At 43.8% G+C, this 109377-nt stretch overlaps 2 protein-coding genes across 2 annotated transcripts; both read left to right on the forward strand.

Moving 5' to 3' along the window:
- Window positions 1-4900: 4900 nt before the first annotated feature.
- Window positions 4901-5455, forward strand: LOC121277753 (protein SOGA3-like). Its single transcript, XM_041187392.1, has 2 exons — window positions 4901-5418; window positions 5451-5455. Exons 1-2 carry the CDS (start codon window positions 4920-4922, stop codon window positions 5453-5455), a joined length of 504 nt encoding a protein of 167 aa, XP_041043326.1. The 5' UTR covers window positions 4901-4919.
- Window positions 5456-5490: 35 nt separating this feature from the next.
- LOC121278394 (protein SOGA3) lies at window positions 5491-72334 on the forward strand. Its single transcript, XM_041188771.1, has 6 exons — window positions 5491-5645; window positions 5973-6197; window positions 6387-6545; window positions 53470-53541; window positions 70495-71709; window positions 72224-72334. Exons 1-6 carry the CDS (start codon window positions 5493-5495, stop codon window positions 72332-72334), a joined length of 1935 nt encoding a protein of 644 aa, XP_041044705.1. The 5' UTR covers window positions 5491-5492.
- The last annotated feature ends 37043 nt before the right edge of the window (window positions 72335-109377 follow it).

The following is a 109377-nucleotide window of genomic DNA, read 5'->3' on the forward strand; positions in this document are numbered from 1 at the left end:
TCCTTCCAATTCCAATTAGTGAGCGAGACTGGTTAGTCAGTCACCACTAGTACCTTAGAGTGCTATGGATCTACCTGGCTTAGATAGCAGACTAGTTGGTCCACCACATATGGTTGACTTAGTTCCAGCCTTTTGTTACAACTTGCTGTTCTGGAGATAGCTAAACTGCAAAGAAAATAGCCTACACTTCTCCCATCCCAAGACAGATAGTCATTAGCTGGTTATTGAAGAAATGATAAATATCAATTTGAGCTCTCAAGAAACAGACAATAGTTGCAAAGAATTTCTTTTGAGCAGCATTGTGAGCAGCACATCCTGAGTGTTCATTGCTGCTATCCCTTTGAGCAGATTTCATGCTCCATTAAATGATGGCTCTGCCAGTTGGAGGTATGAAGCTTTAGCATCTACCTGTCTCTTTTCAACACAAGGATGGTAAGTATAAATTTCTGGATATATGGCACATATTTTCATACCTGGCCACCAGTTGATGTCTGACAATAATTTTAATCCCAAGTTTGAGTTTCATCATGAACTGTATGATAGATGTCCACTTCCAGCATGGTGGAAGGACCTTTGCAGAATACCCTCTGACATTCCTGAAATTTGAAAGTTGTAATTTATTCAATTATGAGTAGCAAAAAAGATAGATATTAGATAATGCTATCATTTACCTTGTTAACTTTAATAGAGGTCAGTATATGGAGAATTGTCATAATTGCTATACTGCATAGAATTTTTAAGTGTGATTAATCAATTTTTGTGATCCTATAAACATAATCACAAACTTCAGAAATACTGAAACAATTCGACAAGTCAGGCTGGATAATACAATGAAACAATTAGACAGTTGTTTCACCCTGTTGGCACCCAAACTTGATATTTTTTGTTTTATATATATTCAAACAGGGAGAGAATTTAGTGTAGTTTCAAGATTCAAAATTAACTATTCAGATTTTATTAGTTGTGCCGACCCTTGGAAAAAATAATTTACAATTCTTTCTTGGGCACAAGGACAAGGAAGGAGAAACATATAATGAAATACACATAAATGCAATCCTCATGCAAGTAAATTTCTTTCAATGATCTGATGCATGAAAATTATTTTTAAGCTTCAACTTTGCTCCATATGTGATTCATAAAGTGATACTGTTCATCGCAGATACTATGCATGATTAGATTTCTGTGGCATAACTCCTTGAATAAATTGATTTCTTACTTTACACGACAGGAAACTTCACCAACCCTGCATTCCCTGCAGGGAGCTGTGCTGAAAGGAATTTGGCCCGAGATGGGGCTACAACAATGTTGTGCTGATTCTCTGATCCATAACCCCTTTGAGCATGCCTTTGCACTAGAAACATTGCATTTGTAAACTCACCTTATAAATTCTTCACTTACTTAAAATTCTACTTTGCTCACATACTTACAATAGTTAAACTCCTTGCATGCCATTACTACAACACTGACTAGACATCTAAAATTCCACAGTATTTTGGGACATCGTAAGCCATGAACATTGATACATAAACACAATTTTATTTTTGCTATGTGGCAAGGTCAAGCAAAATCATTTAAATATTAAAATATATATGATTGGAATTTGTTTTATAAACTCATTCACAACTTCAATTTTTCAAAATGTCTTCCTTGCTTTAATTTCCCCCCTTCCGGGTGGCTCGCATCTTCACTTAATCAAGATCTCAGGCATGCTGTTCCTGATGATCACAGATGGTGCTCTTCACCCAGTTAATAGTAGTTGTATCTCAGCGGTTTGGGATGTTGTATTCAGCCCTATGTATAAGAGATTGTGTCATCTTCTAAGACCCCTCATACACAACTTGGTAGATACAAACAATCCACTGTGTGCGGAATCACAGGAATAAGATTGTGATGTTTAGTATTGTTCTCCAGTGTATTGGTACCTCAACATTGGATCCTCTCCAAAGTGGCAATTTTTATGGATTCTTCAGGAAGAAATAGGTGCCATATAACACTTATGTAAATACTTAAAACACTGAAAGAAATGATGTTTTATCATTCAGGGATCTGTCTTGAGAAAAGATCACCATAGTTAACAGTTGTGAAATATTAATTATTACAATACAGAAGTAATGGAAGAAATGAAGTACCTTTCAAATGAAAAGTGGAATCTAGATGCAGAAGATGAAAATATGGCACAACAATTTAATTATGTCATTTTTACAAATGATGATGAAAGTGAGAATATAGGTGAAATAGGAGAGACTGTAGGAGAATTGTTACAGGTAAAGGAATCAGTTCCTAAAAAAAGGAGTCAAAATTGATAAGTCATGGTATCCTGATAGCATGCACTCCTCATTGTAAGTAATTCATTCAGTCCTGATGGTGATATTCCTTGTTGGAGGATGTCAGAGAAGCGATAGCTGAGGGGCTGATAACAATTTTTCATTTCCCCTTTGATGTGTAAATAATTCTGGAGGACTGGAGAATTGCATTAGTTCACTTCAAAAAAGGAAAGAAGGATAAATCAGGTAACTAGATCAATTAGCCTAATAAAAGTTGGGCATAAACTCTTAGGCTAGAGATTCAAGATCAAATGAATGTGTTCTGAAATGAAAAGAACAGTCAAGGTTAACCGGCATGGATTTGTTAATGATGTTTGACACATTTAATGGAGTTTTTGATTGTATAGATAAGGTGAGCACAGTAGATGCAAAACTTACAGAATATCACAATGTATTTGCTAAGGTGGCTTACTGGACCTTGCTACAAAATTCAGGCTTATGGTATATGAGGAACTGAGCAGCATGAATAGAAAGTTGGTTGGTAAACATAAAAGAGTTCAGGTAAATGAGTGCTGCTTGGATTAAAGAAGGGCTGGAAGTGTTATATCAGAGAGGTCAGTGCTGGCTCCACTTTTGTTCTCAATTGATGATTTGGACTTGAGCATAGGAACAAAATATCAACATTTGCTGAAGACACAATGGCAGATGGTTTAATAAACTATGAAGAGAACTATAGGTATCTTCAGGAGGATATAGGCAAGTTAGCAGGATGGGCAGACAGGTGGCAGATGGGAGATACATAAGGTAATACATTTTGAGAGGAGAAACAAAGAATGAGTATATGCAACCAATGGGAAGACACTGAAAGGTGTGGAGGAATGGAGATACTACAGGGGTGCCATACATAATTCTCAGAACATTGGAGAATGGGTAGATTAAAACAGAAAACTATCCTTTATAAGCAGGCATATCAAGTACATGAGCAAAGCGGGTATTATCATTTTTCATACGGTGATGGTTAGATCACAGTTAGATTACTGTGTTCAGTATTGTCAAGTGGGACAAAAATGGCTAACCAGTTCTGGGGCAAAGTTCCTGCTAAAGCGTGAACATAAGTTAATGCAGTGATTTTTAAACTTTGCATGGAATTGCCTATATAGAAAATATCACTCACAGGGGAGCTGGTGGCATAGTGGTAAAGCCACTGGACCAGTAATCTAGGCTAATGCTCTGAGGATATGGTGGAATTTAAATTCAGTTAATATATCTGGAATATGAAGATAGTCTCAATAATGGTGATCATGAAACTATCATCAATTATGAAAACCCATCTGGTTCACAAATGTACTTTAGGGAAGGAAGTCTGCTGTTCTTACCTAGTCTGGCCTACATCTGACTTCAGACCCACAGCAATATTGTTGACTCTTAACTGCCCTCTGAAATGGCCTAGCAAACCTTTCAGTTCAAGGGTAATTAGGAATGGGCAACAAATGCTGGCTTTGCCAGTGCCACCCACATCCCAGGAAAGAATAAAGGAATAAGCTTCTGCAACTATTGACACATTTGTAACAACCCTCTACATATATCAAAACATTAGTTGTAATTCATTCTAATATCAAACATTACAAGTCTGAAAATAGCAGCATACTCTTAGTGATCACTGAAAATACAGACACTCTAGGTGTCTCCTTGCAAATATTGATACACTCGCGGGGATCTGCTGTCCTAACTTCCAAAGGACCCAAAGTATAACAGTGCAATTATTGGAGAAAATATTATTAGTATTTTGTGACATGAATACTGTGCTAACCAGTAAACAAATTTGATGGTGGGTAGAAGAAATTTGATTACTTCGAGGAGCCACCATCATGGTCCAGGGAGGAACTCCAGTTTGAAAATGCAAGTATAAGTATTTTAACTCTATAATCTTGAGGTATGGAAATCTAAAGAGCAAATGGTGAAACGCAACTTCACCTAGTCATTAATTCCTGCAAGGTGTAATTGGGCATATAAGATATCGGTTTAACTTGGACTGCAGGCAATATGATTCTCTTCAATGATTTATGTCTACACAGACGTTGGTAAACTTTCAGAGATGAAAGATTTTTTTGCCTAGGTTTTCTTGAAACTTGATTCAATAAAGCCAACTTTTTATACTGATTGCATATATTAACTTCTCCATAGATTTACACACCTATTATTTTGTCATTAAAAGTAACACATTTTTAGCACCCTAAAACAATGCCGAATTAATTGGGAGTAACCCTATTTGAGTGCGCCTGCGAAACAGTGAAGATGGACATTATAATGCCTCATGTATAAAACCCAAATGATTCCTTATGTCCTGCATTATGGTGCAGATTAAAAATCGCATATACGTTACGAACGTAAACTATTCCCGAGATTTCCACCTGAGATTAGCTAAAGCTAATCCAAATAACGTCCATTTAAGTCCCCCCCCCCCCCCCCCGCTTACATTTTCCTTTGAAACAGTTTGCAAGAAATACAGCTACACATGATATTGTAAGCTTTCTTGTTATTTTGTAATTGCAGGGTTTGTTATAAATTGAAATTTTCTGCAGCCCGGAAGTGGATAACTCTCTAAGTGGTATGCATGGAGTTGACTGAGAATCGCCTTTAGATGACGATAGCACCATGAACCCAGCCAGTGGCGCTGCTGAAAACCGACAGCATTCTCACAATAAGAAACAGCAGCGAGCCTCTTCGCCGGCCAGGTTCCGGGATATTAACTCCAGACCCTCCATAAAGACTTCGTTCGGTGCCAGATCGAACACATTGAAGCAGGGTTACCACCCGAGCCGGCTTTCCAACCAGGGAGCTGCAAACGTCAAAGAGAAAGCGAGCCGAGCCGGGGCTGCTGTCCGTCCTGTTGGTACTGAAAAGGAGATCGCCGCGCCCCAGGACCTCCGGAAGGTGGAGGCGGAAAGCTGCCATTTCGCCCAACGGAAGAACTCGGATTTGTTCCTTGCGAAGAACGGCCGTGCAGGGGTCAACCCCGAGAAAGCAGACGGTGCGGTAAAGGCACCGCGGGGTAAACAAGGCGAGCAGCAGCAGCCGCCAGGAGGAGGGGGAGGAGGAGGAGGAGGAAGGGAGGCGGACGCCAGCTGGCAGCCAACAGTGGCAGAGCTGGAAGGTGTCGGGAGCGGTAGCCGTGCCGGCCTTCAGAGTGAGAGCGCGGGCTCGGTGCCGCCGCCCAATGCTGCTATTATGTACATGAAAAATGCAGCGACGCAGCCACCAGAGCCCGAGAGGGAGAGCGAAAGGGCGGCGGGCGGATCCAACATGGAGACAATGACAGAGCAAGAAAAGAGCCTGCAAGATGAGGTCGAGAAACTGCGCTCGGAAAACCTGGGCCTCAAGGTAGGGACGGAATCTGGCAGATTGCAGACAGAGGTTGGAGGAGGGGATCTCTGCTAGGGGATATTAATTGGCAGGATGCAACAACACAACAGCAAACATATCAAAACATCACTGCATTTGTGGGGAAGAGGCTTCATTCCCCCTGGGCCTGGAAGCTGCAATGCTCACTCAAGAGATGATGTTGACAATTTGCAATGTGGCCATTGTGTTGGGAAACGCCTGCCGCAGATTTGGAAGATTTTTTTTTGGGGGGGGGGCGGGGGATCTAGTCTTCGTTTCTTTTGTTTTGATTTTACTCCACATTAAAAAAAATCTTTGTTTTGTCAGACCGAGATCGAGGAAATGCGAAACGAAATGGACGAAATGAGGGACAGTTTCTACGAGGAGGACGCCTGTCAGCTGCAGGACCTCCGGCGGGAACTGGAGCGGGCCAACAAGAACTGCCGGATTCTGCAATACCGTCTGCGGAAGACAGAGAGGAAAAGGATGAGATTCGCCCAAACCGGCGAGATGGACAACGAGCTCCTGAGAAGTCTGGAACAAGACCTCAAGGTCAACTTCGTTTCAATCTCTTACATGCCATGAGTTTCCTGAAGTTACCAAAGATAAAGAAAAATCTGCACCTTTTGATATAACGGACTTTTAAGTAATTTGCATCCATTTTAAAACAGTTACTTTTTTTTGTTTATTTTCTGTGATGGTGATGATGATGATGATATTTACCGTTGCCACCACTTACAGGTTGCCAAAGACGTGTCTGTCCGACTGCACCACGAATTGGAAAACGTAGAAGAAAAACGCACCAAAACAGAGGAAGAAAATGAAACCTTACGTCAGCAGTTAATAGAAGCTGAAATTACCAAACAAGCTTTACAAAATGAGCTGGACAAGATCAAAGAGGCAAGTACAGTAATGGTGACCATTCCTTCTCTATTATTGGGTCGTGAATTGAAGGAAACAGAATACAAGCTCAGAAATCATCTTTGATGATAGTGGCAGAACCTAACATATTCATACAACATTTCTGTATTATTTTAAATGGGGTTAGAGCCTATTGAAATTTCCAAACCATTGAGTTAAATGTTCACTCAGTAACATTGCCAGCTGCAATTTATAGACTTACATGTGTCTTAAATGTTTTTTGGAAGTGGAAGTTATGGGACCCTGATAAGCTTTCTTGTGTGGTTTCTTAGGCTATTTTTTTTACAGTTTTCCAAAAAAAATGGATAGAAGTTGGCCTTTGGCCAAATGAAGTCAGTGGAGTGATTATCCCATGCACCTGGTCTTTGCTGATATGAGGCCAGTACCACATTTGGTACCAGGCCTTACCTGCACTGAACTGATGATCTGTGGTGGCAAGCAGACCACTGGAAGCAACTCATCAGTGCCAATAGCATCAACTAAACAAATGCTCCTCTGTTGATGAGAACAAATTCAAGGTGGTAACGGCCTTAAGCCAATTAACTTGTAGGTAAACATGTGTGTGTGTGTGTGTGTGTGTGTGTGTGTATATAAATATGTATATATATATATACACACGTCAGAGGGAGAAACTATAAAGCAGGCTATATCAATCTCATGAGTCAGGGAAGACTTCTGTGGGACCAGTCGACTTTAAGCATTTGCTTGTCCAAGGTTATCTGGCACAAAACAAATTCTTGTCCTATAGGCTGGTACATTTCAGAAACATGGGAGGGTTGGGGGGGGGTGAAATGGGCAAAATCAAATCAGCTGTTTATGTAACACCCCATGAATAGAAATTAAAATAGGTGAGGTATAAAATTCCTTATTGCCTATTTATCATCCAGTGATTTAAAAAAAAAACTATTACCCTCAAGCTCTTATTTTGTTGACAGTCAAATCTTGCTATGAGCATTATTGATGTGTATTAGGGGAAACATAACTAAAACAAATGTGATTTAAGGACAACAAAAATAGTTTGTTTCTTTTAGCTATACCAAGGCAACAATGTCAGAAATAAAAAAAAATAAGTCTCTGGAGTATGAACAAGGAGTGATTGGTGCAGGGTGCACTCATAAGTGCTCAGGGATTATGGAAGGACTCCTTTACATTGGTAGATATTGTGGCCTTGTTCTCTATGGCTACTTGGATTAGAACCAAACTGTTGCCTGATGGATGAATTTTCCTAGGAAATATTTCCTTTTTTTAAAAAATTGTCTGTTGATGATCATAAAGAATTCTAAATCATATTGTGCCTCATGCTATTAACCAGAGAAAGAATATATGATTCTAGCTGGACATAAATAATATACGCTGTCTCTAGATGCCATTTATCTCTCATTCATTTGCATTTTCACTGACTTCCCACTGCTTTCTGTCACTTATATGAGATTCTTTTGCATTTTAGCTATATTTCTTTGTTTTTATATGTATTTGCAGTATCTATCGTTATCTCAGTTCTTCTGCAACTTTCTTCATCTGTTCATGTTTGCATGTATTTGTCTCACTTTTTCATTTCTGGTCACTCTTAATGGGAATTTTAACCTGAAAACATGAGTGGTTTTGGGAGTAGGTGGGTGTTTAAAAAAAATTGATGGTGTGTTGGGAAGCTGGCAGCAACATACTGACTTCCACCTTTAACATCACGTTTTTGTAATCCCATGCCTACAAATTCATCACACGTGTGACTGAATCCATGTTTGCCTAGGCAAAGAATTATTTGGATGATATAACTGATGGGCCCAGTCAAAAGGAGTGCGCATTTAGCTTTGTGGCTCTGTTTGGCTTCCCACAGATCCAGGGAATCATCAACTGCATGCATACATCTGCACAACCTTAAGAAAATTTAAGCAAGTACTCAACATCTAACATTGTGCTAAAAACTCATGTGCATACCATTGTGCAGCTAGAATTCTTTATTCTTTCTTCCTCTATTACTTTTATATGGTGCAACTTCTGTGGTTCAGTAGCAATAAAAGCTGGCTACTCATAGCCCTCCTTTATGACCATCTGGGGTGCATCAGATCATCTGGACTTTTCATCAACCCTAAGAGCATCAACTTTATCAGCGGTTGCAACAAGATAATGCACAAATGTACATGCTTTTGTTCTGCACCAGTCAAGCATCCCTGAGCTCTTCACACCTCAAAGCAAAGTTAATCGCTGGCTCATTAGAGGCAAGGATACCTATTGAAGATATGGCTGATGACAGGAGAGTTACAGTAGAAGTTAGCTGACCATGACAGCTATCATCGCCAAATAAACAGGATGCTGAAGATATGATTTAAGATGGCCGAGTAAATCTGGATGCGCCAGCCTGGGTATTGAGAATGATAGTAGTGTTTTGTGCCTTGCACAACATAGTGTAACAGTGAGGACTGGAGTTCTTGGAGGAAGAAGGTACTGAGTACACAGATAAAAACAAAAAAACTGCGGATGCTGGAAATCCAAAACAAAAACAGAATTACCTGGAAAAACTCAGCAGGTCTGGCAGCATCGGCGGAGAAGAAGAGAGTTGACGTTTCGAGTCCTCATGACCCTTCGACAGAACTTGAGTTCGAGTCCAAGAAAGATTTGAAATATAAGCTGGTTTAAGGTGTGTGTGTGGGGGGCGGAGAGATAGAGAGACAGAGAGGTGGAGGGGGGGGGTGTGTGGTTGTAAGGACAAACAAGCAGTGATAGAAGCAGATCATCAAAAGATGTCAACGACAATAGTACAATAGAACACATAGGTGTTAGAGTTAAAGTTGGTGATATTATCTAAACGAATGTGCTAATTAAGAATGGATGGTAGGGCACTCAAGGTATAGCTCTAGTGGGGTTTTTTTTTAATATTATATAATGGAAATAGGTGGGAAAAGGAAAATCTTTATAATTTCTTGGAAAAAAAAGGGAAGGGGGAAACAGAAAGGGGGTGGGGATGGGGGAGGGAGCTCACGACCTAAAGTTGTTGAATTCAATATTCAGTCCGGAAGGCTGTAAAGTCCCTAGTTGGAAGATGAGGTGTTGTTCCTCCAGTTTGCGTTGGGCTTCACTGGAACAATGCAGCAAGCCAAGGACAGACATGTGGGCAAGAGAGCAGGGTGGAGTGTTAAAATGGCAAGCGACAGGGAGGTTTGGGTCATTCTTGCGGACAGACCGCAGGTGTTCTGCAAAGCGGTCGCCCACTTTACGTTTGGTCTCTCCAATGTAGAGGAGACCACATTGGGAGCAACGAATGCAGTAGACTAAGTTGGGGGAAATGCAAGTGAAATGCTGCTTCACTTGAAAGGAGTGTTTGGGTCCTTGGACGGTGAGGAGAGAGGAAGTGAAGGGGCAGGTGTTGCATCTTTTGCGTGGGCATGGGGTGGTGCCATAGGAGGGGGTTGAGGAGTAGGGGGTGATGGAGGAGTGGACCAGGGTGTCCCGGAGGGAGCGATCCCTACGGAATGCCGATAAAGGGGGTGAAGGGAAGATGTGTTTGGTGGTGGCATCATGCTGGAGTTGGCGGAAATGGCGGAGGATGATCCTTTGAATGCGGAGGCTGGTGGGGTGATAAGTGAGGACAAGGGGGACCCTATCATGTTTCTGGGAGGGAGGAGAAGGCGTGAGGGCGGATGCGCGGGAGATGGGCCGGACATGGTTGAGGGCCCTGTCAACGACCGTGGGTGGAAAACCTCGGTTAAGGAAGAAGGAGGACATGTCAGAGGAACTGTTTTTGAATGTAGCATCATCGGAACAGATGCGACGGAGGCGAAGGAACTGAGAGAATGGGATGGAGTCCTTACAGGAAGCGGGGTGTGAGGAGCTGTAGTCGAGATAGCTGTGGGAGTCGGTGGGTTTGTAATGGATATTGGTGGACAGTCTATCACCAGAGATTGAGACAGAGAGGTCAAGGAAGGGAAGGGAAGTGTCAGAGATGGACCACGTGAAAATGATGGAGGGGTGGAGATTGGAAGCAAAATTAATAAATTTTTCCAAGTCCCGACGAGAGCATGAAGCGGCACCTAAGTAATCATCGATGTACCGGAGAACGAGTTGTGGAAGGGGGCCGGAGTAGGACTGGAACAAGGAATGTTCCACATACCCCATAAAGAGACAGGCATAGCTGGGGCCCATGCGGGTACCCATAGCCACACCTTTTATTTGGAGGAAGTGAGAGGAGTTGAAGGAGAAATTGTTCAGCGTGAGAACAAGTTCAGCCAGACGGAGGAGAGTAGTGGTGGATGGGGATTGTTCGGGCCTCTGTTCGAGGAAGAAGCTAAGGGCCCTCAGACCATCCTGGTGGGGGATGGAGGTGTAGAGGGATTGGACGTCCATGGTGAAGAGGAAGCGGTTGGGGCCAGGGAACTGGAAATTGTTGATGTGATGTAAGGTGTCAGAGGAATCACGGATGTAGGTGGGAAGGGACTGGACAAGGGGAGAGAGAAGGGAGTCAAGATAACGAGAAATGAGTTCTGTGGGGCAGGAGCAAGCTGAGACGATCGGTCTACCGGGGCAGTTCTGTTTGTGGATTTTGGGTAGGAGATAGAAGTGGGCCATCCGAGGTTGGGCGACTATCAGGTTGGAAGCTGTGGGAGGGAGATCCCCAGAGGAGATGAGGTCAGTGACAGTCCTGGAAACAATGGTTTGATGTTCAGTGGTGGGGTCATGGTCCAGGGAGAGGTAGGAGGAAGTGTCTGCGAGTTGACGCTCAGCCTCCTTGAGGTAGAGGTCAGTGCGCCAGACAACAACAGCACCACCCTTGTCAGCGGGTTTGATGACAATGTCAGGGTTGGACCTGAGAGAATGGAGTGCAGTAAGTTCAGAGAGAGACAGGTTAGAATGGGTGAGAGGAGCAGCGAAATTGAGACGACTAATGTCGCGCCAACAGTTCTCAATGAAAAGATCGAGAGAAGGTAAGAATCCGCCGATGCTGCCAGACCTGCTGAGTTTTTCCAGGTAATTCTGTTTTTGTTTCGGATTTCCAGCATCCGCAGTTTTTTTGTTTTTATCTCTGTGTTTAATTGACTGCCACTGCTCTTCAAGAAATGCCTACCTCCTTGAAGAAGTTCTGTTCCTCTCTGCGACAAGATTTCCGTATCTCTCTGTTGTCTTGCTCACCTTCGTTGCTTTCCATTTCCCTCCTAGTGTTTGACAAGGTGTTTACTAAAACCCGCTTTCACAGCCATATCTCCTTTCTCAGTGACTGTCTCTGTCTCCGACTTACCCCACGTGGATTTCAACTGAAATTCCACCCCTCATGTTTCGAACCCACCCAGGATTACAGGTATCTCCGGGACATGAAACGTTTCTCGGACTGCTGTTCCCGTCACATTTTGAAATCCACACTCAGTGCCATGCGCCGCCATATGAACACACTCGACCTCTCCCTCCAGCAGCACCGCCGTACCCTTTTTCAAAGCTGCGCGTGCCCCCAGTTTCATTTTATCCTTCGGCTCATCCGACGCCTCAACAAGAAACTTTTTCTCTTTCTCTCAAGTGCTAAGAAACGCAAGCTCCAACAACTCATCGACACCAACACCCATCTAGGACCCTCCACCCCTGCCTGTCCCTCCGTCCCCACCCTTTCTTCCAATCCCAACCCCAGCCGTGTATTCACTATACACCCTGACCTTCCCCTCTCCGATGCTGAACGTTCAGTGCTCAGCAAAGGACTTAGTTTCATACCCTTACGCCCTCACCTCAATGAATTTCGGGCTCGGCATGATACTGAACTCGTCTTCCGCCGTCTTCGTCTCCGGGCTCACTTCTTTGGGCAGGAGTCCTCTCCCAGTTCAATGGATCCTTTTACCCATCTCCAATATTCTCCCTCCACCTGGACCCCTCCCTCTGGATTCTTACCTTCTCTCGATCTTTTCATTGAGAACTGTCGGCGCGACATTAGTCGTCTCAATTTCGCTGCTCCTCTCACCCATTCTAACCTGTCTCTCTCTGAACTTACTGCACTCCATTCTCTCAGGTCCAACCCTGACATTGTCATCAAACCCGCTGACAAGGGTGGTGCTGTTGTTGTCTGGCGCACTGACCTCTACCTCGCGGAGGTAGACACTTCCTCCTACCTCTCCCTGGACCATGACCCCACCACTGAACATCAAGCCATTGTTTCCAGGACTGTCACTGACCTCATCTCCTCTGGGGATCTCGCTCCCACAGCTTCCAACCTGATAGTCGCCCAACCTCGGACGGCCCGCTTCTATCTCCTACCCAAAATCCACAAACAGAACTGCCCCGGTAGACCGATCGTCTCAGCTTGCTCCTGCCCCACAGAACTCATTTCTCGTTATCTTGACTCCCTTCTCTCTCCCCTTGTCCAGTCCCTTCCCACCTACATCCGTGATTCCTCTGACACCTTACATCACATCAACAATTTCCAGTTCCCTGGCCCCAACCGCTTCCTCTTCACCATGGACGTCCAATCCCTCTACACCTCCATCGATGATGCTACATTCAAAAACAGTTCCTCTGACATGTCCTCCTTCTTCCTTAACCGAGGTTTTCCACCCACGGTCGTTGACAGGGCCCTCAACCATGTCCGGCCCATCTCCCGTGCATCCGCCCTCACGCCTTCTCCTCCCTGCCAGAAACATGATAGGGTCCCCCTTGTCCTCACTTATCACCCCACCAGCCTCCACATTCAAAGGATCATCCTCCGCCATTTCCGCCAACTCCAGCATGATGCCACCACCAAACACATCTTCCCTTCACCCCCTTTATCGGCATTCCGTAGGGATCGCTCCCTCCGGGACACCCTGGTCCACTCCTCCATCACCCCCTACTCCTCAACCCCCTCCTATGGCACCACCCCATGCCCACGCAAAAGATGCAACACCTGCCCCTTCACTTCCTCTCTCCTCACCGTCCAAGGACCCAAACACTCCTTTCAAGTGAAGCAGCATTTCACTTGCATTTCCCCCAACTTAGTCTACTGCATTCGTTGCTCCCAATGTGGTCTCCTCTACATTGGAGAGACCAAACGTAAAGTGGGCGACCGCTTTGCAGAACACCTGCGGTCTGTCCGCAAGAATGACCCAAACCTCCCTGTCGCTTGCCATTTTAACACTCCACCCTGCTCTCTTGCCCACATGTCTGTCCTTGGCTTGCTGCATTGTTCCAGTGAAGCCCAACGCAAACTGGAGGAACAACACCTCATCTTCCAGCTAAGGACTTTACAGCCTTCCGGACTGAATATTGAATTCAACAACTTTAGGTCGTGAGCTCCCTCCCCCATCCCCACCCCCCTTTCTGTTTCCCCCTTCCCTTTTTTTTCCAAGAAATTATAAAGATTTTCCTTTTCCCACCTATTTCCATTATATAATAATATTAAAAAAAAACCCCACTAGAGCTATACCTTGAGTGCCCTACCATCCATTCTTAATTAGCACATTCGTTTAGATAATATCACCAACTTTAACTCTAACACCTATGTGTTCTATTGTACTATTGTCGTTGACATCTTTTGATGATCTGCTTCTATCACTGCTTGTTTGTCCTTACAACCACACACCCCCCCCTCCACCTCTCTGTCTCTCTATCTCTCCGCCCCCCACACTCACACCTTAAACCAGCTTATATCTCAAATCTTTCTTGGACTTGAACTCAAGTTCTGTCGAAGGGTCATGAGGACTCGAAACGTCAACTCTTTTCTTCTCCGCCGATGCTGCCAGACCTGCTGAGTTTTTCCAGGTAATTCTGTTTTTGTACTGAGTACACTGCATTTTTTAGAGTAGGAGAAGGAAGAGCAACACGAAGAGAAATGTGATGGGCACCAGTATTGGAGCACATAAGTGTCAGTGATAAGTATGATTGCCTAATTGTGGCTGGTTTTAGGTAGATTGAAGCAGTGAATTCATCTGGCAGCTAAATGCTGAACCAACTTGGATCCCATCTCACAACATAAAGCAGTCCTGTAATCTACAAAGCATTCCTGTCAAGACATCCTTGTTCATCTTTAACTCTTTTCTTACCTCATCACAAGTGAGAAAACTACTTTCTCGTCGTCGTCTTCTTCTTTCGCCTTCTCCCATTTTACTTGGGGTTGCCAAAATGCTGGTTGATCATCTTCACCATCTCCTCCAATCAGTCACCCAATCTTCTTCCAAGTCTCTCACAACTGCATCCTTTCATCTTAAGCCTTCCTCTCCTCCTGCTTCCTGGAAGTCTTGTCTCCATCGCTTGCCTTACCATCTCTTTTGGTCGCAACAGATTACCATATTATTTCAATCTCAACTTGGCTACTTTCTTAGATGCTTCCACAATCTTCACTGACCTCCTTATGTACTATTTCCTGATCTTGTCTTTTCTTGTGTCTCCACACCTCCATTGCAGCATCCACATCTCATTCATATCCAGTCATTTTTCTTCTTGCCTTGATGTTGCCAAAGTTCTGCACTTTATTACAAGGCTGTTCTCAGAACTGTCTTATAGATTCTTCCTTTCAGTTTCAGTGGTAATTTTGCATCACACAACACTCCACTGTGCTTCTTCCAATTACTCTAACCAGAGCTAATCCATTGCTGGATTTCCATTCCCATACTTCCATCAAAGTCTCAAAGCCAGCAACCTTGGGACTGAAGCCATGCCGGATTTTGGATCTTTCCGGATTTCGGGTCAGTGGTTTGGACCATCAACGGTTTGGGGCAAGCCTGGATGGGTGGGATCAGGTATCGCTCAGAGCATGGGAATAAACTGGCATCGAAGCAGTGAAGGGGATAACTAGTCTGCTGTCAGACCATGCCAACGCTATGACTAGCCAAATTGTCCAGCTAAGTTTTTTTTATTTTACTCAATTAAAATTGATGCATAGCACATTCTAAAAATGTCTGGTCTGCAGACAAATTCAAATTTTGGGCATTAGGATTGAGACACTGCATTGTACCTTATCAGGTTCCACTGCTTTGCCATTTTTCATTCCTTTCAGTGCTACTCTGATTTCTTCCAGATTGAGGCTAGTTGTCATTTCTTGATTTGCAGCTATCGCTTCTGTCTTTATTCTTAGCCAGTTCGTAAGCCAGTTAAAATATTGGTCCCACCTTGATTTGATTTTACCCTCTTTCACTAAGGTTATGGCACCTGATTCCTTGATTGTATGTACATTTTTCACATCTTTGATAATCTATTTCTAGCAGCTGCTGAGATCTTTTTGCTCCTCTTTGGTGTCCAGACTTTTATACATTTCTTCCATGGCCATGGATCTCTAGCAGTCATTTTCTTTGCTTTTCTTTTTGCCTTTTTGTACTGTTCTTTCCCTTCTTTGAACCCTGACTATTTCCACTTCTTTAACAGTTTCCAGCCTTTCTCCTCCCTGATGACCTTTTACACACTTCTTCACCAGTCTTCCTAATCCAGTCTGCCAATAAGTTCCACCAGTCTTCCTAATTCAGCCTGCCAGTGAGCTCCACTAGTCTTCCATGGTGTCAGTTGTAACTTCTTCTATTTCTCCTGGCTGTTTTCCCATCTGCTTTCTGAATTCCTCATTCACTTGTGGATCTTTGAGCTGCCACCACCAGATGTTCTGTCTACCTCTTGTCTTCTGCTGCCTTGTTTGCAGCTATGCCATCAGCACTGCATGTTGGGTAGCCAGTGCCTTGTTTGAAAAGACTTGGCAGTTCTTTGCTTCCTTTGATGTTCTTTGCTAACCATTATGCAGTCCAGCTGTGTTTCTCTGCCGCCACAGTTGTAGGTTATACGATTTTTCTGTGTTTTTGTTATCAGTTGTTTAGCATTACCAGTTGGTATGACATAGTAAACTTCAGGATCCTGGTGAAGAAGAGTCACACGGACTCGAAACGTTACTTCTTTTTCTCTCTGCACAGCTGCTGCCAGACCTACTGAGTTTTTCCAGCATTTGCTTTTCTTATTTCAGATTTCCAGCATCCTCAGTATTTTGCTTCTTTATAGTTTCTCCAAAACCGTGTCCATCATGGATAACCTCATATCCTGTCTTTCTCTCCCCACATGTCCGTTTAAGTCACTGGTCACCACTAGTCTGGCGCTGCCTGTTTTTGTTTGAGTTCTATTGTCCATCTGTTCCCAGAATTCTCCTTTTGCCTCTGGATCATACTTGATCTGTGGTGCACAACAATCAACAATGTTCTACATTTTGCCCCTGATTTCTAGCTTTTCTTTGATTCTGTCATTTTTTCCACTGCCAGCATCTTGTCCTTTATTTCCTAGCTTGGTACTGCTCCAACCCCATTTATTCTTCCATCCTGCCCATGGTAGTGTCTTCCTGTCAGGCTACCGACATTTAGACTTGCTATTTTGAGTTTAGTCATCTTTTCACCTTTCCTTCTGACTTTCTTCTGTAGCCACCCTCGTCCATTTCTCACTGAGTTTGGGCAGGGATCCTCTGAGTCACTTGCAAGGTATGTCCTGCCATGGGTGCCGTTCCCATTCATATGGACTATAACTTGGATTTGGTAGGTAGTTTTACAGCTGGCCTCACAACCCTCTGAGAGAAAAAAAATCTCTTCATCTCTGTCCTAAATGGGCAAACCCTAATTTCAAAACAGTGCTCCTTAGTTCTAGACTCACCCACATGAAGAGACATCCTTTCCACATTTACCTTGTCAGTACTGTTCAGGATCTTGCATACTTCAATCAAGCCACCTCTCACCCTTCTAAACTCCAGTGGAAACAAGCCCAGTTTGTCCAACCTTTCCTCATAAGACAACCCGCTCATTCCAGTCATAAATCTAGTAAATCTCCTTTGAACCACCTCCAATGCATTTAAGCACTTAAATAAGGAGACCAAAACTGCACACTGTATTTGAGATGTGGTCTCACCAATGCTCTGAATAACTGAAGCATAACATCATTATTTTTATGTTCAATTCCTCTTGTAATAAAGAGTAGCATTCCATTAGCCTTCTTAATTACTTGCTGTACCTGCATATTAACTTTATGTGACTCATGCACCAGAACACTTAGATCCCTGTGCACCTCAGAATTCTGCAGCCATTCTCCATTTAAGTAATAATCTGCTTTTTTATTCTTCCTGTCAAATTGAACAACTTCATATTTTTCCATATTATACTCCACCTGCCATAATTTACTCACTCACTCAACCTATTTATATCCATATGCAACTTCCTTATGCCCTCTTCACAACATACTTTCCTACATATCTTTGTATCACCTGCAAATTTAGCCTTCACCCTCCTCATCTAAGTCATTGATATGAATTATAAAATGTTGAGACCTTAGCACTGACCCCTGCAGGACTCCACTCATCACATCCTGCCAATTAGAAAAGGACCCATTTATGCTTACTCTCTGTTTTCTGCCAGCCAACTCATCTTCTATCCAGGTTAATATGTTCCCTCCTACACCATGAGCTTTTATTTTCCGCAATAACCTTTGATGTGGCATCTTTTCAAATGCTTCTAGAAATCTAAGTGCAGCATGTCTATAAGCTTCCCTTTATCCACAGCGCATGTTACTCCTTCAAAGAGCTCCAATAAATTGGTTAAATGTGGGGCCAGATTTTCGTTTTGTTGGGCGGGCGCAGCAGGCCGGCCCAACAGTGGTCGCAAAATGGACCACTGTCTGCAATTGGGCCTCAATCGTGATTTCACACTGGCTGGCCAATTAACGGCCAGCCAGCATGAAAGGTGCACTGAAACGCTCAGTGCTCCCAGGGTGGGAACAGGAGGAGCGCGAGCACGGAAGTCTGTGCATGTGCGAGGGTACAGAACTGCCTCAGGGAGCTGAACAATTGGGACACTGACCAATAAAGATTATACAAGTGATATAAACATGTCCCCACATGTGACTCAGTTACATGAAGAGGGACATGCTAAAAATTATGTTAAAAAAAAAATGTTTTAAAATTACTGCTGGAAATCTCATTCCGCTTGTGGATGAGATTTCATAAAAAATCCAAAGGCCAACTGGCAGATTCGCCCGCCTGTCAACCGTAAGTTTGGACGAGCAGCAAAAAATAGTGTTCAATTATTTGATTAAGGGCCTTAATAGGTCATGAGTTGGCAGCGCGCTCACCGACCAAAATATTGCGTGTGATTTTAAGCCCGATCGGGTCGGGATGGAAAATCCTGCCCATGATTTCCCTTTCACAAAACCATGCTGACTCTTCCCAATTACCTTGAGTTTATCTAAGTGTCCATCTACAATCTCTCTAATGGTCGATTTGAACAACTTCCCCATGACAGACGTCAAGCTAAGTGACCTATAGTTTCCTGTTTTCTGCCTCCCTCCCTTCCTGAATAGAAAAGTTATATTTGTCACTTTTCCAATCTGCTGGAACCTTTCAGAATCTAGGGAATTTTGGAAAATTAACACCAATGTGTCTGCTACCTCATTAGCCACCCCTTTTAAGACTGTGGGATGTAGTCCATCTGGAGCTGGAGACTTGTCAGCCCACAGCTCCATCAGTTTGCTCAGTACCGCTTCCCTAGTGATTGTAATTTTACCAAGTTCCCCTCGCCCTCCCACCTCCTGATTTACAGCTATTACTGGAATGTTGTTTGTATCCTCTATGGTGAAGATAGAAGCAAAATATTTGTTCATTTCATCTGTATTTCCTTATTATCTACTATTAACTCTCCATCCTCACTCTTTAGAGGACCAACACTTACTTTACTTACTCTTTTCCTTTATAAATACCTGTAGAAACTCTTTCTATCTGTTTTAGCTAGCTTGCTCTCATACTTTAATTTCCTATTCCTGGTTAAGCTTTTAGTCATTCTCTGCCGTTCTTTATATCTTACGAGCCACCTGACCTGCATTTGACCAGCATTGTCTGTGCTGACTCACCGTAAGTGCAATTTACCTAGTGCCACTCCCAGGCTTCTCCCTGTAGCCTTGCACATTCTTCCTTTTCAGACAACAATCCAATTACGTCTTGAATGTCTGCATTAAACCTGCACCCACCACACTCTCATTCCAGATCCTAACCGCTTGCTGGGTAAAAATGTTTCTCCTCTTGTCGCCGGCAGGGCAGACCCACCAGATGTGATGGCCTAGTGGTATGCAGCCGGGAGGGAGTTGCTCTTGGAGCCCTCAACGTTGATTCTGCAGCCCATGAAATCTCATGGCATCAGGTCAAATATAGACGAGGAAACCTTCTGCTGATTACCACCTAACCACCTCCCCCCCCCCCCCACCCCTTCAGCTGATGAATCAGCGTTCCTCCATTTTGAACACCACTTGGTGGAAGCGCTGAGGGTGGCAAAGGCACAAACTGTACCTTGGGTGGGGGGATTTCAATGTCCATCACCAAGAGTGGCTCGGTAGCACCACTACTGACCAAGCTGGCCAAGTCCTAAAGGATGTAACTGCTAGGTTGGGTCTGTGCTGGTGGTAAGGGAACCAACAAGAGGGAAAAACCTACTTGATCTCATCCTCACCAGTCTACCTGTCGCAGATGCATCTGTCCGTGACAGTATTGGTAGGAGTGATCACCACACAGTTCTTGTGGAGACAAAGCCCTGAATTCACATTAAGGATATCCTCCATCATGTTGTGTGGCATTACCACTATACGAAACGGGATAGATTTCACAAAGATCTAGCAACTCAAAATTGGGCATCCATGAGGCATTGTGGGCCATCAGCAGCAGGAGAATTGTATTCAACCACAGTCTGTAACATTATGGACCAGCATATCCTCCATTCTACCGTTACTATAAAGCCAGGGGTTTAACCTTGGTTCAATGAAGAATGCAGGAGGACATGCCAGGAGCAGCACTGGACATAGCTAAAAAAAAATGAGGTGTCAACCTGGCGAAGCTTCAACACATGATTACTTGCGCGCCAAACAGCAGGAGCAACATTTAATGAGCAGAGTTAAGAAGTCCCAAAACCAAAGGATCAGATCTAAGGTATGCAGTACTGCCACCTGCTGACAATTAAACAGCTAACAGGAGGAGGAGGCTCAGTGATGGAGGAGCCCAGCATGTCAATGCAAAAGATAAGGCTGAAGCATCTGCAACCAGCTTTAGCCAGAAGTGCTGAGTGGATGATCCATCTCAGCCTCCTCCGGAGGAGGTCCCCAGCATCACAGATGCCAGTCTTCAGCCAATTCGATTCATTCCATGTGATAGCAAGAAACAGCTGAAGGCACTGGATACTGCAAAGGCTATGGGCCCTGACAATATTCTGGCAAAAGTACTGAAGACTTGTGCTCCAGAACAAGCCAGGCCCTTAGCCAAGCTGTTTCAGTACAGCTACAACACTGGCATCTATCCAGAAATGTGGAAAATTGCCCAGGTCTGTCCTGTACACAAAAAGCAGGACAAATCCAACCCAGCCAATTACTGTTCCATCAGTCTATTCTCAATCATCAGCAAAGTGTTGGAAGGGGTCGTCGACAATGCTATCAAGCGACATTTGCTCAGCAGTAATCTGCCCGCTGACGCTCAGTTTGGGTTCCACCAGAATCATTCAGCTCCTGACCTCATTACAGCCTTCGTCCAAATGTGAACAAAAAAGCTGAACTCCAGAGGTGAGGTGAGAGTGACTGCCCTTGACATCAAGGCAGCATTTGACTGAGTGTGGCATTAAGGAGCCCTAGTAAAATTGAAGTCAACGGGAATCAGGGGGAAATCTGTCCGCCAGTTGGAATCATACCTAGCACAAAGGAAGAAGGTTGTGGTTGTTGGAGGTCAGCTATCTCAGCTCCAGGACATCACTACAGGAGTTCCTCAGGGCAGTGTTCTCAGCTCAGTCATCTTCAGCTGCTTCATTAATGACCTTCCTTCCATCATAAGGTCAGAAGTGGGGATGTTCGCTGATGATTACACAACATTCAGCACCATTCGCAACTCCTCAGATACTGAAGCAGTCCATGTCCAAATGCAGCAAGAACTCAAGAAACAATCATGCCACACAAGTGCCAGGTAATGCCCATCTTCAAAAAGAACGAATCTACTGAAACTCCACTATCAACATCCTGGGGGTTGCCATTGACCAGAAATTGAACTGGTCCAGCTATATAAACTCTGTGGCTCCAGGAGCAGGTCAGAGACTGGGAACTCGACAGTGAGTAACTCACCTCCTGTCTCCCCAAAGCCTGCCCACATGTACAAGGCTCAAATCAGGAGTGTGATGGAATACTGTCCACTTGCCTGGATGAGTGCAGCTCCAACAAACACTCAGGAAGCTTGACACCATCCAGGACAAAACAACCTGCTTGATTGGTACCCGATCCACCACCTAAACATTCACTCCCTCCACCACCAACGTACACCAACGGATGGCCCTAACCTTTGGAGGCTGACTGTTTGGAGGGATATTGGAAGAGGCAAGCAGAAATGAAAAGCTCAGCTGGCCGAGAAGAGGGCCCAGAGAAAACAGACCAGTGAATCATACACCTTCTCAGTCCACTATCTTCTTCTGTTCCAAACATGTCAGAGACTGCCATGCGAGAGTGGGGCTCCTGAGCCACACCAGATGATGATCAGCACAGAGTTGATCACCACGACCTACACCATTGTCTCACGAGATGGAAGGCTGCCATTGAGATGCTAATGGAGTGGCTGGGTTACACACACTGCTGAAATTTCTTGGTTCCTCATGCACCAGTGGGCTCCCCCATTGTCAGTGCATTAAATGATTGAAATGCAACCCTTATCCTGTATTGATCTGCTGTCTCACATTCTTTATTCCATTGCTCTCATCAGGTGTCACTCTTTTAATCACACTGTCTTTACTATCATCTCACATCCATCTGACGTTTCATGGAGTCCATTTTATGTCCAGCCTGGCTTTTGCTGTGTGTATCATTTTGTGTCTCTATTATTCTTTGGATGGAATCATCCCAGAATTGCATTAAGTGTGGTAGCGGAGGTGAAAAGTGACATTTTATCTGCCAGCTGCAATGGCGTGTTTTCACGGCAAATTGTCTGCTTCCTGCCTCATTAATTATGCAGCCACTAGTGTGCAGCTTCTGAATCACCTGCCATACCATTACCTCACCATTTCCTCACCCCAGGTGCCATAGCTATCAGCAGCCACGCACACAGCTCTCGATGTTTGCAGCCCAGAACTGCTCCAGTGAAGACATGGCCCTGAAAGCCAAGGAGAGTACAGTGACCCGTCACTGGAATGCCTTTTGGGGGCCCGCCATGATATCCTCCAGCCTCTCTTTGGCTGCAGGAGGTCCAGCAATCTCAGCACTCTGGCTTGGGAGCTGTGACACTGGTGGTCAATGCCAATGCTGCACAGAAGAAGTTGTCCATACAGTGCAGAAAGAGGATGAATGACTGCATCTGTGCCGCCAGGGTAAGGCAGCCATCTCATCACTTTAAACTCACACAATGACAAGGCCACCACGCATCTCACTCACTGCCAGCTCAAGGAACATCACCACTCGCTCTCTCACACGCACCCTCGCATCTCCATCTGGTCTCATCTCCTCTGGAGACTGCCCCCTCAGCCCTCAGTATCTTAAGACCACTTACAAAGATCAACAATTGCCCCCACACACACCCTGTGATACCCCCCTTCCCCATACAGCCCTCACCCCATTGCGCCTCCCCTTGCCTGAGGCCACTTCTCCCCCTTCCCCAAGCAAGTCCTCGCCTTGCAGCCATTGAGAAGCCACCCCCACCTTATGGCTGGCCCTGGTAGGCAGAGACCTGTCCATGAGCCTCCCTAGAAGTGATGTGGTGTTGCCTGCAAAGCCTGGCGCTGATGACAGCAAGTGCTGCCCAAAGCAAGGTAGGCAACAAGCCCTCAAGTCCCAAGTGATGTGCAGCTCTAAGGTGCACGCTGCTTGTGAACAGTTGTGAAAGTGCCCTGATGATCCACTGTGGGGGGTGATGTCGGCAAGCAGGGCTTAAAATGAAATGCTAAAGCATTAAAATTATTTTCCCGACGTGTGGTGGTAGAAACACTGCCCACCATTGACAGGTGGAGTGGACAGTCGCAAACTGGTTTCCCGACAGTGTAAAACTGATTTTTGGCCTACTCACCATATTGTCTGCTTATGCTAAACACGCCCACCACCAACGAGAGCAGAAAATTCCACCATTTGTTTCCCAAGCCACATATTTTCAGATGTATTCTTTCACATGAACGAATCACATAATCTCAGCACAAAAGGATGCCATTCTGCCCATCATATTTGTGTCAGAGCTAGCTCTACATTTTCTTGAAACTTTCATGCACCTTTTAATATATTTTTTCTTTATGATGCAGTATTTCAACTGACTGGAGCATATCAACAAATAGCAGCAATTTTCTTTTACCTTTAATGTAGAAAAAAATGTCCCAAGGCATTACAAGGACTTGTAATTAGAAATGGATGTCAGGGCAAAGAAGGAGAGAGATGAACAAAGTTTGATCAATTGATTTTAAGCAGCATTAATGAGGAGAAGGAAGTGAGCACAGAAGGAGACCATTTGGCTTGTTGCATCCATTCTGACTCCCTGTACAGCAATCCAGTCAGTCCCATTCCCCTGCTCTATCCTTGTAGCCTTAAACGTTTATTTGCTTCAAGTGCCCATTCAATTTCTTTTTGAAATCTCTGATTTTCTCCACTTCCACCACCCTAGTAATCAGAGATTTCCACGTCATTACCACTCGCTGTGTAAAAATGTTCTTCCTCACATCACCACCCCCCCCACCCCACCCCAACTCACCCCAGCATGTCTTGCCTAAAACCTAAAATCTGAATCGCCAAGTCCCTGCACTATCTGTTAATGGGAACAGCTTTTTTTTTTGTCTGCCTTATTTAAACCCATCATAATCTTGTAGACCTTTATCAGATCTCCACTCAACCTTCTTTGCCCCAAGGAGAACAATCCCAGCTTCTCCAACCTAACCTTGTAGCTACATTCCCTCATCCCTGGAACCATTTTTGGTAAATTTCCTCTGCATCCTCTCAAGACCTTCAAATAAATTAGATGGACTGGGGGATTTGGAGCCTATTTAGATCAGCAGACACACGTATGATTGTTGAGTGGGACTTGTTATGAGAAAGGATACAGGCGGCAGAGTACTAAATGAGCTGAGGCGTCATGGAGGTTGGAAGGTAACAAAGGGATAGGTGAGGGTTTCAGTAGCACACAGGACAAGGTGAGTGATGCAACGGAGTTGAAAGAAGGTGAACTTCCTGATGAAGATGCTATGGGTCTGAAACTCAGTTTAGGATCAAATAGGATGCCAAGGTTGCAAACATTTTGGTTTAACCTGAGGCAATGGCTGGGAAAGGGGATGGAATTGGTGGCAAGGATACAAAGTGACTATGATGAATGATGATGATGGTTTTGGTCTTCCCAATTATCAACTGGAGGAAATTGAGCCTCATCCAGGACTGGATGTCAGATAAGTAGAGAGACAATGGAGGAGTTGAGGGAAGTAGTGGAGGTGTAGAGCTGCATATTGTCAGTGAACATGTGAAAACTGTCTCCAGATCTTTGAATGATATTATCAAGGGAACAGCATGTATGTGAAGAAGAAGAGTTGGCCAAGTATTGAACTTTTGGGTACACTAGAGATAATGGTGCAGGGCAAGAAAAGAAGCAATTGCTGGAGATGCTCTGGCTATGATTGATAGCTAAGAATGGAACCAAGTTAGGGCGGTTCCAGTGAGCCAGACAGTGGAGGACAGGCATATCAGCCTGTCTGTCAAAGGTTCCAGACCTTGGCCACAGATGCAAAGGATGTCATTGATAACTAATGGAGTTTCAGTGTTGTGGCAGGAATGAAAAGCTAATGGGAGAGATTCTAAATGGGGGTACTCATGGTTTCTTGTTTTCTGTATGAAAACCAGGTGGCTGAAAGTTGAAAACCTGGAGGATGGGGGTGCCTCAGCTGCCCTATTGATTCCCAAGGCTTGTCTGATGCAATTTTCGGATAAATCTGTAAATGGGCGTACAATCCTCATGCCTGATACGGGATGCAGGTAGTTGTAGCAGCCATTGTGCAGCTGAACCAATAGTCCTTAAAGGGACTATTGGAAGTTGCACAAAATAATGTCTAGGAAATTTTAATTTTCATGTCTCCTCTTGGACTCACAATAAAACTCTAGCTCCCTGCAAGACAAAGAGATTGGTGATGAGGGAGTAGTTTGCAATGACTGAACAGTTAAGGGTGTTTAATTTCAGGATGTATTTGGGAAATTGAACATACATTTTTACCATTTCCCAAGATGAACCCCTGTTGACAGAACTCTGTGATGAGAACGCAAATTCCTAAAACCACCGCTTTAATCCCCCCCATAAGTTTTGTGAATAACTTCAGTTTCAATAGCATTTTGTATTTCAGATATGATTTTTGTGAAAAACATAACTTAACCTCCTCCATTTTGCCTCTGATACTAATCCAAAATTTATGTTCCCTACTTACCATTGCTCAAACCCTTACAAAATATTTAAAGACTTGGCTTTCATGTCCTTCATCTTCAGTGCTGTATTGAATACACTTATAGTTTTTATGTCATAGAATAAACATTGCTGCTTTGATTGTAAGCTCACTTACTGCTATTCCTTGTGCTGGCTTAATAATATTTGACAGAATGTCAAACCTCGCCAATGAAATTGAAAATACAGTGTGATTGTTTTGTTTCATTATGTGATGCTTCTGCTGCTCAGTATTTGGTCTGAGCATTTTTGTATTAAGAGAATGGGGGAATTCCTTCAGTTATTCTGTATATTTAAATAATGAACAATAGCATTTGAGTAAAATCTATTTACATGCAATTCCATTTAGGTGTTAAGTCACCAAAATATCACTTTGACCCTCCTTTGCTATTGTGATTTTCTCTCTTGCTTCCATTGTTTTTAATACTCCACTCCTTTGCATCTGTTCCTTGTTCTCATCTCCAATTCAGTTTCAGGCTTGGCACTTCCATCTCCGTCCTCAATCCCTCTTCCACATACATTTCTCACTGTTACCTTGACTTCTATTCACTCTTCTTGCTTTCATCTCTCCATTGCTCACTCTATTTATTAATCTCCTCTACTTTGATCTTTGTCTTCCTCCTTATTTTACTACCTTTCTTATTTTGTTTTACTCGCTTACTTTTTTTTTGCCTTTGCTATATTTTTATTTTTCTACTGGTCCTTCATTGTTGGAGTTGTCTATCATTGAAGATGTCAAGTGGGGAGACTGAATAGATAGTTGATGGGTCTCTCAGATAGTTGATGAAGAAGAATCCTAATGGAGCTGGGATTTGTGTTGTTGAAAAAAAATTGGCATTCTAGCTCTTGTTAAAGTTTGCCAGGACTTTCCTGACCATCCCTTGAGGTGCCTGTGCCAAATTCTGTGATCATCGATTGTATTTGATGGTTCCCAACATAACTCTTTCCCTTTTACTGATTGATTTGATTGGTTCTTAGATTATTGATATGGAAAATAAATATTAAAATGGTAAAAATAGATTCTTCCACGAAAGTGAGAAAGCTAACCTCCTGCTTTGAAAAGGCTCCTTTTTTAAATAATAATTACTGGTCTGAGTCAGAATGACACAAAAAACTCAACAAAATAGAGAAACCAGGAGAACCTTTCCTCCAATAAATGTTAATCACAGGGAGGCTGTCTCCCTCTTAATTGGATCCACCTTCTGTTCCATGTGACTGTGTCAGTAACAAGCTAAGCAGATGTGCAGCAGTCAAAAACAGCAGGCTTGGCACCTTAAATTAGCTGCATTTGCAGAGGGATATTTCGTTCCTTGGTAGTGGATTTCGTTTAATAGCATAAGATGGACTCCCACCCTTTTGATAATATGTTGAGTCACTGTAGGAAAATGGACAAGTTTGAAAAATGATGTGCTCACTGAAAGTAAACCAAAAACCCTTATGCAGAATTGGTCTCCGTTGTCAGCCACTGTAGGCAGATCAACAGGATCTACCACAGGTAAATACAAATAATTCATCACGCATGAATCTCCACAATCATCCACAAGCCATTTTCCCACTGGTCTTATTCTCCATTCTCCCACTGACTACTTTCTCACTGGCCTTGCTTGCTGCTGTCCCACATGCCACTCTCCTGCTATCTGCTCTTGCAATGGCCTTTCTCTTATTGACCAGGATTACAGCCTACCCATTGGCCCCTCCCCACCAGCTGATTTTGCTGCTTATCTATTCATTGCTGTTGCTTGAAACACCTTTCTGCTGTTCTCCAAAACTCTTCCAGACATAGTACTGTCCCACTGTGCCTGTTGTTTCATTCTTCTTAATGCAGTAGTTTTACCTTTTTTTTCTTTATTCTTTCATTGGATGTGGGCATGGCTGGAAAGGCAGCATTTGTTGTCCATCCCTAATAGCCCTTGAACTGAGTGGCTTTCTAGACCATTTTAGTGCATTCGCCTGGGCCTCTGGATTACTAGTCCTGTGATATCAGTATGCCACCGTCTCTGCTTGGGGTCTCAGTGCTGTTTTACCTACCTACAACAGTGCAGAAAACAACCACTAAAACCTGGAGAACCGGTTACAGCACAGCTGATGGTAAATGCTGAGTTGTTCAAATCCCAAAGGGAAACTTGAAATAACTGCCGTAACTTGTTTTGCAATTTGTATCCATTTCAAGATGCATGCCTTGAATTCAGTAGTAATAAGACCACCAAGTCTTCTGGGGTTTTACAAACTAGATTAAATATTTATTAATAGAAGAAATTACTTTGAATACAAACATAGATCTACAAATTGCTACTGTGATTACTTCTAAATGCCCTAATCAGTCTAACTCCCAGTTACACTTTCGTTAAGTCAACAGTAAGACACAGATTTTAAAATACCCAGATAAAGAAACATGAGACCCTGAACAAGTCGAATTCAGTTTGCTTAGTTTCAGCCCTTTGAAGACAGCAGCTTGAGGCATAAATGCTGAAGGCGTTTCACACTTGTTAGATCTCAAAATGCCTCGCTTACAAACAGCCTTTTTAAAATTTATTCATAGGGTTTTGGCTCTGCTGCCTGGGCCAGCATTTATTGCCCATCCCTAGTTGCCCTTGAGAAGGTGGTGGTGAGCTGCTGCCTTGAACTGCTGCAGTCCATGTGGTGTAGGTACACCCATAATGCTGTTAGGGAGGGAGTTCCAGGATTTTGACCCTTCTTTATACATATTTTTCTTTGAATGCAAATTCCCATTGTTTCACTGTCTTTTGAACTTTACCTCTCTACTAATAAAAAATTCTATCATGGTACTAATTCCACCAGTAATCTTTGGGAAAAATAAATAAACACACTATTTCTTACTACTTCTGCTGCCTAGGTATACATTACACCTCGTCCTTTGAATTCAAGCCACTATAGTTTGTTTAAAAATGCAAATGTTCCCTTTGCACTTCACATTCTAAAACATCCATGTTTACCTAATTAACATTTCAAACCTAACTTCTCTTCTTACATCAAAGCTGCCTCTAATTCAATTAAGTCTCACACACACACACACACACACACACACACAAACATGGTAGAATCTTTGGCTTGGCTAGCGGGGCGCTCGCCAAGGCGTAAAATGATGTGGGGATACATCTGGCGTGTGTCCTGATGTCACTGCGCACCATTCAAATGTTCAGATCAGCAGGCGTGCAGACAACTCGGCTGCACACCCACCGAATTTTCAAGAGCCTATTAAAGCCATTTAACAATTAAATCATTAACCTGAGCTGCCCATCAAACCTTAAGGCTGGCGGGCAGGCGAAGAACCCAGGTGGCCTTTGCATTTTTCATGGAACCTCATCTATGAATGGGATGAGGTTTAATGAATGTTTTTAAAGTGTTGGAAAATTTTTTATTAACATTAATGAATATGTCCCAGCTCATGTGACAGTTTCACATGAGGGGACATGTCCTTAATTTTCTTTCTCCCATTATTCAATGTTTTAAATGTGTAACTAATCTCTGCGGCATCTCTGTGCCTCAGGGAGATTTCAGCACTCTTTCACGTCATGCACGAAAGAGCACACTCCCCGACTCAGCCTACTTCCCCTGCCCGCACAGGGAATGCTCAGCGCTTCCGGGCATGTGTTAAGGCCTGCCCATATAAAATGGCGGCACCCACTCTATTTTACAATAAATTCCAATGACATTATGGAAATTATTCTATCTTCCTGACATCCCCCTCCGTATTGAAAAATGAACTGTTAAAATTTAAAAAGATGGCTTCATTTTTATTAACCCATCTTATACTATCTCCTATACTTATGTATATACTTAGACTATTACATTACCAGATACATGCATTAACGTAACTATATATATACAAATCTTTTGCATGAACAGAAATCATTCCACTTCAGAGTCCAGGTTTTTAAATGTCTAATTTTCTCTTTAGGCTTCAAACTCTTGATGACGCATCAGCATTTATATTTTTTCATCCAGCAACATGTATAATCTATAGATTAAATGGCTGCAGTAATAAACTCCATTTGAATAGCCTTGTACTTCTGTCTCAAACTTTTTCCAGACGCTTTTAAAGGATTATGGCCTGTATAAACAATTGTTTCTGAAGAATTGTTTGCCACATAAATTTCAAAATGCTGCAATGCTAACACCAGACCCAATGTCTCCTTTTCAGTCATTGAATATCTTCTCTGTTGTACGTTCAACTTTCGCGAAAACTGCCCTATCGGTTTTTCAATTCCATTTTCATCTTCTTGTAACAGTTTGGCCCAATGCCTATACTGCTTGCATCAACGGTCAGCTTAAATTGCTTGCCGTAATTGGGTACTGCCAAAGCTGGTGCCCTGTTTAATACTGTTTTCAGACTGTCTAATGCCTTCTGACACTACTGTGTCCATTGAAACTTCTTATTCTTTTTTAATAATTTGGTCAGTGAAGCAACACCATGCTAAAATTTGGTACAAATTTCCGATAAAACCCACTCATGCCCAGAAATTACAAAACTTCTCGTTTTGTTGTAGGCACTGGGAAATCGACCTAGCCTTGACTTTCACGTCTCTCAGAGCCACCTTACCATACCAATGGTATGGCCTAGATAAGTAACTTGTGGTTTTGCAAACTCACTTTTAGCCAAGTTCATCACCAAATTAGCTTCTTGTAATTGAGTAAATAATTATTCCAGATGTTGTAAATGCTCCTCCCACATAGGACTGAAAACTATCAAGTTGTCAGTATAAACAGCACAACTGCTCAGGCCTCCAATTATTTTGTTCGTAAATCTTTGAAATGTCAGAGGTGCATTCTTCATACCAAATGGCATAACTTTAAACTGATAAAGTGCATTTGGCATCACAGAAACTGATATCTCCTTTGCTTTCTCCGATAACGGTACTTGCCAATATTTTTTTTTAGCAAGTCAACCTTTGTGATAAATTTTGATTGTCCCACTTTCTCAATGCAATCTTCCAACCTTGGTATAGGGCTTGAATCCACTTTTGTCACTGCATTCAACTTTTGATAGTGCACACACAGTCTTTATGTCCCATCCGGTTCTGGAACCAGTACAATAGGCGAACTCCAGTTACTGCAACTAGATTCAATGGTATCATTTTGAAGCATGAATTCAATTTCTTTCTGTACTTGTGATAACTTTGCCGGATTTAATCTATGAGGATGTTGCCTTCACAAAGATGAAACCTATAGGCATACATCATTTATATCTAAATTTGTCCTTCCCAGCTTATTTCCACAAATATCTTTGTGTGACTACACTAACTTTTTCAAATAACTTCGATACTTGTCTGGAAAGTAATTCAACATTACATTTAAATTTTGAAGTGCCCCCTCATTATCTAATTTGATTAGAGGCAAGTCAATTTCAGAATTCTGCATTTCTACTTTCTCATTATCTACCACCACTAAAAACTCATTTTGGTCCTCTTCCGTGTCAAAGTATTTTTTAAGCATATTTACATGACACGCCCTCTGCTTCTTTCTTCTATCTGGAGTATTTATTAAATAATTTACTTCACTCAATTTCTTTTCAATCCTGTAAGGTCCACTAAACCTTTCCTTTAATGAATCACCCAGTACTGGTAACAGGACTAACACTTTCTCCCTAGCAACAAAATTCTGAGCTGTAGCTTTCCTGTCTGCTTTCAGTTTCATCACTTGCTGTGACATCTTTAAATGTTCCCTAGCCAGCTCACATGCTCTGTCCAATCTTTCTGAAATTTGATACGTAATCCAGGAGAGTAGTTGCTGAATTTTGACCCACCAATTTCTCATAAATCAATTTCAGTGGCCGCCTGACCCCATGATCATAGACTAGACTAAAAGGACCAAACCAGTCGATGCAATAGGAGCATCCCTAATAGCAAATAACAAGAATGGAATTCCGCTACCCCCGGAACATTCTGGAGTACATTTTGCCTTTGTTTCTGAGTAAGCTGTTTGATATAAATGTTGTAATTGCAAATCCTTTGTCTGTAACTCCATTAACCTCCTTGAGTTAAACATTTCAGGTGAATTGACCTCTGTTCTTTCCTCTTGAACAATGTTACCAAACACAGTGTCAGCTAATTGGACTTCATGTCTTCTCCCTGCCTTTGAACTTCCTGTTGTTCTTGTTTCACCCTGTGAGCCTGTGATCTTGTTATCTCACAATTTGAAAACAATCCAGGATGCTCCCTTTGCGACACTTCTGTTGGAGATACCTCTACAGTCTGCTGAACTACCATAGGCATCACCCATGTTTCTGATTCAGCTATATCATTACTCAGGACAAATTGAACTCCTGCAATGGGCAATTTTCCCACAGCTCCCAACATTCACTTCACCTGTTTTCCACTTACGCTTTAAATTTACCTTCCACAAGGGAATAGGTTAAGCGTCTCTATGAACCCAACTTATTATCACTGTTCCTGCAATACTCCCTCTGAACAACAAATATCACTATCTCATAACATTAAGGATTGACTAGCCCATGTCTCTAAAAATTTTAACATCTTTTCCACTCTACTCTGTACACTTTGAAAGATTTTCCCTTCATATACACAATCTTTAAACATCTCTGCAACCTGCTCCTTAGAATTTTCCTGGGTAAATTGTGAACACATTCCCACTTTTTTACCTATCACTGATTCTCCCTGTTTTACCTGTGCACAAACTACTGGTTTTTCCTGTGCCTGAACCTCAAAACCCACGCTACTCTTACTTCCAGAACTTCACTGCACCCTTATAATTCCAACAAATTTTCCCTGCAATTTCCAGCACACAGATTTTTATGTCCTACTTTATTACAATGAAACCACCTCAATTTTTGAATGTCACTTCTACCCTCAACACCCTCCTTTTTATTCTGAGAAAAAACTTCCAACAAATTTCCAACTTCTCTTCCCTGACTACCCACCTTCCTTTCACCTTCTCAATTTCTATCCTTTTTCGATTTGAAAGGGTGACAGAAAAAAGGATTGGCACTATGAACAAACTCACAATCATCAGCTATCTCGGCTGCTTGTCTTACTGTTTGAATCCTCTGTTCCTCTACATGATTCTCACTATCGAAGCAATTGAATCTTTAAATTCTTCCAAAAGAATCACTTCTCTATGTTGCCTCTATCTTTAATGCCTGGATCCAGCGGTCAAAATTACTTTGTTTTGCTCTTTAAAACACAATGTAAATTTGCCCAGGCTGTTTACTCATATTCCTAAATTTCTGCCTGTATGCCTCAGGAGCCAACTCATATGCACTCAAAATAGCCTTTTTTACCAAATCATAGTTCACCGACATTTCTTCTGACAATGAAGCATAAACCTCATGTGCTTTACCCACCAACCTAGATTATAACACCAATGTCCAGTTTTCCTGTAGCTATTTCATTTGCTTAGCTATCTTCTGAAATGAAATAAAGAATGTTTCCACATCTCTTTCCTCAAACTTTGGAAGAGATTGTACAAAATTAAACATCTCCCCACTGGGTTTTAGGTTAAAGGTTTTTTCCTCATCAGAACTTTCCTCAGAATCTGAGGTCTCTTTTTTAACTTACAGCCTTTTAAGCTGGTATGCCCTGTCTCTTTTCTTCTGTCTTTCCCTTTTTTATCCTTCTCTCTTGCCTGGAATTCCAATTGCAGCTTGTTTTCTTTCTTCTGCCTTTCCGCTTGCTCCCTTTGAAATGTCCTTTCTTTTTCAGTGGTCTCTAGCTCCAGTTTTTTTCACTTCCTTTGCTTGTTCAAGCTCAAGCCTTATTATTTCCATCTGGAGTCTCACCACCTCCAGCTGTGACTCACTAGTGTCAGGTATCACTTCCAACTTCAAATGCTGTATTACTCCTTCAATTATATCTGCTTTCTTAGCCACTGCAGATAACCCTAATTGTAACTTAAAAACCAATTGCATTAATTTATCTTTAGTTACCAATGTAAGCAACCAAAGCTATAACTTCAACTCCCAGACAAATCTGCGCAACTGCCAAAGCCATAATGCAGTCTCACCACTTAAAAAAAAACCTCACACCAACTCCTGAATTCAAAGCGCTTCTTGTAACCTTAGGATGCATCAACTCCAAGCCAATCAAGGAATTTCATATATATCCCGCAAAGAGCCTCCAACTATGGCACAGCTGATGGTATATGCTGAGTTGTTTAGACCCCAAAGGGAAACATAAAACAATTGCCACAACTTGTTTTGCAATTTGTATAAATTTCGAGATGTGTGACTTGAATTCAGTAATAATAAGACTACCAAGTCCTATAGGTTTTTACAAACTAGATTAAACATTTATTAATTGAAGAAATTACTTTGAATACATACATAGATCTACAAATTACTACTATGATAACTTCTAAATCCCCTACTTACTGACTCCCAGTTACACTTTTGTTAAGGCAACAGTAAGACACATAGGGCAGGTTTTTCCCTCAGCGGGGGCGTGCGCCCGACTCGAGCGAGAGTAAAATAGCGCGTGATGATGTTGGGCAAGCGTCACGATGTCACTGTGCACTCGTGCAATATTTTAGTTGGCGGGTGCTCGTGGGAGTCGGCAGTGCGCCCGCTGACAATTAAGAGGCCTGTTAAGACTGTTAATCAGTTAATTGAATTGTATTTATCACTGCCCGTCCAACCTTAAGGTTAGCAGGCGGGCGAAAAGGCCAAGTGGCCTTTGCATTTTTTGTGAATCCTCATCCGCGGAGGGGTTGGGGGGGGTGCGGGGGGAGGGTGGGGGGGGTGGGTGGGGGGGGGGGGGGTGGTGAATGAGTTTTGACCATTGATTTTAAAAAACTTTGAAACTCATTTTTAACATGTCCCTGCTCATGTGACAAAGTCACATGAGCGGAGACATGTTTTCCTTAATTTTAAAATCTTTATTTGTGAAGTTAAAAATCTTCAACTCCCTGAGGCAGCCCTGTATCTTCAGGGAGCTTTCTGCAAGTGTACCCACGTGCACGCATTGTCTTCCGCACCCGGCCTCCTCTCCATCCCCCACCCAGGCAGGACTGAGCATTTCAGTATGCGATTCACACTGGCTGGCCGTTAATTGGCCAGCCAGTGTGAAATTGCAGTTGGTCTCGCGGCCGCTCCCGGACCTGCCCGCCCATGGCTGCCCAATGAGAGGAAAATCCTCCCCATAGATTTTGAAAGACCCAGGCAAAGAAACATGATACCCTGAACAAGTCAAATTCAAAGTGAGTTTTCTTAACTTCAGCCCTTTGAAGACAACAGCTTGAAGCTTGGATGCTGAAGGCTTTTCACACTTGTTAGGTCTCAAAATGCCTCCCTTACAAACAGCCTTCACTCCTTTATACATATTTTCCTCTTTGAATGCAAATTCCCATTGTTTCACTATGTCTTTTGTACTTTACCTCTACGAATAAAAAAATCTATCATTGTACCAATTCCATTGTATTCTTTGGGAAAAATAAATTAACACACTATTTCTTACTACTCCTGCTGGCTAGGTATACATTACATCCCCTCCGTTGAATTCAAGCTACTATAGTTTGTTTAAAAATGCGGATGTTTCCTTTACACTTCACATTCTAAAATTTCCCATGTTTACCTAATTAACATTTCAAACCTAACTTCTCTTCTTACATCAAAGTACCCAGACGAGCTGCCTCTAATTCAATTAAGTCTCTCTCTCTTTATCTCTCTCACACACACACACACACACACACACACACACACACAGACACATCCCACTATTACTCTACTTTACAATAAATTCCAATAACATTATGGAAATTATTATATCTTCCTGACAAACCACAGTATTCAAACAAGCAAGATGAAGTAAGAAACAATTGGTATCATGGGACAGTAGTGTAAGCTCACATTTTAAATTTGTAGATGTGGTAATGGTACCAATTTGTGGTAGTATTTATCTCTGTAATTTGTACCTCCTAGAAGTCAGACTCATCAAAGCTAATTTGTATGTCATATTCACTGCACACATTTCGCTGAAGCCAATTCCAATATGTTACTGAATTCATAAACATATTTACACATGAGCATTGATGAACTTGTTCAAACTAACATAGAGAAAACTATCAGCGCAAGGGTATTAATAATTACTACCCATAGTGTTTATGGCAAAATTCCTCCTTCGTGAATGCTCTAGGGACATGGGCTCAAATTTAACCTATTCAAGTTAAAATCAGTGGAATTTCAATTCAATTAATAAGTCTGGAATACAAAGCCGGTCTCAGTAATGATGACCATGACAACTATCATTGATTGTTGTAAAAACCTATGTGGTTCACTAACGTATTTCAGGGAAGGAAAACTGACTTCCTCACCAGTTCTGGGATACATGTGACTCCAGTCCCACAGCAGTGTGGTTAACTCTTAATTGTCTCCTGAAATGGTCTAGCAAGCCACTCAGTTCAAGGGTTACTAGGGGTGGGCAACAAATGCTGCCTTTCCATGCTGTACCATGATACCAATTGTTTCTTACTTCATCTTGCTTGTTTGAATACTGTGGTTTGTCAGGAAGATATAATAATTTCCATAATGTTATTGGAACTTATTGTAAAGTAGAGTAATAGTGGGATGTGTCTATGTGTGTGTGTGTGTGTGTGTGTGTGTGTGTGTGTGTGTGTGTGAGAGAGACTTAATTGAATTAGGGGCAGCTCGTCTGGGTACTTTAATGTAAGAAAAGAAGTTAGATTTGAAACATTATATATCCCATATCTCATGGAAAAATAAAGAAAAAGAAAGATAAAACTAATGCATCAAGAAAAATGAAACAGCAGGCACAGTTAATAGAAGAATAGGTCCTTACTGTTCTAGATTTCATTGTTTAGTAGGCTGAAGCCTGGATTCATGCAGATGGAATATCATTCAGAAAGCTTGGCACCATCCGGGCAAAGCAATCAGTTTGACCAGTACTCCTGTCACTCAACTCTGTAGTTACCACCACCAGTGCAATGTGGCTGCAGAATGTACAGTATTCACTGCAGCAACCTGCTACACTTAATTCAACATTTTCCAACATTGCAATCCCTACCACTGAAAAGGACCAGGACAATGACATCATGGGAATGCCATCACCTGTAAGTTCCCGTCTAAGTCATAAACCATTCTTCTTGGACATAAACCACTATTTCTTTATCACCACTGGGCAACGTACGAGAAATACACATTGTGGGAAGACCATCACCAGAAGGGAAAAGCCCACCATCACCACTCAAAGGAACAAGGAATAGGTGATTAATGCAGCCTTGGCAGTGTTGTCCACATCCTGGAAACAAAAAAATGCAACCACATTAAGCTAATGTCTTTTTACACATTTCTGTATTTGAAATGTTTCTAGTTACTTCTCAAAAGATTCTGCAGACTCGGTACTCATCACACACCACGTGCAAGATAAGATAACTAATTCAAATAATCTCCCCAACCTCTCTTACTTTCTTCTTACCCTCATTCTTCAGTTTTATCCATCTTATATCCAATTGAAATATAAATCTTGATCATTTCAGGAATTAGAAGGAATATTTTGAATCCTTTCTAAAGTCATTCAGCTGTCCCCCAATTATTTTAGTCAGCTTTGCCTCTATTGTGGGAAATAATTTTAGTGCCATAAGCATTTACTCAAAACACAGTCATTGCTTTTGGAAATCATCATTGCTGTTGCTTTTGTCTGCATCAGCAAAAAGCTGGAGGTACAGTGATTAATATTAAAAATACTACTTGAAGACAATCTCACAGTTGTGTTCTAGTGGGTTAATATCACAGCCCCAAATTCACATTTCTTGTCTTTGGCAAGGAACCCAAACATTATGTTTGATTTACTAATCACAATCCCACAGTATAGAGATATTTTTGAAGAGCAGTTGGTAACAATGTCCAATTTTTTCTCCTGCTCCCTTGCAGTTAAGGTGCGACAATTCATACTGTGATTTAAAATGAATGAAATGTGCCTTTTATGTTCATTATTTCGTGTTTTTCTTATTCAATGCGTTTTGACAACCAGTCAAACTAATTACCCTGTCTAGGTTTCTTTGAATTGAATCAACTTGCACTACTCTATTTGCATGCTTATGTCATCAGCATACTTAGCAATTACACTTTTTATGCCATTGTCCAGATTTTATGCACACCAGGGATTTAAGTGCTAATCCTTTACGATATGACATTAACCACCTCTGTTGTAAAATAAAGAAAATTGCAGTGTTTCAAATTACAGGAGGAATGATCTTAGCTATTTGTTACTTTCTATATTAAATGTAATAAGGATTGAAATAGAATGGAATTTATTTATTGAGCCATCTTTGAAATCTAATTTCTGTTGATTTATTAATAGGAAGTCATGCTGCAAAATTGAAGGGTTCTTTTTCTTTTAAAATAATGCTGCTCTTATTAAGATGGGGGTGTTTTGTTGGGGAATTAAACTCTTCCAAATGACTGTCAGGATCTAACACTCCCAAACCAGTTGCAGCACAGGCAGGCTAAGTAAAGCATCCTCCACTTTGCCCCAACACCATGCCTGAGCCCCAGCATCAGAAAAGCACTCTGCACCAATGTGACAATTTTTCATTTTCCACACCAGCTATCTGAATAACATTGCCAATTAACACCAAATATGGCATAGTTATTTTGCTGTTGACCCATGCCCACTAGACATTGCATTGTGGCTGCCCACACTCATTTCACAAAGAACCTTTACAGTGCACAGGTGGAGAACTCTTTCATCCCATAAGTTTAGGCTGACGATTTGAATCCCAGTCCTAGAACTGGAAGATCATGTCTAATTCGCTGCATTACCCAGTTCCCGAACATGCTTTACTAATAGATTGTTGGTAGTTCTGACCAGTGCGGTAAGACAATATATTAAGGTGATTAAAAATGTTTGTTTTGAATAAGTGCTCTATTAGAGATTGGTGGCAAAAGAAATAGATTTAGAATTAGTGCAAATAGTTACAAAGGAAATCAAAAACTAGAGAGACTCCTCTGTGAGTTATCTAGGAGTCTGCCATCAATTGTTGTGCTGCATTAAGCCTGCCACTGGGGAAGAAATGCCAAAAGTAGAACAGAATTGCCCTACATAGATTCTAGCTCCAAATTTACATACATTGTACAGCAAGTTCCAAGCTTAATTTGAGAATACTGATATTGGGTTGAATTAGTAATTAATAATAGTTGATTTAAATCAAGATCTTTTAATTGCAGTCCAAGTTTTACTGCTAGCACAATTGGACCACTATAATTCACAAACCTAAATTATTATTTTCCACATGCATGAATTATCCTGTTGAATTATGTAGTTACATTATGAATTGTGTCTATCTCGAACATGTAGTACTCCATACTATTAGATACTGGCCTGACTATGAAATTTGCCGCCTTGTAAAAATAAAGACTATTCCTGCTAAGTTGCGAATATGATCATTTTATACACTAAAAAAAGAAAGAATTGCATTTATATAATTCGCTTTATGACCACCAGATATCACAAGGGCTCTATAACCAATGAAATACTATTCAAGTGTAGTCATTATAATGTAGGAAACACAGCAGCCAGTAAATGTACAGCAAACTCCCATCAACAGCAATGTGATAAAGACCAGGTAATCTTTTTATTGTGATGTTGATTGAGGGATAAATATTGGCCAGGACCTGGAGATAACACCCCTACCCCTCTTCGAAATAGTGCCATGGATTATTTTACATTCACTTGAGAGGGCAGATGGGGCCTTGGTTTAGCATCACGAACAATTTCTGACATTGTGGCACTCCCTCAGTACTGCACTGGAATGTCAGCATTGATTCTTGGGGCTGCACTTTACGTGTCCCTGCCGGGTGTGTTGGGGATTTGGGGAGGTCACGAAAAATAGGACCCACTCGCATAATATGGGGGGTGGGTGGGCGCTGAAATCAGCAGCCTGTCTGCTATATTTAAATAAATTATTAGGGGTCAATTGAGCTTGTTAACAAGTCAATTGACCTAGATAATACACTGCCCACACCATATCGCGGCTGGCATGAGCAGTTGGGTGGGAGTGGCAAGCAAACTTTTTCAAAGAGCGGGAAGGAAGGGAGTGCATGATGTTCAGGCGGTGCCCTTTGCTCTTCCAGGGGCAGACCCCCCTAAGATAGTAGCCCCCTTTCTTCCTCGCTGCCTGCTCTATAAAAGACACGACCCCCACGCACCCATTACTAAACTGCCCAAACCCACCCTTCCCAAAACCCCAGACTCACCTGGCTCTGGGATTCACGGATCTTCTTCTTGTTCCTGGTTGCAGTACTGGTAGTGCCCACTAATATGCCCTTGGTACTGCCAGGAGTGATGGACCTGCCGGCCAATTAGATTGGCCAGCAGCTTCTGAGGGCAGGACATCCTCCCCAGTGAGGGGTGGAAGTCCCACACTGTCCCACCTGCACTGTGTAATGGCTGTGGGACGGGCTGGCAATCTGCAGGTTGGCTCTATGCTGGATTTTCTTCTGGGGGGGTGCAATCCGTCCGGCCAAGCTCCAAGTTAGAGACTAGAGTGCCACCAACTGAGCCACAGCAGACACACATGTGGAATGATGACAGGAAATACATATATGGTACTTGGTGTCACCTTTCCTGTTTCAATGTGGCATGTGGGTATTTCAATATTAATTATGTTCAGATTTAGTGACTCCTGTCCTGCCACATTAGGATTTTCCTACTCAAAAGCAAAATACTGCAGATATTGGAAATCTGAAATAAAACAGAAAATGCTGGAAATTCTTCTCTCATAGGGTAGTGAATGCCTGGAATTCCCTACCTCAGAGAGTTGCGGCGGGTAGGTCACTGAAAATATTTAAAGATGAGGTAGATAGATTTTTGAAATATCGAGGAGTTGAGGGTTATGAGGAGCTGGCACGAAAGAGGAGGTGAGGCTTGGGGCAGATCAGCCATAATCTTATTGAATGGTGGGGCAGGCTTGAGGGGCTGGATGGCCTACTCCTCCTATTTCTTATGTTCTTAAGCTCAGCAGACCTGGCATCATCTGAGGAGAGAGAAACAGCCTGCCGTTTAAGGCCTGTGATCATTCATCAGATTATCTCCACAGCTGGTGCCAGGCCTGCTTCGTGTTTCCAGTGTTTTCTCATTAGTGTGACAGCCTGTGACTCTGTACTTCCCTGCTGTGGTCACCAGGTGGTAACATGGGACAGATTTGACATTCTCCCTCTGAATATTTTTAATTTTCCCTTTATTCTTCATTAGCTGAAATTTCAATTTTCGCATTAAAGATTTCAAGGAAATGTAAGAAATTAAATGAATTGCATTGCTCTTTGTGTCTTTTAATGCTTTCGTTGAAGTGTTTTGAAGGTGGCCATCTGTCTTAAAGGACTGGGCTTCAGTTAACATTTTTTATCCAATGGTACTTTCAATCACATCTATGCATTCTAAGCATGCACAGTTTGCAGATTTTTCTGGAATGTAAGCTATAGTTTGATGGTTAAGAGGGAATGTCCACTTATCCTTTGAGGACTTGAGAATTTATTTGCCTTTTCCAATACTTTAAAATAAACTGGAGATGAGGATTGAATTATCAAAGCTTTTACTTCAGATATCTGATGTACTTATTTAAATATATTGCTATCATACTTTTCTGAAGTGACAGACTAAAGCAGCACATGCGAACAGGAACAGATGTGAAAAAATAAATGTGTTTTTCTGTTGGTGATTAGGAAAGAAAATACAAATTGGTGGTAAAGAATTATTTTTAGCAATCATCATTTTTGACTGTATATATTTAAAAATATCTGATCGATTTTTGAGGTTACACAAGTTTTTTAATATAATAACCTCGCGAACTGCATGATTAATGGGCTGTAACCTCTGAGCACCCCAGTGTCGGATTTGGGGAGGTACCCCAAAGCTGCACTGGGGAATCCCTCTAGCAGGTAAGGGTTTGTATGGCAATTGCCCAGAAGTGCACACTTCCTCTGGACAATTATGCTGCACTGGGAACCATCTGAAAATGCGACTTAAATGGCAAACTTTGGATAGTTCCACCGAGGTTATACCAATAGCTACCCTGAAAATGTTACACCAATTGAAACCTCTTCCATCTTTTGGGTAACTGTTGTAAAGACCCAGACCAATCCCACATGGGACTCCCCGCCCTTGCCCCAACCCTGACCCCCCCAGGGGACTCCCCCACCTGTGACTAACCACACCTGCCACAGTATTCCCCACCCGCCAGCCCCCCATGGGATTCAGCCCACCTGTATGGGACTCCTCACATGACACCCCCGTCCGGGACCCGACACTTACCCCCTGACCCAATCCGAATCCCCAACTATCATGTCTGATCCACACTCCCCAAAATGCCAATCTCCCTAGCCCCCATGAATGTCCGACCCCCTCCCAGTCCCCCTGATGTCCTACCCACCCCAACCCCCCTCCATGGCTGAACCCCCAGCACCCCCAAGCCCCGAATGTCTGACCCGCTTCACCCCCTCCCGATGTCCGACCCACCAGCCCCCCCATGTCCGACCCACTCCCAGTCCCCCTGATTGTCCAACACCCTAACCCCACAAATGTCCAGCACCCCCAACCCCATAAATGTCTGGGCCGCTGCACCCTCTCCCGATATCCAACCCACCCAGCATCCCCTGATGTCCAACCTCCTCCCCCTATCCTCACCTGACCGTAGGCACTTAACAGCTAGTGCTGTAAAAAAGGGGGTGCGTCCTCCTTCAGTTCGATGGTGCTGGACTTCAGAGACAGCTGCGCTGCCTGGATCTTGCCGGACCTGAGTTGAAAGGTCGGGTGAGGCTGACATGGAGGAGATTTGGCATAGGTAAGTGGGCATGGAGTGATAATCTGATGCTGATTGCCACTCTGAGGAAGTTATGGCCCATTAGCTTATATCCTTTGAGTGGAATCGTCCCAGAATACCCGCCGGCTGCAACGACGGCTTCTCACGCCATATCGTACCAAACCCGCCTCATTAATTATGCATTCCCAGGAAGCACGCCGATTCCATGGCGGATGGGGTCTCATTTGCCTACCACACCATCACCTTGCTGCTTCATCATGACGGGTGCCATATTTAACGTGCAGCCTCGCATACACCTCTCAGTGTTCCAGCCCAGGACAGCTGCATGGAAGACATGACCCCAAAAGGCAAAAAGACTGCAACCTCCAGGGTCAATGATGCGTCCCTCAAGCGCCTTTTGGATGCTGTGGAGGCCTGTCGCGATGTCTTCTACCCCCGCTGTGGCAGGATAGGCAGCAACATCACTAACCTGGCATGGGAGGCCGTGGCCACGGTGGTCAGCACCAATGTCCTGCAAAAGAGGACAGCCACCGAGTGCTGCAAGAGGATGAATGATCTCCTCTGTTCCACCAGGGTAAGTCACTCTTCTCATCACTCTCAACTCACACACTCACAAACCCATCACACATCCACAGGGCTCTCACTCACTGCCAGCACAAGGGACATCACCATTCATTCTCTCACGTACAGCTTCATTATCCTCATCCCTCCCATGAGAGCATTCACCACCCACACATGCCAGGCATACTTAACTTCTGGCCTGGCAGGCATCCTGCTTACACTTTCTCCACCTCTATTCATGCAGGACAACCTGACACACAACAACAGGAAGAGGTTGCAGACAGGTGGAGGAATGCTTGAAATCAAGGTCCTCATGGACATTGAAAATGGAGCCATCCAGCTGGCTGTCGAGGATCTGGATCTCTCTGGTACTGACAGTGAGGTCGGCACTGCTTTTCCAAGTAAGGATCCAGCAGTGCAACATCCATCAGACAACCATGCCCTGTTGATGTGTGCTCTTTCACAGGCCACTGCCAGGCACTAATTATCTCTCCTTGCTTTCGCAGGCACATCTGGGAAACAGCCCACAGAGATCCTGACCCAGGGCCTCCATTCAAGCTCTGAAGAAACCTCTGAAGAGGAATCTGAAGGCATATTCCCTGAAGTCCAGTTACAGCGCTCACCCAAACCCTCCACCAGTTCAGAGACATACACCTCAGTGGGACCTAGCTTTAGTGTAGCCTTGGTACCACAATCTCATTGCACTGTCTGATCCATAGCAGGCAGAGGCAAGGATTTCCCAAGTCCCGGCATGTGAAGGACTGCTGGAGGCCAGAAATTTGCTGAGCCCATATCAGATGACGAACCTCTGGACTTCGTCGTGTCACAGTTTCTGGAGCTGCAAAGGCAAGCTTGGGAACATCAGGGGCCCTCCAGGCCTCAGCCGTAGAAAAGACGCCCACCAAGGTCATCACAGACAGGATGTCACAGCCAGCAGGCTGCCTCCACCTCCACTGTAGATGCCCAGGGAGCACCAAGATGTAGAGGCAGCGTTAGGAACATTAAGGAAAATTAGTTGCACAGCCTGTGCACAGGTGTTATTCACTTGTACATAATGTTCACTATTGTAAATAAATGCCCAACAACGTCTCCCTGCCTTTGGCTCCTTGTTCTGATGAGCAGTGTTCATGTTACTCAGATGTAAAAACTTTCTCACACGATAAAGGCAGGTGTCTCAGTCCAGGACCTCTTCCCTGTGCTCTGTACAGTCTTCAGACCAAAGTGATGTTCCAGCCTCATACTCGCTGGACATATTAGTGATGTCTGCACCTCGACAGTGCTGGCCATTGCTGCCAGAATGTAGTGGGCAGATGTCACAGACTTCCATCATTCTCACTGTGAGCTCTCAGCACATTTAAGGTGGGACTGGTCTGTCTTCACCCAAGAGAATGAGGATGAAGGTAGCGAACTCAGGGAGAGAAACTGCGAGGTTCTTAAGCAAATTGATATAGGGAGTGACAAGGTATTGGAGGTGTTGGCAGGCTTAAAAGTGGACAAATCTCCAGGTCCAGATGATTTGTGTCCCAGACTGCTGAGGAAGGCAAGGGAGGAGATCACAGGGGCTCTGACCCAAATTTTTAATTCCTCTCTGGCCATGGGGGAGGTGCCAGAGGACTTGAGAACAGCTAATATGGTTCTGCTATTTAAGAAGGGTTGTAGGGATAAGCCAGGGAACTACAGGCCAGTGAGTCACACGTCAGTGGTAGGGAAACTATTGGAGAAAATTCTGAAGGAGAAAATCTATCTCCACTTGGAGAGGCAATGTTTGATCAGGGATAGTCAGCATGGCTTTGTCAGAGGGAGGTCATGCCTAACAAATTTGATTGAATTTTTTGAGGAGGTGACCAGGTGTGTAGATGAGGGTAGTGCGGTTGATGTAGTTTAAATGGATTTCAGCAAAGACTTTGACAAGGTCCCACACAGGAGACTTATAAAGAAGACAAATGCACATGGGATACAGGGTAATTTGATAAGGTGGATTCAAAATTGGCTTAGTTGTAAGAGACAGAGGGTGATGACAGAAGGATACTTTAGTGACTGGAAGCCAGTGTCCAGTGGCGTACCACAGGGATCTGTGCTGGGTCCCTATTATTTGTCATTTATATAAACGACATAGATGACTATGTGGGGGGGTAGGATTAGTAAGTTTGCGGATGACACAAAGATTGGCCAAGTGGTTAACAGTTAGGTTGAGTGTCTTGGGCTACAGGAAGATATAGACGGGATGGTCAAATGGGCAGATAAGTGGCAGGTGGAATTTAACCCTGAAAAGTGTGAGGCGATACACTTTGGAAGGAGTAATTTGACAAGGAAATATTCAATGAACAGCAATGACACTAGGAAGTCCTGAGGAACAAAGGGACCTTGGCGTGTGTGTCCATAGATCTCTGAAGGCAGAGAGGCATGTTAGTGGGGTGGTGAAAAAGGCATATGGGACACTTGCTTTATCAATCGAGGTATAGATTACAAATGCAGGGAGGTCGTTTTGAATTATATAGAACCTTGGTGAGGCCACAGCTGGAGTACTGTGTGCAGTTCTGGTCGCCATATTATAGGAAGGATGTGATTGCACTGGAGGGGGTGCAGAGGAGGTTCAACAGAATGTTGCCTGTGATGAAACATTTAAGTTATAAAGAGAGGTTGGATAGACTTGGGTTGTTTTCGTTGGAGCAGAGAAGACTGAGGGGCGACCTGATCGAGGTGTACAAGATTATGAGGGGCATGGACAGGGTGGATAGGGAGCAACTGTTCCCTTTAGTTGAAGGGACAGTCACAAGGGGACATAAGTTTAAGGTGAGGGGCAGGAGGTTTAGGGGGGATGTGAGGAAAAACTTCTGTACCCAGAGGGTGGTCATGGTCTGGAATGCACTGCCTGGGGGGATGGTGGTGGAGGCGGGTTGCTGGTAAATGGGATTAGGTAGGTAGGTCAGGTGTTTCTCATGTGTTGGTGCAGATTTGATGGGCTGAAGGGCCTCTTCTGCACTCTGTGATTCTGGGATTCGGTGATCTGTGACCAGTGATGCTATGCTCCTGAAGGGGTCAGGTGCTGAAGGCTGACAAAGGATCAAGTGCTTTTAAAGCCTCACGGCTGTATCTCCATGATGTGACCCTGATCACAGAGCGCAAGCGAGCTGCCCTCAACCATAGAGGAGTCAGACATTCACAGAGGCAATGTGAGGATCAGTGGTGTGTCGTCACTGCACGTTGTCATCATCATCTTGAAATTGAGTAACTATTGGGGCCTCCACTGCATCTCCATGACAGGAGCATTCTCACAGAGGGTATATGCGCTGCCATAAGCCAGACTGGAGTCAAACGTTCATAGGTGCAATGAAAGGATCTTTTGGTGTCTCCTCACTGCATGTCGTCATCATCCTCCACAAATCTAGCAGCTACATGGGCCTCCTGAGCGCAGCTGCATCGTCTGGCTGGTGCATTGGCCTCATCGCCCTCTTCGAGCACATCCTCACCTTCAGCACCATAAGGTGCAGCCTTCGGCGACATTAGTTGTCGGTCATCTGCAAGAATGAAGGTGGCATCTATAGACCCTGGATCTAGCTAGGCACCGACTGACAATGGCTCCTTGTGGCTCTTCAGCAGCCTGTGCTGGAGCCCCAGCTGCCCCTTTTCCTGAGGGTGCTGCTCCTCCCTCTGTGCAACTAGGTATCTCCATCATGCTCTTCTCTGTCGTCTTCGCTCTCTGTATGCCATGAGGTACACAGCTGGTTCACCAGGCTCCATGTCCCTGATGTATACCTCCTGCAGAAGGAAAGAGAGAGAGACGTGTGGGTTAACTTGAACGTTCTAAGAACCTCTCTTGGTTAAGTCTGAAGGCCCCTTAATTCATCCTGGAGAGTGCTGGCTACCACTTCAATAGCCAGAGCTTACTGTGCTGCAAGGCTGCCCGAAACTCTAACCACCTCCGCCTCACTCTACCTGACAGATTGGCGGCAGCTTTGCCCATTGGACTGCATGCTGTGCTCTCAGCTCAGGTGCAGGCAGTCTCCAAACCTGCACTGCAAGGCTACACTCAGATAAAAGCAAACTACTGCGGGTGCTGGAAATCTGAAATAAAAACAAAAAATCCTGGAAAAACTCAGCAGGTTTGACAGCATCTGTGGCGAGATAGGCAGAGATAATGGCTGCATCTTACCTGTGTCATGTGGGCTGGGCTGGAGTGGGCGAGGGCGGGCGCAGTGCGGATTGCCACCTGCAATCGGCTGCGCACTGCCATTTTACATGGGCGGGCCAATTAAAGCCCGCCCTAGTGTAATACGCGGCTGGTAGCGCTCAGCACTACCTATGCAGGCACGGGGGAGGAGGGAGAGTCGGGGCCTGTGCTCTTTCATGCATGCACGCAAAAGAGCGCACAAATCTCCCTGAGGCATTGAGCTGCATCAGGGAGGTTAAATTGGTAATGAAAATTTTCAATAAATGATCTAAAAAATTACTTAAACATGTCTCCTCATGTGACACTATCACGTGCACTGGGACATGTTTGTGCATTTCGCAAAATTTATTTAATTATTTTATTAAACCTTCAGGAAACTTCATCCTAACCGTTGATGAGACTTCCTGAAAAACTCAAAGGCCGCGTGGGCTCTTCGCCTGCTTGCCGACCTTAAGGTTGGATGGGCAGCATTACTAACAAGTTTAATTGTTTTTTTAATGGCCTTAGTAGGCCGTTGACAGTTTGGCAGGCGTGCAACTGCCTCTGGCGCGTGTCCGCCGAGCGAAATATCTAAGTGATGCGCCATGACATTGGGACGCATGCTCGATGTCATCTCGCGTCATTTTGCGCATCGGGCCCGCCCCCCACCATGCCGATGGCAGTATTCTGGCCCATGATTCGAGTCCGTATGGCTCTGAAAAAGATTCACATGGACTCGAAACGTTAACTCTGTTTCTCTCTCCACGGATGCTGTCAGACCTGCTGAGTCTTTGCAGCATTTTCTGTTTTTATTATTGCAAGGCTGCACTGTTAGCTTGAACCATGGGGGAGACTGGTCCAAACCGGAGTGATGGCATTGCAAGAGGCTGTAAGGCACTCCACCAGTGACTGCTCCATGGCCGGTTTTAGCAAGGGGATTGTACAATGTGCCCAGTCGTCCAACTGTTCTGCAGTCCACTAGTTTGCAGTCTGTGCCCGAGGGGTGAAAAGCTCTGGAGCACTTGGTGGCACTTTCATGCCCCTGAGTTGCTTGAGTGGGCAGATAAACTAGAGACCTGACTCCATGCATGTCAATGTGGTTGCATGTGAACTGCCTCAGCTGTAGAAGAATGATCACTTTATACAGGTTTCCCTAATGCGTGACCGCTTCTCTCCCCCTCACCCTGCACGTTCTTGTGCAATACCTTCAACCACAGGGCAGCCTTTGCCCCCACCCCCAAGTCATTTCAAACACAGGGTAGCCCTTGCTCCCACCCCCAAGTCACTTCAACCGCAGGACAGCCCTTGCCCCTGCAACAGGCCTCAGCCTTGAGGTCCAACAGGTGACTCGGTTGAGCACTGCGTAACGTTATTGTGCACTCACCTCTGAGTTCCCCTCAAAGTGCAGCACATCAAGTGCACGCCTTATACATGCTGCTGTGACAGACGTCAGTGTGCATTCATACTGATGTGGGTGGACCATCCAGCGTGGGGGGATGATTCTGGCTGGCTGGGCTTATAATGAAATGCAGATGTATTATAATGAGATTCCTGATGTCCGATGGCAAGAAACACAGCCCGCCATTGATGGGCTGAGCAGACGATCGCAAACTGATTTCATGACACCGTGAAACCGATTTCTGACCTTCTTGCTATATTGTCCGCTCATGCCACCGAGTACGCTCAATGCCAGCGGGCACAGAAAATTCCTCCCCTGGCCTTCTCACCACTGCTGTACCTTCCCATTACCCGTTCTTCTTCCTCCATGTCCTTGATCTTTCTTTGCCTTTGAGTAACCCATTCAACTGCTATTCCCTCCCACCCACCTTGGGCTATTATTACCTTCTTCTACCCTACCCTTAATCCACTCTTCTCTTTTTTCAGTTACTCCTGCAGGAATGTGTAATGAAAAGTGTAGAGCTCTTTCCTCTTAAGAGGTTTCCCTCTTCCCCTCCCCTCCTAATCTTCTTTCTTACTTGTTTCCCTCAAAAGCTTGGTTGGTCTTCAAAATTCAACATTAACAAAAGAAATTCTAATGTGTTTCTCTCTATTTGCATCTTTCTGTTTGTTACTCTATCCCGTTCTAGCTCAAAGTTACATGCAAATAGCAATGACTTTTTCTGTCAAGAAAATAGAGATGGATAATCAATTGGCTTCAAAATTCAATTGATCATTTTGAAAATGTAATTAACATTAGATTTTAAAAATACGGTCTCTCCTTTCCCTCTTTCTGTGTCTTTACCTCGTCTTTCTCTTTCACCCTCATCTCTCTCTCTAATTCTGCCTTTCACTTCCTTAGTTAAGAACACTTTTGAAACTTTACAAAACACAAAACAAATGTAAGCAATTGGAGAATTGCCTTTTGTTTCTCTCTCTATTTCACTCATACATTGTGTAGTAGAAGGGTGTGATACATATAGGGTTAATGTGGGACTGAGTAGAGTATTGCCTACACAGTGATGTAAGAGAACACATGACGTGCACCTAGGGGTCAGTGCCTTGTTTGGTAGAGCCACCTGTAGAAGCAAGCATGAGACAGGTCTTAGTTTGGACCTTTAATTTACCTATGTATATAGGTTCTAGAGGTTGATAAATACATATTATTCAACTGCCTAAGACTACGAATACTTTAATAAGACCTACTGAACTAGCCCAACAACTTACAACATGGCTGAACAACTCAAAACCTCACATAGACTGTAGAAAAAAATTAAAACACTGGAAAACCAAAGAAAAAAGTCAAAGAAGCATTCTGACCTGATGAAAAGCTCAAGAAGTGAAGACGCAGAAGGAAATTGCCAGAGAAAAGCAGAAGACTCCATTGAATCTCGTGGAAGTCAGAGTATGCATATCCCAGAGTATGCATAGTCAGCGGACCTAGCAGGGGTGAGCAAAAAAATTAAAATTCCTGAACAACACAGGTTCTGAAAAAAGTTAAATACTGCTAAATAAAAGGTCTAACTTTAATAAATGTGTCCAGCAGTCAGGGGAACCTGTTGACTCATTCATTACTGAGCTGTACAGAATGGCTGAACCCTGTGATTATGGTGACTTGAAATCTGAGCTAATCAGGAATAGAATAGTTGTAGGAGTGGCAGATGCACTCTCAAACATACTTCAAGCAAAGGAAAATCAAAGCCTTTAGAAGGCCATTCAGATTGTCAGGCGATTTGAAATCCAGTTGCAGCTCCATAATAAGGGGAGAAAGCAAATCATGGTACAAAGTAAACTCCACTGTCCAGCTAGTGAAATGGCACAGAAACAGGGATATTCCAGGCGAAAGGAAGCAATATTCTACCCAACCAATAGAACGACCATGCCAGCATTGTGGAGCAAAGCGCCCCCATATACATGATCAATATCTGACAATTTCAGCCGAATGCTTTCAATGTAACTGAATAGGACACTCCGGAAAGCTGTGCAAAGCCAGAACATCTAAACACACAGAAGATCCCAAGAGGATTCACGATGTCGAGGCAGCACTCCAAGAGGACACACAACCGTACTTCTTGGGTAAGGCCAAAAATCCTGGATTTTCATTCTGGAATGCGGACATCTCAGTTAATGGCCATTTCACAAATGTAATTGAACATGGGAGCCAGTGTTCCTATTGGACGAAGAACTGTGGCTGAGAGACCTCTGGCTCGGAACAACAGATACACCACTTTATGGGCCCAGAGGAATCTGACTTCGGGTCACAGGTATGATTCTGGAACCACTGAGGTATGGCAGCAAATAAACCTTTCAGCTGATGTATGTCATCTGTAACCAGTCTTTTTCCCTCTTTAGCAGAGATATCTGTGTCGCCCTGAATCTCCTCAAAACAGCAAAAGGTGTCAACACAACCATTGTCGTAAATTGTACAGAACTGCAAGTTCCTGAGAGCTCCAACAAGAAAGATTCTCTCGACTGGAACGTCAGCTCTGAATTGTCTTCTCTGTTTGCAGAGCAGGTTTGTCCACTTTTGCAACAGGTGCCAGAAGCCCCACATTGGTCAGACAGTGAATCACTCAGATGGTTACCATGATACCTCGAGCAGATGACAGTCAGGAGAGGAATCAGCAATGAGAAGAGCCTCAACCTCTGGCTCCAGTGCCAGATGTAGAGATAGGCCCTGAGACCATAGAGCAGATGTTGTAATCCCCAGCCCGCATGACAGTGCCACCAGCAATGCTGGAACTGAGTAGCAGCCATCCATTGGCGACAGCACACCACAGAGCCAAAAACAACAGTGAGCTTACTACCAAGTCACACCATCACAACAGGAAGAGCCAGCTTCCATTCTAGCATGCGCCCAAGCTGCATAAAGGAAGAAGAGGGAAAAAACACTATAGGGATGAGCCCAGAGATGGTTCACCCCATAAAGAGCAGGATAAACCAACTGCCATTGATTACTACAATTGGGGAATCGAAAAAGAGCAATTCAATGCCAAAAAGAAAGGAAAAAGAGAATGAAAAGATACCCAAATGCCTGAACAACCTCCAGTTCAACAACGTTTACCTCTAGTAGCAGAGCCTGCTGCTCCTTCAACAGTGGTGAGAACAAGATGTGGAAGGGTTATAAGGTCATGAGACCGCCTGTACCTCTGAACTCAAAGACTTGAATGGGGAGACGAGCTGCTAGTAATGATGTAATACAGTACATGCGGTAAACTGGGATAACTTGTAAAAAATTGGATAAAGACTTGGGTCGAGGTATGGTATAAGGTTCTGGCACACAAAGGGTTAATGTGGGCCTGAGTACAGCACCGCCACACAGTGATGTAAGAGAACACGTGACCTGCACCTAGGGGGTCAGTGTAGTATTGGACAGAGCTGTGTGCAGAAGCAAGCATGGAGACAGCTCCTAGTGTGGACCTTTATTGTACTTATGTATGTAGTTTCTAGTGGTTAATAAATACTATCTGTTGAACTACCTAAGAGTACAAATACTTTAATAAGACCTACTGAACTATGCCCGATACTTACAACACATTGGGCATAATTTTGATTTTGGTGGCAGTGTAAAACGGGCGACATCAATTCAACCATCTTGTTATACATTGTTATACATCTCTCCCGATTTTGATTTCTATTAAAGTCCAGTAAATTCCTCTCCCTGTCACTTACATTTGGCTGCCTGATCTTCATCTACCAGTTGCTGTGCACCCTCTTCACGCCTGTTCCACACCACTGGCATTTAAATGAAGCTTGGTAATTAAAATACCCTAGGCCTGAAATGTGTAACTGGCTAAAGCCCACACCAGTTTAAATCAACCTCCTTGTTACTGAGAAAAAAGATGCTGGCCTAAAAGAAATTCAGTAAATATTTTGAATGATTCTTGTAAACCTGTCAGCCAGCTGCATGCTATGAATAATATACTCTCAAGCATAAAAAAACAGCTGTTATTTTTCACACTGCGTGGTATCTTTAACATTGAAAATACATATTATTAGCAACTCCTACAGGAATAGGAGGTATTGAAGATACTTGTAATGAGTTTTCAATGAAATGCATGTACTGTTTACTGAATGTGATACTATAATATAGATGGATAGGTGTAATATGTTAAGCTTTATGAAGGGCAGCTGAGAAAAATGTATAGCTTAGGGGGTTGAGAATAATATAAAGGATCTGAATGTATTAGCAGTGGACAAAATGCAGCCCTTTTAGGTACCTCACATATACAAATGAAATTTTTTTAGCATAAAACATGACAGCTAAATAAAAATAAAAATAATGCATTTGCCTTAAAACTTAGCATGTGTAGCATTAGATGTTGGGGTAAGAATTGCACAATTTGGTACCATAATATTTTAAATTGTATTTTTAATCTCACTTGGCTTGTTAAAACTGAGTTGAATATGAAGAAACATTACTTATTGTGTGCTGATTTTTTTTGCTAATTTGTTGTTAGAATCTATCCAATCACATGCACTAAAATTAAATAAAATGTGACAAATGAACATTGAAGGGTGTAGTACTGATGGTAAGGAAGTTTCAAAGGAATTTTCATGAATGTACTATTTGACTATGCTAAATAGTAATGAATATTTTTCCATTCACTGGTGGTTAAATTAAAAATTATCATCATGATTACCTGATTTCTTTTCCCTTGTAGTCTTCATTAAAGCGACGAGGAAGTAAAGACCTGCAAAAATCTGAAAAGAAATCTCAACTGGTCACTCACGAGGTATTGTGATTGTGCTCAAGACATATTATATAAAGTAATCTATATTGATAATAGAAAACATTTATTTGTAAAATCAAATCATCTCTGTATCAAATTATTGTCAGAGGGAAATTGATTTAGATGAGCAAATATGAAATGTACATTAGCAATATCAATAATAGGTTTATAATTGATTTTTAACAGCACCGTGTCAGTTTTTCAAGGGACGTTTGAAGACTGATGCTGGTAGCTGTGTGATTACAGGACACCATTTTTAACAGAAAATAAAAAGATGCAATGTTTTGTATTTTTTTAGGATGAATTGTTCAAATTTGTTTTTACATAATTATGGGGGCTAATTTTCCCTATCCCCATTGAGAAGGAACAGGGCAGTAGCACTCAAAAAATTGCAGTGCTGATCTTATTGCTTTGTTCCCCTCCCAATAGGCCCACTGACATTTCCAGGAGGCCTTGGAATTGGGCAGCCAGAGTGACTACCTGGATCAAGCTGACACCATGTTAAGGCATGCATGTAGGGATCCCAAGATGTACCGTATATAGGATCTTAATGCAATTTTCCGGTCCTAATGAGCAGAATGTGTGCAGCACACACTCTACCCATTGGTGCTAGATATAGAACAGCTTTACTATTAATCCTTAAAGAGATCACTGTAGAGAGTTCGGTGCTCAGAAAAATGGGACCCTTAAGTTTTAAAGATATTTGTGGAATCAGGAGGAGCATTAAAGCCTACATAAATTTTCCCCATTAACTGTTGGTACTTCATGCCCTCAGACTCCACCCCAACACCTCCTACCCCCCTGCTCCACCACCCCACCACTTCCCAAGATTGCCTTTCTTGTTACGCTCTCACTTCCAGTTGTGGGGAGAAGTCACCAAATTTTGTGTGCCTCCTTTGCTCAGCTACGCTGACTTTGAGTGTTGATTCAATGATCACACCATTATATTTCCCTGCAAATGAAGCCCAAGCATCAACATGGCTCAGGCCTCACGCAAGAACATTAAGTGGATGACACAGTCACTGCCCACCGAAAACCTCAAGTCCACCGAAAGTAAAAATTAGCACCATGAAGTTATAAATTTATTACAACGTAATAACTTATTGCATCTCTTCCAGTTCAGATTTTTAGATGTCCTTCACACCTTATGTTAGCAGTGGCAGTGTAAGTTCAGCATTAGGCACTGGAAGTATGATCAGAAATTGCCAAAATCGATTGCCACCCCCAAGCCTATCCACTTTTGGTCAGGCAGGAGGTCATCTCTCAGCAGCCTCACCGAAAGCCAACAAAATGCTTGTTGTCATATGGTATTGAGCAGCACAATGAACCCTGAGGACTGCACGCATATTTCCGGGTTTTGTGCAACTGACGTCTGTTATTTGGCATGCAACATTTTGGAAAATGTTGAAGGTGTGCAGATTTGCTTTTTTTATTCATTGTATGTAAGCATAGCTGGCGTGGTAAGGATTTATTGTCCATCCATAATTGCTCTTGAGAAGGTGGTGGTGAGCTGTCGCTTTCAACCGCTGCAGTCCTTGAGGTGCAGGCACACCCACGGCGCTGTTAGGGAGGGAGTTCCAGGATTTTGACCCAGTGAAGGAACAGTGATATATTTCCAAGTCAGGATGGTGTGTGACTTGAAGGGGAGCTTGAACGTGATGATGTTCCCAAGCATCTGCTGCCTTTGTCTTTCGAGGTGTCAGAAGTTATGAATTTGGAAGGTGTTGGAATTGTTGAAGGAGCCTTGGCCAGTTTTTTTATTCATTCAAGGGATGTGGGCTTTGTTGGCTGGGCCAGCATATTTTGCCCATTCCTAGTTGAACCAGAGAAGGTGGTGGTGAGCTGCCTTCTTGAAACACTGCAGCCCAAATGGTGTAGGTACATCCACAGTGCTGTTAGGAAGGGAGGGGAACTTCCAGGTAGTGGTGTTCCCATCTATCTGCTGCCCTTGACCTTCTATAGGTAGTGGTTGTGGGTTTGGAAGGTGCTGTCTAAGGAGCCTTGGTGAATTCCTGCAGTGCATCTTGTAGATGGTACACACTGCTGCTACTGTGTGTCGATGGTGGAAGGAGTGAAAGTTTGTGTATGGGTTGCCAATCAAGCGGGCTGCTTTGTACTGGATGGTGTCAAGCTTCTTGAGTGTTATGGGAGCTGCACTCATCCAGGCAAGTGGAGAGTATTCCACCACACTCTTGACTTGTGCCTTGTAGATGGTGGACAGGCTTTTGGGAGTCAGGAGGTGAGTTACCTGTGTAGGATTCCTAACCTCTGACCTGCTCTTGTTGTCACAGTATTTATAGTCTAGTTCAGTTTCTGGTCAGTAGTAACCCCCAGGATGTTGACAGTGGGGATTCAGTGATGGTAATGCCATTGAATGTCAAGGGGTGAAGGCTGGATTCTCTCTTGTTGGAGATGGTCATTGCTTGGTGTGAATGTTACTTGCCATTTGTCAGCCCAAGCCTGGATATTGTCCAGGTCTTGCTGCATTTGGACGTGGACTGCTTCAGTATTTGAGGAGTTGTGAATGGTGCTGAACATTGTACAATCATCAACGATCATCCCCACTTCTGACCTTATGATGGAAAGAAGGTCATTGATGAAGCAGCTGAAGATGGTTGGGCTTAGGACACTACCCTGAGGAACTCCTGCAGTGATGTCCTGGAACTGAGATGGTTGACCTCCAACAACCACAACCATCTTCCTTTGTGTTAGGTATAAGTCCAACCAGAGGAGACATTTCCCCCTGATTGCCATTGACTCCAATTTTTCTAGGGCTCTTTGATGCCACACTCAAGAAGCTCAACTCCATTGATGCCAAAGCAGCCAGCTTGATTGGCACCCTATCCACCACTTTAAACATCTACTCACTCCACCAGCAATGCACAGTGGCAGCATCATGTATAATATGCAAGATATAATGCAGCAATCAACAAAAGGGCAAACAAACTTGACCTCATCCTCACCAACCTGCTGCCGCAGATGCATCTGTCCATGACAGTATCAGTAGAAGTGACAACCACACAGTTGTTGTGGAGATGAAGTCTTGTCTTCATATTGAGGATACCCCCCATCATGTTGTGTGGCACTACCACCATGCTAAATGGATTAGATTTTGAACAGATCTAGCACTCAGTGCTGGGCAACCATGAGGTTCTGTGGGCCATCAGCAGCAGCAGAATTGTACTCAATCACAATCTGTATTCTTATGGCCTGGCATATCCCCCACTCTACCATTACTAGGGGATCCCCCTACCAAGCTAGGGGATCAACACTGGTTCAATGAAGAGTGCAGGAGGGCATGCCAGGAGCAGCATCAGGCACACCTAAAAATGAGGTGTCAACCTGGTGAAGCAATAACATAGGACAAACAGCATAAGCAGCAAGTGACAGATGAGCTAAATTATTACACAACCAACGGATCAGATCTAAGTGCTGCAATCCTGCCACATCTGGTCGTGAATAGTGGCGGACAATTAAACAACTCACTGGAGGAGGAGGAGGCTCCACAAATATCTCCATGCTCATGATGGGGGAGCCCAGCATATCAGTGCAAAAGATAAGTCTGAAGTATTTGCAACAAGCTTCGACCAGAAGTGCCAATTGGATGATCCATCTCAGCCTCTAGTGGAGGTCCCCAGCATCACAGATGTCAGTCTTCAGCCAATTTGATTCACTCCATGTGATATCAAGAAATGGCTGAAGGCACTGTATACTGAAAAGGCTATAGGCCCAGACAATATTCCGGCAACAGCATTGAAGACTTGTGCTTCAGAACTTGCCGCGCCCTTAGCCAAGCTGTTCCAGTACAGCTACAGTACTGGCATCTACCCAGCCATGTGGAAAATTGTCCAGCTATGTCCTGAACACAAAAAGCAGGACAAATCCAACTCGGCCAATTACTGCCCCATCAGTCTACTCTCTATCATCAGTAAAGTGATGGAAGGGGTCATCAGCAGTGCTGTCAAGCGGCACTTGCTTAGCAATAACCTGCTCACTGACGCTCAGTTTGGATTCAGCCAGTGTCACTCAGGTACTGACCTCATTACAGCCTTGGTTCAAATATGGACAAAAGAGCAGAACTCCTGAGGTGAGAGTGACTGTCCTTGACATCAAGGCAGCATTTGACTGAGTGTGGCATCAAGGAGCCCTAGCAAAACTGAAGTCTGTGGGAATCAGGGGGAAAGCTCTCTGTTGTTTGGAGTCATACCAGCACAAAGGAAGATGGTTGTGGTTGTTGGAGGTCAATCATCTCAGTTTTAGGTCATCACTGCAAGAGTTCCTCAGGGTAGTGCCCTTGGCCCAACCATCTTCAGCTGCTTCATCAATGACCTTCCCTCCATCATAAGGTCAGAAGTGGGGATGTTCACTGATGATTGTACAATGTTCAGCACCAGTCGCGACTCCTCAAATACAGAAGCAGTCCATGTCCAAATGCAGCAAGACCTGGACAGTATCCCGACTTGGGCTGACAAGTGGCAAGTAACATTTGCATCACACAAGTGCCAGGCAATGACCATTTCCAGCAAGTGCGATTCTAATCATCAATGAAATTCAATGGCATTACCATCTCTGAATCCCCCACTATTACATCTTGGGGATTACCATTGACCAGAAATTGAATTGGACTAGCCATATAAATACTGTGGCTATAAGAGCAGGTCAGAAGCTAGAAGTCCTGCGGTGAGTAACTCACCTGACTCCCCAAAGGCTGCCCACCATCTACAAGGCACAAGTCAGGATTGTGATGGAATACTTTCCACTTGCCTGGATGAGTGCAGCTCCAACAATACTCAAGAAGCTTGACACTCTCCAGGACAAAGCAGCTCACTTGATTGGCACCACATTCACAAACATTCACTCCCTCCACCACTGCTGCACAGTAGTAGCAGTGTTTACCATCTATAAGATGCACTGCAGGAACTCACCAAGGCTCCTTATACAGCACCTTTCAAACCCACAGCCACCATCACCTAGAAGGACAAGGGCAGCAGATAGATGGGAACACCACCACCTGGAAGTTCACCTCCAAGTTGCTCACCATCCTGGCTTGGAAATATATTGTTGCTCCTTCACTGTCGCTGGGGCAAAATCCTGGAACTCCTTTCCTAATGGCACTGTGGGTGTACCTACACCACAGAGATTGGAACGGTTCAAGAAGGCAGCTCACCTCCATCTTCTCAAGGGTAATTTGGGCTGGGCGATAAATACCAGCCAAGCCAGTGATGCCCACAGCCTTATAATGAATTTTAAAAAAACTTAAGCTTGCAGTTTGGACCTGCAAATGACTCTTCCATTACATAGACTTTTCAGACAATGCATTATAATATAGTTTGCAAAAGTCTTCCTTTTCACCATGGCGATCTGCATGTTGCAGAATTTTACCCTGGAGAAAGGCATCAGCACTAACCCATTGCGAGTGATGTGGAGCTTTCATAACCAGAAGAAGATGCCAATAAACATAGGCAGCTGCAGGGGCTGCCTAGCTCTATACAAGTTTTTTTTCCTGACTAGTCAGTGAAGGGAGGCTGCAGAAAGCTATAGAGCAGATTAGAGAGCAGTTTCCTCACCATTGTCAACACCTGCCTGGCTTCTGTTGTGTGAGAACAGATTTGATGGAAACAGTGAGACCTGTGAAGTCCTTAATGCTGATTTTCTCAATGTGCTTCACAAGTATTTGGAAATCAGAGGAGAAAGCACAAGCTATTGTAGAGCCATAGGGTTCTGACTGTGGGAGTGCTCGTGCAGATGTTGCTGAAGTTGCCAAATGATCCAATCACCTCTTTGTGAGGGTCGTTTCCTCTCAGCTGGATGCAGTCCCAGGAGTGGCCACTGCTCCCAATGCTGCTGCTGAGACTGAAGGGCTGCTGGCCCTCTGATTGGCCAACAGCCCTCGGAGGCAGGATCTCTGCCCTTAAAGGGATGGGAGCCAAGTAATTAGTTGCCGGATGGGCCCAAAATGCAGCTGGAGGCCCATAAAAAACCGAGGCAGGGTTCTTCCCTCCTTAGCCCCCCACCGCCCCCCCCAGCTTTCGGGTCTCCTGTCACCCTGACTAAATTCATCCCAATGTCTACATTATCTTCTCCTTTGTGAAGACAACCCAAAGTATTCATTGAGAACCATGCACATGTCTTCTGCCTCCACACACAAGTTAACCTTTTTAATCTTTCAATGTTCCCATTGAAATTAAGGAAAATCCAAAGGTGTTTTATAAATACAAGAAGAGTCTGGATAACTAAGGAAAGAGTAGGATCACAGAATCTTAACAGCACAGAAGGATACTGTAAAAGGATCAAGAATGAGAGGGCACAGATTTAAATTGACTTGCAAAAGAAGCAAGTGTGATGTGAGAAAAAACTTTTTCACAATACGAGTGGTTCGGGTCTGGAATGCACTGCCTGGAAGTGTGCTGGAGGCAGGTTCAATCGAGGCATTCAAGAGGGCATTGGATGATTAGTTGAATAGAAGCAATGTGCCAAGGTACGGGGAAAAGGCAGGGCAATGGCACTAGGTCATAATGCTCATTTGGAGAACCGGTGCAGACATGATGGGCTGAATGGCCTCCTGTGCCATTAAAATTCTGTGATTCTGTGATCCTACTCTTTCCTTAGTTATCCACTGACTCTTCATGTATTTATAAAACACCTTTGGGTTTTCCATAATTTTACTTGCACATATTTTTGTCATGCCCTCATTTTGCTTTCCTAATTTCCTTTTTATTTTCACCCTTGGATTTTCTCTACTCCTTTAGGCTTCCTGCAGCATTGAGCACTCAGTATCTGACAAAGGTTTCTCTAATTTTGTCATCTTACTTTGTATGCTCTTTGACATCCAAGGGGCTTTCGATATGGGAATCCACTCTTTTCTTCTGTGGAAAAATATTTATTCTGAATCCTCTTTGAATACCTCATATTGCTCTGACACTGATTTACATTCACGTAGCTTTTTATTGTCCTCTTTTGTCTGGCTGAGTGCAGCTCCAATAATATTTAAAAAGCTTGATACCATCCAGGACAAAGCAGTTTGCAACCTATCCACCACCTTATTCACTCCCTTCACCACTGACATACAGTTGCAGCAGTGTATACCATTTAGAAGAGATACTGCAGCAATTTGCTAAACCTCTTTCGACAGCACCATACACTTTACCACCTAGAAGGACAAGGGCAGGAGATGCATGGGAACACCACCACCTACAAGTTCCCCTCCAAGTCACACACTATCCTGACTTGGAATTATATCACCGCTCCTTCACTGTCACTCGGTCAAAATCCAGGAACCCCCTCCATGACCACACAGTGGGTGGTTCCTACACGAGGTGGACTGCAGCTGTTCAAGAGGGCAGTTGGCCTTTCCCCAGTTGAGAACTTGCTTTCACATGCCAACTCCTTCCTTTGGGTTGACGTCATTTTGGGTGTTTTTTGCATCTCTCCCTGATGCTGGCATTCCTTTAGCACCGAACACTTAGATTGAGCTCTACTTTCTGGGACTTGTAATTTATAGCTCTTCTGCCACTTCGCTGCTTTGCCCATGAACAGGTGCACACTTCCTTGTCTCCGGCATTTCACTTCTTTCTTAGAATCTGACTGCTGAAAGACTGAGTTATGCTCTCATTAACTCCATGCTACTGCTTTTATCAATTGGCCTCTCACACTGTTTCCCCACAGGCTGTCTTTCTCCTCTCACACTGACTGTCACAACGTTTACCTTCAGATTTACTTTCTCCAGACTCATTGTTTCTTATCTACCACTTGTACCTGTTGGCCTTTGTTACTGTTTTCCCACAGGTTCACTCTCTCCCTAAAAATAAACTCCTAATGGTCTGTACAGGGATTGAACCTTAACATTATGCATACCAAAAACTAATGATAGGTAGCACTCCTGATAATGCAGCAGTGCTTCAGTATATGTTGAAGTGTTGACCCGAATTATGCCTCAAGGCTTATAGAATGGGGCTTGAACCAAGAACCTTCAGAAACAAATGTGACTATGATACCAGCTGAGCTAATTTGACACTGAAAGAATTCATGTCCACAATCGCCCAAGGTGGGACTTGAACTCCTGTTTATTGCATTCAGTAGTCTAGGCCTTGAGATTACCAGTTTTATCAACGCTACACTACCATGTCTAATAAAAAGAGTAGGGAGGTGATGAAATACTGGCTAGGTCACAGCCAGAGTACTGGTGTGCAATGCTGATCACTGCATTACAGGAAGGATGCAAATGCACGGGAGAGATTACAGAGATTTATGAAAATATTGCCAGGATTGGAAAATTTTAACTATGAGGAAAGATTGGAGAGACTGGGGCTGGAATTTTCCAGTCCCGATTGGGGCAGGTGTCCTGGCAGGCATGATCGCAAAATCTCACGAGAAGGCCTGAGGCACGATTTCCGACGCCGTAAAAGCAGGAAGCGATTGTGTGCTCCTCCTGTCAATGGCGGGCCGCGTTTCCCGTGGCGAATGCCATCATCATATATTTACATCTCATTAAGATGCTTACTCGCCAGAATCATCCCCCCACATTGAATCTGAATCCCACATTGGTGTGAAATCAGAACGTGTTTTACAACAGCATTGAAACAATGTGCAGCTGGCGACCTGCACTTTGCTGGGAATTCCGAGGTTAGTTCGCACAACTAAGCGCAGCACTCGTGGGAATCAGCACAAGGCTTCGACGTAAGCATGCTGTGGATTCATGGGTATCTCTCAGGCAAGTCTGCACAGCGACCAGATCAGGGTTAGGGCGTGGCTGGCTTTTACTGCGCTGCAGGCATGGGCTCCATTCTGGAAGAGGCAAGGCAGCACTAAGTAAAGGGAAGGGGCCTAAGGGGAAGTGCTTCACTGGGAGCGAAGAGCGGGGAAGGTTTTACACAAACACATGACTGGGGGGATTGGGGGGAGGCAAATGGCTACCCAATTGGAAAATAAGTTCAAAATTGAGGTCACTGCCACAGCTGAGACAATTTACTACCATCTCAATTGACATGAATGGAGTCAGACAAATGAAACAATTATGCCCACTCAAGCAACATTAATTCCTCAAAATGGCAATGATTGCTCCTCTAGTTTTAACCCCTTGTGTGCAGCCTTCAAAATCAACAGAGTCTTATGGCACAGCAGAACTATTGGGTGACTGAACAAGCTTGAGGATCCCCTTTGGAGAAGTGGCCATGGAACACGCACAGAGGGGAACACTCCAAACTCCCTAAATTATTCTAAGGTAGACACTGAACATTCACCCCCATGGTCATACTAAACTATGCAATCTTGGAGTGCAGGTTAGGATGATGCAATGCCTGAGATGAGAGCAGAACAACTAGTCAAGTGGCCAAAGCTGTTGGCAGTCAGTCATGTAGGTTGGGGCGGGGTTGGGGGGTTGCGGTCAACATTTATCCCACTGAGCATCATTTTGGATTTTGGGGGCTGGAACTCTAGCATGCATAAGTGGGTCTTGAGACCACAATCACAGGTGATGCCTTGATCAAAAGTGGACCTTAGGAAACAAATGTTGTTTCTTCCTCATTGATACTGCAGTGAGGAGACCGTCACGAAGATGGAGCCTGGTGCTATCGCTGACTACCTTATTGCTTATAGGCAGGAGAGAAGAAATAGAAGAATGCAATGGAGGTGCCTGTCTTGCCAAAGGGAGGAGCAGAACCCTCAAGACCAAGGGGCAGCAGGGCCTTCTCCAGATGCAGAGGATGATTGCTAGAGAGCCGTCATGAATAGGAGCCGCACTAGACCCAGGGTCTAAAGATGGCGCATGTGCTACCTGCATATGAGCAAGAACCAGCATCGCTGACGCCTGCACATGTCAAGGGAACTGATCATGCACACATGTCACCTTCTGCAGGATTTGGTGCCATGGAGACTTGGAAGGCATCCACTGGCAGTGGAAGTGAAAATTACAGCCACACTCAACTTCCATGACAGTGGCTCCTTCCAGGTCTCCACTGGGGACTTCTGTGGAATTTTGCAAGCGTCCACCCACAAATGTATCCAGGAAGTCACGGATGCCATTTTTGCCAAGGCACATAATTTTGCCAACTTTGACAGAGATCAGATGAGCTATGAGGCAAGAGCACTGGACTTTGCGAAGATTTCTGGATTTCCATGGCGCAGGGTGTCATCCACTGCACTCATGTGGCTCTTGAATCTCCCTGGCAACAAGCAGTGAACCGCAAAAGCTTCCACCCTCTCAATGCTCACCTGATCTGCATCTATAACGAATATATCATGCACGTTTGCGCAAGATACCCAGGAAGCGTCCATGACTCCTACATCCTCAGGAGGACTTAGGTCCCTGACATTTTCCAGGGACCACACAGCATGCAGGGTTGGCTCCTTGGAGACAAGGGCTACCCACAAAGGACGTGGCTGATGATGCCTGTGCGGTGGCCTCAGACTGCTGCTGAGAGAAGTCATTGTCATGAAGAGATATTAATGTCTATACTGTTATTGGAAATTATTTTTAAAATAGAGTCTTGTGGTGTCTGTGTCTATGTGTGTGTATGTGTGTGTGTCTTAATTGGATTAAAGCCAGCTGGATTAGAGGCTTTGATGTATACAAAGAAGTAAGTTTGAAATGGTAATTAAATAAACATGGGGAAATTTAGAAACATAGGTTTCAAGGAGGCAAGTTGTATTTTTAAATAAACCATTCAAAAGAAATCTTGCATCTAGCTAGAAGACGCCAACCAATGTGTTCATTTTTTTCCCTCAGCTTACTAATAAAATTGGTGAAATTAAAGGATGTTATTGTTAGAAGAGGTAAAATTAAAAGCCTCGTGTTACAATGGAAAATTTACATTCAAAGAGAAAGATATGTATAAAGGAGAAAGGATGAGTGATTCCAGGGCAGGCCTAAAGGCTGATGTGGCCCTCTGAGATCACCATTTGCAAGCTGCATCAGTAACCTGTTGGAGAGTGAAGGCGATGGGACAAATATCGCTGTCCACCAACTTTATAAGATACCATTCTTCCCGCAATAGTCACAAGTTCAGGGTTGCACACTCAAGGTTGGAAACCTGCACACCAGTGGGCCATTGCTTCATCAACTTGAGGTGGAAAGGTTCTCCAGACAAGTGTCTGGCTGACAGCAGCACACATAATCTCTGTGAGTGGGTTTGTAGCGTAGAGACCCTGCTGAGGGACTGTGGGCACATGGAGTTTCAGAGTACATGAGCCTTCTGCAAGCATCATCACCTGTTCCCTTCAACACCACATCTTTACATCTCAAGAATGCAGATGAGGTAGGAGGACACCTCCACTTCAATGGTGCAGAACCAACATAGCACATCATGGGACCCCGCGACACTTGGATACGAGATTCTTGCAGCAACCACGCTTTACTTCAAGGTGTGGGCATTACTGATCAGGAGAGTGACATTAAAACAGGACACTCACTGTGGTCAGAATGGAACACACTGTACAGAAAAGAGGCCCAGGATACCAACAATTGCCATTAGTGTGTGCAGAAACCAAGGTTTCACACTTGATTGACATTAAAAAGCTCAGCATAAAAAGGAGGCATACACAAGGAGACATGAAATAATTGGGAGTATATTTTCACTTGTGACCATTATGTACAAGTGTTTAACAACAGTGATCACGTTGTGTAACTACATCTTCACTTTACTTAGCCTCCCACTACATCTTACTGCTCCTCCAACATCCACAGCAGAGATGGAGGTAGCTTGCTGACTGCTGTGCCTTGTCTGTGATGACTTCTCTGTGCTTCCTCTGGATGGCAAAGACTGGAGGGCCCCAGCCTGCTTTTGGGGTCCTACTGTGGGCCAGTTGCACGCCCCTTGGCCTGTGGAGCTGGAGCTAGTGGGATCACAAGAAGAGGGGACTTGAATTGGCCGGAGTGTCCTGGAGTCACCTGGGTGGATGGCCCTGAGATATCGAGCTGCTGGTCCTCCTCCCTATGGGTGCCCGAGGGCCCCTGGCTGTCTCCTTGAGGAGAAGGGGCAGCTGGAATGAAATGAAGATGCCCCATCCCCTCTTGCATTGACACTGATGGATGCTACCAAGGGCCTTTGCGATGGAGTGCAGCTCACGCAGCAGTGCAGGACCAATGTCCTGCACCAAGGTCTCCATGGTGGCTGCCATCCTACCAGTGTTGACGTTGGAGCATTGGCATGCCGGTGCTATTACCTCAGACTGAATGCAGGTGCGCTCCTCCATTTGCATTGCAATCTGAGGGCAGCTGAAATCCCTTCCAGCTTTCCCTTGACTGTCATGGAAGCTCCAGCAACTGATTTAGGACCGAGTGAGGAGGCTCGTCATCTGGTCTCATCTGACTTGGCCTCAGCAGATTCCTGGCCTCCAGCAGTTCTCCAAGTGTTGGCAACCTGGGAAGTCCCTGCTTCCGCCTGCTGTGGACCAGAAAATGTGATGTGCTCACCAGATTATGATCCCGAGGCTACTCTAGAACTAGGTCCCACCGAGGTGCTTGTCTCCACGCTGGTGGAGATTGTGAGTGAGCAGTGTGATGAGTCTTCAATGTGGCTCCCCTCAGCTTCCTCATCTGAGGTGTCCTTGGAGCTGGAGTCAATGGCCTGACTTCTGCCTGACCTCGGCAGCTTTCCAGAGGGGTCTGCGAAAGAAAGAAGAGATAATTAGCGCATGGCAGGGGACTGTGAAACAGGACTCATCACTCATAGTATGGTTGTTTGATGAATGTTGTAGTGAAGGACATCACTTGGTTGAGTGCTGCCGACCTCACCGTCAGCACAGGAGCGGTCCAGATCCTCGATGGTCAGCTGGATGGCTCTATTCTCAAAGTCAGAGAGGACCTTGATCACGACAACTCCTCCGTTGCTTTGGGACCTCTCTTTTTATGGTGAGCAACCTTGTCCTGCATGAAGACAGATGGAGAAAGGGTGAGCAAGACACATGTGAGTAATGATGATGAGGATGCCTGGCATGTGTGGGTGGCCAGTGGAGCCCTGGACAGGATAAGGTTGCAAGCTCTAGAGGAGGTGAGGCCAGATGGCGATTTGACGGTGTGTGAGAATGAGTGGTGATGTCTCTTGAGGTGGCAGTGAGTGAGATCCTTGTGAATGTGGGTTGGGCTTATGAATGCTTGAGTTGAGAGTAATGATATGGGTGACTTACGCTGGAGAAATGGAGGAGATCATTCATCCTCTTCCTGCACTGGGTGGATGACCTCTTTTGCAGTGCATTGTGGCACCGATCACCCCTGCCACCACCTCCCAAGCTGGATTGGTTCAATTGCCTGCAGTCCTGTGTCCAGAGCAGGAGTAGAGGACATTGCAGCAGGCCTCCACTGCATTCCAGCAGGCGCTCCAGTGAGGCGTCACTAAATTTAGGCACTTTAGATGCTATTTGTTTCCTGCAGCTTTCTTCAGCTGAGATAGTGCAAACACTGTGCAGGGGTACCCTTTAAATATGATGCCCGGAGTTAGGGAGCTCAGAGGTCATGGGCGGGACGGGTGAATCAAAGGCCGCCCATCAGCAATACAGTGTGACCCCTGTGGATCACTAATTTCTTAAACCGGGAGAGCACGATAGGGCGCAAAAACCCACCATTGCGGTCAGTGGGTGCAGTGCTGATTTTTAATGCCCGCTAATGCACTTTGCCTGATTTCAGGGAAAATCCCAGCCTGGGGTTTTTTTTGGAACAGAGGAGGCTGAGGGGAGATTTAACTAAAGTGTATAAAATTATGAGGGGTCAATTAGCTCTAGTAGTTAGAGTATGGTACAGAGTAACATTAACAGTGTGGGTTCAATCCTTGTACCGACTGAGGTAGCTCTGGGGGCCTCTTCGTCTTGCCCTGCAGTTAGATTACGGCTTGAACCATGATTAGCAACTCTCGAATAATAAGGATGCTACATGGAGTGCAAGATAAAATTATGAGCAAGTGGGTATAAAGGATCTATTTTCCCTTAGGAAAGAGATCAACAAGCAGGGAGCCTAGCTTTAAAGTAATTGGTAGAAGGGTTAGTGAGGAGTTGAGGAGAAATCTTTTCACCTAGAGTGACATTGAACCCCTGAAAGGGTTGTAGAGGCAGAAACCCTCACTGTATTTAAAAGGTACTTAGATATGCACTTAGAATGCTATACCCTGGAAGACTTCGGACCAAGAACTGGACAATGGGATTAAGCTGGATAGCTGTTTCTCAGACAGCAGATTCATGGACCAAATGGCTTCCTTCTGTGCCATAAGTGTCTTTGATTCTATGATTAAAGCCAAGAGTTTAAAACTGTTTCGTGGAATTTCACATTCCACCTCTCATTAGCCATATTTTTTTCTCTCAACAGTGTGGAGCAGATAACCTGCTTGCGAATGTGTTGGATATATACTATGGACATGTATCAGTTTGTTCAAAGTTCAGCTCACTAGTGATCTAAATGGGTTGCTACTGTTGCTGTGTTGCTTTGAAAGCATAATTTATCCCCATGGGTATGCCTTTTCCACAGTGACCTTTAGCTGTCCCTGGTTGATGAGCATTGTGTCCACTGACTGTAAAATGCTTCTAATTATAGAAAGCATTCTTCTTCCAAAAGCAGATGCTGTAAGGGGATCCCCTCTATACACACCCAAATTTAGGGAAAGTATAATTTTTATCTAATGAAAGGTCATCGACATGAAATATTAATATTTTTTCTCTGCAGATGCTACCAGATCTGCTGAGTACTTCCAGCATTTTGTGTTTTTATATCAGATTTCCAGCGTCTGTGGTATTTTGCTTTTGTGCAATTTTTACATATTCACTCGGCTACTCAGGGCCCAATCTTGATGAGGACAAGTTTTCTGAGGGTTAAAGGTTTTCAACATATGCTGTAGAGATTTATCTCCACAAGAAGCATTTTCTTCAATAGAAAAATCCCCATCAGGAAGACATCCTGATTGATAGTTTCTAATCAGGCACTGAAGACTCCAAAACAGACTTCTAGCCCCAGTAAGGAGCCTGCTGCTGCTAGTTGGCGCGGTGAGGGTTGTGGGTCTGATCTCAGTTAGGAATGGGGTTTGTTCAATGAATTCGATCTTCCTCCTGAGGAGTGGGTTTGTTTGCGGGTTGGGATGCAGTCCCCAATCGGGGATTCTTTGTATCAGGCTGGGCTGTGTTCTAATGTAAGGGTAGCAGGTTAGTTTAGGAGTCTGGGATGAAGCATTCCAGCTCCTACTGGCCCACAAGCAGTGCTGTAAAGGCATTTAGCTTTTCTCCAAAGCCTTCCTTCGCTCACTTGAGCTGCTGGGCTTGTCACACCTAGAAAACGTGAGAAACCAGGGTTGAACCTAGAAAACATGTTAAACCTGAGACTACCATCCTTATTAAAATGATTAAGTGACTAACTCACCTGCTGGGAGCAGGTTGTATGCCTTTGAATATCTTGATATCTTGCTTCTGTTAATCCTGGAAGTGCATGGATTGGCTGTTAAAATTTTAAAAATCTCATCTGACCACAACCCACCAATTTTGGAGTTAAAATTCACCCCCCCACCTCCCCCACCAGTTTCTTTTTAGGTTGTTGTTAGGATGTCAATGGAGCATTATGGCAAAATAGGCATGCAAGGTAAGTGAAAGGTAGTCTGAAGGGACTTAAAAAGTACAGTGGTACTTGTATATTTCAGAGTCCTACTTAAAGAATATTTTGTTGTTTCTTTCCTTCTAAACTGACCCTAGAAGACCTCTAAACTTATTGCCTACTTGAACTCCTGTCCTTTGGTGTTTATTGTGCCATAGACTTTGATTTAAGCTTTAAGCACTGACTCCAATAAACCTTGAGCCATTTTTCTGTGAGGCCTTTTGACTTGAATGGCAGAGGTAGCTGCTGTCCTGAGATGAACCAGTTCTAATGGGATGCAGTGCTGGCATCTGAGAATCATGGGCTCAGTGCTTCTTTTCCATTATCTCTTATTGTAAAATGAAAATCTACCTCTGCAAACATTTCACCTTTAAAGAGAAGGGCTTCCAATATTCATGATATACAAGTTGCAAAATCATCGGATTATTGTCAAGATAATCCTAAAAATCTGAACATAGCCTGCCTTCAACCAAATAAGTGAGCTTGAAGCATGGTGCAGTCTTGCTCCCCAATCTGCGTCTGGATCAGTTGACTTATGATGTAATCTTTAACAAATTAATTCTGTCAGTACATTCCAGCATTATTTCATGAAATTCAGATGGATTTTAGATTGAATAGTGCACCTTTCTGATATTTTAGTTATATGTATAATGTATTCATCAACCCTGAGTTTGCTGACCTATATTGGCTCCTGGTTGAGTAATGCCAAATCCTCATTCTTGTTTTCAAATCCCTGCATGGCCTCACCCTTCCCTATTTCTGTAATCCCCTCCAGCCCCACAACCCCCTGTGACATCTACGCTCCTCTAATTCTGATCTCTTGAACATCGCCGATTTTAATTGCTCCACCATTGGTGGCCATGCCTTCAGCTGCCTAGGCACAAAGCTCTTGAATTCCCTCCCTAAACCTCTCTGCCATCCCAAATCTCTCCGTCTTTCTCTCTCTCTCTCTCTCACTCTCTCTATCTCTCTCTTTCTTCCTTTAAGACAGACCCTGAAGGCCAAGCTCTTGGCCCTCTGCCCTAATATCACTTTATGAGGCTCGGTTTGAAATTTTGCTTTTAACACTGCTGTGAAGCACCCTGAGATCTTTTATTATGTCAATGTTGTTATACAAAAACAAGTTTTCTTTGTTGTTAACTTTTCAGATGCTGGTAGCTGAAAGTATTCATTCTAATAGAAATCTTCAGAAGCATGAAAAAAAACTGAAACTGTTGCACTATTTCACTGATTCACAGTTATACAAAGTCAATTTTACTTGTTTGTATTGCTTCATTGATAAATGTTACTTGAAATGATAGACATGAGAATCTTTTTTTGTTAATTAACACCCCCCCCCCCCCCCCCCCCCCCCCCCCCCCCCCCCCCACCCAACCCACCCCACCCCTAACCCCAAGGAGGACAATGATGATATAAAATGCCAATTACAGTTTGTCAAGGAAGAAGCAATTCTAATGCGTAAGAAAATGGCAAAAATTGATAAAGAGAAAGATAGACTTGAGTGCGAACTGCAAAAGTACAGATCCTTTTATGGGGATCTGGACAGTCCTTTGCCAAAAGGTGAAGCAGGAGGACCTCCTACAACCAGAGAAGCTGAACTAAAACTTCGTCTCCGGCTAGTGGAAGAAGAAGCCAATATCCTGGGGAGAAAGATAGTTGAGCTTGAGGTTGAAAATAGAGGATTGAAGGCTGAGTTGGATGATATAAGGGGCCACTATGAGAAAGAAGGAGTGGGTGGTGAAGATTATATTGGTGTTGGTGCTTCTGCTTTTCGGGATCAAAGTGAAACTGTGTCAGAACTAAGACAGAACTTGCAGCTTGTTGAGGATGAAGCTGAATTGCTGAGACGAAATCTGGCTGACTTGGAAGACCAAAATAAACGACTTTCTGCTGAAGTCAATAAATACAAGTATAAAACAGGAAGTGTGCAGGATATATCCAGGAATAATGATAATTCCAAAGTTACAGAAGTCCTTCAAGAGGAACTAAAGGCAGCTAGGATGCAAATCAATGAACTCAGTGGCAAAGTAATGCAACTACAATATGAAAATCGTGTACTGATGTCCAATATGCAGCGCTATGACCTGGCATCCCATTTGGGCATCCGCGGCAGCCCCAGAGACAGTGATGCAGAAAGTGACACAGGAAAAAAAGAAAGTGATGATGACTCTCGGCCTCCTCACAGGAAAAGAGAAGGGCCCATTGGTGGAGAAAGTGACTCTGAAGAAGTTCGCAACATCAGGTGCTTACAGACTCCACCAAGGTCTTTATTTTCTACAGATGGCAGATTGCTTCAAAAAAACCTCAAGGACCGACAGCAGATGTCGGACATACGGCTGGAGGCAGAGCGACTGAGCAGAACTATCGATCGATTGATCACAGACACAAGCACAATTATAACTGAAGCAAGAATTTATGTAGCAAATGGTGATCTGTTTGGCAGAATGGAGGAAGAAGATGAAAGCAGCAGGATTAGAGAACATGAACTTCTCTACAGGATCAATGCTCAAATGAAAGCATTTAGGAAGGAGCTGCAAACTTTCATAGACAGACTAGAGGTTCCAAAAACAACAGATGAAAAAAATACAGAGGAACCTTTGTCTGTCAGTCAGGTAAGCAAGTTCAACATCAATTGTTTAATATAATTAAATGTTGGCAACTTCAATGTATAATTTACATTTTTGTAGCATATATCTTATACTCTGGTACATCGTTGGTTATTATATTGTAAGTAACAGCACATTTAGCAAAATTGGATAGTTCACTGGACTTTAGCAGTATTTAAGAAAGCAGGCAACCTAAATGCACAAAAATGTTCAGGTAGATTCTCAGGTAACACGTAATACATATATTTAGTTTCACTTTATCCTTAAGTTCTAAGAACCTTGGATAAGTTCAGTAGTGTGCATTGCAAACATTACCTATCCTGAAATAACAAGTTCGGTAACAGTCATCAGCTTTATGTATCAAAAGTCCTTTACTGTCTTATCTGCAATAATATATTCATAAAATTATATTGTGACATTTGTATACTTGTATTTTTTCTGAAAACTCAAGTTGCTTCTATTGATATATGTATGACTGTTATTTAACGGTAATTCTTGCTTTTTGTGTTTGCCTGCCCAGATGTTTCAACCTATTATTTTGCTTATTCTCATCCTTGTATTATTTTCATCATTGTCTTACGCTACCATATTTAAATTGGTTTTTCTTTTCACACTTTTCTTTGTTCTGTAGAATCTCCATCTACTTCAGTATACCACCTTTTTAGTTTGTTTGTTTATTTTAATATCTCATCAAGATTTCAGCAAATACAAAATAACACACATAGCATTCAAGACATTACAGAATCATCATATGCAAAGCTTTGTAAAATACTGGAGACTACCAATTTTCAACATGGATTGTTACATGAAGCCATTAGGTGAGTGATTTTTGAAATTGTTTCTCTTTTGATTAAGTTTGATACTGTATCAGAATATGAGCTCTTACAACATCTTTGCTGTACTTAACTTCCTATGTATGCTGCTTGTAACTTTAACAAAATTTTACCAAATGAGGATAAATGACGGTGAAAAATGAAATAATACTTATTTCACTGAGGCATCATAGTAACAGTAACAACACAAATTATCTCTAGCCCAGTGGTTTAATTGGTAGCAGTCTCATCACTGGACTAGGAACAGAGGTGTCATTTATATTTTTGGAGCAAGAGTATGGTCACGTTCTTGTTGCATGTAGTAGAGGATATAACAACTTATAACTTTTTACAGGGTGATGGAAATGCTGCAGTATGTTTGATCCTCACCAATACCTCATCCAAGTGATCATTATATTCTTTGACATTCACACAGACCCATTGCACAATTCTCATTTCCACCTCTCCATTTCTCTCTCCACCATTATGACCCTCCTTAAAACCTAACTCTTTGACCAAGCTTTTAGTCACCCATCTTGATATCCTAACATCGCCTTCTTTGACTCAGGATGTCAGGGATGTTTTCCTATATTCCATAACCTCTTTTGCATTGTTTGCATGCTTCTGAGGAGCTGGAGGATCAGAGCTCCCGCACTTAGAATATGTACAAATACCATATTTATTTTGAAATAAGACAAGATAATGTCACTGTACCTTCTGCCTATTTTATTTTTTGTTGGGTCTGCCTTCTCTAGGTGGCAACCCAAGTTAGAAAATGCAAGTTACAGCTTTGGTCAGTCCACAGATATTAAAGAACCTGAAAAGATGTTTGGAGTTAGGATGCTGAAAAAAGGAAAGTGCAATATTTTGATTGGGGCAGACTTCACACAGCATGTTTTTGGACAGAAGTCAGAAGACCCTGAAGCTGGTAGCCATTATTTTTCTTGGGCTTCTGTGGAAGTTGACTTTCCTTCCATGCCATTACTATGGGGCATGTCAGGCCTAAGCAGATAATGTGAAGTTGGAAATACAGGTGTCTGCAGGTTAAGAGAGATAGAACAATCTTCTGGGGCAAAATTTTACCGTTGGTGTGTGGGTGCACTCCTGACACTCCCGTGTGTAAAATAAAGCACATTGATGTTGGCTGAGTGTCCTGACGTCAACGTGCACTCTCATGATATTTCGCTAGGCGAGCGCGCAATGAAGACGGAGGCACGCCTGTCATTAATTAAGTGGCCAGTTAAGGCCCTTGAGAGACCAATTGACTCAAGTTTATGAAGTCCATGCGATTTTCAGGCTGTCGCATGGGCAAAACGGGCAGGTGGACAGGCCACAATTTGCAAAACCTCATCCACGGGCAGAATAAGAGGGGTCAGTGGGCTTCACAAAGCGAATAGTGAGAAGTTTTGGATATCATTTGCTGCTGCTTGCTTCTGTGAACAGGACAGCTTCATTTTGCTTTAGCGCTGTATTCAGAGCATTTAGAGCTTTAGTTCAGGACTCAGTATTGTCTTCCAGGCCCCCGGAGGATTCACACCATGTGGAGTCTTCCAGGTATCAGACAGCCTTCCCTTACCCTGGTAATGGGGGGTTGTGGTCTCCGCTGGAGGTACTTCCTCTGAGGAGGAAGAAAGGACCAGAGGAGGAGGAGGAGGCCAGGTGTCCCTATTCAGCCTCTAGGGGAGTGAACTGTGGGAGGAGAGGCGCAGGGCCAACAGGAAGGCCAAGGCCAAAGGGGCTGCAGAACCCTGCTGCCAGGATTTACAGACAGCGATGCAACTTCCTCAATATGTCTGAGGTGCAGTGCCGAAGGAGGCTCCGCCTCTCAAAGGAGACAGTGGCTTCCATCTGTCAGAGGATCGGCCCTGAGATCAGCTCCAGCTGTGTGGGTGGACGCCTCATTCCAGTGGCACTGAAGGTCACGGTGGCCCTAAACTTCTATGCCTCCGGCTCTTTCCAGGGGTCAGTGGGGGAATCTGTGTGGAGTGTCCCAATCTTGAGCTGCATCAGGCTGGTGAGAGACGCTCTGTTCAGGTGTGCATTGACTTTCATTCATTACCGTACAGACAAGGCCAGCCAGGCTGAGCGAGCCAGAGGCTTTGCAGTGATTGCTGGGTTCTCCCGTATCCAAGGTGCAATAGACTGCACACATGGCTATCAAGGCACCAGTGGGTCAGCTGGGTGCCTTTGTCAATAGGAAGGGCTTCCACTCCATGAACATGCAGATGGTGTGTGACCACAGGATGCAGATTCTGCAAGTTTGTGCAAAGTACCCTGGCAGCTCCCATGATGCTTACATCCTGAGACACTCCAAGGTGCCGAGGCTTTTCAGTGCTCCAGCCCGGCTGGATGGATGGCTGTTGGGTGACATCGACTATCCCTTGATAAGGTGACTCATGACACCTCTCCACCACCCAAGATCAGAGGCCGAGCAGCAGTACAATAGGAGCCATGCCTCCGCAGGAGCAGTGGTAGACAAAATCATTGGTCTTGTCAAGATGCGCTTCCAATGCCTGGGCCATTCAGGGGGTGCACTGCAATACCCCCTAGATCATATGTCACTATAGTGGTGGCATGCTGCGCTCTCCACAATCTAGGAGAATGCTGAGGGCATAGATGCAGACCTGGGTAACCTCCTGGTAGGCGGGGACACCCGGGAAGCTTTGATCCAATGCTCCTTCAGCTAGCCTACCAAATAGTTCACTTTGCATGATATCAAGATATGGCTGAAATTTTTTTAAATTCTTTCATGTGTTGTGGGCATCATTGGCTAGGCCAGCATTTTTAAATTGCACATCCCTAGTTGTTCTTGAGAAGGTAGTGATGTGCTGCTTTCTTGAACTGCTGCAGTCCATGTGTTATAGGTACACGTACAATGCTGTTAGGGAATGAGTTCCAGGGTTTTAACCCAGCGACAGAGAAGGAATAACGATATAGTTCCAAGTCAGAATGGTGTGTGGCTTGGAGGGGAACTTAAGTGTTCCAATGCACTGCCCTTGTCCTTCTAATGATAGCGGTCGTGGGTTTGGAAGGTGCTATCAAAGGAGCGTTGGTGAGTTGCTGCAGTGCATCTTGTAGATGGTACACACTGCTGCCATTGTACGTTGGTTGTGAGGAAGTGGATGTTGAAGGTGGTGGATAGGGTACCAATCAAGTGGGTGGCTTTGTCCTGGATGGTGTCAAGCTTCTTAAGTGTTATTGGAGCTGCACTCATCCAGGCAAGTGGAGTGTATTCCACCACACTCCTGACTTGTGCCTTGTAGATGGTGGACAGGTTTTGGGAAGTCAGGAGATGAGTTACTTGTCACAGGATTCTCAGCCTCTGACTTGCTGTTGTAGTCACAGTATTTATGTGGTTGATGCAGTTCAGTTTCTGGTCAATGGTAACCCCCAGAATGTTGAAAGTGGTGGATTCAATGATGGTAATGCCATTGAATGTCAAGAGGAGATGGTTGGATTCTCTCTTGTTGGAGATGGTCATTGCCTGACACTTGTGTGGCATGAATATTACTTGCCATTTATCAGCCCAAACCTAAATTTTGTCTAGGTCTTTCTTCATATGGGCATGGACTGCTTCAGTATCTGAGGTGTTGCGAATGATGCTGAACATTGTGCAGTCATCAGCGAACATCCCCACTTCTGACCATTGATGAAGCAGCTGAAGATGGTTAGGCCAAGGATACTAACCTGAGGAACTCCTGCAATGATGTCCTGGTACTAAGATGATTGACTTCCAACAACCGCTAGGTGTGACTCCAATGAGCAGAGAGTTTTCCTCCTGATTCTCATTGACTCCATTGAATGCACTGGATGCAGCAAAGACTATGGGCCCTGACAACATCCTGAACATTGTGCTAAAAAGTGGCTCTCCAAAACTAGCCAAGCTGTTCCAGTACAGCTACAACATTAGCATCTAGCCAACAAAGTAGAAAGTTGCCTAGGTATGTCCTGTATACAGAAGGACAGATCTAACCTTGGTATTACCACTCCAGTCTACTCTCAATCAACATAAAAGTGACAAAAGTGATATTGACAGTGCGATCAAGTGGCATTTACTAACCAATAATTTGCTCGATCCTGCTCAGTTTGTTTTTCGCCAGGACCTCTTGGCACCAGACTTCATTAGAGCCTTCGTCTAAACACGGACAAATTGTCTGAATTTCAGATGTGAGGTGAAATGTGAGTGCCCTTGACATCAAAGCAGCACTTCACCAGGTATGACCTCAAGCAACCCGAGTAAAATTGAAGTAAATGGGAATCAACTCTCCACTGGCTGTAGTCATAACTAACCCAAAGGAAGGTGGTCGTGGTTGTTTGAGCCAAATCATCTTAGACCCAGGCTTTCACTGCAGGAGTTCCGCTGAGTAGTGTCCTAGATCCAAATCTCCTTAGCTGCTTCATCAACGACCTTCCCTCCATCAAAATATCAGAAATGGAGATGTTCACTGATGCTTGCAGTGTTCAGTTCCATTCACAGATCCTCAAATACTGAAGCAACCTGTGCCCACATGCAATAATACCTAGACAACGTTCAAATATCTGCATGTGCATAGTTAAACATGAGAATCTAAAAATTGCTGTCAGAGGCACTTTGCTCCACCACATGGGTCACTATTACAGTCCTTGGAGATAGACTCACACCGAAGTGATGCAATGGCATGAACTTGCTGTACATGCCCCATTAGTTCTGTACTAAAATCAGATTGAAAAGTTAGGACTGATGTATTTAGGATTAGGTGAGTTTTTGATGGGGTAATAAGTAATAATTATTAATGAAGAATTTCTCTGGCCCTGAAAAATTAATTTTACAATTGCAGAGTCTCATTCCCTCAGAAGAAAACGAATGTTCGAAATTTTTTTACATGAAAATTTGAATTTATTTTTTACTTTTTCTGCCTGTCTCCTTTGCATATCTCAATTAATACCAACTGTATTTCACAATCTTTATTTCACTTTCTGTAGATAATTTGAACCTTATTTTCCACATCCTTATATAAGAGGTTTGGATTATGAGACCAGGATTTTGTGGTTCAGAAATAGGTCCAATTGAGGTCAGATTCATAAAATAAAATGCTCCCAAGATGTGAAAGTGGAAGCCCCGTCTCTGTTTCCAGCTCTGGCTATTTTTAGTGATGTGGAAAGGGGAAGGAGCAGGATCTGGGGTGCTTTGTTTTGGAAGCTGTTGGCAACATTTTAGAAGTAGGAATTTCAGAACTCTGGGATTTTGATGAAAGCATCCAGGATTTGGAAGCCCTTCTAAATCACAATTGCAGAGTGGAGGTGTGAACCATGGGTTAGAGGCAGGAAGAATTTTAAGAGATGAATAAAAATGGTGTTGTCCCCTTTGCTGTTTATCATGAAATGCTGTAGCCTGAGTTGTACATGTGTTTCCTAAAATAAATGATGATGTGATTGGAAAATATAAGTGACCATTAAATAATGTGGTTGCCAGGTTGTTACTTCGGACAGCTGGCAAGCTGTCAAGTGAAAGAACAGCACTGCAAATGTGGACAAGTCTTCAGATACATTAGAATAGATTATCCACTGGATAAAATGCTATTCTACATTGTATAATATTGAAAGGCTAGCCAAGTGTGAGATCCAGGGCTAATTGTTTAAGCTTTCCACGTTGCATTCATTCCTTCTTTGTGGATCAGTTCAGTCATCTGTTTGGCTGTTTGCAAAGCTTTGACAGATATATGAACTTTTTGCTGCCTTTAAAAGCATAAATGAATTCTGAAGTGCAGAGTTTGGTTACTCAGCTGCCGTAGGGAATGTGAGATTGATAGCTTGGCTGCCTTCAAAAGCACTAATGTGTTCTGAAGTGCAGAGTTTGTTCATTCAGCTATTCTTTGGAATGTGAGTTTGATGGCTTTGACAGATCTATGAGTTCCTGAAGAGGCTAATCAATTTTAAGTGTCTATTCAAATGACATTTGTATATTTTGACAGATTTATGAGACTCTGAAGAGGTTTTTTTTTTGTAAGTGCATTATCAAGTGATGTTTTATCTTGACAGATTTATGAGCTTTTCAACAACTTCCAAATTATAGGGCTTGTGAGTTCTGTTTTTACAGTGGATACTAAGTGAGTGGGCTAGGTGATGAGGGGGTGAGTGAAGAGGAAGTGAGGAGGATGTAGGGGTGAGAGGGATAGGGGGTTTAAGGGGATGAGGGTGAGAAGAGCTTTATGCTGATGTGCAGTTTTAACTTTGATGGCAATTAAGAACTGAGCCAATGCTTTTGGGAATGGAGGCAGGCCTTTTAATCTGGCCACTTTTGCACTAGCCTGTCTCTTTCGCTGCTTTAGAAGCAGCCTGACTCTAGACTATCCCTCCCCCCAATACATAAAAATCCCACCTGCCAGGATGGAGGTAGGATCACAATATTGGGATTAATCTTGACTCCAGCTTCTCACTTCCAATAGGAAATTTCTGACCTGTGTGTCCCATTGAAGGTTCTTCAGTCTTGTTGGTTGAAAAGCCTTGCTGTTTATTTCCCTGCTTGCAGATACCACAAACCCCCTATGGAAAAGATGCCAGATTACATGTTCTTTGATTGGTCTAGTCAATCTTCAAGTCTGATCAGCACTGCGATCCCACCGCCCGCTCACCCCCTACCGGCCATCATACTTTGGTGGTGTTCTGCATGCTGCTTAATCCCATTACTTAAAAGGAACTGTTACAACAATGAGCCTGAGATATTCTTTTGGGTAAATTGCTAACCAGTCTCTCATGTAACTAGATCTTGTATTACTTATTTTCACTACCTAATATCTAAGGCCAGATATTAATAATTAATCTGCCTTATTTAACAGTCAGTGAATATACTGAGTATTGGTTATAGCAAATATCATCTTGCTTACATTTACTTCTGTTCCTCCTTGAGAAAAATAACAAGCCAAACCACTCTGTTATGGTTACCAGGTAAGTAGCACTTCTTTGGACTAACTGAAAATGCCTACACTGGGCTTGACGAGCTCCAGTCCTAAGCTAGACTAAAGGTGTATTAGTCCTTACCTGCCTTTCAGAACAGACCTTACCAACTAATCAAGAACATATGTTTCTCTCTTTTATTGTGTGTCCACAGAAAATTGAGGGATGACCCTCGACTCGTGTTCTGTTTCCAGGTAGTTAGAAGAACTACCAAATAAAATCAGCTACCACTGCTGCCTGGATGGAAATTCCTGTCAATTAACTCCTCCTGTACATACAGAATTTAGTTCTTCCCAACATTTCAAGTCTAATTGTCAACCAGAAGTTTTTGAACCTAATTCCCTATGTCATTAACCATAACAAATTCAGCAGTTGGCTTTTAGAGGAGCTCATGAACATACAAATCCTCTCTTTGTGGCTGTCCTTTGAACCTAATACTCTTAAGAGCAGGATTTATTGTAGAAGCAATGCCTTGATTCAAGTTACTTCAACACCCCTTCTGTGGCAAAATGATTTGAAAATTTAGAACTGCAACTGGAAGCCACTTTAATTTCACTGAAGAATGGATATGTGTCCTGGCAAGAGATGAAAAGGACCTTGAAAAGCCTCCCTATACTTCCAGGTGATTTCTTAACGTTGTCTAGTGTTTTGCAACAGCTTCACAGAATATCAATTTAATTGATGGAATTGAGCATTAATGTGATCTTGTTGTCATGTGTCTTTCTAATTTTATTGTGGTAACTTCAAGTTTTGAGTCAAATGTCACTACTAATTATTTTCAAAAATTGATATTGCATAGAACACCAAGTGGAATTTTGATCCATTACTGCCAAGTGCAAGATAAGATGAACTAAAATGCATGGGGTCCAATACATAATATCTTTTTTGTATGTTAACTTTTTCCTAAGGCAGCACAATGTTCCACAAGTACTGACAAAGTGTGAGTACTTCATCCATTTGCTCATTCTTCATTGTGGGCCCACAGTTGAGATTTAGCTGATTGTTTGACAGGCATCACAACCCGGGAAGAAACCTGAATCCTCTAGACACTACACACATATACAATTTCCAGGTAATTGGATAGCAATCAGCCATTAATGTGTGGCTGATTTTTCTTCCTACCAGAGCCACCAGTTCCTACTGCTGTTCCTATTGAGGTGCACTAACTCAGGGAATACAAAAACCAAATCTGCTATTTTCCTGATATGTATGCCTGAATATTAAGCCATTTGGTGTATTTATCCACTGAGCTATTAGGGGGAGCTCACAATATATGGGCAGAATTTTGCCCTTAGCATGCGGAATCAGCGGGGGCAGTCAGGAAGCCGACGCTGCCCGCGATTGGCAGCGAACTACGATTTTACGTGGGCCGGCCAATTAAGGCATGCATGCGAAAGAGTGCTGAATAATTTCTCTGAGGCACGGGGCTGCCACAGTGGGATGAAGAGATATTTTTTTAAAAATAAAGAGAAGGCAAATGTAATGAAACATGTTCTCCCATGTGACTATGTCACATGAGCAGAGTCATGTCTTTAATTAACAAATAAAGTTTTTATTTTATTTGTATTTGCTTTTGGAAACTTCATCCTGCCTGTGGATGAGGTTTCCAAAAAAATGCAAAGGCTGCTTGGCCTTTTCACCTGCCTGCCAACCATTAGGTTGAACGTGCAGTGAAAAGTTAAAGTCAATTGATAACTTAATGGCCTTAACAGGCCTTTTAATCGACAGCAAGCGCGCTGCTGGCCCGCTGACTGAACTGTCGCACAACTGCACGGTGACGGCACACTTGGCCGATGTCATTGCGTGTCATTTCATGCTCGGTCAGGTTGGGCACATGCCCACCCGCACAGCTAAAAATTCTGGCTATATTTTCATTCTACTAGAGTAAAATTCAATCTTGGCAGCACAAAACCGCAGTAACACATGCCTGTTGAAGTCAATGGAAACAAACATTTGGCCATGTATATAATGAATGCCTGATCTGATTTGGGGTCCCTGTAAATGTTGAATTTTGCCTCTACATGCTTTCTTACTAATTGTTCATTGATTCAGTGCCACGCGCTAGTGGGTATAGAAATAGGAGGTTAGTCCAGATGAATGCATGGCTGGAGAGATGCTGCAGGAGGGAGGGTTTTAGATATCTGGGACATTGGGACCGTTTCTGGGGCTGGTGGGACCTGTACAAGATGGACGGGTTGCACCTGGATCGGAATGGGACCAACATCCTTGTGGGGAGGTTTGCTAGTGCTGTTGGGGAGGGTTTAAACTAACTTGGCAGGGGGGTGGGATCCTGAGAGGAGGTTCAGCAGCGGGAGATGCACAGCCAAAATTAGAAGACAGAGCAAGTGAGTCTGGAAGGCATAGAAATTATAGGCCAGTTAAGGCACAGAGGAGCTTGGCAAAGTTGGATGGTATTTATTTTAATGCAAGGAGTCTCAAAAGGCAGATGAGTTGAAGGCACAAATTAACACATGGAAGCATGATATCATTGCTGTCACAGAGATGGTTGAGAGAGGGGCAGAATTGGCAGTTCAATACTCCAGGATATAGGGTCTTCAGACAAGACAGGGAAGGAGGTAAAAGAGGAGGGGGTATTGCAATATTGATCAAGGAATAAATTACAGCAGTAAGGAGGGATGACATCTTAGAAGGCTCCTCAAATTAAGCTTTATGGGTAGAACATAAAAACAAAAAAGGAGCAATCACATTGCTGGGAGTGTACTATAGGCCCCCAAACAATCAGAGATAAATAGAAGAGCAGATATGTAGGCAAATTTCAGATAAGTGTAAAAATAGGGTAGTAATAGCAGGGGATTTCAACTTCCCCAACATTAACTGAGTTAGTCATAGTGTGATAGGCTTAGAGGGAGCGGAATTCTTAAGATGCATCCAGGAGAGCTTTTTAAGCCAGTACATAGAAGGTCCTACAAGAGAGGGAACAATCCTGGACTTAATTTTAGGGAATGAAGCCAGGCAAGAGGGAGAGGTATCAGTGGGGGAGCATTTTGCAGATAGTGATCATAACTCTGTTAGTTTCAAGATTGTTATGGAAAAGGACAAGGATGGGCCAGAAACCAGAGTTCTAAATCGAGGGAAGACCAGTTTTAATAAGATCAGATATGATTTGGCCAGAGTGGACTGGGAGCAGATACTTTTAGGTAAATTGGCGTCAGAGCAGTGGAACTCATTCAAAAAGGAAATAGGGAGAGTAGAGGGCCAACATATTCCAGTAAAGACAAAGGGTGTGACCAACAAATCCGGGGAACCCTAGATGTCGAGGGATTATACAGGATTGGATAAAGAGAAAAAGGGAGGCTTATGGCAGATACCGAGGGCTCAAAAACAGTGGTAGCCCTAGAGGAGTATAGAATTTGTAGGGGGGAGCTTAAAAAGGAAATTAAGAGAGCAAAAAGGGGACACGAGAAAACATTGGAAGGTAAAAGAAAGGAAAATCCAAAGTTATTTTACAAGTACTTTAAGAGTAAGAGGATAACTAGGGCAAGAGTAGGGCCCAAGAAGGACCATAGTGGTAATTTATGTGTGGAGCTAGAAGACGTAGGTAGGGTTCTAAATGAATACTTTGTGTCATTGGTCATAAGTGAGAGGGACAACGTGGGTTGTGTCAGGCAGAAGTACTGTGATATAATTAAAGAAATTAGCATAGAAGGGGAGGAGGTTCTAAGTGGTCTGGCAGGCCTAGAAGTAGATAAATCTCTAGGCCCAGATGGAATGTATCCCAGGCTGTTGAGTGAGCCAAGGGAGGAGATAGCAGGTGTGCTAGCAATAATTTTCAATACCTCTCTGGCCACAGGAGAGGTGCCAGAGGACTGGAGGACAGCCAATGTGGTACCATTATTCAAGAAGGGAGGAGGGGATAAACCAGGGAACTACAGGCCAGTCAGTCTAACCCCAGTGGTGGGGAAACTAATGGAAGCAATTCTGAGGGACAGAATTAATCTGCATTTGGAGAGGCAGGGATTAATCAAGGACAGTCAGCATGGTTTTGCTAAGGGGAGGTCATGTCTGACCAATTTGATTGAACTTTTTGAAGAGGTGACCAGGTGTGTAGATGAGAGCAATGCATTTGACATAGTCTACTTGGACTTCAGCAAGGCTTATGATAAGGTCCCGCCTGGGAGACTGATAAAGAAGTTAAGAGCCCATGGGATCCAAGGCAGTTTGGCAAATTGGATCCAGAATTGGCTGAGTGGCAAGAAGCAGAGGGTGATGGTCGAGGGGTTTTTATATGACTGGATGCTTGTGTCCAGTGGGGTTCCACAGGGATTGGCGTTGGGTCCCTAGCTGTTTGTGGTATATTTAAACGATTTAGACTTGAATATAGGAGGGTTGATCAGTAATTTGCGAATGACATGAAAATTATTGGGGTGGTAATTAGTGAGGAGGATAGCCTTAGATTACAGGAGGATATAGACAGGCTGGTTAGATGGAATGATCAGTGGCACATGGAATTTAATCCGGGCAAGTGTGAGGTGATGCACTTGGGCAGGACAAACAAGGCACGGGAATACACGATGAATGGTAGGACCCTGGGAAGTACCGAGGATCAGAGGGACCTTGGTGTACTTGTCCACCAGTCCCTTAAGGTAGTGGGACAGGTAGCTAAGATGGTTGAGAAGGCAAATGGGATACTTGCCTTTATTAGCCGAGGCATAGAATATAAGAGGTTATGCTGGAACTGTATAAAACACTGGTTAGGTCACAGCTAGAGTATTGCATGCAGTTCTGGAATCTACATTATAGGAAGGATGTGCAGAGGAGATTTACCAGGATGTTGCATGAGCTGGAGAGTTTTAGTTATGGGGAGAGATTGGATAGACTGGGGTCATTTTCCCTGGAACAGAGGAGATTGAGGTGGGACATGATTGAGATGTGTAAAATTATGAGGGTCATAGATAGGGTAGACAGAAAGGAACTTTTCCCCTTGGTGGAAGATCAATAACCAGGGAGCATAAATTTAAGATAAGGGGCAGGAGGCTTAAAGGGAGTGTGAGGAAAAATCTTTTCACCCAGAGGGTGGGGGGAATCTGGAACTCACTGTCTGAAAGCGTGGTAGAGGCAGATATCCTCATAACATTTAAGAAGTATTTGGATGTGCACTTGTGATGCCATGGCATACAAGGCTATGGGCCTAGTGCTGGAAAATGGGATTAGCATAGTTAGGTACTTGTTTGACTGGCCCAGACTCGATGGCTGAAGGGCCTTTTTCTGTGCTGTGGACCTCTATGACTCTATGATTAGGAGTATACCTAATTGTAGGGGCTGTGGGCAGAAAATCCCCAGGTCCTGGATGGACTTCACCCTAAGCTCTTGAAAGATGTGGCTAGTGAGATAGTTGATGCATTGGTTTTAATTTTCCATAATTCCCTAGATTCGGGGAAGGTTCCATTTGATTGGAAAAGAGCAAATGTAACCCCTTTATTCTGTCATAGGGAAAATGTTAGAAGCTAATATTAAAGGGCATTTAAAGAACTCAAGGCAATCACGCAGAGTCAACATGGTTTTGTGAAAGGGAAATCATGTTTAACCAATTCATTGGAGTTCTTTGAAGGATCACATGTGCTGTGGATAAAGGAGGACTGGTAGATGTACTGTACTTAGATTTCCAGAAGGCATTTGATTAAGTGCCATATCAAAGGTTATTGCGGAAAATAAAAGCTCATGGTGTGGAGGAAACATATTGGCATGGATAGAAGATTGGCTAGCTAACAGGAAGCAGTGAGCTGGCATAAATGGGTATTTTTCTGGTTGGCTGAATGTGACGAATGGTGGGCCACAGGGGTCAGTGCTTGAGCCTCAACTTTTTTACAATTTATATAAATGACTTGGATGAAGGGACCAAAGGGGTGAATGCTAAATTTGCTGAGGGCACAAAGATAGGTAGAAAAGTAAATTGTGAAGAGGACATAAGGAGCCTACAGAGGAACAGAGATAGGTTAAGTGAGTGGACAAAGACTTGGCAAATGCAGTATAATGTGGGCAAATGTGTAATTGTCCATTTGGCAGGAAAAATGAAAAAGAAGCTTATTAACTAAATGGTGAGAGATTGCAGAACTCTGAGATTCAGAGGAATCTAGGTGTCCTATTGCATGAGTCACAGAAGGTTAGTATGCAGGTACAGTAGGTAACTAAGAAAGCTAATAAAATATTATCATTTATTGTGAGGGGAATTGATTACAAAAGTAGGGAGGTTATGCTTCAGTTGTATAGGGCACTGTTAAGACCACATGTGGAGTATTGTGAACAGTACTGGTCTCCTTATTTAAGGAAAGATGTAAATGCATTAGAAGCAGTTCAGAGAGGGTTTAGTAGACTGATACCAGGAATAGGAGGGTTGTCTTTTGAGGAAAGACTGGACAGATTAGGCTTGTATGCACTGGAATTTAGAAGTGTAAGAGGCAAACTGATTGAAACCTTTAAGATCCTGAGGGATCTTGACATGGTGGATGTGGAGAGAATGTTTCCTTGTGTGGAAGAATTGAGAACTAGGGATTACTGTTTAAAAATAAGAGGTCGCTCATTTAAGACAAAGGTGAGAGTTTTTTCTCACAGGGGATAGTGAGTGGAGCTCTCTTCATCAAAAGGCGGTGGAGCAGAGTCTTTGAATATTTTCAAGGCAGAGCTAGATAAATCCTTGATTAACAAGGGGGTGAAAGGTTACCGGGTTAGGCAGGAATGTGGGGTTGAGGTTACATTCAGATCAGCCATGATCTTATTGAATGGCAGAGCAGCCTCAAGGAACCGAGTGTCCTACTCCTGCTCCTAATTTGTATGTTCGTATGACATCACCATTCACTCTCTCACAGCTTCATCTGCTCTGCAGATCGTGTTATCCTGTCCACGGCACCACTCACCACCCACACATGCCAGGCATTCTTCTCATCTGGCCTGGCAGGCATCCTGCTTACACTCTCTCCATCTTTATTCATGCAGGACAAGCTGGCACACAACAAGAGGGAGAGGTCACAGACTGGTGGAGGAATGCCCGACATCAAGGTCCTCACAGAGTTTGAAAACAGAATCATCCAGCTGGCTGGTGATGATCTGGACTGTTCCTGTGCTGATGGTGAGGTCAGCAATGCTCAATCAAGTGAGGATCCAGCAGTGCAACATCCATCAGACAGCTATACTTTGAGTGAGTTCCCCTGCTCCGCAGTCCACTGCCATGCACTAATTATCTCTCCTTGCTTTAGCAAGCACATCTGGGAAGCAGCTGAGGGAGTCCATGAGCCAGGTTCTCAACTCAAGCCCTGAAGGCATCTTGGAACAGCATCCGATGACACTCTAATTGAAGTCCCATCACAGCGCTCACCCACACCCTCCACCAACGCAGAGATACACACCTCAGTGGGTCCTGGTTCTAGAGTAGCCTCAGGGTCACAATCTGGTGAGGTACATCACACTGTCTGATTCTCAGCAGGTGGAGGCAGGGACATCCCATTCAGATGAGGAGTCTCTGGACTCGGTTATGTCTCAGTTGCTGAAGCTTTAAAGGAAAGCTCGGAACATCAGGAAGGGATGTCCACTGCACTCGTCAGATTGCAAGGCATGATGGAGGAGTCTGTCTGCCTTCAGGCTGAGGTGATAGCGCCAGCATGCCAATGTGGTCAACACTGGTAGAATGGCAGCCGCCATGGAAATCTTGGTCCAGGACGTTGGTCCTGCACTGCTGCACAGGCTGAACTCTATCGCAGATGCCATAGTTGGCCTCCAACAGTGTGTACATGAGAGGTGTGCTAGGCAGCTCAATTTCACTCCAGCTACCCCTATTCCTCAAGGAGTCAGCCAGGGTCCATCAGGCACCCATAATGAGGAGGATCAGCACGTGCATACCCCAGGACCATCAATCCATGTGACTCAGGGAGTGTCCAGCCCATCCATATCCCCTCTTCCTGTGACCCCAGCAGCTCCAGCTCCACAGGCCGAGGAGGGTGCCACTGCCACACAGCAGAACCTGAAAGCAGGCCGGAGCCCTCCAGGTCACACCCTTCCAGACGATGCGCGCCAAGGTCATCACATTCAGGGCGTAGCTGTCAACAGGCTGCCTGTCACCAAGTGTTAATCACTTGTACATAATGATCACTATTGTCAATAAACTCCCAAGAATGTCCCCCTGCTTATGGCTCCTTGTTTTGATGAGCACTGTTCGTGCCAGTCAGATGTCAAACCTTCCTGTACAAGATAAAGGCAGGTGTCTCAGTCCAGGGCCTCTTCCCTGTGTAGCGTGTAACCTTCAGACTAAAGTGATGGTCCGGCCTCACACTCACTGGACACATTACTGATGTCTGCACCTCTTCGCTGCTGGTCATTGCTGCCAGAATGTCGTGGGCAGGAGTCACAGAGTTCCGTCATTCTCTCTGTGTCTCTCAGCACCTTTAAGGCGGGGCTGGCCCCCATCTCTTCAGCATCTGTGACCAGTGATGCTGTGCTCCTGAGGGGGTAAGGTGCTGAAGGCGGACAAGGGATCAGGTGCATTTAAAGTTTCACGGCTGCGACTCCATGATATGACCCTGATCATGGAGTGCAAGTGGGCTGTCTTCAGCCAGATAGGAATCAGAAATCTTCAGAGCAATGTGGAGATCTGTGGAGTGCCCTCATTCATGTTGGCATCATCCTACTGGAATCTAGCGACTATTAGGGCCTCCGCTGTGTCTCCATGACATGAACCTGAGGGTATGTGCACTGGCATCAGCCACACAGGAGTCAAACGTTCACAGATGCAAGGTAGGGATGTCAGGACTGTCCACACTGCATCCTGTCATCATCCTCCACGAATCTTGCGGCTACGAGGGCCTCCCGAGCCTGCCTGCCTCATATGGCTAGTGCGATGGCCTCATCGCCGGTATTCTCACCATCTAGGACCTCGTCAACCATCATCCCCTTTGAAGTTCCCCTCATCGAAGGAGACGTGCAGCTCCTCCATCTCCACCTCAGCCAGGTCCTCCCCCATTGCCGCACCAGGTTGTGTAATGCACAGCAAGCTACAATGTTGCACAACACCCATTGGGGAATGTATTGCGGTGCTCCACTGGACCTTTTGAGGCACTGGAACCTCATTTTCAAAATGCCTATCGTTTGCTCCACCAAAGTCTGGGTTGAGGCATGAGCCTCGTTATACCGTCACTCTGCTGCAGTCAGAGGCCGTTGCACAAGGGTCATCAGCCTCATCCTCTGTGGGTATTCCTTGTCTCCAAGGAACCAATCCTGCAGCCTCTGTGGACCCTGGAAGACATCAGGGATCTGAGACCTGATAAGGATGTTGGAGTCATGGACCCTCCCTGGGAATCATGTAGGATGCGTTTGTGGTTGTCGCAGACCAGCTGAACACTCAGCGAGTGGAAGTCTTTGTGATTGACGTAGTTAACTGCTTGTTGCCACGGAGATCTAAGCGCAACCTAAGTAGGATTTATGGCACCCTGCACTTGTGGAAAACCAGAGATCTGCACCGATCCTAGCGCTCTTGCTTCCTGGATTTTCTGATCCCAGGCGAAATGCACAAAGTTCTGTGCCTTTGCGAAGATGACATCTGTGACCTCCTGGTTACACTTGCACGTGGAGGCTTGTGAGATCCTGCACAGGTCACCTGTAGAAGCCCTGGAAGGAGTGCTGTGGTTACCTTCACAGTCACTGGCAGTGGATGCCCTCGATCTCCCCATGGCGCCAAATGCTGCAGCAGGTGTCATATGTGACCGACCAGTTCTGTAAACATGCGCAGTCTTGCCGACACTGATTCTCAGTCATCTGTAGGATTACAAATGCCGTCCATAGGCCCTGGTCTAGCAAAGAGCCTATCAGTGACGGCTTACTGTGGATCTTCAGCTGTGTGCATAGCAGGCCCTCTGCCTTGAGGGAGGTGCTGCTCCCTTTGCCAAGCCAGGCGCCTCCACCGCTCTCTTCTTCTTCTTCCCTGTTCTTTGTAAGCCATGATGCATGCCGCTAAATCACCAGGCTCCATGATCCTGATGTTCTCCTCCTGCTCGATTAAAGAGAGAATCATGTAGATTTGCATATATGTCCTAAGAACCTCTCTTGGTTAAGTCTGAAGGCCCCTTCATGCATGCAGGAGAGTGCTGGCCACCACTTGGATGACCAATATGTAAAGCGCTCATTGGCTGTCTGAAACCCCACCCACCTCTGCCCCACTCCACTTGACCGATTGGCAGCAGCTTCAGCCACTGGACTGCATACTGTGCTCTCAGCTCAGGCGCAGGTATTCTCCTAACCCGCAATGCAAGGCTACACTGTTAGCTTGAACCATGAGGGATACTGGTCCAAACCTTAATAAAGACACTGGAATGGGGCTGCGAGCACCTCCACCAGTGACTGCGCCATGGCCACCTTTCGCAAGGGGATTCTTTTGCCCAGTCATCTAATTGTTCTGCTGCCCCCTAAAACACACCTTAATTTGCAGTTTGCACCCAAGATGTGAGAAGTTCTAGAGCATTTGGTAGCACTTTCAAGTTTTACTTTGTTTAAGTAGGCAGGAAAACTTCAGAGGCCCGACTCCAAGCATGTCAATGGAGCTGCTGCTGAACGGTCTCAGCTGTAGAAGAATGCTCAGTTTTGACAAGCTTTTCCAAGTGCGTGGCTGCTTCTCTCACCCGCACCCCCCCAACTTGAGGACTTGTGCTTGAGGACTTCCTTCAGCCTGTGCTGCCTTGACCACACCCCCGCCCAGTCATGTCCTTGTGTACCTTGTTCAGTCTGCGCTGCCTTGCCCCCCCCACCACCGCTCTCCCTGGCCTGACCCGCACTGGAGCCCTTGCCCTGGCACTACACTGAAAGCCAGCCAAGATAAAGCAACTTGCCTGTGTCCCCCAAATCCCACAGTGCATCTTCCTTGATGTCCTTGATGAACGTCTTGAATGTTGCGTAAGGTTGTGTGCACTCACCCCCGAGTTCCCCTCGAGGTTCAGGTCGCCAGGTACACACCATTTAAAAGCAGCCGTGAAGCACGTCATTCTGAAGTCACGCTGACATGGGCGGTAAATTTGATGTGGGGGGCTGATTCCAGAGAGCAGGGCTTATAATGAGAAATTAGGTTCCCAACATGTGGCGGATGGAAATGCAGCCTGCCATTGACAGGTGAGCAGGTGATCGCAAACTGGTTTCACGGCAGCATGAAACCGATTTTTGGCCTTCTCGCTATATTGCACCCCCCCCCCCCCCCCCCCCCCCCGCCTGCCCGCCCACCATGACGCTTGACGCCAATGGGACTGGATGATTCCGCCCATTGTTTTCATAAAACTAATAGGAACGCAAAACTTGGATTAAAAACTTTGGATATTCACATTAAACCATGCATCTGCTCATCTGCTCTGAATTGCTGTACCATTTATGTTTCTCCATAGAAGAGGAGCATTTTAACCATGGAAAATGGGTGGGTTGGAGTCAGGTAAGGGGTTAAAGTCTTAAAAATCAAAATCCCAACCTACTCACCTCCAACCTGCCCACTCCTGGCTTTCATGGAGGTGGGTAGGTGGATGGGCAATCAACTCGTTTCAAGGAAGCAAATTAGCTCTTTAAATATTATAAAGGGGTTGCAAGCTCCATTGTTATTCAGCTTTTTGAATTTAACTATGGGCAGCTGAATTATCCAATACTTGGGAAACACAACATTTAGTTTAAGACTGGAGGTCAGTGCACTTAGACCTATCCTGCTGATCCAGCATGTCTGTTTGCGAAAGCCCCCATGATTGGGCACTGTCCCCACCAATACCTTCCCAAGAAGGCCTTCCCTGATGCCACCTCGCCTGACCTCTGTTGAGTCTGCTAAAACCCCTGGATATTTCTGAACTTTATTCATTTTGAAACTATTAATGCAACTGCTGTGTTGCCTGTTTTCTTCCTTCCTGAGTTGGTAGTTCAACAATCAGCCTGACCGATCACTGGGCCCATATGGTTAGTTCTGTCACTGGGGCCTGGGCTTTTTCTGCTGGGCTTCTGCCAATGCTGCAAGCCAAGCTCTAATAGCAGGGTGGTACCGCTGGACAAACAATGGCAAAATTAATGTGGCCCTAAGCAGAGAGAGTGTGCTCATTCTATATTAAGCACACACAAATTTTCCCTGTGTGGATTTCTCAGCAACTTGCTTGATAGACTATCGACACACATATTTTCAAGGTGAAAATTGTTTTGCAAACAGGTCAGTGCACTCCTGGAAAATGCTGAATTTTGTTTGCTTAAAGACTTTATCAGAATGTTTGGAATGTTTGTTTGCATTGCTGAACATTAACTAACGACTTTTAAAATACAACGGAGGTCACCTATGCTGTTTAGTACAAAAACAGAAAATGGTAGAAAAACTCAGCAGGCCTAACAGCATCCATGGGAAAAAAAAACAAAGGATCATCATCCGCCATTTCCGCTAACTCCAGCATGATGCCACCACAAAATATGTCTTTCCTTCACCCCCCCCATCGGCATTCCGTAGGGACCATTCCCTCTGGGACACCCTGGTCCACTCCTCCATCACCCTCTACACCTCTATCCCCTCCCACAGCACCTTCCCATATAACTACAGAAGGTGCAACACCTGCCCCTTTAATTCCCCCCCTCCTCATCGTCCAAGGGCCCAAACACTCCTTCCAAGTGAAGCAGCACTTCACTTGCACTTCCCTCAATTTAGTCTACTGTATTCGCTGCTCTCAATGCAGTCTCCTTTACATTGGAGAGACCAAACGCAGACTGGGTGACCACTTTGCGGAACACCTTCGGTCTGTCCGCAAGCATGACCCAGACCTTCCTGTCGCTTACCATTTCAACACACCACCCTGCTCTCATGCTCACATGTCCATCCTTGGCCTGCTGCAATGTTCCAGTGAAGCTCTGAACACAAACTGGAGGAACAGCACCTCATCTTCTGATTAGGCACTTTACAGCCTTCCGGACTTAACATTGAATTCAACAACTTCAGATCATGAACTCTCTCTTCCATCCTCACCCCTTTTTGATCCCCTTTTTTCAAATGTTTATTTTTTAATTTTTACATATTTTTCCCCACCTATATCTATTATTGTTTTAAAAATTTATTTCCATTCCATTTTAACCCCACCTTTTAGCCTATTTTGATCCTTGCTCCCAAACAGTCCCCTGCCCCCACCACACCTCCACGGTAGGGCCATCTGTCACTAGTTCATCCTGCTTTCTACTCTTAATGTCACCATTAGCACCTCCTTTAGCCAGTATCACCACCATCAACACCCCTTCGATTTTTTGTTTATGACATCTTTTGCAATCTCTCCTTTGCCTCCATCTATCACTGGCTCTCTATCCAGCTTCATCTGTCCCACCCCCCCTTATATGGTATATATTTCACAACATTTCTACTTCTCTTTAGTTCTGAAGAGTTACCTGGACTCAAAACGTTAACTCTTTCTCTCCACAGATGCTGTCAGACCTGCTGAGTTTTTCCAGCAATTTTTGTTTTTGTTGCCTGTAGTTCCTCATTGCTTTCCCCATGGCAATGCCTCAGCCAATCAGAATCAATTTTCCAAACAGTCAGCACTCTTTTCTCCTGTAGTATAAATTATTGTGATTGTTTGAAATTTGGCACTCTTAGATTTGTTCTAATGAATACAAGGTGGAAAGCTTTGGCAACATATCTCTCTTTTCAGTAATATACAGGTTAAGTGAATTAGCAACAAGGTGGCACGTCAGGTATACTGTGGGGAAGTGTGAAGTAATTCACTTTGGTAGAACAGAAAAACAGAATATTTTTAAAAGACGTGGTACTTCTAAATGTTGATGTGCAGAGAGACTTGTGTAAAGGAGCACAGAAAGTTAGCAGACAAGTACAGCAAACAAAAATGGAGGCAAATGACATGTTGACATTTATTGGAAAGAGATTGGAGTAGAAGAATAAGGAAGTCTTACAAAAATTGTACAGGGTGAGACCACATCTGGAGTGCTGGGTGCACTTTTGGTTTCCATATCTAAAGAAGAATATGCTCGCATTAGAGGTGGTATAGTCAAGGTTCAGTAGATTGGTTCCTGGGGTGAGAGAGCTGTCCTATGATGAGAGGCTGAGTAAATTGGGTCTGTATTCTCTGGATTTCAGAAAAATGAAAGGTGATCTCAATGAAGCATACAAGATTTTGAAGGGGCTTAATGGGGTAGACACTGAGAGGCTGTTTTCTTTGCCTGGGAATCTAGAATATGGAGCACATGCAGTCTCAGGATAGGTATCAATCTTTTAAGACTGAGATGAGGAGAAGTACCTTCATTTAAAGGAGTGTGAATTTTTGGAATTCTCTATCCCAGAGTTTATGGATGCTCCATCACTTAATATATTTAAGGCTGAGATAGACAGATTCTTGCCTTTCAGGAAATCAAGGGATATGGGGAGCAAGTGGGAGATTGGAGATGAGATAGAAGATCAGCCATGATCATATTGAATGGTTGAGCAAGCTCGAAGGGTCGTATGGTCTACTCCTGCTTCTATTTCTTATGTTGGTATATTCTTATGATTTTAGATTGTGTAATGCATTGCTAATGCAACACATTGTTGCAACACACTTTCTTTCTAAATGTGATCCATCTATTGTTTAACTTCCTGCACCTAAGTGATATGAAGTTTTGAGATCGAATGATACAACTTGAATTGAAAGAGCAGTAGTATTTACACTTAAAGAATATTAGTATGTTGATAATTTTCAGGGAGTGCACTTTTTACTTAAAATGTGGTGATTCAGAGTTTATCAATATAAGATTTTAGAACAGCAGGGTCAGGAACACTAGAATCTATCATGAGTTGTGAGATATTAATTTCACTTTACATTGTGTATTTAGAAGAACTTTCAAGAGAATTCAGCAGGTAAGGTTAACCCTATTGCCTGGGTCTAAAGTGCAACGGTGTACTAAGTTGTTAAAACTACCTGTCTTTCCTTATTTGAAACTAGCATAAAATGTTTAATTTGAAACTTGCAATAGGGTTAAAGCTTTTATTTGAAGACAAGTCTGGTGGAATATAGAGGACCTTCAACTTCATTTTGTTTCTGATCTGAGCCTCATCTCTTAGTAAATCAAAATTGAAATGCCTGAACAAAACAATAAGGCGGCAATGCAATTGCTTGTGCAAGGTTTGAAACTAATACAATGGATGGCAATGTTAACTAAATAACATGAGTGAATGTAATCAGGATTTTCATAGTGTTCGTAATGATTATAGTGATACTGATCCCACCACCTCTGTTCCAGTGGCCTCAGAAGGGATGGACAGAAGCTCTGACATATGACTGAGATAACTGATGTTCAGTTTCTGTGTTCTTGGTTTAGTTCCTCAGTCTCCTGGATGTTTAAAATAGCAGGGCATGTTCCAAACAGTTGCAATTATCATTGGTGATCTCCAGCACCGATTCTGCTGGAGTTTCTGGTTAAATAGGAGCACAGCTCATAAGGACAGGCATCCACATCACTGTAGGCCTATTTCTGGTACACTGCCATATCCATGCTGCCTTCTGGGGGGATGCTCAGGCTCCTCCCAGACTCGAGAAGAACCTCATAGTGACACTGAAAAATATATTTTAAAAATCCCCTTAACTTCATGGGATTGGGGCCAAACCATTTTTCTGGATTATACATCCTTGATGGGGACCAGTAACATCCTTTTCACCACTGGTGCATCTCATCTGACAATGGGTATACCCACTTCCAGACAGATATTGGGACCCATAACAGCCCAGGTAGCTGGCTACCTCAGCATAAGGAGTTATTATCCCTGATCCTACCATCTCTGTTCCAATGGCCTCAGAAGGGATGGACAGTATCTCTGCTGTTTGCAGAAAACTCCCAGCTTACTTTGGATCAGCATCTGCAGTATTTTGCTTTTATTTTAGCTTAGGTTGGAACCTGGCTTAACCAGGTCCTAACCAGTTTTGAGCTGTTCCATTGTTTTTCCACCAGACTTATAACAGATGTTCTCCAGAACAACCAAGGAATTTGATCTCCTATTTAAGGTCAACAGCATGTTGTAATGTTTTGGTGCTTTGCCAGCATTCTGTTCAGAGACACAGTGGTGTTTGCAAAGGAATCAAAACTTTTGCCCATATAAGTAGTACTATGTGCATTTAGTGATGGGATGATTAATGTGAACTTCAACATGTAATATGGAAAGTCTCTGCTGCAAGTGCATAAATGGATTAATTTTAAACATTGCCTATGCCATATTGAATGTAACCCATTTACTTGTGCTCAATACGTACAAGGAAAACTGTCAGTTATTAATCTTGGCCACAAAAAAAATTTGTTAACCTGCTTAGGGTTGCTGCAGATATCTCTATTAATTGTTCTGCCTGGAGACAACCTTGTGTAAGATTCTGTAACTTTAAAAAGCTGGATTATACTGGGAAGTAGGAAAACATAAATAGAGAATATCAAAAGCAAAGTAACAGTCAGAATGCCATAATGTAAGAAATCAACATTAGTGGATTGAGGTCTAGCCTAAAGGAAATGTGCTGTTGTATCTTTTTATTAGAATTATTCTGATAAAAAGTAAAAATATTAATAAAACAGTAAATAGAGATTTTTTTCATGATGACTGTCAGTGAATATTTATTTTTAAACTAAAGTTTCACGTCAGACTGGGTAGCATGACGCTTAAGTTGACTTTGGGTTGCATGTTGAATAAGGGCAAGGAATGTCATACTGGTACAGTAAGATTTGAATTTATGAGGTTTGGACTTGAGATACAGTAACTGTAAAGAGGTTTGCATGCACAATGACTATGTCAGGCTGTAGAGGATTTAATCCTCTTACTGGGTACAGAAATGAAACAAATTGCATTTATCTGGATTTAAAAAACACACACACAAGAAGAAAGTCTAGTTCTGAAGAAGAGTATTATTGGACTTGAAACATTGGGCAGAATTTTTCATTTGGTGGGCGGGCTTGGTGGGAGCGGGTGGGGGCGAGCGAGGAGTCAATCGCCGCCCGTGATCGGCACATGAGTTGGGACGTGTTTTTATATTTTGGGAATTTTTTTTATTTATTTAATAAAAGCTTTAGGAAACCTCATCCCACTAGCATTACTAATTACATGAATTACTTTCTTAATAGGCCGTTTACATATCAGCGGGCGCACAGCCGACTCTGGCACATGCCTGCTGAACGAAATATCGCAGGACTGCACGATTATGTTGGGAAGCATGCCCGATGTCATCGCGCGTCATTTTGCGTGTCAGCGTGTCGGGCCCGCCCCCTCACGCCATCTGAAAAATTCTGCCCATTAACTCTGTTTCTCTCTCCAGATACTGCCAGACCTGCTGAGTCTTTCCAGCACTTTCTGTTTTTATTTCAGATCTCCAGCATCTGCAGTATTTTGTTTTCATTATATGGGAAGAATGTCTCGCCAACTGCTAAATTTTAAAATCTTAATAGGGCTTCCAAACGGGGAAAACAATGAACAGAATTGTCTCTGAGTTTGAGTAAATGACATTTATATGAAACCCAGCTAATGGACTTTGGTACAAAGGAGACTGTAAGTAAAGGGAAGATTATTGAGATACAGCATCTGTAATATTATAAACAGGCAGTGTCTCAAACACTTTGGCCTGAGAATTCCTAGGTCCAGAATGTCGCAATCAAGTGCAACAGAGCAGGACATGCATAGAGAAATTGGAGGAGCCTGGCCCCATAGGAAATCCTGGCATCATTGAACTTATTTTACTTTGGCACAGCCAGCAGAGGGTTAGATACACCAGGGGAACCTTCAGAATTCAGGAGCAGCTTGAGCAATGGTGCAACTACCCTATCTAAGGGGTGACATTCAGTTAAAGGGCCAAGCATACGTTTGGAAGAGAGACTGAAATTGTTAGTGCTAAAGAAGGGAAAGAGTGAGCATCTAACTTCCCAGAGGTTGATGTAGAAGTGCAACTGACCCGAAATAGAGAAAGGAGGGACATAGTCATTGGGCTCCCATGGAAGAAACCATCTCATGCAGCCAAAACGAGGAAATTGACTGTTGCTATAAGTGTCCCTACTCAATCTCCAGGACCCTCTTGCAGTGCCAGTATAAGTTTAATGACCTCACTAGGTCAACAAAAGTAAGAAAACCTTATGAATAATAGAGCCAATAAACTTGCTGGTATTTGCCCTTTAAGGTATTACATGGTGCCATTTTCTTTGTCCCAGAAACAAAGTCAATTGGCAACACATCCTATAAGTCATGCTACCACACTGAAGTCTCAAATTAGATCCTTTTCCTTGACACCTACAGTTACTACTAAATCTGTGGATCCTGACTGATTGTGACTGTAGGATCTGGTGATCGGGCAGCCAATTAAACACCAAGGCTCAGAACTTCCAGTCAGTGACAATGCTGGGCACATTGCCTCTGCCCCTGAAGTTTTCTGTGCTTTGACTATATTGTGCGTATTCAGCCAGGACTTCTGACCCCAGCTGCAGCAGAAATGGGCCTGCTCAGGGCTTTTTAGCACTAACATTTTCGGTCTCTCTTCCAAATGTTTGCTTGGCCTTTTAACTGAATGTCACCCTTTAGAGAGGGTAGTTGCACCCTTGCTCAAGCTGCTCCTGAATTCTAAAGGTTCCCCTGGTGTATCTAACCCTCTGCTGGCTGCGCCAAAGTAAGATAAGTTCACTGACACCAGGATTACCTACGGGGTTAGGCTACTCCAATTTCTGTCGGCATATCCTACTCTGTTGCACTTGATTGCGACATTCTGGAGCCAGTAATTTCCAGGCCAATATGTTTGACACACTGCCTGTTTACAATATTACAGATGCTGTATTCCAATAACCTTACTTACAGTTCCCTTTGTTAAGATAGAATGATGCTCAAGCAGACTGAAGTTTGCAGTACTGTTTTCTCCCACAAGAAGCTGCAAGGCAAAATATAGATTAGCAGGATGATAATGAGAAAGAGAATTCAATCCCCATTACATCTTGCAATGACTACTCCTTCACTCACCTTGTCCCTTACACACAGCAAACAAGAGACATTCATGGATTCCAGACAGTGTGGATGAGGAATTAAATGTGGTGAGACCACAGAGTACTTGGAATTCAGAGAATGCAAATGTGGAAGTAGCATCTGAGGGAGTTGAACGAACTCATAGACAAGTCAAACCCTGGTTGAAAGAAAATGGTTAGTAATCTTGGAGTTCTTGCCATGAAGAGAAGGATGCTATCAGAACCTCAGACACCTATGAAGATTCTCCATGGCCTCCCCTAAGATGCGCGACAGACAGGGGAGAGGGAGGCGATGGCATAGTGGTACTGTCACTAGGCTAGTATTCCAGAGACCCAGAGTAATATTCTGGGGACCTGGTTTCAAATCCTACAGCAGATGGCGAAATTTGAATCCAACAAAAATCTGGAGTTAAAAGCCTTATGATGACTATGAAACCATTGCCGATTGTTATAAAAACCCATCTGGTTCACTAGTGTCTTTTAGGGAAGGAAATCTGCCATCCTTTACCTGTCTAGCCTAATTGTGACTCCAGACCCACAGCAATGTGGTTGACATTTAAATGCTCTCTGGACATTGTCCTTAAGGGCAATTTGGGTTGGGCAATAAGTGCTGGCCTAGCCAGTGAAGCCCACATCCCATGAACAAATAAAAAAAACAGTGGGGATAGCATTGGAATCCATTACTCAGTTGAGCATTAACATCTGAGTGATCGTCCATAAAACCATAAGAACCTAAGGAGCAAGAATAGGCTATTTGGCCCCTCGAGCTTGCCATTCAGTAAGATCATGGCAGAACATCTACATCAACTTCACTTTCCTGCCCTACCCTCATATCTCTTGACTCCCAGTGCCCAAGAATCTAGAGATCTCAATCTTGAATATAATCACCAGCTGAACATCCACAGACCTCTGGGGTTGAGAATATCAAAGATTCACAGCACTCTGAGCGAAGACATTTCTCCTGATATCAATCCTAAATCCTAATCTCTTATCCAGAGACTTATAAAACCTAATTCTGGATACTTCAGCAAGACGAAACAGCCTCTCCGTATCTAAAACAAAAATAATAATAGCTGGAAAAACTCAGGAGGTCTGACAGCATCTGTGGAGAGGAATACAGTTAACGTTTCGAGTCCGTATGACTCTTCATCAGAACTGAGGAAAAATAGAAATGAGGTGAAATATAAGCTGGTTGAGGAGGGTGGGACAGGTAGAGCTGGGCAGAGGGCCAGTGATAGGTGGAGGCAAAGAAGAGATTGCCAAAGATGTTATAGACAAAAGGACAAAGGGGTGTTGATGGTGGTGATATTAGCTAAGAAATGTGCTAATGGTGACGTTAGTATCTACCCTGACTAGCCCTCTAAGAATTTTATACATTTCAATGAGACAGCCTCTCTGTCATGTAAACTCCAGAAAATATAGGCCCATTCTACTTAATCTCTCCTTCTCATCCCAATTTCTGCCAAACAGTATACAGAAAGTCTGCTATTTGTTTTCACTTCATGAGATACCCAGGCAATTTTGTCATTTCAAAGTGGAGGCACTGAACAAAGGTTTTCAGGCCTTAGCAGCCTGATTGGAAATGTTGAAAACATCAACCAAATTGCAAAGTAGACATGGCAGCATTTTGGAGGGCTAATGGACATTGAATGACTCCTAACGCAATGGATTTCTGATTCTGTGAAGTCTGTTCTCCAACTGATCACTAATAACCAAAATTATTTTCCCAGCACCAGTGGAGAAGTTGGTGTGCATGCCTCAGAGGCAGCTCTGCCTTGAAGTAGAGCTGGAACATTGGACTAATGAAGCCTAAAAGAATCATGAAAGCACCCAACATGTTGGGAATTCACATGCAAAAAGCCTTGTCTGTCATCACAAATCAGCTGAACTGTAGAAAATGGAAACCTTTCTGATTCATATAAGTACAGGCATGCAAAGCCACATGGAAGCAATCAATAGCCACACACTCCAACCCTAGGTAAACTGGCAGTCTAAAAAATTTGTTCTCATCTCATTCATGTATGGATTCACTAAAAATTTGTAAATACCCTGCCAAAGAGGATATTGGTGACTTGCCTTTCGAGTAAAACACATGTTACCTGATCTGGCAAAAGTTCCCAATAACTCCTCGAAGTAAACCTGTGGCAGAAGAATTAAGAGCAATAATTACTTTCTGTGAGAGCTGTGAACCTTGGTTGAAAAACTGACTACGGCAATCAATAAAGTTCCTCTGAAGCTTCATAACTGATAGAAGTCTTGAAAACTGTATCTGGATCTATAAATCATAGAAGAAGTGGTAGGTCATTCAACTCCTCAGGCATATATCACACTTGGTTAGAAGATCAGGGCTGATCTGTATCTGAATTCCATCTACATGTTACCCTTACCTAACTAAAATCTATCAATGTCATACGTTTTTCATTATTCATTCATGGGGTGTGAGCATCACTGGCTAGGCCAGCATTTATTGCCCATCCCTAGTTGCCCTTGAGAAGGTGGGGTGAGCTGCCTTCTTGAAGCACTGCAGTTGTTGTGCTGTAGGTACAGTGCTGTTAGGGAGGGAGTTCCAGGAGTTTGGCACAATGACAATGAAGGAATGGTGATATATTTCCAAGTCAGGATGGTGAGTGACTTGGAGGGGAACATCCGGGTAGTGGTGTTCTCATCTATCTGCTGCCCTTGTCCTTCTAGATGGTAGTGGTTGTGGGTTTGGAAGGTGCTGTCAAGGAGCCTTGGTCAGTACATCTTGTAGATGGTACACACTGCTGCCATTGTGCATTGGTGGTAGCGGGAGTGAATGTTTGTGAATGTGGTGCCAATCAAGCGACTGCTTTGTCCTGGATGGTGTCAAGCATCTTGAGTATTGTGGGAGTGGCACTCATCCAAGCAAGTGGGGATTATTCCGTCACACTCCTGACTTGTGCCTTGTAGATGGCAGACAGGATTTGAGGAGTCAGGGGGTGAGTTACTCATCGCACACTTCCTAGTCTTTGACCTGCTCTTGTAGCCACAGTATTTATATGGCTAGTCCAGTTCAGTTTCTGGCCAATGATATCTGCAGGATGTTGATAGTGGGGGATTCAGTGATGGTAGTGCCATTGAATATCAAGGGGTAATGGTTGGATTCTCTCTTTTTGGAGATAGTCATTGCCTGACACTTGTGTAGCGTGAATGTTATTTGTCAGCCCAAGCCTGGATACCATCCAGATCTTGCTGCATTTGGACATGGATTGCTTCAGTATCTGAGGAGTCACGAATGGTGCTGAACATTGTGCAATCATCAGTGAACCACTTGTGACCTTATGATGGAAGGAAGGTCATTGATGAAGCAGCTGAAGATAGTTGGGCCGAGGACATTACCCTGAGGAACTCCTGCAGTGATGTCCTGGAGCTGAGATGACTGACCTCCAACAACCACAGCCATCTCTCTTTGTGCCAGGAAACCTTTCCCCCTGATTCCCATTGACTCCAGTTTTGCTAGGGCTCCTTGATGCCATACTTGGTCAAATGCGGCCTTAATGTCAAGGGCAGTCACTCTCACCTCACCTTGGGAGTTCAGCTCTTTTGTCCATGTTTGAACCAAGGCTGTAATGTGGTCAGGAGCTGAGTGGCCCTGGCGGAACACAAGCTGAGCATCAGTGAGCAGGTTATTGCTAAGCAAGTGCCGCTTGATAACACTGTTGATGACCCCTTCCATTACTTTACTGATGATCGAGAGTAGACAGATGGGGCAGTAATTGGCCAGGTTGGATTTGTCCTGCTTTATGTGTACAGGACATACCTGGACAATTTTCCACATGGCTGGTTAGATGTCAATGTTGTAGTTGTACTGGAACAGCTTGGCTAGGGGCGTGGCAAGTTCTGGAGCACAAGTCTTCAGTACTATTGCTGGAATATTGTCGGGCCCAATAGCCTTTGCAGTATCCAGTGCCTTCAGCTGTTTCTTGATACCACATGGAGTGAATCAAATTGGCTGAAGACTGGCATTTGTGATGCTGGGGACCTCCGGAGGAGGCCGAGATGGATCATTCACTCGGTACTTCTGGCTGAAGGTCGTAGCAAATGCTTATCTTTTGCACTGATGTGCTGGGCTCCCCCATCATTGAGGATGGGGATATTTGTGGACTCACCTCCTCCAGTGAGTTGTTTAATTGTCCACCACCATTCATGACTGGACTGCAGAGCTTACATGTGATCCATTGGTTGTGTAATCGCTTAACTCTGTCCATCACTTGCTGCTTATGCTGTTTGGCACGCAAGTAGTCCTGTGTTAAAGCCTCATCTGGTTGACACCTCATTTTTAGGTATGTCTGGTGCTGCTCCTGGCATGCCCTCCTGCACCCTCCATTGAACCAGGGTTGATCCCCTGGCTTGATGGTAATGGTAGAGTGTGGGGATATGCCGGACCATGAGGTACAGATTGTGTTTGAGTACAATCCTGCTGCTGCTGATGGCCCACAGTGCCTCATGGATGTCCAGTCTTGAGTTGCTAGATCTGTTCAAAATCTATTCCATTTAGCATGGTGGTAGTGTCACGCAACATGATAGAGGGTATCCTCAATGTGAAGGCGTGACTTTGTCTCCACAACAACTGTGCAGTGGTCCTTCCTACAGATACTGTCATGGACAGATGCATCTGCGGCAGGCAGGTTGGTGAGGATAAGGTCAGTATATTTTTCCCTCTTGTTATTTCCATCACCACCTGCCACAGGCCCAGTCTAGCAGCTTTTTCCTTTAGGACTCGGCCAGCTTGGTCAGTAGTGGTGCTACCGAGCCGCCTTAATGTTGTCTGCAAATTTGGAAATGCAACTATTTTTTCATCTAAGTCATTGATAATTACAGTGAAAAGCTGAAGCCTCATTACAGATTGCTGGGGAACATCAATAGTCATGTTCCAGCAATTGGAGTACATCTTGCTGGACAGGTAGTGATAGGATTGTGTAACTTTCCTGTTATTTTACCTCACACATTTGGCTTTTCTAACAACCTCCTGCTCCCCTTTCTCCAACAAATGGTGAAGGAAAGCGTGCAACAATAGGCCTGGCTAGTTTGATTGTTAGAAATCAAAGACTTTGCACTGTTAAATCCACCAATATTTGCTCAGAAGAGCCTAATTTAAGCAGGTAAAGCCCATGATTAGAAGTAATAGTTAGCCTCCATTTTGGGACAGTGCCTTACAACAGCATTAAGTTTCAATTATTAGGAAGAAGAGCCTTTTTTTATTCTAAATTCCTCACCCTTCTCTAACGTTCAGTTTTGTTCTGATCTGATCTGTCAGAGAAAAGCACTGATATAATTTCATGGAGAAATAACGTTTATGGCCGTGCTTGCTACTGATAGCAGTCTATTGTGATGCACAGAGAACTACTGTACTGGTACCAACTCTGACTCCATTTCATCTGCAATTTAATCACAGAGTGAAAACTTGTTAGCTCTTCCAGTAAGAAAACCTGAAAATAGAGCGGGATGTCTTTTCAAATGCCTATCACTCAGTAAAATGAAACCTAAAACAGTCTTGGCTGAATCATGTGGTGCAACCTCATTCTGACCTAATGACAGGATAGACTAAGAGTAGTTTTACGATCTGTTATGGTTCACCATGATGTCCCTATTAGCATAAAGAAAATTAAGGCAGTAAAATTAACTTGGAAAAAAAGCATTACTCTGGAATGTTTGTTGAGGTATTAAAGTATTTACATTTTGACATGATTGATCAAAGACATAATATTGAACTTTCTCTCCAGGCTTTAGACTGTATTATCCTGAATACCCAAATAAAGCTCAGTATCAGTGTAATAAACACTTCTGGATTGGCGCTATGGTTCTTTTTACAGTATTTACTTCAACCTCCCTAAACATGGCACCAAGTGTGTGTCCAACTCTATTTTGCCTTGACCCCAGTGAAGCACTTTGGAATCTTTTGTTACATTGAAGTTGTTGTATAAGTATGAATTGTTCCACAATTTCAGTGGGAGACAAAAATAATGAATAAAATATTTATTCCAATTTCTACAGTTTCTAGTAAAAATTACTTATTTACATATGCTTTCACCTGCTACAGGTGGCCCATTGGTTAAATGTACTAAGTTACATGATCTAAAGATATCCCATATTTTCTCCCTGCTATGTGTTAAAGTTGCAGTTATGGTTAATGATGGAGTTGGCCTCAGTACTTCTTACTTAGGAGTTGCAAAAGATTAAAAGCAAAATACTGCGGATGCTGGAAATCTGAAACAAAACCAGAAAATGCTGGAAAAACTCAGCAGGTCTAACAGCATCTGTGGAGAGAAAAACTGAGTCAACGTTTCAAGTCTGTATGACTTCTTCAGAGCTAAAGAGAAGTAAAAATATGAAATCCACACTGTTTAATGGGTTGGGGAGGGGGGATGGGGGGGGGTGGAGGTGGAGTGGAGCAGGTGAAGCTGCATAGAAGGCCAGCAATAGGTGGGGGCAAAGGAGAGATAGACAAAGATGTCATGAACAAAAGGACAAAGGGGTGTTAATGGCAGTGGTACTGGCTAAAGGAGGTGCTGATGGTGGCATTTAGGTAAGAAAGCAGAATGTGATAATAGCAGGACAAGGGTAAGCACTCTGGAAAGAACAACATGAACAATTGACAGGTGGCCCCAGTAGGGGTGGGGTGGGGGAGGGGATGGTGATGTGAAAAAGTGCTGATGTGGGTGTGGGGGGGTGGGGGTGGGGGGGAGCGGTGGGGGGTGGGGTGGGGGGTGGGGGTGCGGTTGGTGGTGAAGGGAGGATGTGTTTGGTGGTGGCATCCTATCATGTTGGAGTTGGCGGAAATGTCGGAGGATAATCCTTTGAATGCAGAGGCTGGTGGGGTGAAAAGTGAGGACAAGGGAGGCCCTACCACCAAACCCAGCACCTTCCCATGCAATTGCAGAAGGTGCAACACTAGCCCCTTTACCTCTTCCCTCCTCACTGTCCAAGGGCCCAAACACTCCTTTCAGGTGAAGCAGCACTTCACTTGCATCTCCTTCACTTGTGTCTACTGCATTTCCTGCTCCCAATGCGGTCCTCTGTACATTGGAGAGTCCAAATGCAGACTGGGTAACCACTTTGCGGAACACCTTCAGTGTCTGTAAGCATGACCAGACCTTCCTGTTGCTTGCCATTTCAACACCCCATTCTGCTCTCATGCCCACATGTGCATCCTTGGCCTGCTACAATGTTCCAGTGAAGCCCAATGCAAATTGAAGATACGGCACCTCATTTTCTGATTAGGCATTTTACAGCCTTCCATTGAGACTTAACATACAGAAAGTTTAACAACTTCAGGCCATGAACTCTCTCCTCCATTCCCTTTTTTTATCCCTATTACTCAATATTAATTTTTATTATTTAATCTTTATTTTTATCCACTTATTTTATTTTTATTTATTTTCATTTTTATTCATTGTTTTATCCCCAACTTTTATCCTATTTTCAATATTTTTTACACTACAGTCCCCTCCCCCCACTCCACCCCCACTGGGCCATCTGCACTTGCTCATGTTGTTCTTTCCAGAGTGCTTACCCTTATCCTGCTATTATCGCATTCTGCTTTTTTACCTTAATGCCACCATCAGCACCTCCTTTAGACAGTACCACTATCAATAACACCCCTTTGTCCTTTTGTTCATGACATCTTTGTCTGTCTCCTTTGCCCCCAACTATCGCTGATCTTCCATCCAGCTTCACCTGCTCCGCCCTCCCCTTAAACAGTATAAATTTCATCACATTTTTACTTCTCTTTAACTGTGAAGAAGAGTCATACAGACTCAAAACGTTAACTCAGTTTTTCTCTCCACAGATGCCATTAGACCTGTTGAGTTTTTCCAGCATTTTCTGTTCTTGTTGCAAAAGATTACTAGGTTAAAAGCTTCTGATCACGATCCAGTGATCCTTGCTGAAAGTGTGTACATGTGCACACCAAATAACCATAATATCAAGCCTAACTGTGATATCTCCAAAGCGGAATTACCTGCCATCATTGACTATCCAGTGTTAAGGATGAAAAAATTATCCATTGTCTATAGTTTTGAGGGGGGGTGCTGGTGGTGCTACTGCTTTATGAGGAAACATATTCACAAGCCATTATATAAGGGTACCTTTAAATTTTTGAGTTGGTACGCTAATTATTTTCTTGGGTTTTGCAATTAACCTATGGGTGTTTGGTTTATAAGATAGAAACTCTCCATATACAGAATTACCTGGAAAAACTCAGCAGGTCTGGCAGCATCGGCGGAGAAGAAAAGAGTTGACGTTTCGAGTCCTCATGACCCTTCAACAGAAGGGTCATGAGGACTCGAAACGTCAACTCTTTTCTTCTCCGCCGATGCTGTCAGACCTGCTGTGTTTTTCCAGGTAATTCTGTTTTTGTTTTGGATTTCCAGCATCCGCAGTTTTTTAGGTTTTTTTGTTTTTAACTCTCCATATACATATGAGCAGCAATCCGGTCATTTTAAAGTAAACGTGTGTACTCAGCTTATCTGAAGTAACTTCAAGTGCAATTAAATGCTCTAGAAAGTGAGATGAGGCAATATGCCCATGTTATTTTTTCATATTTGGGTTCCGGTGATCTTTACTTCTGTTATATCTCCTAATCTATATACTGTTGCCTTTCCAGCATAAGCTATTATTCTTAATTCTGTTTTCCATTAGCACACGTGTTTGTCCCTCTCGATATTTCTTTATTTATCAATGATGTGATTAAATGGATTGAGTGGCTTAAACCACAGTTTTTGGCCTCATCATCTGAATTCCAATAAAACCCATGCTAGTTGCATAGAAGCTACCTCTCCCTGACATAACTTAAAGACCCAAAGCAGAAAAAAAATCAATATTTCTGTACCAGTTTCTGACCACAAAGACTGCAGCAGTTAAAGAAGGCAGCTCACCATCACTTCCTCAAGGGCAATCAGGGATGGGTAATAAATGCTGGTCTAGCCAACGAGGTCCATATCCCATGAATGAATACCCCGTCAATTAAAAAAATTACATTGACAGTCTCAAGAAGAAATTTTATGATTCAAAGATTCAAAAACAGCATATGATCCACAATTGGGAATGAAAATGCTAGTGTCCCAAGGTTGAGTAAATAAACAGGATGCAAAAAGATGTGCAGTTTGAAGATACATTGCAAAAGCCAAATAGTGTAGCTGCTGGAAATCTATAATTTATGGCTTTTAAAAGGGTGTTGAATAATTATCTGAAGAGAAAAAAATTCAGAGATACAGGGAAAAAGTAGAGGGAGTGGGATCAATTGGGTTGGTCTTGTAGAGAGCTGGCATAGATATGATGGACTGAATAGCTTCCATCTGTGCTCTAACCATTCTATGATTCTATGAAATAAAAACAGAAAATTCTGGAAATTCTCATAGATCAGGCAAGACCCTTGTGGAGGGAGAAACAAAGTTAACATTTCAGGTTGATTGCCTTTCATCAGAATTGCACTTGTTCAATTATCGCCTCCTTTTGCACTGTCATATGTTTTGTTACTTAATCAGTCCAGCTCTCCACCCTGTTTAGGAACCTCCACCTTTGTTCTCTCCTGTTCTTCAATCCACCCTTTCTCCTGTTCGTACTTGCTTGTACTTGGTTGAGAGCTCTTCATCTCGAGCATCTGCCGGTTTTGATGAGCGGTAATTAACCTGAAACATTGGCCTTCTTTCTCTTTCCAGAGATGCAGCTGTCAGATTGGTTGCATGTTTTCATTATTTTCTGTTTAAATATTGTTTATACAGATATGCAATAAGAAATTGTTATTATCTTAACATTGATAATGGGGAAGGACACTAACTAATGTTGCAAGTTCCATTTATTTGCAGAATGAAAAACTGTCAATGATCAAGGAACTAAAAAAAATGTAGAAACATGAGACTCGAATGATCTTGTGATAGTTAAATAGCAGAATGTAAGGCTGGCCCTAGATATATCTAACTTACTTTCATGAGTAACCTGTAACTCAGTTGGTAGCACTCTTGCCTCTGAGTCAGAAGGTTTTGGGACCAAGTCCCACTCCATGATATCAACACAAAAATCTAGGCTGACCCTTCAAAGCAGTCTTGAAGGAATGCTGCACTGCCAGAAGTGCCATCTTTCAGATAATATACTGGGTTGGATTTTATGGCTCCCCGCTGGTGTGTTTGAAGGCAGTGGAGGGGCTTGTAAAATGCAACGTGTGGCCTGCCCACCACTTTGCTGTCTGCCCTGACTTGTCCCCCATTTTATGCTGGGTGGGGGGAGGTGTCAGGCAGCCTGTCTGTCCTAGGAATTATTGAGGCCCTTAAGTGGCCAATTAATGGCCAGTGAAGTGCCTCATCCTGGCGCTGCTGTTATTTTACCCACAGCACAGGGAGGCCCATGCCAGGCATGTAGCCCAGGAGCTTTTGCTGCGCAAGCTGGTGTCAGGCACAAGGGGAGGACCACTTTTGCCAGGTCCCCATGCCCCTTGGGGACATCCTCTCAAGGTCATACACACCCTTTAACTCTTACTGCACCCCCCCCCCCCCTGCTCCACCCCCAACCACCTCCAGCCTCACATACCCAGCCCCCACTCCTTCACCCACTCTCGCCACCGCCATATCCCCCCCCCCCCCCGCTGGGACCTGCCAACCAGGCCCCGCCAATACCATGGACTTACCTTGAAGTCCAGGCTTCATAACTCTCTCTTGTTCAGGGATTGCCTGTACCTCCACTAGTGGTCACCACTTGAACCTGGTGCTGCTGGGGCTACAGAGCTGGGTCGGCAGCTCTCTAAGGCAGGACTTCCTCCCCATATGGGGGTGGGCAGTTAATACTGCTTTCAGGGTAAAATGGCTGCAGGATGGCCAGCTTTTTGGCGGACAAGCTTCCTACTGACTTTTTAGGCGGCATGAAAATCCAGCCCATTAAACCAGGCCCCATCTGCACTTTGGACGTAAAAGATCCCATGACACTATTTCGAAAGGAACTGGGGAGGTATCCCCAGTGTCCTGACAAGATA

The sequence above is a fragment of the Carcharodon carcharias genome, chromosome 5 (genome assembly GCF_017639515.1).
Source record: "Carcharodon carcharias isolate sCarCar2 chromosome 5, sCarCar2.pri, whole genome shotgun sequence".
NCBI lineage: Eukaryota > Metazoa > Chordata > Chondrichthyes > Lamniformes > Lamnidae > Carcharodon > Carcharodon carcharias.

What these genes read in the sequence shown, in the direction of transcription:
- LOC121277753 (XM_041187392.1), top strand. Translation starts at nt 4,920, where the DNA reads ATGAACCCAGCCAGTGGCGCTGCTGAAAACCGACAGCATTCTCACAAT.
- LOC121278394 (XM_041188771.1), top strand. Translation starts at nt 5,493, where the DNA reads ATGTACATGAAAAATGCAGCGACGCAGCCACCAGAGCCCGAGAGGGAG. An exon ending in GTCTGGAACAAGACCTCAAG is followed by an intron (nt 6,198 to 6,386) that starts GTCAACTTCGTT and finishes CACCACTTACAG; the next exon opens with GTTGCCAAAGACGTGTCTGT. An exon ending in AGCTGGACAAGATCAAAGAG is followed by an intron (nt 6,546 to 53,469) that starts GCAAGTACAGTA and finishes TTTCCCTTGTAG; the next exon opens with TCTTCATTAAAGCGACGAGG.